Below are 144,179 nucleotides of genomic sequence, written 5' to 3' on the forward strand. Positions count from 1 at the left end.
TGACTATGAAGCAGCTGGATTATCACAAAAACCCAACAGGTTCAGAATGAAATCTGCTGTCCTTACACTGTTTGGCCTATGTGTGTCTCCAGTGTCACACCAATGTGATTGACTCTTTACTGCTTTCAGAGCTTAGTTCCATAAGGCAACTAAGGGATGGGCAATAAATGCTGACTTTGCCAGTGATGCCCATGTCCTGAGAATTATAAAAAGAGCATTGACTTAAACTTTATACCTGCCAGGATCTGGGTCCAAACTGCATTCCAGCATATATTGTGGATTGATATTCCTGTGCAGCTCTGAGACTACATTCAGAGATGCTAAACTGAAGTCCTGCCTTAGATCAATGCAAAGGATACCACACTACTAACTGATGAAAAGCAATATCCTAGCCAATATTTATCCCTCAACGAACACCTTTAAAATAGTTTAATTGGGCTTTTATCTCATTGCTGTGATTTTCCTTGGCATTTGCAAATTTCCCTACGTTCCAATAGTGACTACACTGGAAGTGGAGCACAAAGGGCTTTGGGATGTACTGAGGATCTGCAAGATGCTATGTAAATGCAAGTTCTTTCTTTATATGTGGTTCCTGAGGGTCTAAGTGGTCAACAAAGATGTTAGCTTGGACACCCCTGGCTGACATGATGAAACAAACATCTTTCAGCAAAATCTCTCCCTTGAATTCGCTCCACACAAGAGCCAGACAATGACCATCTCCAACAAGAGAGAGTCCAACCATGTCTCCTTGACATTCAATGGCATTACCATCGCCCACTATCAACATTGTCCAGAAACTTAACTGGACCAGCCATATAAATATTGTGGCTACAAGAGCAGATCAGAACCTGGGAATTCTGTGTCCACCATCTACAAGGCACAAGTCATGAGTGTGATCGAATACTCTCCACTTGCCTGGATGGGTGAAGCTCCAGCAACACTGAAAAGCTCAACACCATTCAGGACAATGTAGCCTGCTTGATCGACCACCAACCCCACCCACCACCCTCAACAACCACCATTTAAACATTCATTCGCTTCCTCCACCACCGACGCACTGTGGTAGCAGTGTGTACTATCTACAAGATGCACTGTGGTACTTGCCAAACCTCTTTCGACAGCACCTTGAAAATTCACACACAGCAAGATCCCATAAATAGCAATGCTATAATAATCAGATAATCTGTTTTTGTGATGTTGGTTAAGGGATGAATACTGGCCAGGACACCAGGGAGAACTTCCCTGCTTTTCTTTGAAATGGTACCATGATTTTTTTTTATCTCCACTTGACAGGACAGACGAGGCTTCAGTTTAATGTTTCATCTGAAAGATGGCACCTGAGGCAGCCTTTTATTTTGTTTGGCAATGCTCCCGTGAAGCACCTTGGAATGTTTTACTTGGAATGTTAAAGGCACTATGTAAATACAAATTGTTGTTGCTGCTGCATTCCCTCAGTACTACACAGGGAATATCTCAAGTGAATCCCTCTTCTCCATCAGGAAGTGTAGTGACCAGTAGGTCACAATTCTCACATGGTGAATTCTTGACCTGATCAGTGGCTGTGAAGTGAGAAGTGTTAAGCAGATTCAGAAAGCTAACCGCCCTTCCTGAATGAACATTGTTGGGGCTGGAACCCAGCCTGTCCTTCCACTGCTTGGTGCAGGGAGACTCCACAGAAGATAAATGAAGAATTAAATAAAAACATTTATCATTGCAGAAATAACGATTTCAGCAAAGGAAATCAGGCCTTAAAACATGTTGAAGATCAGAACAGAAAAATTACAACTTCTGTAGTGAGCAACCTTCTCCTGAAAGGGGCACCCTAACACTATAAGAAAGCAGGTTAGCAACTAGTTTGCCACCTGCTTAAGTACATAAGACAGAGAAAGCATCATTGGGCCCATTGAACCTTGCTCTCCCACCCTAACATCCACTTGAATCTCTGCAACACCCGCCTGACACATTATCCCAAACATCTATCATCTTTTTGTGTAAAGTTCTTCCCGTAATTGGTTTTATTTTTCTATGTCCTACTGGCTTGCCCTACTTTGAAGTAATATCCTGGGTACACCTAATCTAAACTGCTTAATATTTTATACACTTTAATGAAGTTCCCCATTAGCTACTATATACTTGTAACCTAGCTCATTATCCTGTGACAACAGGAAACCACACTAGAATTTTTACATTAAGAAATGCAATTTTTCTAGACAATATTGAGTTGCACAAAAGTGCTTAGTGGTACTCACCTGACATCTTAACCAAAGTCCTCTGATTTTGAACAGATCCTCACACAGTTCTGTCTACAAGAACACTCAGTGCCCTAAACCACATGAAATAGTAGGTGGGCAAGTGGCCTGATGAGCTATGCCTTGGGCTGTTGGGATATGATTTCGGGTATGGATGCTGTTGAGAGGTGCAAACCTTGAGATTGCTGTTCATGCGGTCAATGGATGAATGATTAACACATTTGTATGTCATTCCTCTGTCTGCTATATTAACCCATTTAAAATGAACAAATTAATGCCTCCAATAAAATTGCAGACACAGAGATGCCATGAGAATGGATTGACCAATCAGTCTCTGACCTTGCCAAGCAATCACTAGGCTACACTTATGGTGGTTAATACATTTGCTCTGTTGACATCCAATAATGGAGGAAATCATCCAAGGATGAGGATTTTTTTAACACAGCGAGTTGTTGTGATTAAACATACATTGCCTGAAGTGGTGGTGAAAGCAGATTCAATAGGAACTTTCAAAAACAAATTGGATCAACACTTGAAGGGGAAAAAATTGCAGGGCTAAGGGAAAAGAGCAGGGGTTTGGACTAATTGGATAGCTTTGTCAAAGAGCTGGCACAGACAGGATGAACCAAATGGCCTCCTCCTATAAGATTCTATGAATTTAGTTATTTTTCTGCTGGAGAATTACAATTTTTTTTCTGTGGTGCTCACAGGCCTCAGAGATACACCTGGACTGGCAGCAGACCTTTTATCTGTAATTCCAATTTACTGATCATTTAATAGACTCTAAAGCCCTTCACTGATCATTTAATGGGCTCTACAGCCATTTGGTGTGACTATCAATCATCTCCCCTCAACATATGCCTGACTTTAAACTTTTGCAGTCGTTCTGGTGAAGCTCCTGCTCGGCGACACTAAACAGCCTGCATAGCTTTCAGCTTCTGCTATTAAATTAATCAGAAGATATTCCATTTAAAGAATACTTGAGCTCTCATGGAAAAGAAACTGGGATATGGTTCTTTGTTGTATCATGCTGTTGGGCTAAATTACCCTATAAAGGTGGCCCTATCTCTGTAATCGCTATCTCTGTAATTTCCTCCTGCTCTACAACCCTCCAAAAAAACCCACAGTCCTCCAATTCTGGCCTCTTGAATATCCCCGATTGTAATTACTTCACCACTGGTGGCCAAGCCTTCAGCTACTTGGGTCCTAAACTCTGAAATTTCCTCCCTAATCCTCTCCGCCTCTCTCTACCTTGCTTTCCTCCTTTAAGACACGCTTTAAAACATATATCTTTATCCAAACCTTTGGTCATCTGCTTTCCTTGTGTGACTTGGAATCCTGTTTTGTTTTATAATGGCCCTGTGAGGCGCCTTGGGATGTTTTGTTACATTAAATTGAAGTTATATGAATAAAAGCTGGTGTTGGCTCAGACTTGTGTGACATTGTAATAAAGAAATGACTGGTATGGAGATACGGCCGAGTATGTAGGCCATATTGCTATCCTATTATCATTTCAACAGGAGCTCGGCACCAAGAAGCAGTGCTTCAATCACCACCACCAGTAACAGAAGCGTGAGGAACAATAACTTAAGTTTTATTCAACAGATCATACTTCTGTTCACAAAATAGAATTCTGCCTGTTCACTGCAGTCTCTGATCACATTTTTAGGGGGGTCGGTGTAAGACCTTTCCCTTTTCTCTCTTCCTTCATTCCATCTTCTTTGTATCTTTTAGTTTGCTTTCTTTTATTTTGATTTCAATTTATTTTTCCGCCATCCTTTCTTTCCCCCGTGCTCCTTGTTCTCATTCCTTCCAACTTTCTCCTGACAACATAGGCACGACACTACACAATCAGATAATGGAAATAACGATACAACCAGGTCTGGAATAAAAACAGTCCCTTGAATATGATCATTGAGCACAGACTGCCTGAAAAATAGAGAAACACCTGGGCTTATTCAAGGCTATTCTGAGCATACTGTGACATCCTGAAACAGGTACATGTGTAGGTTCGTCAACAACTTGTTTGTTATATATTTTACAAATAGCCACAAAAAAAAACAAACGGCTGTTCAAAGCTTATTCAACTACTGCAACTCCTAATACCCTGAGTGCTATATCATGACGTCTTGATTCCCAGGGCAATGTCGACTTCTTCTTCAGGCTGGAGGGTATGCCACTGAGCAATAGGCCGTCTAGGATTGGCAAGCATGTCAGACCAATGTCGAAGTTCAGCGCCGGTGGCGTTGCATCCCACAAAACACTTGCCAATAGCTTCATTCTTTCCTAGCTTGTCATAATCCAGCACGGTAATGACCACCTGGACTTTCTAGAAGATGAATGGGTGAAAAGTGAAAATCGTTACTGCTGATGTAGCAAAGGCAAGACACAAGTCAACCATTGGCCTTAGCCTAAAGATTCTAGCCCCAGTGATGTTCAGCCAGATGTGCAATGGGAAGGGACATCTCACCTCTCCATCTGCCAGGGCAATGAAGCTGACCCAAATCCTGGGGTCAGGGACTATTTGCATCACCTTGACAGATGTTGGTGTCATATATGGTGTGATGGGCAGTAGCATTTCAGAGTGGCATCTTGCTTGTCCGTCGTGGGGTCATTCCAATCAAAATACCCCAAAGGCGGACCAGATCCTGTTATGATGAGCCGCTTTCCTAAGGGTAATCAATCCCTTTGATTTCCCATCTTGCCCCTAAATTTAATGCTACAACAGGGGGGTGAAGGTGGGTGGAAGAAGCACCCAACCCAATATTTAGAATTCCAGAATCTGGCTGGAGGAGCAGGAAATGGATTCTGCTCTAAGCCCTCCCTGCACCCCACATTATGTCAATCCTATGCCCAAAATGAACCATAATTTCTAGACTCATATTCAGCATGATAGTAGTTAAATGGTAAGATATTGTTCTTGTTTATTTAATAGATACGTTAATAGATACGCAATGTGATTGTGGAGAATTCCTGTTTATTCAGGTACACAATCAGATAATGGAAATAACGATACAGCCGGCCAGAATAAAAACAGTCGCTTGAATATAATATGTGCTGTGCAACCACAGAATTCCTGTCCATTCCGCAAGGTAGGAATTATTCGTTATGTAACTGGGCAGAGTTACTGCTGACCCAATAGGATATGGGTTACTCATTGCATGGAATTGCTGAATTAACTGGGGCAATGGTTTCTAGTGTGGAAGTGTACAGAATTCCTGTTTGTTCAGCCGTGTAAGGGCTATGCACTGTGCAATTGAACAGAATTCCTATTTATTCAGTGGGGCAAGCACTGTACAATTATACAGAATTGCTGTTTATTCAGCAGCAGAGGAGATACTGTGAAACTGTAGAGTTCCTGTTTATTCAATAGGGTAAGGGTTGCAGGCTATGTAATTGTACAGAGTAACTGTGAATTCAACAGTGGGAGTGGGCAAGGGTTTTTTTTGCAAGTGAGCATCCAATAGCGGTGTAAATACAATTCTTTCCCTGCCTGTTACTCATGAACATTTTGTGCATTCATGTAAAAATTCAGCAGAATGTTAATGTGAATCAATAATACATGTTTTGCTGACAAAATAGAGATAAAGATCAGTGGAAAATCTTTACTGCTGAGTGCCTCAATACAAAGAAGGGATTTGGGCTATATACTGCAGCTTGTAGCAATTTGTGTTAAAACCTCTGGCAGACATGAACATGCGCAGATAAATGCAACTCAAAAATGATCAAAACGAGATCAGGCTATCAGGGATTGTTGACTTGTTAGCCAGTAACTACTGCTTAGAAAAAGCAGCCAGGAATGAGGGTGATAACAGAAATATCGCCATCTGCACAATGAAGACGTTGTTGGAGAATTTCAAAGATGTATCTATATCAGAAATGCTTTTAAATGAAGGATAGTAAGAGTGGATTGTTGGCCCTAGTAGTTACCATGGGAACTCAGAAAAATGAAAGGTGAAAACATAGGATTCTAAGATTGGCTTTTACACAAGGGATGATTCAAAGCTACAAGCTTCAGTTCAAGGCTGTTCCATGAAGATTATGCTTGTCAGAAGTTTTCAAAATTGTGTGAATCCGTCCGCCATCTTTAATTGGTATTCTGTTGGTAGACAACACACAATTGAAATCTGCCTGGGTTTTTGCAAGTGAATGTAAGCGCTTGACCATACCTGAATCTGCTCGAAGGGTACTTCAAAACTGAATGACTCGTTGTAATATGGATTCAAAGTGTTCTTTTTAATGGTAGTCTTCTTTTTCTTCAGCCTCTTACCATTCTGCATGAGGTGGATCTTCACATATGGATCTAGGATAGACATGTTAATCATTGGAGTGACTGCAAATTATGTACGACATGCTGCCACAGAAGGCAGGAAAAAATCGACCATGTAACAATGTAATATCTAACCTTCTGAGTACAGTAGTCAACTTAGCTCATTTGAGTTTTGTTAGGTTGCAGGGGCCACGAGCAAGCATGCTTTTAGCAAACCGCCTGGTAATAAAGCTATTCCTGAGATTACTGTAATGTTTGTATTGGCAACTGCTTCACAGTAAATGAGCTAAGAACAAACAAAGCTTCCTCATCAAAGGAAACTACATCCTAACCAGATCAAAGGTTATGATGTGACTATGTCCGGCCTTCAGAATCTAAACTTGCTACTGGTTTGGAAAAGAACTCTTCAGAGCTGGCATTAAATGGAAATTATTTTTAACACAGTACGGAGGAGATTTATGAGGTTGCTGGTAGGAATGGAAAATTTTGGCTATGAGGAAAGATTGCATAGGGTGAGATTGTTTGCTTTGGAACAGAGGAGGCTGAGGAGAGCTTTAATTTAGATGTATATAAACATGGGTGGCCTGGTTAGAGCAGATAGGAAGGACCAAGTTTCCTTAACAGAAAGGTCAATAGGAGAGCATAGATTTAAAATAATTGGTAGAAGGATTAGAGTGAAGTTGAGGAGAATTTTTTTTCACCCTGAGTGGCTGGGGTCTGGAACTGACTGCCTGAAAAGGTTGTGGCACCAGAAACCTTCATGGCGCTTTAAAAAAAAACCTGGAAATGTACATGAATTTCCTTAAACTACAAGGCTATGTATAGGCTGGAAAGTGAGACAGCTCTTTTTCGGCTGGTAAATGGGCCTAATGGTGCCTTTCTGTGCCATAAATCTCTATGGAATTTTGACCCTAATTTTTGCGACCCCTTCCAAAGTCAGGAATGGAGGTGGGGTGGGGGGGCCAAAGATGTTGGGATGTCAATTTCAAAACTCCATCCCTGGCACCAGCAATAATCACCAGTGCAGAGGGGAAGCAGAACAGGAATCCCACTCTTCTCCCAATTGAGACCAGTTAAGGATGTTTAAAAGCTGGTTAAGAGTTTATCAAGGGTTCAGGTTTCAATTTTTAAAGGGATGGACAGGTTACCCGCTGAAGGGAAATGGGCGAAGAATTGGGAGGCAGCAATAGCTGCCACAGGGGATGACCCCAGCCCCATAAGAGGGTTAGCAGGGCAAAGGGGCACCTGGTAAGAGAGTGCCCTTGGTGCTGCACAGGTGGCAGAGACAGTGGGCACTCAGCACCCAGGCTTTGAACAGGGTTGGCAGTTCCCTGCCATCACTGTCCCTCCATTAATCTTGCGGCTACTTCCCAGAATTCCCTTCTTAAATCCCCCTGTTTTGTAACTGTGCTGTTCCCATCTTTAAAAGCTTCCTCAAAGCACAGCTTCTCGGCCATGCTTTTGATAGCCTCTTGCTTACCATTATTTGACATCTGTTCTTTTCTATGTGAAGTGCCTTGGGACATCTTATTCTGTTAATGTCATTGTACCAATGTAAGTTGTTGTTATATCGACAAGAATGACATTTCAATTCACCCATTGAAAGAGATGAGTCCTAAGCTGCATTGGCTAAGGGAATAACAGCTGTGGAAAGCAACGAGCCAGGATTGAATATTGCATACTTGGCGATGGATAGATATTCTGGAGTGTTGTTTAGGGAACATTTATACAAGACTTCCACTTCAGAGATTAAATGGGTAGAGTCCAAATAGGGCACATTGCACTTGATCTGTGGATACAGTGACTTAACAGTTTTTTTTATATTCACATATTATCAAAGCAATCAAAACATTTATAGCCCTGTATTGCATTTTGCAAACTGCAAGGGCCTGGAATTGTCATCCATACGCTTCTTCTCATGGTTTCGCTTTGCTTTGTTTAAGACATACCCCAATGCTTTTTATATAGACACACAATATACAGGATATTTTCAGAAAAATGGTTCAGTTGTAGTCTAATAATTTGGAAATACCCTTGTTTATAATGTCCTGTTAAAAAAAACACTTGGTCCTCCCTTACCCTTAGTGCTACACTCCAACTTAGTTATTTCTTCTGCTACCTCTATCCTTGGTTATATGAATCTTACTCCCATTTGCCTCTTCCTCCATAAATCTGTGTTTGGTTGATCGTATCCACCTTCTCTTTTAGCACATAAGCCCCAGTTTCCAGCACCTTAGATTCCTTCTTTCAGTGTAAATCACACTAATTTGACCATGCTAATGGGTCATCTCAGTTACTATGTTATTACTAACAATACCAACAACAACTTGTGTTTATAAAGCAACTTTATTATAATAAAATGTCCAATATATGTTAGTGCAGAGGTTATGGTACTGGACAACCATCTCAGGATTTATGACCTCAAATCCCACTTTGGGTAAATTGTGAAATTGAATTCATACTTGTAATAATCCGGTCATGCAAATTATTGGATTGACATAAAAAAAACCTATATCCAACAATGCTCTTCACTTATTGCTCCTATTCAAGCAGCAGAATTTACCACCTCTACCCAGGCTGAATGATATGTGCATTTAATTGATTCTTTGAAGTTGCCTAGCAGACTAGTCAGTTGTACAGAGCAAGTGAAAATGGATCACAGATACAGACTTGCTTGCGTCATCTGAATCCCAATAACAGTCATCAGGGGCTGAATGGCCTCCTTGGTGTGTTGTTATGGCACAGCCAAATGTAAACGGCCTATTGAGGCCATTAAGAAATTAATTAAAGCACTTATGAATGCTGCCCGTCCAAACTTATGGTTGGCGGGGGGCAGGCGAAGAGCTCAAGCGGCCTTCACGTTTTTCAGGAAACCTCATCCACGGGCGGGATGAGGTTTCCTGAAGTTTCCTGACACAGTCACATGAGGGGGACATATTTAAATAAATTTTTAAATCATTTATTCAATCCTGTTAATATCCATTCAATTTCCCTGAGGCAGCTCCATGCTTCATGCGAAAGAGCGCTGGCCCCGATTCTCTCTCCTCCACCTGCCCGCACGGGTAGCACTGAGCGCTACCGGCTGCATATTATGCCGGGCGGGCCTTAATTGACCCACCCGTGTAAAATGGCGGCGTGCAGCCAATCGCAGGTGGCGATCGGCTGCGTGCCCGCCCCCAACCGCTCGCCATAGGAAAACCCTTGGCCACACTGATTCTAAACTTCACCTGGCTAGGTGACACATTTCACCCCTCCTTTGAAAACAATCTAGTCTGGTTAATTTAAAAATGCAAATGTCCCTTTATACCTTACATTCTGAACTCCACCCATGGGCAGAATTTTATGTTCGGTGTGCGGGCACGTGCCCGAGCGTAATATGACGTGCGATGACGTTGGGCGTACGTCCCAACATCATCACGCCCTTGTACGATATTTCGTACGGCGGGCATGCGCCGGAGTTGGCTGCGCGCCCGTTGATAATTGAAAGGCCTAATAAGGCCATTAACAAGCTCCGTGCCTCAGGGAGATTGTAGCGCTCTTTCACGCACATGTGCGAACTGCGCGCCAGGCCTGGTCTCCCTTCTCCCACCAACCTCCCCCCCACCCCCCCCCCCCCCCCATCCGCACAGGTAGTGCTGAGCGCTGCCACTCGCGATCCATGCAAGGCGGGCCTTAATTGGCCGGCCCGCGTGAAATCGCAGAGCGGAGCCAATCGCGGGAGGCGGTCGACTTCCCGATCGCCCGATGAGGGAAAAATTCTGGCCCATGTTTACCATCAAACCTTCAGACTTAATCCAATTAAGTCACACACACACACACACACACACACACACACACAACCCGACACAGATACCGCTATTTCACAATAAATTCCAATAACATTATTATATCTCCCTGACAGTGTAAATTTCCTATGTTTCTATGTTTAACAAATAACTCTCTGTTCTTAGCATTTGTTTTTCACGATACATGATAAGGAATCCACACATTTACACAAATCCATTAAGACAGCAGCCTATCTGGATATGGTCCCAGCCTAACCAGAGCTTCACCCACAGCTGTTTTCACCCGGATCCCAGAGAGGTTAATAATCTAAATACAATTAGGAATCTCTGCAAATAAGACTGTATGTATGGGGAGACTGAATTCAGTTCAGCCCAATTTAACTTGTGGTCTTTGCTGAATCTCAGGCACCTAGGTACACTTACATCTCTTCACCCTGGAGATGGAATCTGGCAGGCTGAGTAAATTATTTTATAATGGCTTCGAACCGAAGATTCGCTGCATTATTTTTGGACCAAAGGGGTCGGATACAGTTCAAGAGCCAAGGAATCTTGGCACGAATAGACGGAAATTAAACCCCAGGGTGCCTTCCCCGCTTTATCCTCCTACTTTCCCATCCCACATATATGATCAATAGCTGTTGCACATATCACCATTGTTGGCGTGAATTTAATCTCTTGTTGTCTTCATTGGTTTCCAAAAATACAATTTATACACACGCCTTAGTTTTTTTTTTAAGAAATCGTGTTTCCTCTTTACTAACCTATAGATTTATTTCAAATGGATTTAAACTACAGATTCATAATATCTTGGGAAATTAGTATGGTACATCAGCTAGATATATGTCTATTGAGGGATATGTAGGTATGGTTAAAAAAAATCCCATAAACGTACAATGACTAGTGTGAAATGATTATCGATAATCTGTGAATATGTGGGAGGAAGACAAATGCAAAGAGGCAGAAAGAGAAGAGAGAGAAAGACAATGGGCGGAATTCCCCCAAAACGAAACTAAGGGTGGAAGTTTCCCAGATTGGCACTAAGTGCAATAGCGAGCGGGTAAAATGGTGAGTTTTCACGCTGTTTCGCCCTGAGCCCACCTCATTATTTATGCACTCCCAGGAAGCACGCCATTTCCATGGCGGGCAGACTCCTCATTCACCCGCCCGCCATCACCCCGCCGTTGCATCACGCCGGACGCCATGTTTAAAGACCAGCCGCAAGCACAGCGCTCATTGCTTCCAGCTCACCTCTGCTGCCCAGGAGACATGGCCCTCACAGGCAAGGCGACTGCAATCCTCCCCGTTTAATGATGGTTCCTCGAGCGACTGCTGGATGCCGTGGAGGCCCACTGTGAGGTCCTGTACCCCCCCACTCTGGCCGCAGGATGGGCAGCAATGTGACCAATCTGGCTTGGAAGGTGGTGGCAGCAGTTGTCAGTGCCAATGCCCTTCAGAAGATGACAGCGACCCAGTGCTGCAAGACGATGAATGATCTCCTCTGCTCCCGCAGGGTAAGTCACTCTTTTCATCACTCTCAGCTCACACAGTCACAAACTCAGCACACATCCACAGGGCCCTCACTAACTTCCAGTTCAAGGGACATCACCATTCACTCTCTCACACTCACCGTCATCCCATCCATGGGACCACTCACCACTCGCACAGGCCAGGCACATTTGACATCTAGCCTGGCAGGCATCCTGCTTACACTTTCTCCATCTCTATCCATACAGGATAAGCTGGCACACAACAAGAGAGGGAGGTCGCAGACTGGTGGCGGAATGCCCAAAATCAAGATCCTCATGGACTTTGAGAACAGAGCCACCCAGCTGGCTGGTGAGGATCTGGACCGGTCCTTTGCTGACAGTGAGGTCGCTGCTGCTCTACCAAGTGAGGATCCAGCAGTGCAGGCAGCCATGCCGTGAGTGATGTGTCCTCTTTCACAGGCCGTGCCATACACTAATTATCTCTCCTTGCTTTCACAGGCACATCTGCCAAACAGAGTCCATGACCCAGGGCCTCCAATCAAGCCCCGAAGAAACCTCTGAAGAGGAATCTGGAGGCACCCTCCCTGAAGTCCCGTCACAGCGCTCACCCACACCCTCCACCAGCGCAGAGACACACACCTTGGTGGGGCCTAGCTTTAGAGTAGCCCCGGGATCACAATCTGGTGAGCACATCGCACTGTCTGATCCACTGCAGGCGGAGGCAGGGACTTCCCAGGTCCCCAGCACTCGAAGGACTGCTGGAGGCTGAGTCAGATGAGGAGCCTCTGGACTCGGTCATGTCACAGTTGCTGGAGCTACAAAGACAGGCTCGGAAACATCAGGAAGGGATGTCCGCTGCACTCATAAGTTTGCAAGGCATGATGGAGGAGTCCGTCTGCCTTCAGTCTGAGGTGATAGCGTCGGCATGCCAATGCATCAAGGTCAACACTGGTAGGATGGTGGCTGCCATGGAGACCTTGGTTCAGGACTTCACTCCTGCACTGCTGCACTCCATCGCTGATGCCATAGTTGGCCTCCAACAATGTGTATGCGAGAGGCGTGCCGGGCAGCTCGATCTCACTCCAGCTACCCCTGCTCCTCAAGGAGCCAGTCTGAGGCCCCCAGACACCCATAGGGAGGAGGATCTGCAGGTGCACACTCCGGGCCCATCCATCCAGCTGACCGGCGATGGCTTGCTGTGGCGGGAGCCCCAGCCGCCCCTTCTTCCTGAGGTTGCTGCTCCTGCCTCTGCCCAGCCAGGAGCCTCAGTCGCTCTCTCCTCTATCTCCTACGCATTCTGTAGGTCATCTTGCAATAGGCTCGTTCTCCAGGCTCCTTGACCCTGATGTAGTTCCCCTGCAGGATGAAAAGGAGAGACATGTGGTGAGCATGGGTGTACTAAGAACCTGTCCTGGTTAAGTGTGATGGCCCCTTAACGATTCCCGGAGAGTGCTGGCCACAACTTGGATGGCCAGAGATTAGTGCGTTGCGTGGCTGCCCTGTTAGCTTAAACCATGGGGGAGACTGGTCTAAACCGGGATGCTGACCTTGCAAGGGGCTGTGAGCACCTCCAACAGTGACTGCTCCATGGCCCAGCTTTAGAGAGGAGATTGTACAACGTGTGCAGTCCAACTGCTCTGCAGTCCACTGAAGCGCTCATGAATATGAATTTACAGTCTGTCCTGGGGTGGGGCTGGGGCGGGGGAGGGGGGAGGCGGCGGTGGGGGTTGGGGGGAGCTCTCGAAAACTTGGTGGCACATTGATGCCTCTGCTTTGCTTGAGTGGGCAGAGAAGCTAGGAGCCCGACCCCAGTCATATCAATGTGGCTGCGCCTGAACTGTCTCCGTTGCAGAAGAATGGTCACTTTCTACAGGTTTCCTGAATGCGCGGCCACTTCCCTCGCCCACCCTAACCGCACCTCCCACCCCCCCCACCCCCCTGCCCCTCCCACCCCCCCCACCAACCCTGAATGCTTGTGCACTATATTCACTATATTCAATGGCAGGGGCTGCCCTCCACCCGCTCCCCCGGCCCCCGCCACCAGCCGCCTCAACGGCAAGACTGTACTTGCCCCCCCTCCTCCTCCCCCCCACACTCTCACTCACCCTCAAAAGTCACCTCAGAGGCAGGGCTGCACTTGCCCCCTGATCCACCGCCCTCCCCACCCCCGGTGCCTCTGAAGCTGGCAAAGCAACAGGTGACCCTGGCCAGCTCTGCAGAACGTTGCTGTGCCCTCACCTCCAGTTCACCCAAGGTGCAGGCCGCCAAGCGCACATCGTGGACAGGCGATCCAGCGGGGGTGCAAGAGCCTGGCGGGATGGCCTGATGATTTGCTGACGTATTACAGTGAGGTTCCCGACGACCGATGGCGGGAAATGTGGCCCTGCCGCTGGCGGGTTGCGCGGAAAATTGCGACCTGCCTTCCCGCCGCCATGGAAACGATCGCGCCACATCGTCCGCTCACGCCACCTATCACGCCTGCCGCCAGTGGGCACGGAAAATTCCACTCTAAGTGTGGTGTCAGGTGGTTTCGGCTGCACCCAGCCTCCTGTCCGTCACGGCGGAAGCTCGCGCCCGATTCTGCGCTCGGGGCCTCATTAATTACGCAGAGGAGCGTTTCGCTCCGAATCTCCTGGCGGGTCGGGAGCTGATTCGTCTGCCCAACGTCAGCTGGCGGGCTCGGAGGCCCGGCCGACATATTCAAACGCCACTCCAACCCACAATCCCAACCTCTCCAGCCCACCAGAGATGTCTGCAGCCCCACAAGAGAGAGGCCGAGAGCCTCAGGACGAAGTCTGCACCCCCGCTTCACCCACCAGGCCCTCCAGGCCTTGGTCAGAAGGGTGCAGGGACGATGGCACGTGCTCTACCCCAAGGATGGCTGCAAGAAGATTAGCAGCTTCACCTCTTGGGCCTGGGACACCATAACAGAGCAAGTCAGCGCGGCTGACACCTGCACCCGAAGGGCCACCCAGTGCAGGAAGAGGATGAATGATCTCATCCGCTCCGCCAGGGTAAGTCATCCTTCAACAAACTCCAATGTCAACCTCTCATCATGGCATCATGCACTCAAAACGGCTCCTCTCTTCAGGGGGTTTCATGCAACCATTAGCGGGGGACACATATCAACACTCATTCACCACCACCACCCCGTCTATCATGTTGCTCACACTTCATCCTCTGGCCTTTCTGGGAAGGACTCACCACACACAGGGGACACGCATCTCACCCAACCTCTGCTCCATCCCTTCTCAATCACATGCCTTTCTTCTTCATACAGGCCAAGCTGGCACACAACAGGCGCGAAAGATCTCAGACCAGGGTGGGGGAGACGTCCGACATCCTCGCCCTCAGTGAATTCGAGGATGCTTCAGCTGAGCTGCCTCGGGAGGACAGGGATCGCTTCTATAGGGGAAGGGGAGATCGGCCTCTCCAACCAACCAAATATGGATCACAGCTCCATCACCTCAACAAATCCTGACATTCACAGTGAGTCACGTGCAGTCTTATCCAGCTTATGCTCATTAACTGAAACTCTCTTTCCTATTTTCGAGGCACAAGCACATCGAGGCCCCCCCAGCCATTCCACCAGTGCTGGGGGGCCCCTCATCTGAGGACGAAGCTCCAGAAGAACTGTCACGGCCCTCACACGCACCCTCCGCCAGCTCAGGGGCACACGTGTCGGTGGGGCACAGCTGCGGATTAGGCTCGGGCTCACTTTCTGGGGAACACCTCACATCCCTGCAGCGGTTGGAGCCAGGGACACCCAGGTGGAAAATTATGAAAAAACTGGAAAGAAAGGAGAGCCCAGGAGATGCTATTAAAGTCTCCAGAACACAAAATAGGACAGAGTGTTTGGAAAGGGCGCGGAATCTAACTTCAAGCACATTAGATAAAGGGACGACAATGAGAAAGGGGGACGGGAAATACAGGACTGAAGGTGTTGTATCTGAATGCACGCAGTATACGAAATAAGGTAAATGAGCTTGTGGCGCAGATTGAAATTGGCGGGTATGATGTGGTGGGCATCACAGAGACATGGCTGCAAGGGGATCAGGACTGGGAGCTAAATATCCAAGGATATACATCCTATCGAAAAGATAGGCAGGTTGGCAGAGGGGGTGGGGTTGCTTTGTTAGTAAGAAATGAAATTAAATCAATAGCAAGAAATGATGTAGGGTCAGACAATGTAGAATCTGTGTGGGTAGAGTTGAGGAACCGCAAAGGTAAAAAAACCATAATGGGAGTTATGCACAGGCCTCCGAACAGTAGTCAGGATGTGGGGCACAAGATACACCAGGAGATAGAAAAGGCGTGTAAGAAAGGCAAGGTTACAGTGATCATGGGGGATTTCAATATGCAGGTAGACTGGGAAAATCAGGTTGGTAGTGGATCCCAAGAAAAGGAATTTGTGGAATGTCTGCAAGATGGCTTTTTGGAGCAGCTTGTGGTGGAGCCCACTAGGGAACAGGCAATTCTAGATTTAGTGATGTGTAATGAGGCAGATTTGAAAAGGGAGCTTAAGGTGAAGGAACCCTTAGATGGAAGTGACCATAATATGATAGAATTTACCCTGCAATTTGAGAGGAAAAAGCTGGAATCAGATGTAACGGTATTACAGTTGAATAAAGGCAACTACAAAGGCATGAGGGAGGAGCTGGCCAGAATTGACTGGGAGATGAGCCTAGCAGGAAAGACAGTGGAACAGCAATGGCAGGAGTTTCTGGGAGTAATTTGGGAGACACAGCAAAAATTCATCCCTAGGAAGAAGAAGCGTACTAAAGGGAGGACGAGGCAACCATGGCTGACAAGGGAAGTCAGGGACAGCATAAAAGCTAAAGAGAAAGCATACAATGCGGCGAAGAGCAGTGGGAAACCAGGGGATTGGGAAGCCTACAAAGACCAACAGAGGACAACTAAAAAGGAAATAAGGAGGGAGAAGATTAAATATGAGGGTGAACTAGCCAGTAACATAAAAGAAGATTGCAAGAGTTTTTTAGATATATAAAGGGTAAGAGAGAGGCAAAAGTGGACATTGGGTCGCTGGAAAATGACGCTGTAGAAGTAGTAGTGGGGAACAAAGAAATGGTGGAGGAACTGAATAGGTACTTTGCGTCAGTCTTCATAGTGGAGGACACGAGTGACATCCTCAAAGTTCAAGAGAGTCGGGGGGCAGAGGTGAGTATGGTGGCCATTACCAAGGAGAAGGTGCTAGGAAAACTGAAAGGTCTGAAGGTGGATAAATCACCTGGACCAGATGGATTACACCCCAGAGTTCTGAAGGAGATAGCTGAAGAGATAGTGGAGGCGTTAGTGGTGATCTTTCAGGAATCACTGGAGTCAGGGAGGGTCCCAGAGGACTGGAAAATCACTAATGTAACCCCCCTGTTTAAGAAGGGAGTGAGGCAAAAGACGGGAAATTATAGGCCGATTAGCCTGACCTCGATCGTTGGTAAGATTTTAGAGTCCATTATTAAGGATGAGATTTCAGAATACTTGGAAGTGTATGGTAAAATCGGGCAAAGTCAGCATGGTTTCATCAAGGGGAGGTCATGCCTGACAAATCTGTTAGAATTCTTTGAGGAGGTAACGAGTAGGTTAGACAAAGGAGAGCCAATGGATGTTATCTACTTGGATTTCCAGAAGGCCTTTGACAAGGTGCCGCACAGGAGGCTGCTCAGTAAGATAAGAGCCCATGGTGTTAGAGGCAAGGTACTAGCATGGATAGAAGATTGGCTGTCTGGCAGGAGGCAGAGAGTGGGGATAAGGGGTCTCAGGATGGCAGCTGGTGACTAGTGGAGTTCCGCAGGGGTCAGTGTTGGGACCACAACTTTTCACTTTATACATTAATGATCTGGATGAAGGAACTGAGGGCATTCTGGCTAAGTTTGCAGATGATACAAAGTTGGTGGAGGGACAGGTAGTATTGAGGAGGCGGGGGGGCTGCAGAAGGATTTGGACAGGTTAGGAGAATGGGCAAAGAAGTGGCAGATGGAATACAACGTGGGGAAGTGTGAGGTCATGCACTTTGGTAGGAAGAATAGAGGCATAGACTATTTTCTAAATGGGGAGAGAATTCAGAAATCTGGAGTGCAAAGGGACTTGGGAGTCCTAGTCCAGGATTCTCTTAAGGTTAACTTGCAGGTTGAGTCGGTAGTTAGGAAGGCAAATGCAATGTTGGCATTTATTTCGAGAAGACTAGAATATAAAAGCAGGGATGTGCTGCTGAGGCTTTATAAGGCTCTGGTCAGACCACATTTAGAATACTGTGAGCAATTTTGGGCCCCGTATCTCAGGAAGGATGTGCTGGCCCTGGAGAGGGTCCAGAGGAGGTTCACGAGAATGATCCCAGGAATGAAAGGCTTAACATATGAGGAACGTTTGAGGACTCTGGGTCTATACTCGATGGAGTTTAGAAGGATGAGGGGGGATCTGATTGAAACTTACAGAATACTGAAAGGCCTGAATAGACTGGATGCAGAGAAGATGTTTCCATTAGTAGGAGAGACTAGGACCCGAGGGCACAGCCTCAGAGTAAAGGGAAGACCTTTCAGAACAGAGATGAGGAGAAACTTCTTTAGCCAGAGACTGGTGAATCTATGGAATTCATTGCCACAGAAGGCTGTGGAGGCCAGGTCATTGAGTGTATTTAAGACTGAGATAGATAGGTTCTTGATTGGTAAGGGGACCAAAGGTTACGGGGAGAAGGCGGGAGAATGGGTTTGAGAAATGTATCAGCCATGATTGAATGGCGGAGCAGACTTGATGGGCCGAATGGCCTAATTTCTGCTCCTATGTCTTATGGTCTTATGGACATCCCCTGAGTTGAAAGAAGATGGTACTGAGGGCTCGGAGAAATGTGGCCATATTAGCTCTTTTGACTTTACTCTTCCTGCAACCTGTCAGCGATTAATGTATCACGGGCATATCTCCCACGTCTTTCTTTCTCATGGTGTGATCATGCTCATACTGACCCTCAGCAGCCTCTTGTGGTTCCTGGGCCTCTGGATCTTTATCCTCTGATGAGCTCTCATCCTCCTGCAGCTCATCCTCTGGCAGGGGTCCCCACTTTGCATTGCCAGATTTGAAGGGCACAACACACTGCGATAATGTGGGGAACCCTGTCGGGAGTGTATTGGAGTGAGCCACCTGAGCGGTCCAAGCATCTGAAATGCATCTTCAGAAGCCCTATGGTCTGCTCTATAAGTGAATGTGTTGACATGTGAGCAGCATTGTACCTCTCCTCAGAATGACTCTGAGAGCGACGTACCAGTGTCATTAGCCAGCACTTCAGTGGGTACCCCTTATCCCCAAGCTGCCATCCTTACAGACGAAATGGCCCCTTGAAAATATCAGGCACCTGGGAGTGACTCAGGATGTAGGAGTCATGGAAACTCCCAGGGTAGCGTGCACAAATGTGCAGAATGTGCTTCAGGTGGTCACACACCAGTTGCACGTTGATGGAATGATAGCCCTTGAGGTTTATAAATATTAGGGCCTGCTGCCATGGAGCCCATATAACCACATGGGTGTCTATTGCACCCTGCACTCTTGGGAAGCCTGAGATGGTGGCAAAGCCAGTGAACCTTGCAGCCTGGCTAATTTCGTCCAGAGCAAACCTGACCTAGTGATGGGCCTTCCTGTAAAGGACACCTGTGACCTCCTTTATGCATCGAAGTGTTGAGGACTAAGAGATGCCACACAGGTCGCCTGTTGATCCTTGTAAAGAACCAGAGGCCAAGAAATTGAGTGCTGTGGTCACCTTCAAAACCATTGGCAGGGGATACTCTCCAACTCCACATGGTATCAGGTCTTCATGAAGAATGTGGCATATGTGATGTTTCAGATCTCGGGACAAGCGCAGATGTGCACAGCATTGCCTGTCGCTCATTTGTAAATAGGAGACCCTTGGACGATAAACCCTAGGTCTGGCGAGTCATCCTGTTGTCTGGGTCTCTCTTTCTGACCCTCCTGTTCATGCTGTGGCTCTGCTTGACCATGTCCCTCCTGCTGAAGCTGCGCATAAGAGTCGCCTCTCCCTGCTTTGCCCCCTCCAACGCATTAGGATCCTAACAAAGGCAGCATTGAGCCCTGGATCCATATCTGCTTTTGCCTTCTCTCTGAAAGGGAATATTGAAGACATTAATGATTGAAGGGGCAAGAAAGCAAAGCTCAGGGGATGACACGTTTGCAGGCTGTAAGGGCCCATAGTTTTTCCCACCCTACTTGCATGCTGCCTGATGTCACCTTGTCCCTGGGACATTAGCACATACATCGAGGTGACCAAGATGGCATCACAGATATGTAACATCTTGATCCCTGCATGGGATGCTAAAGTTTAAGTGAAATGATTGACCTAACCTCACTCTGTGCTCAATCTCTGATGTGGCATATTAATGACCAATCAGATGCTCATGGTCAATGAGTGGATGCCCTATGTCCCATTTGGAGTGTCACATCTGGTAAACACGTGACAGGCTTCATTGATGGAATGCCATATATGATACAGCTGTGTCTCCCTCACTATTGCCTGCATTCCCAAATACCACATTCCCATGTGTTACACTTGAGATGCAGCGACTGTGATGTGTAGCCAGTGATTTCTGATTAGCCCTTTAACAGTGCAAATGAAGCCATTGGCTTCAAGCGGCTTTCATCGCAAGGAGGTTTTCCTCCTTTCTTTCTAAGCAGACTCCTGCTCACTCCGGCGGCAACAAGAGGTTAGAGGAAAACCCCAGAAAGGCCCCCCTTGTGTTCGACCTTCCCCCTGAATGCCATTCCACAGCCTTCCTTCCCCATTGACCCCTTCATGTTTGTCAGCCCAACCCCTCACCTCACAGCCCACCCCTGGTTGAAAGTGCCAGTCTCTGAAAGTGGAGGCCTGCATGAGTACCACAGCACAGTGGTGTTCCTCGGGACAATGAAAGCAAAGAGCAGGAGCGGTCCAATCCTACAGCTCCAGCAGAGTGGCGTTCACCTGAACAAGACCGTCACAGCGCTATGGCAGGTATGTTCTACTCACCTCGAAGTTACCAGCGAACTGAGGTCCAACTTGTGCAAGCCATCCCTTTTCAAACGGGTTTGATGCCGGTGTAATTTCCTGCTGGTGTGAGGGAAGATTGGGAGGTATGGCACGACTCCGGCCAGCAGCTGTTTTAATCAGCATTCATGACGTGCTAACGCATGTAAATGGCGTTCATGCCTCCAGTCGGCAGGATCACTGACCCGCCATGAAAACACCGTTGGGAGAATTGCGACCTGTTTTTACGAGGGCTAGTTTCCAATTTTTTGCCTCCAGCTGGATTTTCCGCTCCTGCTCACCACCGCTGGCGGAATGGGAGAATTCCGCCCAATGACTGAAGAGGGAACGATCGATGAGGCAAATTGGCAATGAAATGGGTAAAGACAGAGGGATGAGGAGAGAACTATGGGGAACAAGAGAAAAGGAATGGAATATAATATATATGTTATATATAATTATTATATATTGTATATATTCATTTTTGTTATATGGGCAACGCTGCCAAAGCTGGTATTTATTGTTCATCCCTCACTGTGTTTGACAGGTGGTGGTGAGCCGTCTTCTCAAACTGCTCCAGTCTATGTTGTTCAGTGGGGTGTTCCACAATCTTGAACCAAGTGATGATGGAGGAACAGAGATACTTGGAGTGGAATTTGAAGGTGATGATGTTTTCATCCACTTGCTGCTCTATCCTTCTAGGTGGTGGAGGACATGATCTGGGGAAGTGCTAGTGCTGATGGTGGAGGGAGCGGATGATTCAGGTGGTGGACATGGTGCCAATCAAGTGGAGTGCTTTGTCCTGGAAGATGTCGAGCTCCTTGGGTGTTGTTACAGCTGCACCTAGCTGTAGAAGACAAGTGTATTCTATCACACTCCTGAATTGTGCCTTAAAGGTGGCCAAGAGGCCTTTTGGAAGTCAGGAAGTGAAACACTTTACTTAGTATACCTGCTCTGGTAGCCATAACATTGACATGACTGATCCAGTTGTGTTTCTGGTCAATGGTGTCTCCAGGATGCGACTTAGAGATTGTAGTGCAATGAGTGTCATTGTGAGATGGTTCGGCTTTCTGGTTGCAGCTTCTCATTATCTGGTATTTTATGAACTTTCTCTTTCTCTTTCTAAGTAGTATTGAGAGACAGCAGAAGTGTACGATTAACAACACCCAACTTCAGCCAGAAGAGCTGAGTGGATGATCCATCTCAGCCTCCTCCTGAAGTCCCCAGCATCACAGATGCCAACCTCCAGCAAATTCAATTCACTGCATGTAATATTAAGAAACAGCTGAAGGCACTGGATACTGCAAAGGCTATGGGCCCTGACAATATCCCAGCAATAGCACTGAAGACTTGTGCCCCAGAACTAGCTGGTCCCCTACCCAAGCTATTCCAGTACAGCGACAACACTGGCATCTACCCAACAATGTGGAAATTGGGATAGGAATGTCCTATCCACAAAAAGCAGGACAAGTCCAATTCAGCCAATTCCATCTCCATCAGCCTCCTTTCATTCATCATCAAAGTAATGGAAGGTGTCATCGACAGTGTTATCAAGCGGCACTTACACAGCAATAACCTGCTCAATAATGCTCAGTTTGGGTTTCTCCAGGGCCATTTGGCTCCTGACCTCATTGCAGCCTTTGTCCAAACAGGACAAAAAAGCTAAACTCAAGAGGGGAGGTGAGAGTGACTGCCCTTGTCATCAAGGCAGCATTTAACCGAGTGTGGCATCAAAGAGCCCTGGCAAAATTGAAGCCAATGGGAATCAGGGGAAAACTCTCCACTGGTTGGAGTCATACCTAGCACAAAGGAAGATGATTGTGGTTGTTGCAGGCCAATCACCTCAGTTTCAGGACATTGCTGCAGGAGTTCCTCAGGGAAGTGTCCTAGACTCAACTATCTTCAGCTGCTTCATCAATGACTCCATCATAAGGTAAGAAGTGGGCATGTTTGTTGCTGATTGCACAGTGTTCAGCACATTTTGCAACTCGTCAGATACTGAAACAGTCTGTTTCCAAATGCAGTGAGATCTAGATGACATTCATGCTTGCGCTGACAAGTGGCAAGTAACATTCGCATCACACAAGTGTTAAGAAATGACTATCTCCAACAAGAGAGAATCTAACCATCTCCTCTTGGCATTCAATGGCATTACCATTGCTGAATCCACCACTGTTAACATCCTAGAGGTTACCATTGACCAGAGACTGAACTGGACCAGGCATATAGTTGGTTCCGAAGAAGACTCATAATCGACTCGAAATATTAACTCTGTTTCTTTCTCCACAGATGCTGCCAGACCTGCTGTGTTTTTCCAGCACTTTCTGTTTTTATTTCAGCCATATAAATACTGTGGCAACAAGAGAAGGTCAGAGAGTGGGAATTCCTTAGGCAGCACCTTCCAAACCCATGACTCTACCATCTAGAAGGACAAGGGCAGTGGATACATGGGAACACCACCGCCTGGATGTTCCCCTTCAAGCCACTCACCATCCTGAATTGGAAATATATTGGCCGTTCTTTCACCGTTACTGGGTCAAAATCCTAGAATTCTCTCCCTAACAGCACTGTGGATGTACCTACACCACAGGGATTGCAGTGGTTCAAGAAGGCAGCTCACCACCACCTTCTGATTGGGCAATTACGGATGGGCAATAAATGCTGGCCTAGCCAGCAACAGCCACATCCCTTAAGTGAATAATAAAAAAATTCTGAGGTGAGTAACTCTCCTTCTGACTCCCCAAAGCCAATCTTCCATCTTAAAGGTACAAGTCAGGAGTGTGATGGAATACTCTCTACTTGCCTGGATGAGTGCAGCTCCAACAACACTCAAGAAGTTCAACACCATCCAGGACAAAGCAGTCCACTTGATCAGCAACCATCCACAAGCAGTCATTCCATCCATCATCGACACACAATGGCAGCATTGTGTACTATATAACAAAATGCACTGTAAAATCTCACCAATGCTCCTTCGACAGCACCTTCCAAATCCACGACCTCAGCCACCTAGAGGACAGGACAGCAAACGCAGTGGAGCACTGCCACCTCCAAGCAAAACACCACCCTGATTTGAAATTATAATCACCATTTCTCCACTGTCGCTGAATCAAAGACCTGGAACTTCCTTCCTAATGTCACTGTAGGTGTAGCTACACCAGATGGACTGCAGTGGTTCAAGAAGGGGGCTCACCACCACCTTCTCAAGGGGCAATTAGGGATGGGCAACAAATATTGGCCTTGCTGGCGACACCCACATCCCATCGAAAAATAATTTCAAGCAGAAATCTATATTGAAAGCACTCAGATCCTACCTGAAAGTCCACCCACGTCCATTTTCTTGAGGTTTTTGGCCTCCAGTACAATGACTGTGAGTTTTCCTGCCGTTGGGACATAACGCAGAGAGAAGCAGATGTCGCCCAGTTTCTCTTGCTTGAATAATTGACAAAAACGTTGTTGAAAATTTCACAACAGAAATCAGCAATTGAGTTTCCTCACAAGTTAACTCTAACTATGCCTAGTCTGAGCAATAACAACAAACAAAAAATACTTGATTTTATATTTAGTCCAAGCAGCAAGACTTCTGGCTGAATCTGAAATGAATCTTAGAACACCCAACGCTGCAGATGACCCCTCAGTTATCACGCTGAGTTTTCTGATGGATATCACATCAATTTTGCGTACACTACCCATTTGTGCAAATGACTGGTGTTTGCACCAATATACTGTGTATTGCAGAAAACAGAACGAAATATTGCACTTTCAAAATGATGAATAAATTATGCCACATGATGAAAATTACAGGCTTATTCCATCATGCATTAAAAATTATTATTGATCTCTGATTAAGGCGTTTTTAAAATCTGAGGTGTTATATTCTAGTTTATTTTTTTCACAGCAGTGTGAGGGATGTTGGTGCCTGGAAATGGGGGTAATTTCCATTTCAAACACCCAGACTTGAATTTCCCACCCCCGCAAGCAGGTGGGCCCGGAGCATTCCCAGATTATTAAAGTACAATTAATTGCGGAGTGAAAGGTCCTCTACATGGGCGCCTCTCAGGGTCTATTGCTCAGCTATGGGCCAATGCACTGATCCAGTGGTCCCAGTTGGGATCTTGGATCGAAGGGACGGTGGATCAGAAATGCAGCTATAATAATGTAGCACAATCTATCAGCTGAAACTTGCTTTGAGTGCGGCTCCCTCTGACAGTATGGAGTGAGTGAATCTATTCCCTCAAGCTAATTTATGTTAAATGAATGATAATTTTGTGTTTTAGATAGGCCTTGCATAGGACAGAACCTTTCCTCTTAAATACAGCCAGAGTTTTAAGCACGACAACTAAAATCAATGGCCAGAAAATTGGAAGCACTGCAAATCAGATGCACTAACCCCTAAGCGTAATTCTCTATCCTACACTTCCATAACAACAATTTGCCTTTATATAGTGCCTTTAACATAGTGAAATATCTCAAGACGTTTTGCAGGGACATGGTCTTGCAACTTTGAGGCTTTAATATCTGGTTTTGCGGTGCAAAGATTATTGGAAGGCCTCCCCAAAACTGGTCTGTTCTTTTCAAAATCAGATCTGTGGCCACGCTAGCAGTCTCAGAGTTGTCACTACTCTCCTCTAATTTAGGAACATTGTGCCCATCCAGAAGAGGGGTTACATATTCATTCTCAAGATTGTTTTGAGAGTGTTCTTTTTGCTTTTAACTTGCTTTACTGATATGATTTCCTTATCATTAATAGAACCTGTCCTTCAAGGAGTCTGAGATAAACTGCAGTCATCTGCCTAAGCATTAACTCCATACCTCCTCCTTCTCAGCTGACTCAAGGTCTCTCCACTCCTCAATCACATGAGCTAGATCAATACTGCTCATCGGAATCCGGATTTCGCCAATAGCATCATGCTTGGAAAACCGGTCAAAGTCATATACTGCCATCACAAGGATCTTCCCACCGAGCTCTGAGTATGGAATCTGGAAAAGGAAATCAAAAAAGACACAAGTCAGGAGTGTAATGGAATACTCTCCACTTACAGAGCAATCACAATGAGTCAAACTCGGATGACACAAAATTCCAGTTGTGTCGAAGTCGTTGACCGTTCCCGCTGGCAGAATAGCAAATTGCACGATGCCTGTGATAAACCAAAACTTTGCAATGGTAACTCTGGATTAGCCGAACATGTCTAAGATTGTATTATGACGGCGCTGACCAATCAGAGCAGAATTAGACCACAAAGCGCAAAATCATGGAGCCCCAAAGAGGCTGATGACCCTGAACAGTCCAATGAACGCCCAGCCGCTTGCCTGCCTGTTTCCCTAGCCGATGCTGCAAAGGCTGCAGAGATGTTCCGGGATTTCTCACTGCAGCACGGCAAACCAAAAGCGTTTTTGGCTGCGCTGACAACATGGTGGATTGTACCACGCAGCGGCAAAGGCAGCATGCTAAGCAGAAAAAGATTACAGAGTTTTTCCGGAGCTGTTCCCCCGACATTTTTCAATGCAAAACTCCGGCCCTTTACCATGCCCGCCGCAAAGGGAAGTGGAAATCCTGGCCATCAGTGGCACTTGTAGGCATGTTGGGTCACGTAGAGATGTATTCGTGTGGAAATGGGGCCTCCTGCGCTATCACAAAGCCCTGCTTAACATGAATCTGTGGATTGATCCCCTGGGATTCGACTCATCAGGATTTTACTGTACCTGGATGATTGCAGCTCCCACACATTCCAGAAGCTCGACACTATCCACGACAGAACAAAACATTTGTTGTGTTCAAATCTAAACTCAGAAGAGCACTTCCTGCTGTACCAGTGCAACTACTTTCCATTTCATGCAACAGTTATTTTGTTGTCCACCTGAGTTAGGTTGTTAATTAATGCCAAACGAGAAAATTTAATGTTTGTCAGGGACTCTCCAGGGCCAAGTAGCGTTTCTCCTCACAATGGTTGCCTAAGTGTACATATATTAAATGGGCACAATGAGGAGGATTGTTAGTGCCTGTGACAGTATGGATTTTAGCCTGGACATGAGTTCCTTGCAGGGTAGGGTTGAGGACTAGTGGGGTCAACGAAGGGTGTGTTTTTTTATGTTGCCTGCAGAATTTAACTGCAGGGCTCCTTTATCTTTTGTGGTGTTTCCATCTATAGGCAGCCTAAATGACAAAGTGGGGAGGTCTTTCGGCTGGCTGAGAAGCTTCTTTACAGGGCTGAAACCTATGACAGCAAATAGATATTAGGGGAGTGAGAGAGATTGTTATGCGGTGGGGAGGGTGGGTTCATTGGTGGCGCAGGGAGCGCCCAATGCAGCGAGAGGAGATGTCAATGATGGTCAGAGGATAGAGGATTCTGGTTAGGGGTGGTGCTGATGGTGGTCAGTGGATTTACTGGTCACTTTGTTGGGCCTGGAAGAAACATTCCTGCTCCTCTTTGCCCACACGCAGTGCTGTAAAGCCAGTTTACCTCGTGGGTTCAGCTCTTTTCACTTTCGTTCAGCTGCCCAGTTTCCCGAGGTGCAAGAAATCTGGCTGCCTGTGGTTAGAAATATAACGGCGGTTAAAATGAAGGCAGGCAGGCTAATTACGATATTTCAGTGACCATATTCCTTCTGCGAGTGAATTTGGCATCCTCTCTTCATCCCTCTCCATTAAAATTGAAAGTGATTGTATTCGAGGCGGGTTCGGTTCTTTTTCCAGATATTTAACATTTTAATCTCTGACATGGTTGGCAAGGCCCCAACCCACCCGCCTTTTGGAGTTAAGATTCATCCCCATAATTCAGCAAGATACTGCACATACAGGAGATCAGGAGAAAGGGGAGGAAATGGGGGAACCTAAACTCTTGCAGCCTGCATCAACAACATCTGGTGTTAGTGATGACCACACAAGAGTCAAATTACTATACTCAGCTCAACATATGTCAATACCTAATAAGTGAATGTGTTTGCTAAATGAATAGAAAGAAAAAAAACAATACATGCATTTTCTCTATACACCCCCTACACTCACTGGTAAGCTTATACAGCAACATTAGCACTACACGGAAGGGTTTCCTGCTTCATGGTGACAGTAAAGTGCTGTATAAATCAGAATCAGGGCCCAATGAGAACTAGTCCAAAATTCCCTGAAATGGGGCAATCACAGATCGAAGTGTGGCAACTGTGGTAATTACTGACCTCAGTCCTGTTACTGACGCAGACTACAAGCTTCCCTGCCATTAACTCTACACCTAATCTGCAGCCTAACTCCAATGCATTGTCACAACTGCATACAAAGTGTTCAGGAGGGTCTGAATTGGTCACTTTGTGAACCAAGCTGGCATGAGCTTGATGCTTGGGGAACAGTGATGCTCCTTCCTACATTCTCTGAACTTTTAGTGACTGGAATTCTGATCAGGCCACTTCACAGCAAGTGCTGAAGTCAGTGGCGTATGCTGTACGTCCGCCACTGATGGGTGACTGAAGCTGCATCGCATTTTGGGGGATCGGGCTATTTACATGCTCCGACAGGTGGTCATGCCTGTAAAAGCACATCGGCATCACCTGCCCCGAACCACCAGTACAACTTGACCTGCCCTGCAGCAACCTGCCGAAGGGCCAACTGGGAACTTTCCAGGACGAAGATAAAGGAAAGATTTTTTTATTATGTTCAACCCCTGAGGGAGCTATTTCCTGGAATTACAGAAGTAATCAATCCCCCCCAGCATCAATTACCACAGTCAGGCGGTCATTTTAGACAGAACTCTCTCCAGTTCTCAGCTGGCAAAGGTTCCATTAAGGCCTTATATGGGGTTCTTTTTAGCATGATAGCAGTACCGGTTCTGTTTTTAATTTCAGTCCACATCGCATCAATTACCATTCGCGTTGTTAACGTATCCAGGGTCTGATAGGAATTTCAAACCATTAGATTTTTAAGTGCTGGGAGCTGACATTGCGCAACTGTGCAGCCAAACACACAAACACAGTTCTCTCCTGGGCAGCAGAACTGCAGGTACTGCCAAGCACTAATGAGAACTAAACTGAAATTACTGGTGTCAGGTCTCAAATGGGTAACTGGAGTTTAAGGGTGGCATAATTAACTTCAGGCTTAAATTTCTGTTAAGTGAGCAGTTTAGACCAGTAATGTCAAAGAGCCAGCAGATACTTTGCTGTGCAACTTATATTACTTTTGCAGACGGCCAAACTATATTGGGTAAAAATAACATTACAGGTAATGGTGTTCATGGGAACATTAGCATCTCTGAATTCCCCTCCAAGTCACACACCATCCAAGCAGACATATAATGTCAGTCCTTCACTGTCATTGGTTCAATGTCTTAGAATTCCCTACCTAACACCATTGTCGGGAACACTATTGCTGTAATATGCTTTTAAGGGACATCACTAAAAGGGAAATATGTCATGTGATCCAGTCTTAGTTTCATTTTTGCTTTGAGTAGAGCAAAGACACACAGCTCTGATGTCTTTAAGCTTTATACCCAGGTATAACTGTTCTCATGTCTTAATAAATTAACCTACAACGTGTTTACCCACCCCCGTGAGTGACTGGTGCCTTTTGTCTTATACAGTAAATAAGCCCAATGTATTATCTCATTATAATAACACAACAAACATCTCCCGCAAGGACTGCAGTGTTCCAGGAGAAGGGACACTGCCACCATTTTAGAACAACTAGGGATGGGCATTAAATGCAGCCTTGCCAGTGTTGGCCATGTCCCACAAACGATTCTTTTTCAAACTTACAGCTAGAAGCAACCAGGCACTCATTCAGTGTACAACAACATTTTTTGTTGTCATGGTATTGCAGGAAGTGATCTTACCCATCAAACATAAAACACAGAATAGAGAAGCAACCTTAGCTGAGCTCTGGGATTTCTTTGTCTGATCACTCTACTTGGTGAACACTTGGAATACAAAGCAGCGACCAAATTCAAGCCATGTAACCTTAAAATAAAATATGCTTGGCGCAGCAGGCAATTCCACAACTCTGGTTCACTGTGCTATGATTACTGTGTCTATTTAGCGCAGTGGTACCATGTGATGTTAATGCTCTTGGGATGCTGACACATGATGCCATGGTCTCTTTCTGTTAACTGTAGTGATTGAAATCAACCTGTGCTTCGCACTGCACTCATCCCTCCCCCATGCTTTTTGCCAGTGATTAAATAGCCAGCGCTATTATAGCTAAGGAATACATGAAATCATTGCAGTTTAAATATGGCATTAAAGCCAATATCCCATCATAAATTAGGTTATATGAGTATTTAAAAGCCCTTTAAACAGTGCAGTATTATTTCAGCACAGCAATATTTGCAAATGCAAAACACTATTTCAAGGTGTTTTCTCCAGTATACTTTTCCTTATCTTCCCACATCATACACAATCAACGACTAAGGGTCTACTTTTTTACATCGAAAAGGTACATCACTCCTCAGAAGCCTTCAATACTGCCCATATTGTCTCCCAATTGTCCAATGTGTTAAATTTGAAATCCTTAATTATAATCCCTCATCTTTAAATTCCCTCACAAATCTGACCTCTGCAATCTCCGGAAGCCCTAAGTCTTCTTCCCCAGACATTCCCCAGAATTCAGGAAGTTAGCATACAGGTGCAGCAAGCAGTTAGGAAAGCAAATGGCATGTTGACCTTTACTGCAAGGGGATTGTAGTACAAGAATAAAGAAGTCTCGCTACAGTTGTACAGGGTTTTGGTGAGACCACATCTGGAATACTCTGTGCAATTTTAGTCTCCACATTTAAGAAAGGATATACTCGCATTGGAGGCAGTACAGTGAAGGTTCTCTAGATTGGTCCCTGGGGTGAGGGAGTTGTCCTGTGATGGGGGTCTGAGTAAATTGGTCTTATGTTCTCTGGAGTTTAGAAGAATGAGAGGCAATCTCATTGAAACCTACAAAATTCTGGGGGTTTGATAAGGTAGATGCTGAGAGATTGTTTCCACTAGTTGGGGAATATAAAACATTCAGGATAAGGGTTGAGATGAGGGGAAATTTCTTCACTCAAAGGGTCATGAATCTTTGGAATTCTCTACCCCAGAGGGTTGAGGCTGCTCCATCGTTGAATACATTTAAAGCTGGGATAGACAGATTTTTGGTCTCGCGCAGAAGTAAGGGATATTTGGAGCATGTGGAAAGTGTGGTTGAAGCCCAAGATCAGCCATGATCATATTGAATGTCCGAGCAGGTTGGACGGACCATATGGTCTATTCCTGCTTCCATTTCTTGTATTCTTGTGTTCTGTTCCTCAGACTCCGGTCTACTGCATCCTTTCCTTTGTTCTGCCGGGAGTGGCCATGCCTTCAGCCACTTAGGCTCCACTCTTCAGAATTCCCTCCCTAAACTGCCCCCACTGTTTCACCTTCCTTTCCTCCTTTAAAAACTCCTCTTCGACAAAGCTTTCGGTCACCCCTCCCAGTCTCTCCCTTTTCACTTCAGCATCTGTTTCCCTATCAGTGAAACCAATATCCCGTCATAAATTAGGTTATATGAGTATTTAAAAGCCCTTTTAAACAGTGCAGTATTATTTCCAGCACAGCAATCTTTCCAAATGCAAGACACTATTTCAAGGCGTTTTCTCCAGTACACTTTTCCTTATCTTCCCACACCATTAAAATTGGTGTTTAAAATGAAAATCAGGGCAGATGAAAGAATGCCAAAACTCAAAGGGAGTAACAATTTATACTGCACGAGAGAAGGGTGCTGATTTGTTGGCAAGCCGACTCTGATTGGTCGTGATGTTGCCATGGAGAATGCACCAGGGAACTATTGTCCCCCATGCTTTTGTTTAATTCAAGAAAGGTGCAATGCCTGGACATGTTCTTTCTGCCTGCACAGGTCCCTGAGCACAAATATATGTAGCTTCTAGCAACCAAAGTGAGCCACATTATGAGCCTAACTAATAATCTTAAATTGATTGTTAGTGTAATTCTTAGCACATACGGGATTGTTCAGCAAGTACTATCTAATCGCTATTTAAGATAACTGGCAAAGGAACCAGAGGGGGGGATGAGGAGATTTTCTTTATTCAGTGAATTGTTATGATCTGGAATGCACTGCCTGAAAGGACAATGGAAATAAATTCAGTAGTAACTTTCATAAAGGAATTGGATAAATAATTGAAAAAGGAAAAAAAGTGGGAATGTGCAAGGAAGTGGGATTAATTGGACAGCTTTTTCAAACAACTACCACAAACACAATGGACCGAATGGCCTCCTTTTATGCTGTATGATTCTAGCTCCATTCTTTTTCTGTTGAGATCATTTACATGTGTGAGATGTAAGCATGAGCCAGATTAGCTCAAATTGTGACTGTTAGGAGGAAGGTGGAGTTGGGCTGCAAATAGGAATGGGTTGAGACACATTCCACCTCAATCCATCATTGTTAGCTGTCACACTCATAGCAAGATAGTTCTACTGATATAAACTAATTTTCTTTTAGCCAGTTTCCCCTCTTCTCCTGAAGGTGTGTACTCTTCCTAGATTGTGGTTCCACAGATGTTGGGCACCCTTTAGTACATTTTCCTAGCACTTAAATGAATGTCAGCAGGCAAGTCAACTGGCAAGGCATCACAGCAATCTTGTCCCTGACTTCGTCCAGAATTGTTTTCCCCACAGGAACTTTTGGGTAGCAATCAAAAGTGGACTGTTTGCTTCCTCTCCTTAGCCAACAGGTCACTGAGGTCAAACATAGCATTCCAATTGCTGATCTGGTTGACTTAATTCAACGTAGCCTAGGAATCTAACCTGTCACCTGTTAGTTTGTATAGTTTAGTTGCATACAAGGTCTGTCTTTGCCTGGTGGACAATAGCTGACATTGAGATACAAAAACTACATTCAGAGAGAAATACACTGAGAAATTACAGCTAATCATTGTTAGCTTCTACAGCTTGATAAGTAGGCTTGCAATAGCCATTCATCTGTGTAGTTTGTTCTTTGTGAGACACAAGTTTCTGGATTTGTTTCAAAGCAATTGATTGGTGAACAGCCATTGCCTCCTCATGCGTTTGTGTCCTTTGGTTCAAAGTTAGTATAGACACAATGAAAAATAATAGAACATAATTACATTTCTTGGCTTTAAACTTGGTAATTCATCAATCAGAATGTTAGAAGCTATCTGAGCATCTTCAATACTCAACCCTCCAAATTCTCCGATGGTACCTTGTCTGTCTACTTCATAAATCAGCTTCCCCCAGTTTATTACAGTCAAGATCTGACTCTTACTAACTGCTCCAATCTGTCATTTCTCAAATTACTCCAGCCAAGTGACAGCTGCCCTAGTCAGTCTTTAATCATCTGCTCTTTGTGAGCCAGCAGGAAATACATTAATCACCCGCCCAGATCGTGTCTGCAATGTCTCACTGTTTGCAGGGGGCACCTCAAACCCAAACTGCCAGCAGAATCAGAGGTCACATCCTCAATGGGGATTGATAAGAAAGCCTCAGTTTGATTATTTCTATACCTTGCGTCGCCAGAATTTAGACAGCCATTTCATGTACAGTGGGGATAACGGCAATAAATACATCAAAATAATTTTTGATTGAAAACATTTGAATGATTACATAAACTCATGTACAGACCCATCCCATGGTCCAATTTATGCCTGTTTTTATTACAAAAAGCCAAGGTAAATGTAGAGACAATGATCAAGACTTGTGTGTATAATGTCTCAATTGGCATTTGACATGCTATACATGACTTTTTGGTATGAAATATTGAGGGAAAATTTTGGCCAGGCCACAGGGAGAAATTCCTGGTTTTAAATAGTGCCTTAGTATCTTTAACAACCACCTGCAGAAGAATTGTTATAGTACAGAGGAGGCTATTTGGCCCATCATGTCTGTGCAGGCTCTCTGCAAGAGCAACCCAGCCAGTTCCACTACCCTGCCTTTTCCCTGTATAGCCCTGCAATTCTTTTCCTCTTCAGATAATTACCCAATTTCCCTTTGAAAGCCACTATTTAATCTGCCTCTGCCACATGCTTAGGCAGTGCATTTCAGATACTAACCACTCGCTGCCTCATGTCACCTTGTTTCTTTTGCCTTTCACCTCAAATGAATGTCTCCTCTGGTTCTCAACCTTTCTGCTAATGGTTTCTCCCTATCTACTATGTCCAGAGCCCATGTCTTTAAACACCTCTATCAGATCTCCCCTAAACCTCTTCTCCAAGGAGAACAACCCCAGCTTCTCCAATCTACCCATGTAACAGAAGTCCTCATCACTTGTAAATCTTGTAAATCTTTTCTGCATCCTCCCTAATGCCTTCATATCTTTCCTCAACTGATGGAAGGAACACCCGACAATGCTGCACTCCTCAGTACGAAACAAGAGTGCCAGCCTGGATTACGTGCTTAAATTTTGAAGTGGGGTTGAATCCAGAGATGAGAGTGCCACTCATGAGCCAAGCTGATATATTTTCCAGGGAAAATCAGATGAAATTGCAGAATATGATCCTGTAATCCCATGCAATAAAATTGGAACTTGAGCTATTCAGTCACCAAAAAACTAGTAGCTAGGTCATGTGGTCAAAAATAGATGCTTCTTAGTGCTGTTAATCAAATGCAGATCATTCTTACCATTGTAAATGTCTGCCCCAAACTTCATATAGTGATGGTCATCTACAATACGCACATTTTTTGTGGGGTGAACGCCCACGTTTTTCAAGTTGAGGGATGTTAATGCAATAATCAACCTTCTTTCTCTTTTTATACTGAACATAGGAACATAAGGACATAGGAAAAGGAGTAGGCCATTCAGTCCATCGAGCCTGCTCCACCATTCAATTAGATCATAGCTGATCATCTCCCTCAACACCACTTTCCCGCGCTATCTCCATATCCCTCGATGTCATTAGTCTCCAAAAATCAATTGATTTCTGTTTTGAACATGCTCAATGACTGAGCTTCCTCTGGGGTAGTGAATACCAAAGATTCACCACCCTCTGAGTGAAGGAATTCCTCCTCATCTTAGTCTTAAATGGCCTACCCCTTATCCTGAGATGATGTCCCCTGTTTTTGGAGTCAGGGGAGGCGGTGGTATAGTGATATTGTCACTGGACTGGTGATCCAGAAGCCCAGGATAATGCTGCAGGGACCCTGTTTTGGATCCCACCACAGCAGATGGTGGAATTTGAATTCAATAAAAATCTGGAATTAAAAGTCTAATGATGACTGTGAAACCATTGTTGTAAAAAATCCATCTCATTCACTAATGCCCTTTAGGGAAGGAAATCCCTAATTTCCTCCCTTTAGGGAAGGAAATCTGCTGTCCTTACCTGGTCTGGCCTACATGTGACTCCAGATCTACAATAATGTGATTGGCTCTTAAATGCCCTCTGGACAAGGGCAATTAGAGATTGGCAATAAATGCTGGCCTAGCCAGCGGTGCCCACATCCTGTGAACGAATAAATAGAAAGCCAGCGGAAACACCTTATTTACATCCACCCTGTCCAACATCACCAAGCACTCCCAGTTTAAGCAAAGCAAACAAAGAACCTGCATTAATATAGCAGCTTTCACAATGTTTCAAAGTGCTTTACAGCCAATTAATTTTGTGAAGTGTAGCCACTTTTATATTGTGGAGAAAAACAGGAGATTATTTGCACTCAGCAAGATTCCATGAAGTACAATGAAGTGCATGACCAGGTAATCTGTTTTAAGTGATGTTGGTTGAGGGATAAATATTGGCCAGGACATTGGGAGAACTCCCCTGATGTTCTTCGAACGGCATTGCAGGATCTTATCCATTTGCCAGAGAGACCAGTCAGTGCCTAGATTTAATTTATCAAGCAAAAGACAGCACCTCCAACAATGCGGTACTCCACTGAAGTGGATTATGCATTTAAATTTAAGAGGTGGGGATTGAATTCACAAACTTCTAACTCACAGACAAATGTGACACCCACTGAGCCAAGGCTGACACAGGTTGTCCTCTCATCATCTTAAGGGAGCTGGTTTGATCAAGGTGCATTAAATAATGCATAGCAGCAACTCATAATTTATCACTTCAAATTGCCCCCACCCCTCTCACGACCAAAGCTTCACCCAAGTGTTATATAACATAACATATTCTCACTGCAAAAGCAACCAAGTTTGGAAAGACGAAATATGTAATCGTACTGCTTAATGTTTTTCACGATGTGAACATGGTGTGAAAATTTCACACGCCCACCGTTACACTTAAATTGAAATCTTGGTGTGAAGACACTGTCATGGTAACAAGCAGAGCACTGATAATGCCTAATAAAATCTAGTCACCACATTTTATGCCTGGCAATCTCAATAGCAACCACATAAAGATCAGAAGTTTAACCATTAACTGTCTTTTCAGGTTCCTACCTTAAAGGTAAAGGATTCATTAAAAGTGGGGTTGAGAGTCTTGCGATGAACTTTGGTCTCAAATTTTTTCTTCTTATCTGGCAAGAGGAAAACTTTCACATAGGGATCAGATGTTCCACCAATATCCAAGGCAGCCAGTTCAGCTGCCTGGATAATCCCGACAATGAGCTGAAATCACACAGAACAAGTTATTAGCATAAAATAAACAACCACAGAGCTCCAATTATAGTGCCCAGGAGTCCTGGACAGGCAGAGCAGCTGTTTCCTAACAAGACAATCTCTCGGCAGCTTGATCTTTTGGCAAACCCAGCGGCTAACTGAGCCATATGGACCTGGGAAGTGTGATACCTAATTTCTGTCCTGTACTGAGTTGGCCGATCTCGGCCAAGGTGGCAGTAGAAGGATTACAGCTCGTCTCAGTGCTCCTGGTACAGGGCAAGGAAAACCGGCTCCTGATCATTGACATCCCATGACCTCCTACTAGAAAACGTGCATGTGCGGGCAGTGGGTAAGGAAAGGGTCCAGCTCAGCTGCAATATCTTCCCAGTTCAAAAGCTTGTCAGCAATTGCTGTGCCGGTTCAGAAACAAAGGCTGGAAGAAGCTGAGGGACAATGTTACCCACGCAGGCGGAAAAAGAACCAACGAAAGGTCAGGATATCAGAAACTGTTCCATTCTGTGATGTGAGGCACTTACACATTCAAGTACCTGGAGTAACTGTTGCTCTTTTTCACTCCTGGCGCATTTTTAAACATATTGTTCTCAGAATCTGAACAATGCTGACAAGCCTGCATTTATTGTCCATCCTTGTTTCCATGACAACTGCACACTGTTAAATTCAGAGTTTGGGGTTAAGAGAGCAGCTAATGACTATTTTTTGTATTTAAATGGCAGACTTGCCTGTCTCATGGGGGCTCTTGCATGCTTAGAACACACTCAGATTAAAGGCGGAAGTTACCAGGTTCCTCCCAGCTTCCCGATATGACGGGACTGAACCCGCCCCTCCCGACAAGTTCAAAATTTCCCCATATTGTGGGACTGAAATCGCGTAGAGGCCATATTAGATTGGGGAGGAAGGGGCAAGGGGTCAAGTTCCTTTCCCTGAGGACATTAGGATAATCCAGTAGCTTTCATGGTCATTTATTTTTCTGCCCACAGATGCAATTATGTTCAATTCCACAACTTGATGTGACTTGAAATCATGTCCTCTTCTTTGCTAGTGCACCATAACCACTATGGCCACAGTGTTTCTTAGACAAGACAGCCACAGATGACTTGACAGCTCTGCTCTCCAGTTCACTACTGAGGCCTGCAAGAGCAGCCAAGATGACTAGCTCTCGGAATTTCTCTCTCCCAGGCCGGGAGAGCTTCAGTTCAACATGATCCGGCCAAGGCCAAGAATTTGCTGTGTCTGTGAATCCCCACACCTGCTGGAGCCTGGCCTCTGGTGAATCGAAGAACTCCAATTATAGCCGTGATTAAGAAAGTTCTCCTTTTACTCACAAGATGATTGTAACTGGGTAAACAGGCATAAGACAAATGTGAAGAAACTTTAGGTGCAAAGGGAACATAACCCTAACTGTTAGATCAGAGAGTGAGACATTCTAAACATGCCAGTCCTGTTATATGCAAAGTGAATTGAAACACAAACCTGCCCATTCTGGAAGTCGTAATCCAGGGAATATTGTAGTTTTCCAAGCTTTTCCTCTTCTTTTTTTTCATCTCCAAGTAAACTTGGATCCAGATCTTCCACATCTGGCTGTACCTTGAATCCCAAAGTAGAGGGAAGATGAAAATTCATCACATGTACCATCAGATATAAAAACAAAAAACTACTGCGGATGCTGGAAATCCAAAACAAAAACAGAATTACCTGGAAAAACTCAGCAGGTCTGGCAGCATCGGCGGAGAAGAAAAGAGTTGACGTTTCGAGTCCTCATGACCCTTCAATAGAACTCAGTTCTGTTGAAGGGTCATGAGGACTTGAAATGTCAACTCTTTTCTTCTCTGCTGATGCTGCCAGACCTGCTAAGTTTTTCCAGGTAATTCTGTTTTTGACATGTACCATCCCTTCATTACAATACCCTCCCACATCTAACTTGCCTCTTTTAATTGGGAAACTTAGACCAAGAACCAAGGCATCATAGTGGGTAATTTTCTTAGCCCCCACTAGCGAGATTTTCTGACCCTTAAAATGAATGTGGGGTATGCACACTGGAATTTCTAATCTGTGCCTCTAAATAGGCAACACACCCCTCTGGCAGTGCGGACCCATAGCAATGGCCATTTAGAGAAGTGCACAACCAATACTGAAAATTCGATGGAGATAAACCAGGATTTGACAGTACCAAGATCAGATTTTAAATTGGAAAAGGAATGGAAACTGAGGAATTGTACAGATCCTAGCAAAAAACAAGTTTGAGTAGGAGACAGTTTGACAATTTCAACACCATCAGGAATTTAATTTAATTTAATCCTTTTATCACAAAACCTTACAGTTTCATCATGTATTCCATCTACCCTGTCCCTGTCCATTTTATGGTAATCTATCTGCTTGCAAGTTTTTAACCAACATTCTCCCCCTACACTTGTCTGCACCCAACACTATAGATCTTGACGATAGTGTTAAACATATGATAGTGAGTCGGAAATATGTTTTACATCACTCCTAATTGACTTCAATGGAAATAAAAAATTGGGTGAGATGTAAAACCAACTTGCCATCACTCGTTTTTATCACTTAAGGCCAAGGTCTACTCCAACCAGTCTCAGCCCTGTTTCCAGTCGGCGACATTCATTAATTAACTGGTAGTAAAGTGGAACTGGCCAACCCTCTGTGAAAACACCAAACATGATGCATGCTAAATAAACATTAAAGTAACTGAAAAGTATATGATAAAGGTATTATATCAATTTTTGTAATTCCTGGATCAATGGTGTGACAACGCAATAGAGAAAGTAAAACAGCGACAAAACTTTCAGTAATGCTAAGAGGACACAGGTTCAGGATTGTGAAGGTCAAAATGAGTACAGATGTCAGGAAATATTTCTTTCCACAGAGGACGATCAACAGCTGAGAGGGTTTCCAGGAAGTGTGGTACAGGATTCATTTGAAAAACAGATGCTGTGACGAGGAAGACAACAGGATTGCATACCGCATGTATGGGATCAAAGAAGCTCAAAGAGTCTTCTTCCTCCAATCCTATCTTACGATCTTATGGATAAACATGTACCTGATCTGAGCAGATAATTCCAGAGCCCGAGTGTAGAATTTCATGCATGATTTCTATGTGCAATTAAAATTCTTGGCAAATCACTAAATGCAACATCTGGGGTATAGATTACATCTCCATACAGGGCTTTATGATATGCAAAGCTGGAGAGTCATTTATACACTATATATAAATTGAAAAGTTTTACCAATTTGCCAGGAGAAAAAGTTGCAGACATGACTTTCACACAGTGAGCACCCCCTTCCCCCCCACCACTCACACTCACCACCCCGCCCCTCACCCTGACAGAGCAGCATGTTCCTGGGTTTGTGATCTGAACTTGTGAGGTTGTTCAATAAAGTGTCAGCTTTGAGGCAGGAGAGATTTTGATGTGGGAAAAAAAGGTGACTGTTTGCAGCAACAAAGTGCTTGATGTGGAAAAATGTGCAATGGAGAGCGGAAACCGTGCAGCAGTGGTGTGTTTGATATGGAGGATTATGCAGCGGTGGTGTGTTCTGGTTTAATCACTGAGTTCTGTAATCCCAGCAGGACTGTTGTGGGAGTGCTTTGGTTACTTTATGTTTTCCCAAACTGGAGAAACGAAAAAGATTGTCCATCACCTTATGCCACCTCCGCTGCATTTGGATACCAACAGAGATGGCCCCCCATGGTCAAGCTACCTGCCAATACTCACTGTCCAGGCTCACAAATGAAGCCTGCCCGCTTGGTAGAGATACCCGATAGCCATCGCTTGGTGTGTAACCATATTGGAATTCTAGTTCATATTTTCAGGCTTTCAAGGGTAAGAGGAATTGGAGGAAAAATTAAGACTAGAAAACAAGTTTGAGTTACAGTGGCACCCTTCATTTCAACTAATCCAACAGGAGCAGTAATGACAAAAATTAAGGAAGGTGGTTTGCTCTCAAAGGAGGAAGTGGGTGGAAGCAGTGGGGTGGGAATGATGGCCCAATGCATATGATCATCCAAAATCGATTCTTCCAAATGCTTTGGTGTTCAAACACCTCTTGTAATTTCATGGCTTCCTTGAACTACGCTATTGTCGTGAAGTTTAAGATAATATGATATTTCATCCAAATGGTTAACAGTATGTGGGCCACAGTGAATCAAGATTCCCACTACATTGTGATGACTCCCAGGTAAGTCTGAGAAACTCACACTGTCATTACCAGTGATAGATCACCAAATGTTATGAAATGCAGCCTGATGAGGCAGCATGCTATCAAAAATGATAGCAAGTTTGGAAAATTATACTCAGATGTTCATCTCAGGTCACTGATAACATTTATCTCTGCTGACATTCATGCTATGACTCACCATAAAGCTTAATTCTTCCTTCTTTCCTTCAGGGAAAATAATCCTGTTTATTTCTTAATCTGCACTGACAATGGATATTCCTCAATGTAATCTAACTGTACATGTAGTCTTTGCTATTCCTTATTTGTTATTTAGTCTTTAGTATCTCTATTTCCAAACCTTTATATAAAGAATCTGCTTAGGCCTCAGCTGCAGTATTCAACTCTGGGCACCACATCTCCAGAAGGATGTCAAGGCTTTACAAAGGGCACTGAAGAGATTTACTAGAATGGTACCAGGGATGAGGAAACTTCAGTTATGTTGTGAGACTAGAGAAGAGGGCTTTGCTCTCTTTAGAGCAGAGAAGGCTAAGAGGAAGTTTGATAGAGGTGACCAAACTCATGGAGTGTTTTTTATACAGTACCGGTAATTAAGGAGAAATTGTTTTCAGTGTCAGTGATAACCAGTGGACACAGATTTAAAGTGATTGGCAAAATAACCAGAGACGACATGAGGGAAAACTTTTTAATGTGAGTGGTTAAGATTTGGAATGGACAGCCTGATAGGGCAGTGGAAACAGATTCAATAGTAACTTTCAAAAGAGAATTGGATAAATACTTGAATGGGAAAAAAATGACAGAGATAAAGAGCAGGTGACTAATTCGAAAACTATACCAGGCATGACGGACCAAATGGCCTCCTTCTGTGCTGTATAATTCCATGATTTTATGATCTTGTTTGCTTTAATTTCTCATCCCAATTATTCCAATAGGCCATGTGTGATTTAAAGAGCAGCAGAAAATGCTGGGCATACCAGTTGTCTATAAGCATCGCAAAGGGAAAAGACCAGTTAACTTTTTGGGGTTAAGCCCCTTTATCGGCTTCTGATGTACTGATATGCCTTTTCTCTTCACAGATGCTGACAGATCTGCTGTGTATTTCAAGCAGTTATATTTCCGATTTTAAGCATTTGCAAATCAACTTTTCTCTTTACATGCACAATTTTTATTTTAGTGTTATGATTTCCTGTTTTTCACTTAGTTTCCTGAGGCAAATAAACTCAAGAAGAAGTTACGAAACTTCTGAATTTTCCCGTGCAGCCTCTGTTGTTCACTTACCTTGTCGACGTATCTCTTTCCCAGATCTTTCACCTCCTTCATGTTGATTTGAGCTTTGCCCTTGTCTTTCCCTTTCTTTTGTTTCTTCTTCTTGGAGCAGCATTTCTTACAGACACAGAAGCAGCAGCACAGGAGGAGCAGGCAAACGACAATTATTATGGCAGCCAAGGCCCAAGGTGGTACTGCACAAGGTGGTAGGGGCAGGAGGCACAAATGCAAACGAAGAAATCAAAGTCATTTGCAAGCAATGTAATGATGCACAGATTTTTATTAGGGATATGGAACAACAGCAAATAAATGGAGTTAAGAAAAAGATCTCTGAAAGATCTGTCCAACTGATCCCATTTCCTCACAGCCATTCAAATATTTCACCTTTAAGTACATATCCAACTCCCTTTTGAAAGTTACTACTGAATCTGCTTAAACCACGCTTCCAGGGATATAGAGTGAGTCCTCACTTAAAGTTCTGGTTATATTCCCAAAAATCACAATTTAAGTGAATCAATGTTAAAGCCAGAGTTGGGTTCCTTTGGACATTTCTCACCTAGAAAAACCAAGGTACAATGAACTTTTGTAGTACTGTGCATTCCTAGCTGAAATAACTTGCAAAATAAAATACATCACTAAATATAAAAGAAATACAATATAACAAGGTAAATTGTTTTTAAAAATTACACTCACCTTCAGCACAATACCTTGAGATTGACCAGGCTCCATCTAATGGCAGGAGTTTGTCAGTGCAGGCAGCAGCTGAAGTCCCAGGACTGCGTGCACTTACCAGCTTTTAGCATTAGATGGAGCCCAGGACTTCAGTGCAAATTCAGAATGGAAGCCAGGAGACAGAACAGGAGCAGCTGAAGTACAGACCCCAGGGACTAAGGTAAGAACAGATGCCGAGAGGCAAAAGTGAAAGTCGACAAGTCCGGGAGTTGATAAGGCCGGGAGTCGGCAAGGGCAGGAATTAGCAAGGGCGGGAATCAGCAAGTGTGGGAAGTGGCAAGGCCTGGAGGCGGCAGTGGCAAGAGTCGCCAAAGCCAGAAGGCAAGGGTGCTGGGGGAGGAGGTGGGACTGATGGTGAGGACAGAAGTACTGTGGGAAAGGCCATGTAAGTAGGCAGGCCACAGAAGAGGAAATCTATGCAAAATGATGTTAAAGTGAAACTGGCAACGTTAAACGGATATATTCACACTATTAACAGCATTAAAGTGAAACAATGTTCAGTGAGTCGACGTTAAGCGGGGACTTACTATTTTCCAGATCATAATAACTCTGCATAAAGAAAAACTACTACTCGTCTCCTCCTATGGTAGATAGAGGGAAACTATTTCTGCTGGTTAGAGGATCTAGGAATAGGAGATATTGTCTAAAAATTAGTGTCATGATTCACAGGAGTGAAGCTAGGAAACACTTCTACTCACAAAGAGTGGTAGATTGATAGATTTTTGTAAACCGGAAGTATTACGGGATATGGGGCAAAGGCTGGTATATGGAGTTAAGTCGCAGACCAACCATGAGCCTGATGGAACAGGTTGAAGGAGCTGAATGGCTTATTCTTGTTGCTATGGTATCGACAGTGTTTTTCTATCTAGTCTTTTGCAATGCAAATGGCTGAAAACTTAGTCTGCCTAAGAATTTGTCATACATCAGAAACTTTTAATCTCTTCCATTTTCTACCAAGTTGATCCCAACTCTTCTGAACGCGTTGACTTCTTACTGGTCTGCAATTCTATAGGAATCAAGGGCCCTCAACTACCAGTACCACAGAAAGTAGTTGAGGTGAAAGCATTGTATGTTTTCAAGAAGGAGTTAGGTATAGCTCTTGGGGCGAAAGGGATCAAAGGGTATGGGGAGAAAGCGGGAGCAGGCTATTGAATTGGATGATCAACCATGATCATAATGAATGGCGGAGCAGGCTCGAAGGGCCAAATGGCCAACTCCTGCTCCTATTTTCTATGTTTCTATACCACACTCAGTACAGACCAGAGAATCAAACCTAGAGGCTTCATGGTCTGTGTAGTTTAGTTACTCACTGTCTTAGCCTGATGCATTATCAGGAGAACTGAGTCATTTTCCTTTGGCCAGTCATGGGCACAAATTTATCCCAACCTCCCAAAGCACATGGAGATCCTAAGTGGAGTGGTAAACACAATTTATACAATCATCAAAGTGCATTTGACATGCAGTGTATATGTTGTTAAATGTATAAAACTAATACAGCTGTAAAGAACAAACAGCCATGTACTGGTGAGATAATAAAAAAATGAAAGTGTATATCATGACAAGACGTTTATGGCACAGAAGGAGACCATGGTGTCTGATCCACTACTTTGCTGGAACAATCAAAATAATTCCCACTTCAGTGTTCTTTTCCCATAGTCATGTAATTTCCTGTTTCAAATGTTTATCCGCTGAATTAATGCAATAATCTCTGCCTCAACTACTCCCTATGGCAAAGCATTTGTTGCTTTTACAACTGTTGGTCTGTAGAAATTTCTCTCCACAATTTCTTAATGACAGTTCTGAATTCATCCCTCTTCACACACTCCTCAACCAGAGGATTCAGATCAATAATTGTCACAAAACATGTTTTGAATACCTGAAGAACATTAATTTCACACCTGTATGCGAATCTTCACCTGTTATTTACTATGATTTAACACAAGTAAATTAGATTTCAGGTTGGCATCATGCAAAGTGACACTAATATTATGTTTACATTGGAGAACCACCTCACACAGTGGCTCCACAATACTATTGCAGGATCCTAGTGCTGTGGGGGGCGGCTTGTTTATATTGTGGAGCTGATTCTACAGCAGTTGGAACAACAGGATGCTCAGCTGTTTGAAACTGTCTGCAACCGTGTGCCAGGTCACTGCACGTTCCCCAATAGCTGAGGATGTTGTGTGGAAGCCAGTAAACATGAAACCACATTGATGGTCAACATGGGCAGCCTGTCTACCAGCTACGGTTGCCAACTGTGGTTGGATATTACCCTAGAGGATTCATCACTTGACATCTCACCTCCAACCATCACACAGCCACCCCTCCATCATTGACCACCCAATATGTCTATCCTTGCAGTCTATAGCTAATTGGAAAGTGCATGGATTTTTGGTTACCTTATTGAATGATGTGTGACTGTCTAGTCAAACAGCCATTTTGCCCATCTCCAATATTTTCATAACTAATAATCTAAAGTGTTCAAAGTAAATGAAAGAAAAACGGATAGCCTTTTTAATGCCTTCTCCTGGGACACCCTAACATAGTGCATTAGGGATTAATCTTTGATTCCTGGAAACTCCAGGACCATAAATGCGTGGGTAAACATATCAGAAAAGGATGAACAGGCTGGGTCTTTTCTCTCTTGAAAGGAGGAGGCTGAGTGGTAACCTAGCAATTATGAAAGGTTTTAATAGAGTGGATACAGAGAGCATGTGGGGAAGAACATAACTCGAGAGAGGCCATCAACATAGGATAGTCACCAAGAAATCCAATAGGGAAATTCAGAAAGAACTTTTTTACCTAAATAATACTGAGAATGTGGAACTCACTACCGAAAGGAGTGGCTGAAGTGAATAGTATAGATGCATTTGAGGGGAAGTTAGACAAGCATATGTGAGAAAAGGGAATAGAGGCTTATAATGACAGATTTAGATGAAGAAAGATGGGAGCAGACTCCAGTGGCCCCTTCTTTACATTCTCTTGATGCCATAGACAGGGGGGCTGTGTGACATTTTCTGAAAACACAGCGAACCTGCACCCAGAGTTCATCATTAGCTACACAAAATGATACATCAGAGCGGAAATCACTTTTGTCAACACAAGAGAGACTAACCAACATTGTTTTTGTGTATTATGCACATAACTTTTCTTGTGAACCGAGAGCAGGGTGAATAAATGAAAGCTATCCATTAACCTTCCACCTTCCTGAAAAAGTACATGGACAGTGTCTCTCTCTCTCTCTCTCAGTCCATTTTGGTTACTTTGTGCGCACTAAAATATTTTGATGTTTCAGGTTCTTTTTTAAAAAACCCATATGCTAAATCTGAATTAGGTACTCTTAAAGCCCCTCAAAGGATCTGGTATTATGCAATAAATGTGGCATTGTCAGTGTCATCCACGTCCCAAGAAAACAAGAGGTTAATCTGTCCATCCATCCTCACACAGTTAAATCCTATTGTTATCTCAAAACTCTCAAAGCACGAATACTTTTCAGCGTCATCAAATTTAACATTAAATGGTGTAACAATAAAGACCGTGACACTAAGTTGCCATGTTCTACTTACATTTTCTTGCATGCACTGAAAGGGTTAATGAGGAAAAAAAAAGAAATAGTAAGAAATAAAGCAGTAAGCAGAAACCAATGATAAATAAAACAAAAAAAGCTCGTGGGCACATTTTACAGTCTAGTGCTTCTGGTGCTTTTGTGACAGGAACTCAAGCCAAGAATAAAATAACGACGGACATAGCTGATTTTTTGATTTGCATTCCCGTCAAGCAAGGTTTCTGTGTTGCGAGGGCTCGCTTGTAAAATTTACCCCATAAACTCCACAGGGAGACCATAAACAATCAGGTTATATCACACTTCAAGAAAATAAGAGGTGAAAAATAGTACCCAAAGTGTCTTAACATGGAATTAATGTATAGACCGAGGGACCATCAATTGCTTTTATAAAAGCTCCCCATCTGCTACTCTCGACCAAGATTGACAGATCCGATCTAATGCAGTGATCAATTGATGTTAAGAGTTAACCACTATTGCTCAACACTCATATAAACTCCGCAGCCCTCTCTGTAATACTCTTTGACAGACCCATACTCTTCGCACCACCAATCCTTGATATTACCCACACCGCTCACTGTACCAATCCCTGATATACCACACCGCTCACTGCAACAATGTCTGATTATACCCCACACCTCTCACTGTAACGCTTATATATCCCATAAACCTCACTATAACAAAGTCTGATATACTTCACAACCCTCATTGTAACACTTTGACACACCCCACACCCCTCACTGTAACAATCCCTGACATACTCCACACCCCTCACTGTAACAATCCCTGATATACTCCACACCCCTCACTATAACAAAGCCTGATATACCCCACACCCCTCACTGTAACAATCCCAGACATACCCCACACCCCTCACTGTAACAATCCCTGATATACTCCACACCCCTCACTATAACAAAGCCTGATATACCCCACACCCCTCACTGTAACAATCCCTGATATACCCCACACCCCTCACTGTAACAATCCCTGATATACCCCACACCCCTCACTATAACAAAGCCTGATATACCCCACACCCCTCACTGTAACAATCCCAGACATACCCCACACCCCTCACTATAACAATCCCTGATATACTCCACACCCCTCACTATAACAAAGCCTGATATACCCCACATCCCTCACTGTAACAATCCCAGACATACCCCACACCCCTCACTATAACAATCCCTGATATACCCCACACCCCTCACTGTAACAATCCCTGATATACCCCACACCCCTCACTGTAACAATCCCTGATATACCCCACACACCTCACTATAACAAAGCCTGATATACTTCACACCCCTCACTGTAACACTCTGATACACCCCACACCCTCTCACTGTATCAGTCTCTGATATATTCTACACCCCTCATTCTATCACTCTCTGATAAACCTCATACCCCTCACCATAACACTTTCTGATATACCCCACACCCCTCACTGTAACAATCCCTGATATACCCCACACCCCTCTCTATAACAAACTCTGATATACTTCGCACCCGTCAATGTAACAATCTGATATACCCCACACACTCACTGTATCACTTTGATATACCTGCACTGTAACGCTCTGATATACCCCACACTCCCTCACTGTACCACTCTGATATACCCCACACCCCTCACTGTAACACTCTCTGATATATTCTACACCTCTCACTCTACACTCTCTGATTTAACCCACACCCCTCACTGTAACACTCTCTGATATGCCCCACACCCTTCACTGTAACACTCTCTGATATATCCCACACCCCTCACTGTAACACTCCCTGATATACCCCACACCCCTCACTGTAATACTCTCTGATATGCCCCACACCCCTCACTGATACACTCTCTGATACACCCCACAGCCCTCACTATAATACTCTCTGATATACCCCACATCCCACACTGCAAAACTCTCTGATATGCCTCACTCCCCTCACTGATACACTCTCTGATACACCCCACACCCCACTACAACACTCTCTGATATACCCACATCCCTCACTGTAACACTCTCTGATACACCCCACACCCCTCACTATAACACTCTCTGATATATCCCACACCCCTCACTATAACACTCTCTGATATGCCCCACACCCCTCACTGATACACTCTCTGATAGACCCCACACCCCTCACTATAACACTCTCTGATATACCCCACATCCCTCACTGTAAAACTCTCTGATACGCCCCACACCCCTCACCGTAACACTCCCTGATATACCCCACACCCCTCACTGTAATATTCTCTGATATACCCCACACCCCTCACTGTAACACTCTGATATACCCCACACCCCTCACTGTAACACTCTGATATACCCCACACCCCTCACTGTAATACTCTGATAAACCCCACACCCCTCACTGTAACACTCTCTGATATACCCCATAGCCCTCACTGTAACACTCTGATATACCCCACACCCCTCACTGTAACACTCTGATATACCCCACACCCCTCACTGTAACACTCTGATAAACCCCACACCCCTCACTGTAACACTCTGATATACCCCACACCCCTCACTGTAATATTCTCTGATATACCCCACACCCCTCACTGTAACACTCTGATATACCCCACACCCCTCACTGTAACACTCTGATAAACCCCACACCCCTCACCGTAACACTCCCTGATATACCCCACACCCCTCACTGTAATATTCTCTGATATACCCCACACCCCACACTGTAACACTCTGATATACCCCACACCCCTCACTGCAATACTCTCTGATATACCCCATAGCCCTCTCTGTAACACTGATACACCCCTCACTATGACACTCTGATATACCCCACACCCCTCACTGTAACACTCTCTGATATACCCCATAGCCCTCACTGTAACACTCTGATATACCCCACACCCCTCACTGTAACACTCTGATATACCCCACACCCCTCACTGTAACACTCTGATATACCCCACACCCCTCACTGTAACACTCTGATATACCCCACACCCCTCACTGTAACACTCTCTGATATACCCCATAGCCCTCACTGTAACACTCTGATATACCCCACACCCCTCACTGTAACACTCTGATATACCCCACACCCCTCACTGTAACACTCTGATAAACCCCATACCCCTCACTGTAACACTCTGATATACCCCACACCCCTCACTGTAACACTCTGATAAACCCCACACCCCTCACTGTAACACTCTGATAAACCCCACACCCCTCACTGTAACACTCTGATATACCCCACACCCCTCACTGTAACACTCTGATAAACCCCACACCCCTCACTGTAACACTCTGATATACCCCACACCCCTCACTGTAACACTCTGATAAACCCCACACCTGTCACTGTAACACTCTGATAAACACCACACCCACCACTGTAACACTCTGATATACTCCATACCCCTCACTGTAATACTTTCTGATATACCCCATAGCCCTCTCTGTAACACTGATACACCCCTCACTATGACACTCTGATATACCCCACACCCCTCACTGTAACACTCTCTGATATACCCCATAGCCCTCACTGTAACACTCTGATATACCCCACACCCCTCACTGTAACACTCTGATATACCCCACACCCCTCACTGTAACACTCTGATATACCCCACACCCCTCACTGTAACACTCTGATATACCCCACACCCCTCACTGTAACACTCTCTGATATACCCCATAGCCCTCACTGTAACACTCTGATATACCCCACACCCCTCACTGTAACACTCTGATATACCCCACACCCCTCACTGTAACACTCTGATATACCCCACACCCCTCACTGTAACACTCTGATATACCCCACACCCCTCACTGTAACACTCTCTGATATACCCCATAGCCCTCACTGTAACACTCTGATATACCCCACACCCCTCACTGTAACACTCTGATATACCCCACACCCCTCACTGTAACACTCTGATAAACCCCACACCCCTCACTGTAACACTCTGATATACCCCACACCCCTCACTGTAACACTCTGATAAACCCCACACCCCTCACTGTAACACTCTGATAAACCCCACACCCCTCACTGTAACACTCTGATATACCCCACACCCCTCACTGTAACACTCTGATAAACCCCACACCCCTCACTGTAACACTCTGATATACCTGACATCCCCTATCAATTGCCAAAAGAACCTAATTTCCTCATATGTAGGCATGCTGTCGTTCACGAAGATCTGATGACTTCACTGGAATGTCCCCTAAATCAAGAATTAGAAAGTTGGCTAATGTGACTTACTTGGAATTTTGCTCAGTTCATTCATGAATTTGTTCTTCATGTGTGAGAACACATCATGCCTGCTTGGTGTCTCTGTGACATTGTGACCTGGCTCTGACTCTGGAGTCGTCACAGCTGATGCCGCCGCAGCTTCCCTACGTGCTGCATTCATTTTTCAGCCTTTAACCAGACAGATGGATGTTGATCCTATAGATATTGGAATGAAGTGATTAGTTGAATAGCAAGAGACAAAGAAAGGCTTGAAAAAAAATACATTGACAATGTCCCACAAGTGAAGATCCAAAATTGTAGTTTGCATTGAGCCAACAAATTACCAAGCATGAAGCCTCAGGAAAAATAGTCACCATACCCAGAATAATAACCATCCTCTGTGTGAAGAATTCTTTTCTAACCTCACTTTAATGCCTTGCGTGGTTGTCTTAAATTTGTACCATCTCATTACTGCCCCATTGACCATCGAAACAATTCTAGTATCATTGAATAGTACATCACAGAAGGAGATTATTTGGCCCATTAAGTCTGTGCTGGTTCTCTCAAAGAGTAATCCACTTAGTCCCACCTCCTGGTTCTTTCTTCACATCCCTGTATTTTTTTTTTCTTTAAGTCTCTGTCTACTTTCCTTTTGAAGGCTACTATTGAATTTGATTCCACCACCCATCAGCCAGCGCATTCCAAATCCTAACCATTCACGCAGAAGAAAGCTTTTCCTCATGTTGCCTCTGGTTCTTTTGCTGATCACCTTACACCTCTGTCCACTGGTTACTCACCATTGAGTCATTGGAAACAATTTATCTTCATTTACTTAACCTGAACACTTCATGATTTTAAACACCTCTATCAAATCTTCTCTTAGCCTTCTCTGCTTTGAGGAGAATAACCCCTGCTTCTCCAGTCTATCCACGAAATGCAATCCCTCCACCCGGAACCACTTTCTCTGCTTTTTTTATTCATTCATGGGGTGTAGATGTCACTGGCTAGGCCAGCATTTATTGCCCATCCCTAATTGCCCTTGAGTAGCCACTCTAAAGACTTCACATTCTTTCTAAAGTGTGGTGCCCACAATTGGACACAATACTCCAGCGGGGATCAATTAAACTAATGTAAGTTTAGCATAATCGATCACTATTTACTTGATCATAATCATTCATAACCTAGAAGACCTCCATCAGATCATCTCAGTCCTTATGCCTCTCCCCTAAACTCCTAATCTTTCCAACACTTGTGAAAAAGCCCCAGCTTCTCAAGTCTTTCTTTACAGCTGTAATCCTTCACCTAATGACAGGCAATGCAGCAAAGTCCAACACTCATCCAGTGTTCACAAAATAACTTTCCAGCGGGTGCCAATGCATAATAAGCACAATCAGGAATAGTACTTGATGTTTCCCTGCCCTGCCTGAGGGAAACTGAGACCCACAGAATCCGAGTTCTTCCTGTTTCATAAGATCGCAAAGTATTGGAAAAATTACAAAGTATTTACAGCACATTCAATGTACACGCAAGTGTTTATGCTCCCCACGAGCTTCCTTCCACTGCTCTTCATCTCACCCCATCAACATATCCTTCTATTCCTTTCCCCACACCATGTGCTTGTCTAGCTTCCTCTTGAATTCATCTCTGCTATACAGAGGCAACTCGGGGTGCATTGGAGGCTGAATTGGTTTGACCACTTCAAATGAAATGTTCAAATCTTCTGTTGATATGAAGCAAAACCCAAAAGACTGATCCTGATAAATTTCAGTTGAGCAGAGCTTTTGGTGCTGGAATTAGTTGTAGTGTTGCTGCCATGTGGTTTTACATGTCGTTGAAATGCTTATTTAAGTGAAGTTGAGAGCATGGTGGAATATTTAGATACTTGGAAGAGGTAACAACGTTTAGGTGCGTGGAGAGACAGGGAACAGTTGTTTCAATGTTTGATTCAATTAACCTTTCAAATCTATAGCAGGTTTCAAGTGATTGTAGATGTTGAATGCCCTAGGGAGGATGAACAATACAGAAACTGCAGCCAAGGCATGTTGTGATAAACATTGCTCAGAGCAAAGATATTGGTGGAAATCCAAATCTGCCTCACCTTTTCAATAAAAATGTCTTGGGACAATTCAAAAAAATATCCACGTACAAAACCATTGAATCAAAATGAAGTTATTCAAAACTTAAACATATTTTGTGTCCGGTTTTTACTGCAATGAACAGGATCTACACCCATGCTCACTAGAAACAGTTTAAAGAGGGACAGATTCCAATCAGTAATGGGACAATTTAGAGCTGATGTTAGGGAGTTCTCTTGACATATGGAGAGCAGTGAACACACGGAGTAGACCAGCAGAAGCAAAAACTATGGAACTATTTAAGAACCGATTAGATTCTGGAATGAGGATTATGTGGTCTTTGTAGGTGCACAAGCTAAGATGGGTTGAACTGTCTATCTCATCTCCCCTACCTTATCAATGTGATTCCAGTTCTTTAAATGAAGGAGGAATTAACCATGTGAATGGTGATAGGCGTTTGGAGCAAAACCAATACAAAAGAACCAGAGGACAAGATTAAAACCTAAAAAACTACAGGTCCAATTTAACTTAAGGGTACGTGTTACAAGTTACTCCTGGCACGGGCTGCACCCAACTGGAGCTCATATTGGGAATTCGAGCACCTGAGATTAGTGCAGCCAATACAATTTTGCATCCATAAAATTAATGAACTAATCTTCTCCAAACCAGGAGTTGTCAGCATTTGGAAGAGTCGATGGCCTAACGCAGGTAAACACTGACTCAATTTAAGCTTTCAAAAGGAATTGGATCAGCTCTTGATTCAGCAAAGTGTGGAAGGATGTTGACTTAGTTTCAGGAAATAGTAGATTAGTTCCTAAATCAGGATCTGGAGGGCAGGGTAAGTTAGACATGGGGATATCTGTTCTCATGCCTATGGCCTGAATTTCACACTTGGCACGTGCGCCAAGTCGGCGGAAGCGCTTGTGGAATCCGCTCCTGGCCGCGGTCGCTTTGCAAACGCGATTTCATGCCGGATGGCCAATTAAGACCCGCCCAGCATGAAACGTGTCTTCTCTATGGTCAGGAAGGGCCAGGTGGGGGTGGGAGCCTGTCGGGCGCTGGGTCCAATGGTGACCCTCCGGGCGCTTTAAAACTGACAGAGGCAGCTCCCTGAAGGCTGCCAGGGGAGAATCTTTGGTGTCAGCCCAGGAAACCATTTCATTCGGACAATGGCCTCACTAGTGGCTGGAAACGTCAGGCGGGAGGGCAAGTCGGGTGGGCACTTGGCCTTCCGTTTCTCAGATGAGTGCCTCACGGTCCTTGTGGAGGAGGTCGGTGCCAGACGGGACACTCTAGTACCCAGGGATGGCAGGAAGAGGCCACTACCAAAAAAGCCTGGGAGGAGGTGGCAGCCGAGGTCATTGGCCACGAAGTTGTGCGGCGCACATGGCCCAGCGTCGCAAAAGTTTCAACGATCTCTGCGCTCGGCAAGGATGAGTACCGAGTTGGCATGGATCAGTGTGGAGAAGTGTTAAGGGCTGGCCATCCCCCGTGGAGCTCAGGGGCGTTAAGAGTCTGAGTGTGAACTGTTATAAACACCGGCACCAGCCAAGGGGGTGAACTCTAGCTGCTTGGCCTGAGTACCTTGCGGGTCGAGGGCCATGACTTGGATGTGCCCTGCAAGGTGTCCCAGAGAGGGGGCAGATTTTCCAGGCTGCAATGACGCTGCAGGTAGAGAGTGGACAATGCTTCTCTGTCATTTCAGAAGTGAAGCCATATCACCAACGAAAGAACTAAGACAGGCGGAGAATGCCCAGGGTGCCAGCAGTCAGAGGACTGCTGGAGACCAAGATGATGCTAATTCGAAGGCAGATGATGAGCCTCTGGAGTCGTCAATTAGGTGGCAGATGCTGGATGTCCAGAGGGATGTGCGGGAGGATCTGGTGGAGATCCATGAGGGTTTGTGTGCCATGGTCTCTGTTGTGGAGAAGTCCATATGGAGCATGAGCACTGTGTTGACCCTCATCACCGAGTGCACTGCCTCCTCCATTGAGAGAGTGGCGACTCTCATGGAGAGGCAGCTCCAGGGACAGAATCTGGAGTTCATTGGGTTGTGCTCGCACCTGCAAGCCCTCACACAGGCAATGACCTCAGAAGGTCAGTGCCAGTGTGGAAGATGGATGAGGCACCCAGTATCCCAGCTGGGTGCCCATCCAGCAATGGTGAGCAGGGAGGTCCAGCAGGACCTCATGTTGGCACACAAGCTGCTTGTCATCTCTGTGGGCTCCTCTCAGGACGCTCTGGATGATGGCAGCAGCTCCTTCGCCCCTCTGCCAGTGACCATGGCATTTGATGAGGCTGTGATGATTGGGGAGAGGCCTCCCCAGGCGGGGCCAGCACAGGCTCCACTGGCCAGAGGACGACCGCCAAGGTCATCAAGGCCAACAGGACAGCACAGTCAGCAGGCTGCCTCCAATACCGCTGCCAGCGAGTTGGGGGCAACAAGACGTGGCACTAGCAAACGTAAGTTTAAGGCACCATGAGCAAAAGAGGGACTGTTCATGGGTGATCTTCTGTTTTGCTATGTTTTGTTAATATGTTTACTGGTGTGACCATTAACACCATATATTGCTTTGTTCATTTGATGTGAGTGCCAACATGATATAAATTTTGCTTTTGTCTTAATGGCCTGAGTATGCTTCACTTGTTTTGTAGGGCACGCCAGTATCTCATGCTGGACATGAGTGGCTCTAAACCTTATTGCACAGGCACTGGGTAGACTTTGGGTTCAAAGGAAAAGATAATTTCAAACATCTGGGATGGAGGCGGCACCCCTGGCATGAGGTAGGAGCAGATCTTTGGCAGCCTAGCTGCAGGAGCATTGGACCAAGGTGCCCCTGGTGTCCCTGCTTCCCTGAAGGTTCCAGAGTTCTGCCTCCACGTCTTTACCGTGTTCTTCACCGGGCTCCTCTTCTGACTCACCACCGGATTCATCATCTGTGGCCTGTGGAACTGCCTCAAGATCCTCTTCCTCCAGTGGGTTCCCCCTTTGCCAGAGCCAGATTGTGGAGAGTGCAGCATGCAACCACTATCAGAGACACACGCCCTGGAGGGTATATTGCAGTGCATCCCCTGAATGTCCAGGCATCAGAAGCGCACCTTCAGAAGACCTATGGTCCTCTCTATCACCACTCTTGTGGAGGCAAGACTCCTATTGTAATACTGCTCTGCCTTTGTTCTTGACTGGCACAGAGGCTTCATAAGTCACCTTTTCAGCGGATAGCCCTCGTCACCCAGCAGCCATCCATCCACTCGGGCTGGAGCAATGAATAACCTTGGCACCTGGGAGTGTCTGAGGATGTGTCATGGGAGCTGCCAGGGTACCTTGCACAGACTTGCAGAATCAGCGTCTTGTGGTCACAAACTATCTGGATGTTCATCAAGTGGAAGCCCTTCCTGTTGACAAAGGCACCCGGCTGACCCGCTGGCGCCTTGATGGCCACATGTGTGCAGTCGATTGCACCCTGGACACGGGAGAAGCCAGCAATCACTGCAAACCCTCTGGGTCGCTCAGCCTGGCTGGCCTCGTCCGTATGGAAATGAATAAATGTCATTACCCGCCTGAACAGAGCTGCTGTCACCAGCTTGACGCAACTGTGGACAGCTGATTGGGAGACACCACAAAGATCCCCCACTGACCCCTAGAAAGAACCAGAGGCATAGAAGTTAAGGGCCACTGTGACCTTCAGCGCCACTGGCATGGGGTGTCCACCCACACAGTCAGAGCTGATCTCAGGCCCAATCATCTGACAAATGGAGGTTACAGTCTCCCTGGAGAGGTGGAGCCTCCTTCGGCATTGCACCTCGGAGATGTTGAGGTAGTTGCATTGCTGCCTGTAAACCCTGACAGCAGGATAGTGGCGTCTTCTGCCTTGAACTACCTGCTGGCCCTGCACCCCTTGTCCCTGGACCTCTCCCCTCACAGGTCACTCCCCTGGAAGCTGCATAGGGACACCTGGCCTCCTCTCCCTTCTGCCCCTCTCTTCCTCCTCAGAGGAGGTTCCACCAGTGGAGAGCACAATCCCCAGTACCAGGGTAATTGAAGGCTGTCTGGTCCCTGGAAGGGTCCACGTGGTCAAAATCCTCGGGGGCCCCTGGAGACACCAATGAGTCTTGAAATGAAGCCTAGGAATACTGGGCTGTATCTTCCGGCCGGCGACCGGGGTGGGGGGGCGGGGCCTGGGGGCCAGGGCCCAGGGGCGGGGCCCGGGGGGGCGGGGCCCACTCGCTAACACATAAAATGACGTAGGGTGACATCGGGCCGAATTGGCTGTGCACCCGCCGCACTGTCAAAGGCCCATTAAGGCCATTAAAAAAGTAATTAACATAAGGTTGGCGGACAGGCCAGGCGCACGGGCGGGCTTCTGAAAAAACATGAAACCTCATCCATGGGCCGGGTGAGGTTTCATGAGGTTACTAAAATTTTTATAAAATCTCTCACTAAAAGAAATTGACATGTCTCAGCTCATGTGGGAAACGTCAGTCATTTTTTTTCTCATCTTTATTTAACGTTTCAAGCCTGAGCCGATCTCCCTGAGGCAGGACTTTGCCTCAGGGGGATCCGTGTGCTCTTTCGCACTCAGGGAATCCCTCCTCCCCCCTCCCCCCGGCCGCACAGGGAGCGCATAGTGCATAGCGCATAGCGCTTCCTGGCGGACGTCACACTGGGCCGGCCTTACTTGGTCCACCCACCTAAAATGGCGGCGCGCCCCTGACGTTTGGATGGGCAGGCCCATTAATCATGTTAGTTACTTTTTTAATGGCCTTAATAGGCCTTTGACAGTTCGGCAATGACGCGGGGTGATGTTGGGACACATGTCCGGTGTCACCCTGCGTCATTTTATGTGTCGGCGAGCAGGCCCCGTCCCCCCGCTCACTGACCGGAAGATACAGCCCAGTGTTTCTAGGCTTCATTTCAAGACGCGCCCGCTCCCGCACCTCCCCCCACGACGGGGGGGAAAATGTCGCCCACTAAGAATGAAGCTCAAGACAGAGGTGAAGCTGTCAAGTTCAAATAAGCAACCAGCAGCGAAGTATCTCCTAAATGCCTCACTGCTCACAATGGCAATGCCGCAGACCCTGTTTATCTGGCCCTTGGGTGAGGATTCGTTAAAAGTTGGCTGTCCGACTGCCCGTTTTGCCCATGTGATGAGTGCGAAATCGCACTGGCAACGGAAAGTCTGGATCAATTGGCTTTTTAATGGCCTTCAGCGGCCTTTTAATTGATGGCAGGCGCGGCTCCGACACCTGCGCGCGCGCCCGCCGACCTGAAGATTGCGTACACGCGGGATGACATCGGGACACTTGCCTGACGCCTTCTCGCGCTACTTTATGCCCAATCGGGTCGGGCGGGTAAAACTCTGGCCTATGAGTTTGTGTATTTTTTTTTATGTAAACTTCACAGCCGACCTAAGTTAACTTGTGAATTTTCCAGCATGACAGCAGTGACTGCATTTCAAAAGACAGTTTGTTGACTGCGAGTTTTTAATGCACTGAAGGTATGAAAAGGACCGTATAACTGTAATTTTTTTTTTCCATTACTTGCCTCTGTACGCTGCGTAGATTGCAGAGTTGATGCAGTGTTGGCCATGGCTCAGTGGAAGTGCTCTCGCCTTTGAGACATAAAGGCCGTGAGGCTTGAGCAGAAAATCTAGACTGACGTTCAAATGCAGCACTGAAGAAACCTGCATGGGTTGGGGGTGCCCGTATTTTGGATGAGATGTTAAACTGAGGTCCAGTCTGCCCCTCAGGTCGACATTAAAGTTCTCTCGGTGCTCTTGGTTCTCAGAAAGACGGGGAAGATTTCTCTGGTGTCCTAGCGATATTCATCCTTCAACCACCATCACTAAAAATAGATTACCTGGCTGTAATGTGTTTTGGGATGTCTAAGGTACACTGCATCCATGTGGTCCCTGAAAAGCGGCCCAAACAACTTTCTAGTCCATGTCCTCTGAGGTTTCTACTCTGGTATAATACCCAATGCACAATGCAACCATACTTTTCCCTATGGAAAATGCGTTAATGTCATAGTTGTAGTTGCCATGTTTTAAAAACATCCTATCTCTTCCAATAAAAGTGAAAGCTGTAACACTAATCTGTTTAACTCTGACTCATTCCTGGCACACAGCACTGTGGCAGACATTTTAAGTGAACTCTATTTTTCCTTTCCCTGCCACCTGTCAGAAGCTCGATTCCCATCTCATCACCTGCCGTCACACAATGCTCCCTCAGCAACCACGGACATCCAGCTCAGAGGGTTACCTTGGCAACAGTTTCATCCCTGGGGCTCCACCATACACCTCAACTGGGAGAAAAAGGCTGAGCAGGAAGAAGTCAAACAGAAATGAAAAGGTCGCCGTGGTATTATCCGTCCAAGTAACCTTTCCATTCATATTTATATTTTATGCTGAAATCCTTCATAAACACAGTCAGCTGCTGTGCAGATTCCATGGTAACTGCTGCATTTACTGATCACACGGCTCCATGGTAACTGTTACATTAGCCGATTAATTTGCAGCAAAGTGCAGCTTGGATAGAGGCAAGGATACATGCACCGCTTGCTGGGGTATTTAATGACAAAGGGCCAGTAAAGAGCCCCGATTTAACCTTTGGCCGAGTGTCCAAACAATGGCAGTGGGTGTCACTGGTCTTAGTGCCGGAAGGAGAAAGCTAATCTGGGCATCCACCTGGATTGCCAGCCCAGAGACTGCAGTGTGAAATTGCACAGGTGCGTAAAGTCCGCTGACAATCGAATATCACACGGATGCTCATGTTATATTCTGAATACTGAAATGTCTGGCCTCAGCCATGGCCATTGAGTGAGACACTCAATGTGGAGGCTGTCAGTACACAAATATGACTCATGGCCTTTGAGACAGAACCAGAAATACTTGTGCCATGAAATCCACTGTATTTACTGTTCACTTGGCTAATGCCAGCTGCACTGTCATGACTTAATGCGACTCCATTTAGAACAGAGACATTGACTGAGTCCCCAAAGGGGTTGATGTAAGGTCAAGACTTTCAGAAGGAGCCTCCTAATACAGATGATGCAAAAGAGCTGAACTGAAAGCTCCTGGGACAAAACAGATAGTAGTAATTGGGCAATAAATTCATTAAATTGTAGGAAACAAATGGTAGCAATCAGTGCTGGCAGTCCTAATTGGACAGTTGTGACCAGGAACCCTAGAATCTGAGGAGGTAATGTTGACAGTCCATGAGGTCATCATGGAACCACAATTAGAAAATTGCCTTTGGCTGTGGTCACTTTACTTAAAAAATAAACTGAGCAAGTGTAATAGATTGAGAGTTGAAAAACAACGATCAGAGTCAGGAGAGAGACTCATGGAGTAAATTTATTCTTAACCAAGAAAGAACTGTAAGTTGTAGTAAAAATAGCTCTTTAAGAGCCCTCAGTGAACAGTTTCCATCGATACCTCAGCTGCTGCTGATGTGCCATACATACCTGTTGGTATTTAGATGGTGAGCCTCAGTACTCAATTACTGCTCTGAAGAAAAATCATCGACCTGAAAAGTTAACTCTGTTTCTCTCTCCAGAAATGCTGACTGACTTAGTGATTATTTCCAGAATACTTTTTGTTTTTATTTCAGATTTCCAGCATCCACACAATTTTGATTTTCCATTAAGTCTATAATCTCCAACACCATCTCTGATATTGGCTACCTTTGTAAAGGCTGACTGAGGTCTTAAGGAGTTCGTACACTGATCCAAGGGACTTCAGGCACAGAAAGCTTCAGGCACATGTAACTTTACAGAGTGTGGTTCTTGGCTTGTTGCTAAGCCAATGGATGGCATAACATTTCTTATAATTTTTGAAAAAAAATTAAAGCCATCTTATATTCTTCCCAGTGTCAATATTGGGAGTTTTATGGGGAGATGGTGGTGTCGTGGTAATGTCACTTGACGAGTAATCCAGAGACCCAGGCTAATGCTGGGTTCAAATCCCAACACGGCAGCTGGTGAAACTTAAATTCAATTAATAAATCTGGAATTTAAAGTTAGTCTAAGTAATGGTGGACATGAAACTATCATCGATTGTTGTAAAAACCCATCTGGTTCACTAATGTCCTTTAGGGAAGGAAATCTGCCATCCTTACTTGGTCTGGCCTACATGTGACTCCAGACTCACAGCAATGTGGTTGACTCTGAAATGGCCGAGGAAGCCACTCGTTCAAGGGAAATTAGGGATGGGCAACAAATGCTGGCATTGCCACAACACCCACATCCCATGAAAGAATATTTTAAAACTTTGGAAAGCTTTCTCACCAGCTAATGTCAGCATTAGCTTTGCCAAGCCATTGGTGGTACAGCCAGCTTCATAGCATAGCTCTCTGCTCTGTTGCAATAACATTCCTTAAAGTCAGCTTCAGGAGAACATGCTGCTCCAAGAGTATGAATTTTTTCTCGCCCCATATCAGTAATTCACGTGTTTGTCTGAGTGTGATTCCAGCCTTTTCTTTAATAAAAGGGTATAATATTTTCTTTCTTTCTAATTGAGATTCCTTATAGACTTTTGTACCCTCTCTTTAAACCGTTGCAATCTCACAAGTTGACATTTCACCATTAAGAAATGTGCTCTTTCTAGCTTTGGTATCAACTAGGGGAGAAGTGTATTTCTGCTCACTGGCACATATTGACATGGGATGAAGACCAAACCACATTTTGACCTCATCTTAAATTCCCACTTGAAGCAGTCTGGAGATATTACCACATAAAAATTACAGGACAAGAACAGGCCATTTGGTCCAACTGATCTATAACTATGTTTATGTTTCACATGGGGCCCCTTCCTGCCTTAATTCATCTAACCCTATCAATAATTTTCTGTTCCTTTCATCCTCATATACTTATTTAATTTCCCCTTATTCACCTCATCCACTCCCTGTGGTAGTGTGACCCACATTCTAACCACTCCCTGGCAAAGGAAGTTTCTTCTGATTTCCCTATTGGATTTATTAGTGGTATATTTATGACCCATGGGTTTGGACTCACTCATATACTATCTCTCTCTCTCTCCAGGTACCATGCCCTGAACGGGCATTGGTGACCATGGACTGCTGTGTTGGTCCATATTGGCAAGATGCAACAGTGGTTTACCATTGCCTTCTGCAGATGGCTGACCAGGATTCACTCCTGCTCTTACACCCATTGGCGTATGTTGGAAGGATTTACGAGTTGCTGCTCAGCATGTTTGGCCACGTTATGAACATAACTTCCTTGGCCATCAAGTCCTGGAGTGGGACTTGAACCTGGAGCTGCTGACTCAGAGGCAGGGGCGCTACCCACTGTGCCACAAGACCTTCTGCTTAAAGAGTATAACCTATGTAAAATAGTACGTGGTGAATACGTTAGTGTGGTGTTGACGTGAAGAACTGTAGGAAATTACTAGCCCCTGTCTTTACCACATGAACTGAAGGTGGAAAGCTGATTCCACAGTGCCTCACCCAACTGATCATTCTTGGGTCTAAGCAGTGATGAACAGCAGGTATATGATGAAATTAGGGATGGGCAACAAATGCTGGCATTGCCACAACACCCACATCCCATGAAAGAATATTTAAAAAATTTGGAAAGCTTTCTCATCAGCTAATGTCAGCATTAGCTTTGCCAAGTCATTGGTGGTACAGCCAGCTTCATAGCATAGCTCTCTGCTCTGTTGCAATAACATTCCTTAAAGTCACCTTCAGGAGAACATGCCTGTCCACATATGTGCGCTTTCTAGTGTGGGTGCAGGGTTGGAGGAGGCGGGGTAGACACTGGAGGTGGGAACCCTGACCAATTCTCTTCCCTCCTTACCCTGGTGCTGAGAGGCCAACTACAGCCCTACAGTCACCCTGACTGGGAGCAGCTAACTCAACTCAGATTGGGGATGAACTGTGGCCTGTACAGTTTAATAGCTGAAAATTGCATCACCTTGACTCACAAGACCATTTTGGAGCTTGTGCCACTATCTCGAAATGCTTTCAATGTAAAATCAAAGTTGAAAAATCACAATAATGTACTCTGTCATACCTTGGCACCTCAGAATCATACAACAGTCAATGTTTTTGGTAGTTCTTACCTCTTTCCATTGAATACTTATACTTTACCACAAAGATTTATGCATCACCGCAGTCAACAACAGCTGGAGCAATAAAGGACTTTCTGAATGGTTAAGAAATCCAAGGCACTCAGTCAACAGATGAATCAGCCGTGACTCAGTGGGTAGCAATCTCGCCTTTGTCAGACAGTTGTGGGTTCAAGCTCCGTGCTGGAGAATGGGGTACAAAATTTAGGCTGACACTCCTCGTGCAAGTACTGAGGAAGCGTTGCATTGTTGGAGGTGACATCTTTCTATTGCGAAGTTAAACCAGGGCTTTACCTGTTCTCTCAGAAAATGAGAGTTCAGAAAAAGGGTAAATGATCCCATGACCCTACATCAATTTAAAAAAAGTAATTATCACATTGCTGTTTGTGGGATCTGCAATTTGGCTGCTGTATTTCCTACATTGCAATGGTGAGTGACTGCACTTTAAAAGTACTTCATTGGCTGTAAAGCACTTTGGAATAGCCTGAGGTAATGAAGGGTGATATTACTGCTGTATAAAGTATTTCTTTTTTCAAATTGGTAGAATGCTTGTCCCAAAGGCTGAAAGGTTCAGAGTTGATAAGGAATGGACACTTCATCATCAACTGAGTCATAAGGTAAACCAGGGTACACATCCTGCACATCAGGAAACATTCTGATATTCACCCATTTATTGGCATTAGTATTTGCCATTTATCAAACATTTTACCTCATTTTGTTCTGGGAATTTTGCTTTTATCCAGGACATCTTGTTAAAAGCAATTCACTACAGTACAAATTCATGTCTTTTGAGTTATCACTGTTCACATCGCTGTGTGATTACCACTGTAAAGGGGTTTATGTCACTAAATATTAATAGTTATGAACTGATTTATGCTTTTTAAATCCTATTTTAAGCTGCACCCTAATGTTAGTCTCCATCCTGCAGCTTATCAATTAAAGGGGAAAAGTGGTTGTAAATTAAGCTCTTTCCCTCTTTGGGCCATGTGACAAGGTGGGCTCATGATATGTAAACAGTTCTTGCCTTCATCCTCATTTCTCTGACAGGAAAAAAAGCTGTAAAGCTACCAGACTCCCAGAAAAAAATGGTGGAGTTGCAGCATAATCCATTTGATAATTCTCGAAAAATACGCACGTGGAGGCCTAAAGCGGCAAAGTTAAAGACATTGGATGCGCATACCTGGTACAAAGATATCTTGATGCAGAGAAAATACAGCTCCATGTTCTTTAATAAGCCCTGAATTTAATTGTACAGTTAGTTATGAATTATACAGAAGATGACTCACTCCAATGTCAGAGTCTGCAAATGTCACGGAAATCCTGCAGCCTTCATGGAAGAGGAAACATCACTCAAAATGGTTTACACCCCTCCCCAAACCAACTCCCTTTCCAACAGCAACAAGAATTATCAACTCTTTTAGGACAGGACATCCTAAATACACGGATTTCACATCAAACCCTAATTACCCAGAAACTTCTTTTCCAACGCTGAACATTGTAAGATACAAAAGCAGAAATGCACATTTGGGTCTTTCTGTAAAGACACTTTTGAAGAATTTTTCACAGGACCATGACCTCCAACATAAATCACAGGCTAGGCCTCAGTGGAGAATCCTGTCCAATTCTGGGCACCACACTTTAGGACAATGTCAAGGGTCACAGGTGAGATTTACTAGAATGATATCAGGGATATGGGACTTCAGTTTTGTGGACAGACAAGAGAAGCTGGAGTTGTTATGATTAGAGCAAAGAGAGTTAAGGGGAGATTCAGTAACTATTCAAAATCATAAAGGATAGGATTTTCCCGTCGGCGAGCAGGGGGGTGGGGCCCGCTCGCTGACATGTAAAATGATGCACGGTAACATCGGGCGGAACTCCCAACATCACCGCGCCCCATTTAAATTTTCAGGTAGGCAGGGGCGCAGCGAAATCAGCTATGCACCCGCCAACCTGTCAATGGCCAATTGAGGCCATTGACAGAGTAATTAAACTAATTAATGGAACTGCCCGTCCAACCTTAAGGAGCCCCGGCGGGAATTAGAAAAAGCATGAAACCTCTTCCTCCGGCGGGATGAAGTTTCATGTAGGTTTTAAAAAAGTTTTTTTTTAAATTATGGACATGTCCCAACTCATGACAGTGTCACATGAGGGGACATGCCAGGGAATTTTCTTTCTCTATTTTTAATATTTTTGGCAGTAGAGCCGATCTCCCTGAGGCAGTACTTAGCCTCAGGGAGATGAGTGCGCGAAAGACCGCACTCTCGGGGTTTAAGGAATTCTCCCCCACCCGCAAAGGGAGCGCATAGCGCATAGCGCACGCTGGGCGGGCCATAAAATAGCACCGTGCCTCGGATCGGGGGCGCCAATCGGAGGCGCACCTCTGCGCGCCCGCATTTCAACTTCGCCCCCGACAGGGGGAAAATCCTGCCCAAAGAGTCTGGAGATAACAAATCTGGAGAAATTACTTCCAGTGGCAAGAGGGTTGGTCATCAAATGATACAAATTTAAGGTATTTGGCAAAAGTACGAGGGGAGAGATGAGGAGGATTTTGTTTTATGCATTGGGTTGTTGTGATCTGGAATGTGCTGCATGAAAGGGATGGGGAAGAAGATTCAGTTGTAACTGTCAAAGGGAATTTATTATAAACTTGAAAAGGAATAAACTTAGATGGCTATGGGGAAAGAGCAGCAGGGTCTAGTGAACCCTTTAAAGAGCCGACACAGAGACGCTGGGCCGAAATGCTTCCTTCTGAGCTGTATAATCCAATGATGATCAAATCTTATAAAATAATAATTATGATTACCGTACAGTCTGTGTTTAAGTGTGATGTTCATCAGCATAAGGCTTGCAAGCCAGAAAATCCTGACTGAGCCAAGCACAAAAGCTGTAATATCCAACCCGTAGATATTCAGTGATTCTAATTGGTTCCAGGTCTCCCATACAGCCGGTTCCTGCCAATGTTGCTAACATTCACTAAAACAACTGTGTCCATCACGCGCAATCTCCCTTTGCAAATGTTAACATATTATACGGATATCACCATCACAGGCCAGCTTTTTCCCAACACTGTTACTCTTGCAAAGGAAAAAAAGATTTAAGTAGTGCCCTTCACGATGAGGACATTCTAAAATGCTTTACAACCAATTAGTTAGTTTTGAAGCATGCTCATTGTCGTGGTGTAAACCCTGCAGCCAATTTGTGCACAACAAGATCCCACTGACAGCGTCAAGATAAATGACCAAGTCATCATAAGTTGGTAGATAAGAGGCAACCACTATCTAACTGAATTATGGAGCAGGCCTGAGGGGCAGAATGACTTCCTTTTCCTATGCTCCTCGGTGCAAAAACTTAAGCAAAATACTACTCCCTACAGTTATCAAATTTACATTATATGGAACGACAAACTGTTTTCGATCTGCTGGTGATTCTTGGTGCTTTGAAGAACTTAGGACAAAACGGGCCTAGAAATTGGATAACACTGTGCCTAAGGATCCAACATAGCCGGCCGAGTGTGCGCAATCATTCCGCGCTGGAACTGCATCGCCCGGCGTATTGGTTAGGCCTACTGAGTAGGGATGGGATTTAATCCTGGCGACAGAGGTCTCGACTGTCAGCTGGAGAGCCAGAGAGAGCTCCGCATTGCCTCCTTTGGGGAAGGCTAGCGTTGTCAGCCATCCAGGATTGGCCTGGTGACTCCAGGAACTGAAGATCAATCTCCAGGGCACTGCTCGCTGCTGTGAGCAACCATGGAGAAAAATCATCCGGGCATTAAAAAAGATTGGTTTTTTTAAATCATTTTTTTTTAACATTTCTCGTTACCAGGTATAAAAATATTAAAAATGGAGAAAAAAGGCTGGCTGACAATCAAGCAGCATTCAATTGGGTAATGAATCTTCTAGCTTTCCAATAGGTGTAGGAATTCTGTGTCACAAGGATGGATGTGTTGGTTGACGAATGGCTGGGGCTGTGTAGGCAGGTCATGTGATGAAACCTCCAGGAATACATTTAATCACAGTTGGCAACCCTAGGGAAGGCCTGCCCTAATAAATGCCAGTCAGGCAGTTAAGTGGCCAGCAGGCAAGGATCAAGGACCTTGGGGGTGAAAATCCTGCTCCCCGAGATTATCTGGCCAGCCAAAGACCAGCAACTCACCATTTCCACCAGCACCACAAGGAGGGCGGTGGCACTGCCAGTAATGCACATGCCAGAGGCCCAGGATCAGCAAAGGACCCAGGCCACAGGTCAGTGAGGGCAGGGTGGGGGTCACGGGGAGGGGTTGCTGGCTGGGGGGACAGCAGGGGCAGCAGCAGAAAGGACAGGCGATGGCTTTCAATGTGCCCCCTCTCCCTGATGCCGGGTCCCTCGCTCAGGCACTGAGTGCTTGACAACGGGGAACCCCATCCCCATCCCCAGGAGCCCGCAAGCAAACACTACAGGGTCACACTGCCCTGGTCGAATACCAACGGCGATGGAATGGGGCCTTAAGTGGGCATTAATTGCCCTCTTAAGGGCCTCAGTTGGCATTGGTAGGGGAAGGGCATCCATGAGCCTTCCCACCCCAGACTTATTCGGGGCAGAGGCAGGAAGATGGCAGGTCCACACCTGGCAGCCTGTCACCCGATTAAATGCTTCCCCCTGCCTCCAGACTCACCTTGGGGAGGGCATTAAATTGTGCCCTAGGTGTGTGTGAGAGACTACCCTTAGGCTGTATGCTGTGGGCAGTTTGCCTAGGGGCTCAGCAAGGAAACCCAGGACCAGTCCTTAAAGGAACAACAGGTTGTTGCCATCTGAAAGGTAAGCTACAATTTCTTTTCTACTTACCCTATTGTGGAGCCTGGGAAAGTGGGGCTTTGTGATGGGGCTAACCAAGTGACTCGCTACATAATTATAAGTCTGATGTCTCACTTGCCTCAAAGTTACCAAAAGGTAGATTTTAAAAATGTGTAATTTCCATAGAGAAGCTCAGTGCTAAGAGTGAATACTGGGGATTTGGGTGGTGCCAGGAGTATCACTGGGCTCATGTATCTGGCCACAGCCTTGTCACAAGGTCAGCGGAAAGTCCCAGAGAAACATGTGACTGGCTTGTCACTCCATTTCTGCCGGGTTTCTGCTGCGCTTCCACTCAAGTTATGGTGGGAGAACCCCAATAGAAACTAAATAATGAAGAACTAAAACATAAAAAGAAAACAGAAGAAACGCATACAACTTAAACAATAATGTTGCTGCTAAAATCCATCAAACGCTGCAGTCCCAGTGGGGTCCACCCTGTCATGGGAGGCCACAGACATACCAGTGGATGCCATGTGCTCCCCCTTCAGGGTCATATGGGCGCAAGCAACAGCACAGGAGAGTGGCAGGAAGAATGATCGCTCCCCCACCCCACCATGGGCTGCATCCAACCTGGGCATATATATGGCTGCCTTGCATGGCCAGGCCCAGGAGCAGACCCCATGAGGAGGCCCTCTGACTTGCCCGTGCCACCATCACCCCTCCCTTCCCCCACCACAAACATCACCAAAAGCACCGGCTTGTGACGTATTGCTTCAATAAACCGGCTGTGTTACAGCGAAGTCCAAGTCCCCTGTCACATTTCAGCTGCTATGCAACATTGGCAAACAGCAGAAACTGTTCACTGGGCCCCAGAGCGTCCATAATCAGCCGCCTTTATCTAAAGACCAGTTCAAATCTGCCTCCAGATAATTAATAAACACTGGCAGGTGTGAACAGCTGAGAGTCAGATCGTATCAAATCAATATCAATATGCATGCGAATGTGTACCTTGCTGTGCGTCTGGAAGACTGCAGTCATGGATGCTGAACAAATGTTGACAGTGCCGTACCACTCAGCCAAGCAACATGGCTTACGTTGGGTTTTATATAGACAAGGGGGAAGTAAAAGAAGATTGTGTGAGGGGACAGATGAAATTACAGGGCTGAATTTTTCCAAGGAAGCCTTAGGCACAGGAGCAGCCGCTGCCACCAGGAAGCCCCTCCATGGGCCATGGCACTTTCACTAAGGAGGGACCCTCCCCGGGAACCCACTGGAAGACCATCATAGTTTACCTGGTGGTCTCACCACACAGCAGTGGGCCCTCCTGACCTGGGAAAATGCCCAAAGGGAATGAAAGTAGCCCTTAATTTGGCCATTAAGTGACTCAATTGGCCACCCAGTGGGTGGCTGTGCCACTAATGTTCCCGCCATTGGCAAGCGGCCATGGTAACGCAAAGTTGTCAGGCTCCCACCACCTCCCCCACACTTCCCCCCAACACTTTCCCCATCCGTATTGCTAACCCTCCCGCCTCCCAGCTTATCTCCAACGGGCCAGAAATATTCAACCCATAGCATTACATTTTGTGCAGGCCCCACACATACAACAAAAAAAAACCCCACCTGCAACAAGTTTCATAACATGATTCCTTCGTATGCTTCTTTTGTGTGAACCCTTGCAATATGTTTTTTTCTTGGTAACTGATTAAGCAGTTCGCTTAGCAGGTGTTCTATTGATTAAAAGTCTGCTTACTCCTGACATTTTGCTTTTCATTGAGATTTAGAGCAAAACCTTGGACCACTGGACCCGGTCCTGACCGTTTAATGATGCGGATATCAATTTATCAATTTACAGGCTGCCCTTTAATTCATCAGGACAGTTTGCAATGACACAGAAGGGGCTGTGACAGTTCACACAAGTAGGTGATGTCCATCCGTCACACTGATTTGATTCCGGCTGTCCTCTTCAATCAGTCCGTGACAGAGTCATTCACGGTAACAGATGGGACAAGCAATTATTAACTTGTTTATTACACAAAAAAAAAGGCATGATGTTGATCAAAATCACTGGCAGCAACTCTGTCACCAGCAGGATAAATGTTCTTGGGAGCGTTCACTAGCCTATTAAACGATATTAAACACAGGGTAATAACTTGCCACATACATTTCTGTGGTATTAACTTGGAATTGGCACGTTCTGATGCCTGTTACTCTTTCATCGTGCGATTCTATGGCTGTGTTTTGATGTGTCTGTGAATTAAAGTGATGATTTTAACTCTGCCCACTCAGCAGAAACCAGCCGAATGGGCAGTTAAAATTGCCCATGGGTCTTACCTGCCAACATCTCACACCGGTTGCGTAGGTTAACCCATTCTTCATGAGCGTAAAATCAGGCAGGGTTGCAAAAATGAAGCCCTAATCTGCACCTGTCTCATTCTTTGTGGGCAGGTCATGACAGCAGCAAGGCTTGGAGTGACTGAGCACTTGGATAAGTATGAACTAATCAAGGAAAGTCACCACAGGGTTGACTAATCCCATTGAATTTTTTTGAGGTGGTCGTTGTCTGGTGAATAGGGCAGTGATGATGGATGTTGATCTGACAGACTTACAGAAAGCTTCTGATAAGGTTCTGCAAAAATGAAACATCACAGATTTGGAGGTAACATTTTGGCATGGTTTGATAATTAATTTGGAGAAAGCAAGTAGGGATAAAAGGATTTGAAGGTGGTGTACAACGCAGATTCACTAAAATGAAAGCCGGGCTTAAAGAGTTAAATTATGAGGAATGCATCCTACATGTAAATGTTTGAGGGGTGAATTAACTGAGGTCTTTAAAACAAAGGAATTTGATATGGTAGACACAGAGATTATTGCCTTTGGCAAGGGAATCCAGAACAAAAGAACATAAACTAGATTATTTAGGAGTGAATCAGGAAGCAATTTTTCACATGAAGCATCGTGGAAATCTGAAACTCATTTGCCATAAGGGCTGGACAATTAAAATCTTCAAGAATGAGATTTATGTTAGATAAGGAGGAAATGGGGATATGGAACAAAGATGGATAAATGGAATTGAGGTAAAGATAAGCCATTATCTAATTGAATGGCGGAACAGACTCATGAGTGACTTTCTTTTGTTTCTATGTTTGCACATAACATCTCTGATGTTCTCAGGATGCCCAAGGTGCTCCTCAACCAACGCAATACCTTATATGCAGTGTAGTCACTGTTCCTTTGAAGACAAACGCAGTGGACAACCCACATGCAGCAAGCTCCCACAAACAGCAATGAGATGAAAGACAACGTCATCTGTTTTGATGTTTGTGTATTGAGGGATGAATGTCAGAGCCTCGCGTCTTGAACTACCTCCCTTCGTCTGTAGGTTAGGGTCAACATTTTAGCCCTCCCCCAGAGGGTCTGTGGTGTTTGAAAAATCTGTTAATACAACAACAATTTGCATTTGTATAGCATCTTTAACATAGCAAAAGGAGTGTAATCATACAAAATTTGACACTGAACCACTTAAGGCGGCATTAGGGAAGGTAGTCAAAGCCTGGTCAAAAGGGTAGGTTTTAAGGAGCGTCTTGAAGGAGGAGGTGAGAGAGCGAGGTGGAGAGGCATGGGGGTTTAGGGGGGGAATTACACAGCTTATGGCTCTTACCTTCCACTAGTTGGGGGCGATGTAAATTGGGGATGTGCAAGAGGCCAGAATTGGAAGAGAGCAGAAGTCTTAGAAGGTGCTGGAACTTGAGGAGGTTACAGAGATATGCAGCAGTGACCCATGGGGGGATTTGAAAGTGAGGGCGAGAATTTTAAATCGAAGTGTTATCAGACTGGGAAACAATGTTTACTGAGCACAGGAGTGATAAACTACTGTGATTTGAGAAAACACCTCACCTACAGCTCAGTCTCTGAGACTAACCAGGGACAGAAGGTGGATGACATGCCTGTCTTTCTCACTAATAAGAGGTGACAAGCAATATTAAATTGAGGAAATACAACCTGGCTTTGCCATATTGCTGGAAGAATCCTCTTTAGACACGCTGGCAGACAGATAAATGCCACATTCTCTAATCCCCAAGGAACTTGCAAGAAGGTTACATTGTTCAGCAGAGGTGGAATTCCCCAGAGAATTAAAAGGCAACAGTGGAAAAGAATTTCTAACTGTCTGTGTGCCAACCTGCTACACAGGTTGACATTTTTCATCAGAATAAGTTAAGTTTCATCACACCCTCCGGTCCTCAGTCAGGCTAGACAGAACACTTTAAATTCCTATCTCTGATGAGGGAAGGAAGGACTAGTGGAGGAGCTATCTCAATCCAGGGCTCCTTATGGCTGAGGTGACACCTTTTCCAAATCAAAAACCAGACACAGGCTAGACTAGCAGGGATGAAAACAGAAAATTCTCATAATACTCAGGAGATCAGGCAGAATCTGTGAAGAGAAACAGAGTTACCGTTTCAGTTTGACAACCCCGGAGGTTGAGTGGGAGTGGGGGTGGTGAATGCAGGTCGGGGGTGCTCTGATGTTTGCTTTACTAATGACAAAAAGCATCAAAATGGGCTTCACCAGTGGCTCAGCTAACACAAGAACATAAGAAAGAGGAGCAGGAGTAGAACACACGGTCCATCAAGCTTCAATACAATCATGGCTGATCTTGGGCTTCAACTCCCACTCATACCCACATACCCTGATTCCCAGAGAGACCAAAAATCCATCAATCCCAGCCTTAAATGTATTCAACAATGGAGAATCTATAACCTTTGGGGTAGAGAATTCCAAAGATCCACAACCCTTTGAATGAAGCAATTTCTCCTCATCTCATCAGCCCCTTATTCTGAGAGACTGTTCTAGTTAAGGTTGTAAGTAGCTGAGACACAGTCCCAGCTTCAGCCTCCTCTACTAGAGATTAAAGAGGAGGAGGTGCTTGCTGCCTTACAGCGAATAAAGGTAGATAAATCCCCCGGGCCTGACATGATATTCCCTCGGACCTTGAGGGAGACTAGTGCAGAAATTGCAGGGGCCCTGGCAGAAATATTTAAAATGTCCTTAGCCACGGGTGAGGTGCCGGAGGATTGGAGGGTAGCTCATGTTGTTCCGTTGTTTAAAAAAGGCTCCAAAAGTAAACCAGGTAATTACAGGCCAGTGAGCCTGACGTCAGTAGTAGGTAGATTATTGGAAGGTGTTCTGAGAGATCGGATATACAATTATTTTGACAGCCAAGGGCAGATTAAGGATAGTCAGCATGGCTTTGTGCGTGGTAGGTCATGTTTAACGAACCTTGTAGAGTTTTTCAAGGAGGTTACCAAGAAAGTAGATGAAGGAAAGGCTGTGGATGTTGTCTACATGGACTTTAGTAAGGCCTTTGACAAAGTCCCACATGGGAGGTTAGTTCAGAAGGTTCAGACACTTGGTATCCATGGAGAGGTTGTAAACTGGATTCGAAATTGGCTGTGTGGGAGAAGACAGAGAGTGGTAGTGGATGATTGCTTCTCAGACTGGAGGTCTGTGACTAGTGGTGTGCCTCAGGGATCTGTACTGGGACCATTGTTGTTTGTTGTCTATATCAATGACTTGGATGATAATGTGGTGAATTGGATCAGCAAGTTTGCTGATGACACTAAGATTGGAGGCGTTGTGGACAGCGAGGAAGGCTTTCAAAGCTTGCAGAGAGATCTGGACCAACTGGAAAAATGGGCCAGAAAATGGCAGATGGAATTTAATGCAGAAAAGTGTGAGGTGTTACATTTTGGAAGGTCAAACCAAGGTAGGACATACACAGTAAATGGTAGGGCACTGAGGAGTGCGGAGGAACAAAGGGATCTGGGAGTTCAGATACATAATTCCCTGAAAGTGGCATCACAGGTAGACAAGGTTGTAAAGAAAGCTTTTGGCATACTGGCCTTCATAAATCAAAGTATTGAGTATAGGAGTTGGGATGTTATGGTGAGGTTGTATAAGACATTGGTGAGGCCAACTTTGGAGTATTGTGTGCAGTTCTGGTCGCCTAACTACAGGAAGGATATCAGTAAGATTGAGAGAGTGCAGAGAAGATTTACTAGGATGTTGCCGGGTCTTAAGGAGTTGAGTTACAGGGAAAGATTGAACAGGTTAGGACTTTATTCCTTGGAGCGTAGAAGAATGAGGGGAGATTTGATAGAAGTTTACAAAATTGTGAGGGGTATAGACAGAGTAAATGCGAGTAGGCTCTTTCCACTTAGATTAGGAAAAATAACCACGAGAGGACATGGCTTTAGGGTGAAAGGGGAAAGGTTTAGGGGAAACATTAGGGGGATCTTCTTCACTCAGAGAGTGGTGAGAGTGTGGAACGAGCTACCATCTGACGTGGTAAATGCGGGCTCACTCTTAAGTTTTAAGAATAAATTAGATAGATACATGGATGGGAGAGGTCTGGAGGGTTATGGACTAGGTGCAGGTCAATGGGACCAGCAGAATAATATTTCGGCACAGACTAGAAGGGCCGAATGGCCTGTTTTCTGTGCTGTAGTGTTCTATGGTTCTATGGTTCTATGGTACTCTGAGTCAGTGACTTGTAGCTGCCTTAGGGACCGCACGTTAGAAGTCCTGCTTCTGTATTTCGAGGAAGTGGATGTGTCTAGGTATCAAATAGGACCAGCATAAGGCTCTGCTGTGATGCCTCTTTGGTCAAATACTCTCCTGATGCTCAGCGTTTAGGCTCACAAATGCTACTTAGTGGTATCAGAGGGAATTCTGTAGAATTATACTCGCTCAAGAGTTGTACTTTCAGCAGAAGTTTTCATTTGTAAGTTCGGGTGCAGTGAGAGTTGTCAAGCAATTTGGTCTTGGGGGCTTATCCTCACCTAAAGTGCATCTCCCAGCAACAGTCACCACATGATCTTCCTCCACCTAGCAAGAGGTCTTGAGGTCTATTGAAACAATCCTACTGCAGCTCCGGTTGAGATCAGCACCGACCATGAAATTTAAACTTAGACCCATCCATGTAGGGCAGGTGTTAGCCTTGGCTCAGCTGGCATCCAGTTTGCACACAGCAAGATCCCACAAACAGCAACGTAATAAATGACCAGGGAATCTGTTTTAGTGATGTTGGTTGAGTGATAAATGTCGTCCCAGGATACTGGGGAGAATTCCCCTGCTCTTCTTCGAATACTATCTTGGGATCTTTTACTCCCACCTGAGAGAGCAGATGGGGCCTTAGTTTAATGTCTCATCTGAAAGGTGGCACTTTTGACAGTGCAGCACTCCCTCAGTGCTTCTCTGGTGTATCAGATTATAGTAAGGAAATTTAACTCTTTTTCTCTCCACTGACTGTTGGATAGTTCCATTGTTTCCTGTAGTATTTTGCTTTTTTCTAAATAACATGAAAATCCTTTCATCTAAAAAGGCAGGGGCTAAGAGGAGGTATTGATATAAGAGTAAAATATATAGAATGTACAGCACAAAAATAGACTATTCAGGCCAACTGGTCTGTATTCCACAAGACCCTCCTCCCAACCTTCACCATCTCACCCTGCCAGCATAACCTTCTATTCCTTTCTCCCTCACATACTCATCAAGCTTCCCCTGAAATGCATCCATCTACATCCACCAACCTCTGGGGTAGCAAGTTCCACATTCTAACCATGGTCTGGGTGAATACATTTCTCCTGAGTTCCTTATTGGATTTATTAGTCACTACCTTATATTTATGGCCCCCTGGTTTAACTCTCCCCACAAGTGGAAAGATTTTCTCTGCGCTGACAATGATAATGTAGTCCCTGATACAGAGAAGACTGCAAATGCAAGCCTGAAATGAATAACAGAAAATGTTGGAAAAGCACAGTGAGTCGATCAGCAGCTGTGGTTACAGCTCTTTCCAGAATCCTGAGATCTCTTAATGGGCCATTAAGCCTATTAGTTATCTGTCTGTCTGTCTCTCTCTATATTAGAAGTCTTAAAGGGAGGTGTCAGCTGTGGCTCAGTTCATAGCACCCTTGCCTTTGAATCAGAGGGTTGTGGGTTCATGTCCCACTCCTGGAAACCAAGAACTGTGATTGTACTCGAACGAGTTGCAATCTGTGACTGATGATAACTCAAAAGAATTTTTAGAAGTCTTAACCACCACCTACTGTGTTTAAGACAATTGGCTTAAAAAACAGAGGATGAGGAGAATTTTTTTATGTTGTGAGTTGTTAGCACAGAATCACAGAATTGTTATGTTGTAGAAGGAGGCCATTCAGCCCATGACGATCTGGTTATGATCTGGAATGTACTGCCTGAAGGGAAGCAAATTTAACAATAGCTTTCAGAATGGAATTGGATAAATACTTGCAGGGGAGATAATTGCAAAGCTATCAGGAAAGAGCAGGAAGGAGTGGGGTTAATTAGATAGCTCTTTCGAAGACCGCGCATGATAGAGCGAATTGTCTCCTTCTGTGCTGTATGATTCCGCTTTGTTTTCTTGGGGAACATCCATCTTGTCAGCTCCATAACGTGGAATTTCACCAGCCTCACTGTTCTAGCGAGGGGAATCTCAACCCTAAATATCCACCAGTCTTTCAGTCATAAAATGTGCCGATTGCCATCTGTGCACTTCAGAAGGCAGGGCCCCTTCTCAACACCAGACCAGGCTGTGGGTACCAGTGCCTTTCGGATTCGCTTCGTCACACTCAAAATTCTCCTCAGTTTAAAGTACTCTTCAGCAGTCTCTTTCTCATTGCACCTCATATAACACAATTTTCACTCAATATCCCTCACTTATACTGTTCTTACTCATGGTGTGGTCTTTGTGTAATCCATCCTTTACATGGATGTAGCACAACACATCCCTGTGTATAGTCTCTTCCTTTTTGGAACTCCTACTAGGGTTGCCTTCAGGATTGCCCTGGATTCTCCAGGAATTAGAGATTAATCTCCAGGACACTGTTACAAGCCACCCCGGTGGGGGGGTTGGGGGAGGGGGGTGGGTAGGTGTGGAAACCAAAGAGACATTATAAATGATGTGTCTTAGTTATAAAACTATTGAAGGTGGCAATTGGTGGGAGGTCAGAGGTGAAACCTGCAGGAATATGCCCAACTAAAGTTGGCAAACTAAACACCCACACGCATAAGCTCATACACTGCAGTGTCAACCCACAACCTTTTCATATAAAAGGTGTTGGAAATCTGGAACTCTCTCCCTCCAAAGGCAGTGGACACTAGGGCCAATTGAAATTCTCAAGACTGAAATGGATAGATTTTTGTTAGGTCAGAATGTCAAGGGATATGGAGTTAAGGCAGGAAAATTGTGTTGAAATACACATCAGCTATGATCTGACTGATGGTAGAACAGCCATGAGGGATTGAGTGGACTCCTCCTATTCCTTTGTACCTTGTCACAAAAGAGTTTAGCAATGGGTGAGCTCTGATATTGTGGGCTTCTAAAAATTCAGAGAGTTGATAATGAATGACAAGGGCTCTCCATGGGGGTCAGTGAACAGTGGCAAACTGTGGGCGTGTGCAGCAGTGAGGCACACCTGCATGTCATATGGAGTCAAAGCATAACGGATGGTTGGAACAGGAATATTAGGAGGCTAATTGCTGATAATTAACAAGTCTCGCTCAGAAAAAGTGTTGACAGAGAATTGCTACCTGTCAGAAATTGTTAAAGCATTACACATCTGTCTGTTATTATTGCTGAATATTGGGAATGGCATTGTTTTTTTTTTAAGTTTTAGAAAGATGTAATGAGGCAGGGAAGGTAGAATTGGCTTGTATGGTAGTTTTAAAGAAAGCGGTTCAATCACTTTTCTGTAATTTGTATGCAAAGAGTTTATAAGCCTAAATATTGTAATTAATCAAACAGACTGAACTATCAAATTCCGATAATCTGAGACAATCTTAGCTCATCCTTGTAGAACATTCCTACAAGCATTCCACTGCAGCCTGCAATTGTTTCCTAAATTATACCAGGGTTTTCACCTGCTATTCATTTAGCCCATTTCTTCTGCTGATCACTTGTTACGTGAAGAGCTTCCTGATGTCAGTCCGAAATTTTGCCTTTTACTGATTTGAATCTGTGTCCTACTTAAGTAGTGCTGCCCATACCCTAACTTGTACCAAGCCCTGTTCATCCATCACACTGTGCTCACTGACCTACGTTGGCTGCCCGATCAACAACGCCTCGATTTTAAAGTTCTTATCCTTGTTTTCAAATCCCTCCTTAACCCCATTACCTCCTCCAGCTGTAGACCCTCAGAGATCTCTGTGCTCCTGAAATTGTGGCCTCATGCGCTTTCTGAGTTTTAAGTGCTCCACCACTGCCACCCTTGACTTCAGTTGCCTGGGCCCTAAGCTCTGGAATTCCCTCCCTAAACCTCTCCACCTCTTCTCCACCTTTAAGACACTCCTTAAAACTTACCTCTCACTTGTCCTAACATCTCCTACATGGCTCAGGGTCAAATTTTGTTTGGTAATGCTCCTATGAAGTGTATTGGTGTGTTTTACAACTTTAAAGGCTCTATATCACTTTGAATTGTTACTGTTCCAGATCTACTTTTCTACATCATTTACTATCTTAAATATCTGTTTTTCAAGGAATTACCTATTTTCTCCAATTTTTCATTCTAATGTTCTTGTCCATTGGTCCTTCACTGTACCACATCCGGCACCTGAGTGTCTCCAAGTGAAAGTGAGAGGAGGATTGAGAGCGTGTGAAAGAAAATGAGAAAGAATTGAGAGTGTGAATGTGCAAATTAAAATGTGTGAGAGTCTGCAGGTCAACGGATTGTCAGTGCATGGGATGGCAGGCAAGGGGTTTGTAAGCATGAACTAAAAGGTTTGAATGGTGACACATAAGCCTGGGAGCGTGCAACAGGATTGTGAGTGGGAAAAAGAATGGGTAAGCAACGTTATCCAAAAGATGGTATGTGAGTGCACAAGATTCTATGCAAGTAAAATATTGTGAAGGGGAACATGAGAGAATTTACTGAGAGGACTGAATGTGTGTGTGGATATTCACCATATAGACCACCCTACATATAAATTTCTGGATTTTCTGTTTGTGGCTGTCTCTGTGCTATTAATAGTCTGGAAGCAAAATTCAAGGATTCAAACAGGTAATATTGAGAGAGGAAGGCACAGAGTAAGGAGGTGGTGACCCAACACTCTCCTTCCCTAGACTAGGTATCAAGTCAGAAGCTCCTGGGTGAGAATGCACGACTTTTAAGTTGCTTTTATATTGGGGTCAGTAGAAACACTGGAGCAAAGGATCTCACACTGACAATACCAAACCCACTTTAACCCACCTGAGTTCATGTTTTACCTGGAAGGGGGCCTTAGTGAATCTGAGAGGTTTACTGGCTTAAAAGCTCTTACATTTCTACCTTTCCTCAGTTCTGAGGAAAGGTCATCGACCTGAAATGTTAGGTCTGTCTCTCTCCATGCCTGACCTGCTGAGTTTTTTTCCAGCATTTTTTGTTCTTATTTCAGATTTCCAACATTGGCAGCATTTTGCTCTCGTTCCTGTCAGGTTTACACTGGGGTTGCCAGTAACGTATGCGAGACACATTCTTCATGAACCAGCAGCCATAAACACCCAATGTCAAAATAAAAATGGGTATAATTAGCAAGTGAGGACAGGATACTGAGAGCCAGACAGACCTGCTGTTTATTCAGGGGAGGTAGCAGGTTTAACTGATGATGATGTAGGTTTAATCCACTCTCAGGGAATTAGAACACTACCCTTGCAGTTACTAATAGAATTATCCTAATCCCACCACTGGCATCAGTCTTTAATGCTTCAGAAATGCTGAGCCAGTTTCAGAACATCATTTCAAAACTGTGCTAAAGAGTCAATCACTTATAAAAGCTTCAAGTCAGGGTCTAAGTAACTCAGAAATGTAAGAGCTCACCACGAACAGATCTTTCAATGTTCCTGTAACATTCACGGCAGTAACCAAAATCTCAGGCACCAAGTAATCACAACAGTACTCACCAGCACCAATGCCACTCCCTAAAATCAGTCCCAGTGGCCACTTGCAGGTTACTCAAAAGGTTTACTTGTCAGTGCTTTGTGCCAAGTGCACTGTATGTTATAAATATCGTACAACAAAGGAACAACACAACTATCAGAGAAGAATAGAGAAGACGGATCAGAAACATTCTTAAGGGGAAGTTTCCTGGTTACAAGGACAGCTTCCTGGTTACACAGGCAGCCTCCCAGTTCCAGTCTGTTCAGTGTCTCGAATAATAATCTGGTGTGATTAAAAACTGGATGTTACTGGAATATGGTGTGCAGTCGTGCTCTGGACATGTTACAACTGTTATGCCCATCATCGTTATTCGTAACCGTTCATATACCACAGCAACTTGCATTTAATTTGAGCATTTACTGTCAAAAAATGTCCCAAGGAGCTTCATAGGAGTGTTGTCAAAAGAAAATTGACACTGAGACACTTAAGGAGGTATTAGAACTGGTGACCAAAACCTTGACCAAAGAGACAGGTTTTAGGGAGCAACTTAAAGGAGGTGAGTGGAAATACCAGATTAGGGTCTAGCATGGTTGTCAATGGCAGTGCAATGGGCATCCGGGCTGCACAAGAGGCCAGAACTGAAAAAGCACGAAGGAGGTTACTGAGGTAGCAAGCTGTGAGTCTTTGGAGGAATTTGAACGCACAGTCTTCTATCTCAGAGGTGAGGGTGCTACCAAGTGAGTTGCAGTTTGCAAATTGGAGTTTGAGCTTACAGGAAGGGGAGAATTTTAGAGGAGGAAGCTTTTCTTTAGCAGCTAAATCCTTTGTCATGCTGCACCCCTTCCCACCCCACTTCCAGCCAGTTCCTCACCGACAAGACAAATGCCCCTAGGAAACCAGTAACAACTGAGCATTGGTTGTAACATTCACCAACATGAATTCAAACAAGACTCAGCCAACATGAGATTTGCTGAGCGAGTTTCAAGACATGTTTCCACCAGGGGAGAGGAGATGCTCTGAAATATTGTTCTATTTATAATCTGTGCAGCGGAACATTCCTGCATATCTTATTCACCATGCCACTTGCGGCATAGCTCTAGAACGTGTCCTATTACAGAAAACCTTACACACAGTAATCAATACCAGGAAGCCAGGCTGATAAAATGTGGAACAAAAACAGAATTACCTGGAAAAACTCAGCAGGTCTGGCAGCATCGGCGGAGAAGAAATCAGTTAACGTTTCGAGCCTTCATGGCCCTTCGGCAGAACTGAAGCATAGTTAGAAGAAGGGAGAAATATAAATTGGTTTAAGGTGGAGGGGGGGTGGTGGGGGGGGGGCGGGAGAGAGAGACATTGAGGGTGTGGTGATTGTGGAGATGAGCAGATAATCAAAAGATGTCACAGACAAAAGGGTCAAAGAGGTGTTTTGTCTGAGAAAAGTGCTAATTAAGAATGGAGGACAGGATATTCAAAGTACAGCTCTAGTGGGGGTGGGGTGGAAAGGCTAACAAGGTTTTAGTTTTAGATTTAAAAATAATGGAAATAGGTGGGGAAAGAAGAATCTATATAAATTATTGAAAAAAAAGGGAGGGGGGAGAAACGGGGTGGGGATGGGGGTAGGGGGAGTTTAAGATCTAAAGTTGTTGAATTCAATATTCAGCCCGGAAGGCTGTAAAGTGCCTAGTCGGAAGATGAGGTGCTGTTCCTCCAGTTTGCGTTGGGCTTCACTGGAACAATGCAGCAAGCCAAGGACAGACATGTGGGCAAGAGAACAGGGTGGAGTGTTAAAATGGCAAGCGACAGGGAGGTTTGGGTCTTTCTTGCGGACAGACCGCAGGTGTTCCGCAAAGCGGTCGCCCAGTTTGCGTTTGGTCTCTCCAATGTAGAGGAGACCGCATTGGGAGCAACGAATGCAGTAGACTAAGTTAGGGGAAATGCAAGTGAAATGCTGCTTCACTTGAAAGGAGTGTTTGGGCCCTTGGACGGTGAGGAGAGAGGAAGTGAAGGGGCAGGTGTTGCATCTTCTGCGTGGGCATGGGGAGGTGCCATAGGTGGGGGTTGAGGAGTAGGGGGTGACGGAGGTGTGGACCAGGGTGTCCCGGAGGGAACGAACCCTATGGAATGCCGTCAGGGGGGGTGAAGGGAAGATGTGTTTGGTGGTGGCATCATGCTGGAGTTGGCGGAAACGTTAACTGATTTCTTCTCCGCCGATGCTGCCAGACCTGCTGAGTTTTTCCAGGTAATTCTGTTTTTGTTTTGGATTTCCAGCATCCGCAGTAGCTTTTAGCTTTTTGTTTTTATTTTTTTTGATAAAATGCGGAGGTGTGGGGAAAAAGACGGGTGGTGTAGGGCGGGAGAGGACAGGTGATGATGGAGGAAAATGGATCGAAAAGCACTTGGATCAAGAGGTATAGTTTCGAGGAATTATTTGAGCTTGGCAGGACTGATTAGTGAGATCTCAAGGGATTAATTCTTAAGTCTCTGTTTTTCCAATTTACATCCTAGTGATGAAGGATTAAAACCGGTTTCCTTGTTTGATGACTGATCTGGAGTACACAGACACGGGTGATTGTTCTCCAGCACAGGTGAAGAGTATTCACAGGTGGAATAGGTGAAGAGGAATCAAAGAAAAGTGTTTTTTTATGAAATAGCAAAAATAGAACAAAATAGCACACATATAAAGAGACCACAAACCAAGCAAAGGACCTTGTTGATTTGTAGAATAAATCCCAGCCCAAGCAGTACATGTGAAGATGTGTCAGATAAGTCACTGCTTCTGTTGATGCAGGGTGTAATCTCCAAAACTGCAAATACCCCATGCTTCACTCTTCCCCATCCAGCATCCTCACCATGTTCAAAGCTGTTCATTGCACTGTTCCATACCCTAACCCTAATCCTTTCCCAGTACTCTAAAACTCGGAATTTCTTCCCTTCCTTGGTTTTCCCTGCCTCCCACAAGCTACAACATTTTAAAACCCAAGTTCAGCACCACTTAATCTCTACTTCCTACTCAATCTCACTTGAAACTCTGGCCTTAGAATAAAGCTCTTGCGTTATCCAGCATCTCATGTCTTTCGGAACCATCTCAAATTACTTCCCACCATATCTGAAATGCTGTGGACTCTGTTATGGATTCATACGTGGTCATCAATTTACACACAGCAAGATCCCAAAAGAGTAATGGGGTGAAGATTGGTTGATCTGTTTTACCACAACGAGAGCCCTGACATTTCACTTTAATGGATAGAGGGGCAAAACCTGAGGGTCAGATGGCAATAAATGGGGTTAATATTTTAGTGTATTAGTGACTTGGGAAAGGACTGTTGCCTGAAGTCCTAATGAATTGGCTATCATTGGACTCCATGGGTGAATGGCCTTTGCCGTTTGGTTCCGTAGAATCACAGGTTATGGGTCAGGATTTTTAGGATGCCGGGGTTAGCCTTCCTGCCATCCAAGGAGTCGACAGAGAAGATATCCCCATCGATACTGCCAGCCCCGCAGCCTAAATCACATTAAATGACTTTAAATGCGCTCCAACAAACATGAGTTGGCTAGAGGCGGGACTTCTGCCCCTTATTCAGGATGAGGACCCACTTCAGAGAGCTGTTGGCCAATCTGATCCAGAATCTGCGCCAGAAGCTGCAGTGGACAGGGCTGAAGTGCAAGCAATCCCCAGCGCCTAAGTCCTGGGAGCCCAGGACCGGCTAAGTTTTGGGAGTCTCAGGGCGGGGTGGGGAGGTGAGGCCCAGGGGAGTAGGCAGAAGTGGGTGGGGGTGTTGGTGGAGGTGTCGCGGGGAGATGGAGGATGTGTAGAGGCCAGTTCTTTTTGGTGGTGGTGGGGGGGGTGGTGCTTGATATTGAAAGGATTCTGCTGATGGAGGCCAATGGTTAAGTCACGTAACAGGAAGGAGATCATTAATAGTGCTTACGTTAGGCTGGGTTATCAACTTTATCTCAAGTGGTTCTGGTACTCCTGGTTTCTGCACACACTGACTCTTCCTGACTGAGTGAAAATATTAAGAGTGCATTGAATAAATTCTGATTTCAATCTTGCTTATGTAGACTGAAATTGACATTTCCATTCTCTGGTATTTCTCTCAAAGTACTTTCGAGATTCAATTTATTTTCATTCTTCCTCATTCCGACTCCAGATAGCTTATTTCTCCCCAGGTTTTCCATTGCACACACTCACAGTTCATCACTGTTAAATATAGGCAGTATATCCTGATAGCATTCCATCCAGCACCACATTAATTCTGTTTATAAACACACAGGTCCTTGTGCCACATCAGTCAAACAGCGACTTTCTTTACAACAATCCCTTCAGCAGGGCTGTAACATTACAAGATTCAAACTGACAGAATCCCCGAGAGAGACAATAGTCTCCCAGGAAACCACAATTGTTATTAGTCAGATTCACCTCACTGATGGGTTTTCTCCTGTGCGCTACTTCTATAAATGATGCCTTGTCAGTACTGGGAATGGAAAATTCTACTCATTCCCCAGTTGCAGTTTGATTTGGTCCTGCACTAGGGAAATGTAATAGAGACTTAAACCCCCAATAATCAACCATAACCTCGGCTAGGGCACAGACCCAGAAACTTTCACACATGTCGACAGCTACATGTGGAAGCCCCTGATAATCAAACTTGAGGACTGTTATCACTGCACTTTTGAAATATTCGTCAACGATTTCCAACATTGCTGGAGATCGGCATCTGAAAGGCAGTGTGGCCCTGTTACTTGAGTGTTAGATTTTCAACCAGGAAATCCCTGAGTTGAATCTTCTTATGGGCAATGAGTTCTTATGCTTCCTTTGCGAAGAATTCCTGATAAGTGGACTCCATATATCCATCAGATATAAGGGCACCAACATTTCAGGGAAGTCAAGTGGAAGCTTACTGTACAGAAGGAGGGTATTATATTGATCCCAAGCAAATTGGTGAAGTATGAAACTAGACACTAATACTTTTCTTGATAATAAGTTTATTTACAGAATGCAGCATTACTTATGTCTACTTCCTACATACCAACCCAGTGTCCCAGCAATCTCTCTTTACAAGTACACTAGGTACTTAATTAAACAATGCCCTTCCCTTCACTGTGTGTCTTAACAATATAATTAACCCACCATTAACAGAGGGCATTCAGCCCTTGATGACGGTGCCATAACTATCCAATTAGTCCCACTCCCCCACTCTTTCCCTATAGCCCTGCAAATTTTCCCTTCTCAAGTATTTATCCAATTCCCTTTTGAAAATTACTGTTGACTCTGCTTCCACTGCTCTAGCATTTCAGGTCATATCAACTCAAATGTATAAAAAAAGTCTCCTCATCCATCCTCCAGTGTGTGAAATCATTACGGTCTGCTTCTTCCCCACAGGGCGTTAACATTCATGGCCCTAGGCCAGCACAAGAATAGGGCATAAAATGGCCATTATCTGTTCAACAGCCTAATTATACTCTGCCCATTTCCCCTTTCCATTAACTTCCCTCAGGGGGAATGTTTATAATGGGACGCCGATCCCATATTTCCAGTTTTACATCTGCCCTGTCCGTTCTTTGAAGCTTGAAACAGGAGTTAAGCTTTCCCTCCGGTGGACTACACCGAATTAGACAATTCAACACCACTGCAATTGGGAGCCTTTGGCTTCAACAGCGAGGAGGCTAAAAGATCCTAATTCCCAGAGTTAGCAGGTTTGGCTTGAATTTTATCTGTTAATTTTGCCCCTGCTTATGTACACAATTGTATGTAAGAACATTAACTCCGGCTCATGCGTCTAATTAATATTTATGCCATAGTTTGCATCTATATCCATTTCACGCACTGTTGTGACAAATGGAATTTAAGCAAAGCCCCAGTGAGAAAGCAGTTTCACACGTCACCATGAAACAAGCAGGTTAATGCCTTCTCTAATACAAACCGGGGACAAGGGATCTCTTAATATAAGCTTTGTGTATTGCAGATGATTCCATCAGGAACCAGGCCTTAAGAATAATACTTTTCTCTTAAATCATTTGTATTTAGAATATTGGATCTATTGGCACAGTGCCCCTAGGTAGCAATCAGTCTACATGATGCCCACTGGTGGCCTACTGCATATGAGTACACCAGTTCAACAGTCCATATGGTAGTTCACCACACGTTGGGCCTGCTGAATTTTTCAGTGTGTATTTGTTTGCCAGTTATCAATGTCCCCACCAAGCTACCTGATGCCAATGACACACCTGGAGTGGTCCAAACATGCAGTTAATCCGTTTAACCAGATAATGGTGAAGACATGGCAATCTGTTCCACCAGACATTTCTGGTGCTAAGCTCATTAGATGGTGCTGGACACAGTCCGGTGTCCTCAACCAGTTGGTGCCAGAAACTGCCCAGTCTCCAACACCAGACAATGCCAGAAACAGTCCCCTCTGTCAGGCAGTGCCAAAATCTGTCCAGTCTCCCCAGTCAGGCAGTGCCAAATATGGGGTAATCTAATTGAAAGATTCTGAAAGGGTTTGACAAGGTAGAACCTGAGAAGCTGTTTCTCCTGGCTGGGGAATCTAGAACAGCCTCAGTATAAGGGATCGATCATGTAGGACTGAGATGAGGAGAAGTTTCTTCACTCAAAGGGTTGTGGATGCTCCGTCACTGAATATATTTATAGATACATTTTTGATCTCTCAGGGAATCAAGGAATATAGGGAATGAACAGGAAACTGGAGTCGCGACAGAAACTCAGCTACAATATTGAATGGTGGTGCAGGCTTGAGGGGACGTATGCTCTACTCCTGCTCCTTCCTATTTCTTCTGTTATTATGTTTTATCAGGTGATGTTGAAACCTGTCAACTTGCTCTACTTAAAGGTAATGGCAAGGCAGTCACTTTATTCCATGAGGAGGTGCAAGGATCCCAGCTGAGCTCTTCCCATCAGGAGTTAACTCACAGACACTTAATCTAATCGATTCTGGTGAAGGTTAGTGATGACATCATTGAAAGCAGGGAGTAGGTGTTGCCTAGCAACAAGTGTCCCATAATGCCTTTTCCCTGGCATAGATGAAAGAGCTTAAACCACAGACAACATCTTCAAAGGAGGTTTTAAAATACTCTCAGATGGTAGCAATGAAAATCTGTGAGAACGAGAAACATGAAACCAGAGACAGAGTGAGGGTGAGAAACAGAGACATGGGCTGGGGGGGAGGGGGGAGCGGTGGAAAGAGAAATAATGAGTGAGAGGGGAAGAAAGGAGATGAGTTAGAAAATGAAGGGACAGAAGTAGACTGAGAAAGGCACAGAGGAAAAAAGGGGAGAGGAAGGAAGGAAAGAAAAATATTGAGAAGTTGGAGAGACAAAATACCAAAGAAAAGGTCATAAATAGAATGAGGGGATGTTTGGAAATCAGCCTCAGTAGGAGGTTGGTAGACAAAGGGACCATGGTCAAAGAATTCAGTGTTAAAGGGCTTAAAATTAGGGAACTCACTTGCATTGGCTGGCAAATTGGAGAAAGTAGCTGTCCCTGCCAAATTTCCTTCCAATAAGGAAGTGTCTAAATGATCAAATCTGATTCGGCCCTTCACACTTTCCACCGACTGAGTCCCTCTGCAACCAATCTGAACATATTATAGTGATGGCCTGTGGCACTGGAGCACTGAATTTCCTGGATGTGCGCTTGCAACGCAAATTAGGATCAGAGAGAGAGAGTGGGGTAAGGTCCGGCTGAAACTGGGGGAAGTAAACGGCTCTTGATCCTGAAGGTGGTGTAGATTTGAGTCGTGATTACTGCAGTTGGGAATGGGTTTCTGGAGGTCAGACGTGGCTGTTGGGGCTCAGCGTTGTCATCAGGTCTTGATTAGCATGTAGGAATTAGCACCCCACTCTCTTTTAGATTGGTTTCTTAACCGCCTGCCAGAAAGTGTCTGCTAAAATTGGAAACGGAAGGATCTGCGCTGCTAACTCAGAGACTTTTATCTGATAGATCCTGCTGCACCAAATCTCTAAGCTCCCTGAATGCCAAAGGGTTCTGATAGAGAAAGTAGAAGCTTCCCAGTGGCAAAGAGCCCATAACTAAAAGGACACAGATTTAAGGTAATAGGCAAAAGTTCAAGAGGGATGTTGAATAAAAATTACAAGCAAGTTGTTCTGATCTGAAATGCTCTGCTGAAAAGGGAAGTGGAAGCAGACTCAATTGTAACTTTGAAAAGGAAATTGGATAAATACTTGGGAAGGAAAAGATTGCTGGTCTATGGGGTAGGGTGACCAACCGCCCTGGACTTTCCACAACTGTCCCGGAATTCGCTCTCCTGTCCCGTGTCCCGGGCCTGCCTCCCAGATTTATCCAGGCAGCAAGAGAGGAGACTACTCGCGGCCTCCTCTTGTTGCTGCCTGGTTAGCGTTGGTGTCCGTGCAGGCACACTGTACTGCTGTGCATGCACAGTCCAGAGCCAGTTCAGTAAGCAGGCATGAGGGAGTAGCAGCACTAATGGCTGGCACTACTCTCCTCCCAGCTTTGACAGGTATGGGATGAGAGCGAGGGAGTGGGTAGCTTTTTCAAAGATCCAGCATGGTGGGCCGAATGGCCTGTTTCTGTGCCATGATTCTAGGCACTACAAACTCCAAATTGTGCTTAAGCTAACCCACTCTGTACTAACACTGTGCTTCTCGTGGGTGGCCGTTTGTGTCTTTCTTTCCCCTTTTCTCGTGCTTCTCCTAAATGTGATCTTGAGAGTCAATATTATGAGAGGTGGTTGGCTGCTCTTGTGCTACAACAACCTTGTGGGACTGAAGTGGCTATCCTCTTTTGTAATCTGGCATCCTACAGCTCTGGAACTTGAGCCTAGTCAGCCTGGTGCTGTTCCTTAAGGGAAAAAAAGACATGTATTTATATAGTGCCTTTCACAACCTCAGGACATCTCCAAGCACTTTACAGTCAAGGAAGTACTTTTTGAAGTTGGAATGTAGAAAACACAGCAACCAATTTGCACACAGCCAGCTCCCAGAAACAACAATGAGGTAATGAATAGATTATCTGCTTTTAGTGATGTCGACTGAATGATAAATATTGGCTAGAACACCAGGGGTAACTCTCCTGCTCATCTTTGAAATAGTGCTGCCCAATCTTTTACATCCACCTAAGTGGCCAGCTGCTGCCAATCAACCAGCTCCTGAATCTGTGTCCCCATTTATTAGCATGATGGGTGATCCAATGGCAGCAAAGAAACCCAGAATGCCTTCAGAGACAATGATAGGCAGGATACAGTCCAATCTCTCCCCAATGGACTGACAATCTGTGCTACCTTAAAGTAGGAGGCTCTGACCCTGGCTGCCAACTAAGGTTGGTGACATTGGCAGATTCCGGTGATGCTGCCCCACTGATCTCTTCAGCAAAGAAGAAAATGATTCCAGATGTTGCTCAAAATCAGAGCTGTAGAGTCGTAAGGCATATCGGCTCCCCACAGCCGCAAAGCCATGTGCAGCCATCTCAGTGGTCTCTGTTTGCAAAGTGCTGCAACCTCATCCACTCCTCCATTCCTCTGGCACCCTCGATTGCTGTGAACCACCCAATGTTACATCCTTGCTAACTCTACCTAATTGTCCTTGGATAAAAGTAGCTGGGTTGGTGTGTGGGATGTGATAAAGCAGGTCACGCCGGGCATGACATTGTGAGGGGTCAGGGCAGAGGAACGAGACAGTGAGACGTTCAGAGGCTTGCAGAAGGACTTCAACTTCACTTGCTGGAAGCAGATTCAATAGTGACTTTCAAAGGAAATTGGACATATATACTTGAAAAGGAATAATTTGCAAGGCTACGGAGAAAGAGCAGGAGAGTGGGACTAATTGAATAGCTCTTTCAAAGAGCCAGTACGGATACAATCAGCCCACGTTGGTGCTGCATGACTCTTAAAGGCTTTACTGTAATTCCTGAAGAATTGATTCTTCCTCTCTTGCTCCTATTGAATCAGGTCTCCATCAAACGTCTTCTGTGTAATGACAACAATGAACAGAAACTGCACCAGAGGGTAATATTTTCAACAAGTCAGCTTGTGGGTGTGACTTGCAAAAGCATACTGGCTCCCTGCTCGTTTCATGCATCACGTCGCTTCCTGTTTCCTGTCTGCATTGCTCTCACTGAACCTACAAGAGCTTCTTTTACACATTGAAATTCAATAAAATTTACTGACCATCACTGGGTTCAAACGTTTAAAAGGGACATCCGTGTCCAGCAAGATTATTAACAGCTGAGAAAGTGTCACTTTCAGACAAACTGTAATTGTCTTCGAGTGCGAGAATTTCGCGGCGAGAATGAGGAAGATGATGTTGTGTGGAGTGCTCCTTCTGAGGCCAACATGAGAAAATCCACTGCATCGGGGCCATCCTGTGCCTAGCCTGGAAGTGCGTGTTACTCTCAACAAGCCCAAACAAGTTATGTAGGAGGGTCGGACCTTGTCTCTGGGCCTGGGAATGCTCAGGCTTGGTTAAGTGCTTGAAGGGGAAAACAATTGCAGGGATAAGGGGAAAAAGCGGGGAAGTGGGACCACATGGATTTCTGTGCAAAAGTGCCAGTGCAAACTGGATTGTCCGAATGGCCTCCTTCCATGATTCCACGGATGACAAGGGAGATCAGGTGGCATGAGGGAAGGAGCCAGTATTTGCTACCACAGAATCATGTAGCGCAAGAAAGAGGCCATTTGGTTTATCATGTCTCTGCTGGCTCTTTGAAGGTTATCCACTTAGGCACACTACCCATCCTCCACTTTTTTCCCATAGCCCAGCAAAAATAATTTTTGGGGGTATTAATTTAATTAGACTTAAGGCTAGGTGAGATCGTTTACAGTGATGCATAATGGCCCACCCAGATACAGGACCAAAAACAAGTTATCTGTTAATTTGGAAAAAATGACCCTGCTTTCCCTTGCAGATGAAGTGTCTGCTATCCACCATTATGTGAAGCAGCAGCATCCATTTTCAATCCAAGCTATTTGAGATATATTTAGATAATCTGTGACGAAAATTCTACTTTTTCCACAATATGGCACAGAAGGTTTCAGATTCTTTTTGCAGGAGAAAAAAAGGGCTTGTGAGAGAGCGAGGGAGAACGCATGAAGTGTAAGATTGTGAAGATTGCAAGAGGTAGAAATAATGTTTGAAAATGCAGCAATAGTATAATCAAGAGACGTGAGATCGGAAGTGTAACATGATCAAACCTGTAAATATTCAGCGAAAATGATTCAGAATCTGCTCCAGTCACTTGTACTGCCTAACCTCTTCCTTTAGATAGGGAAACTACAAAGGCTGGATAAGAAACTGCTGATATTACACAGTGAGCCAGTCCACATCAGGAAGAATGAGAGGTTTCTCCCCCTGATCAAGGATGCCCTGGTGTGTTTTGGTAGCATTAGATATTATTAGGCTTCGACAAATATTATACCTGTTGATACACAACAATTTCTAGAGTAATAGAGCCCGTGGACCAACAAGTGCATGTTGTGTAACAACAGCACAGAAGCTGACACTGTTTGTATCAGTTTGTATCAGACACGTTGCTGGGAGAGGACAGAGAAATGAAAACCAGCTTCTCGAATCACCAACACAGCTTGCCTGACCCTTGAGTAGCATCAACCTCACAATGCATTGGAATACGGTGTACTTAGTTTACATGAGAACTGTACAAGAGCCAATGCTGAGTTGTTTGAAAACCCAGTTTGGTGCACTCGGGGGGTTAATTTTGATCTTGGGTGATTTGTAAAGATGCTGGCTTTTATATAGATCTGACAGTTTTTGTTTCCATTGAAGTCATGGAAAACGATTTAATACACAAAGAGCAGCCTCCTACGCAGGTATGCAAATAAGAAGCTCCCACTCACGCACCTGAAGAAGGAGCCTCACCTGCCTCTTAAAGGAAGTCTCCACTCAATGCGGAGAGGGGCATTGCAACATGTGAGCTATGGGATAAACGAGGCAGAGTTGTTTTTGTGCTAATTTTTTCCTCGTGTTTATGTCAATTGTGCGTCAGCTGTGGCTAAGTGGGTGGCAACACCCGCCTCTGATTCATGGTTTGAGCCGCACTCTAGGGCTTGGGCACAAAAATCAAGGCTGACACTCCAGGGGCTGTTACTAAGGGTGCATCGTACTACTGGAGGTGCTGAGGTCCTTTCTGCCTGCTTGGGTGGATGTAGGATCCTGTGATGCTACTTTGAGGAAATGCAGGGGACGTATCCCAGGTATCCTGGCCAATATTTATCCCTCAATCAGCAACACAAAAAACAAATGATTTGGTCATCGTCACATTCCTGTTTGTGCAAATTCGTTGTCATAATTTCCTATATTACAACAATGACCACACTTCAAAAGTACCTCATTGTACTTCAAGCGCTTTGAGATGTCCAGTGGTCGTAAAGGCGCTATATTGATGTATGTCTTTATTTCTTTCTCATTGCTCTGGCAGTTTTATTCCCCCAGTGCACGAGTTTCACTCTGTCCTGGTGTTCCTGGTCATGGCCATGTCCCCTCTGACATCCTGTGCTTCACCAGCTCCCCAGGACAGCAGCCAGCACATGGTGCTCTGGACCTCCTGGGATTGATGGTTAAACGCTCATTGTAAAAGGGGCGGGCGGAAAGCCTCATCTGTCGTGCACTCGGGAGGAGGCTGCGAACGGCCTTGGAGGAGATGCTGGCGTGAACCGGCTTCACTGCTATATAGATGTAGATGGAGTCATTCCCCCACTTCACGAAATATTCACGAAGGCGGGCGGACAGCAAAATCAGCTGTCCGCCCGCCCACCTGTCAATAGCCAATTAAGGCCACCGGCGGGATGAAGTTTCATGTCCGTTTTTTAAAAATTTAATAAATTTTATGTGTTTATTATTAACATGTCCCACCTCGTGTGACATTGTCGCATGGGGGGGGACATGTTAATAATTTTAATATTTATCTGTTTTTAGAGTTTACTTACCTGTCACGAGTCTCCCTGAGGCAGCACTTTGTCTCAGGGAGCAGTGCGCGAAGGAGCGCATTTTGACAGCTGGGGATTCCCTCCCCCGCCCCCCTGCACAGGAAGTACTTCCCATCGGGCAGGCTGCTGGGTGGGCCTTAATTGGCCCGCCCACCCAAAATGGCTGCAGGCCCCATTTTGGCGGCGGTGTTCGGCTGCCTGCCCACCAACCTAGGCCAAAATTCTGCCCTATGAATGCTCATTAAAACAGCTGCTCGCCGGAATCTTGTCAGGCCTTCCAATCTTGCATCACGCCAGCGGGAAATTACTTTGGCCTCCAACCCACTTGAAAAGGGCTGGCGTGCAGAAGTCAGACCTCGGTTCACTGGTAACTTCGATGCGAGTGGAACATACATAGCCTACCTGCCATAGCGCTGCGCCGGTCTTGTTGCGATGAATGCCGCTCTATTGGGGCTGTAGGGTTGGTTTGCTCCTGCTCTTTGCCTACATTGTCCCGAGGAACACCACTGTGCTGTGGTACTCATCCACTTTCAGAGACTAGCATTTCAACTGGGGGTGGGCTGTGAGGTGAGGGTGGAGTTGATAAATATGAGGTGGGGCAACAAGGAGGGAAGGCTGTGGAATGGCAGTGAGAGAGAAGGGCGAACATGAGGGGGGCCTTTCTGGGTCACCCTCTAACCTCTTGTTGCTGCCGGAGTGAGCAGGAGTCTGCTTAGAAAGAAAGGAGGAAGACCTCCTTGTGATGAAAGCCACTGAAAGCCAATGGCTTCATTACCGCTGTTAAAGGGCTACTCAGAACTCAGTGGCTTCACATCACAGTCGCTGCATCTCAAGTGTAACACATAGGTATGTAGAATTCAGGCAATAGTGAGGGAGACACAGCTGTATAGTATATGGCATTCCATCAATGAAAGCTTTTCATCTGTTCACCAGAATTGACACTCCTAATGGGCTAAAGGGCATCCGCTCATTGACCATGAGCAAATGATTGATCATTAATCAGAGATTGGAGCACAGAACCAGGTTGGGTCAATCATCTAACTGAAAGTTTAGCATCCCTCACAGGGCTCAAGATGATACATATCTGCAAAGCCATCTTAGTCACCTCGATGTGTGCGCCAGTATCTCACGGACAAGGTGGAATCAACTGCCACGCAAGTAGGGCAGGAAAAGATATGAACCCTTTCAGTTTGCAAACGTGCCATCTTCTGAGCTTCAGTTTCTTGCTCCTTGAAACATCCTTCCTATAATGTGGTGACCAGAATTGCAGACAGTACTCCAGCTGTGGCCTCACCAAGGTTCTATACAACTCCAACTTGAAACTTACCATCCGGCAGAATTTTCCGTGCCCGCTGGCGTTGGGCGTGTTCGGTGGCGTGAGCGGACAATATGGCGAGAAGGCCAAAAATCAGTTTCACTTCGTGTAACCAGTTTGCAATCATCCGCTAAGCCCGTCGATGGCAGGCTGTGTTTCTCACCATCGGACATCGGGAACTTCATTGTAATATATCAGCATATCATCATTAGGCTAGCCCGCCAGGCTCATTCCCCCTCGCTGGATTGTCCACCCATGACGGTGTGATTGCACGCCAACATGTTTCACAACAGCATATAAAAGGCGTGCACTTGGCGGACTGCACTTTAAAGGAAACTCGGAGGTGAATGCACAGTAACGTTGCGGAGCACACGCGAGGGACTTCTGTTGGACTTCAAGGCTGAGGTGCCTTCAAGGTGGAGGGGGGTGCAAAGGCTACCCTGTGTGTGAGGCAACTTTGGCGGGGTGGGTGAGAATAGGCTGACCTGCGGTTGAGGCGACTTTGGTGGAGGGGGGTGGCGAGGGCTGCCCTGTGTTTGAAGGCACAGGGCAGCACAAGCACATGTGGGGTGGGGTGGGGCGGGGTGGTGTGCGAGGGAAGCAGTCATGCATTAGGGAGACCTGTAGAAAGTGACCATTCCTCTGCAGCTGAGACGGTTCAGGCACAACCACATTGATATGATTGGAGTCGGGCCTCTAGCTTATCTGCCCACTCAAGCAATGCAGAGGCATCAAAGTGCCACCAAGTGCTCCAGAGCTTTTCACCCCTTGGGCACAGACTGCAAACTAATGAGCGTTTTAGTGGATGGCAGGACTGTTGAACAACTGGGCACATTGTACAATCTGTTTCCTAAATCTGACCATGGATCAGTCACTGTTGGAGGTGCTCACACCCCCTGTGCACTGTCAGCACCCCGGTTTGGACCAGTCTCCCCCATGGTTCAAGCTAACAGTGCGGCCTTGCAGTGTGGGTTAGGAGAATGCCTGAGCCTAAGCTGAGAGCACAGCCTGCAGTCCAATGGGCAAAGCTGCCGCCAGTCGATCTGGTGGAGTGGGATGGAGGAAGGTGGGCTTTCGGGCAGCGCACTAATCTCTGACCATGCAAGTGGTGGCCAGCACTCTTCAGGGTGCATTAAGGGGCCTTCACACATAACCAAGAGAGGTTCTTAGTACACCCATGCTAACCCTTGCGTTTCTCTTGTTCATCCTGCAGGGGAAGTACATCAGGAGCATGGAGCCTGGTGAACTAGCTGTTTATCTCGTGGCGTACAGAGTGGGAAGACGACGGAGGAGAGAGCAACTGAGGCGCCTGGCCGTGCAGAGGGAGGAGCAGCACCCTCTGGAAGAATGGGCAGCTGTGGCTCCCGCAGATGCTGTCAAAAAGCCACAGAGAGCAGTCGTTGGTTGGCACCTAGCTAGAACGAGGGTCCATAGATGCCGCCTTTCATTCCTGCAGATGACCGAGAGCCAGTGTCACCAGAGACTGCTGATGTCTAGAGAAGTGGTCGGTCACATCTGCCAGCTACTGCAGCATTTGGCGCCAAGTGGACATGGCTGATGACACCTGTGCAGTGGCCTCAGACTGCAGCAGAGCGAAGGTATAGCGACGCTCATGCTGCAACTCGCAACTTGGTGGTGCAAACCATCAGGATGCTGAAAATGAGGTTCCAGTGCCTGGACTGGTCTGTTGGGGCCCTGCAATATAGTGTACAGAGGGTGTCACGCATCGTCATTGCCTGCTGCGCCCTTTACTACCTGGCGCTGCAATGGGGGAGAGGAGCTGGCTGAGGAGGTGATGCAGGAGCTGGAGGTCTCCTCCAATGAGGAGGACGTCAATGGTGATGAGGGTGAGGAGGTCCTCGAAGGTGACGATGATGAGGATGAGGCCCTCGCACTGACCAGGAGAGGCAGGCACACTCGGGAGGCCCTCAAAACTGCTAGATTTGTGGAGGATGATGACGACATGCAGTGAGGACACTCCATAGATCTTCACACAACCTCTGAGAATGTCTGACTCCTGGCCGAGTGCAGCTCACTTGCGCTCTGTAATCAGGGTCATATCATAGAAACTTTAAAAGCATCTGATCCTTTGTCCAGCTTCAGCACCCGAGCCCTTCAGGAGCACAGCATCACTGGTCACAGATGCTGAAGAGATGGGGGCCAGCCCCACCTTAAAGGTGCTGAGAGCCACAGAGAGAGAATGACGGAACTCTGTGGTGCATGCACACTACATTCTGGCAGCAATGACAAGCACCATCGAGGTGCAGGCATCAGTAATGTGTCCAGGGAGTGTGAGGCTGGACCATACTGTGGTCTGAAGACTGCACAAAGCACAGGGAAGAGGCCCTGGACTGAGACACCTGCCTTTACCTTGTGCAAAAAGGTTTCACACCTGAGTGACACGAAACTGCTCATCAGAATAAGGCAGGGAGACATTCTTGGGGGTTTATTGACAATAGTGAACGTTATGTACAAGTGATTAACACCCATGCCCAGGCTGTGCAATTACATCTTCTTAACCTTCCTAACCCTGCTTCCGTGTCTTGGTGCTCCCTGGACACCCACACTGGAGCTGGAGGCAGCCTGATGACTGTGACACCCTGTCTGTGATGACCTTAACGGACGTCCTCTGGAGGGCCGAGACCTGGAGGGCCCTGGCCTGCTTTCGGGGTTCTGCTGTGTGGTAGTGGCACCCTCCTCAGCCTGTGGAACTGGAGCTGCTGAGGTCAAAGGAAGAGGGGATTCGGATGGGCCAGGCACTCCCGGAGTCACTTGGATGGATGGCCCTATGGGGTACACCTGCTGATCCTTCTCCCTTTGGGTGCCCAAGGGCCTCTGGCTGACTCCTTCGGGAAAAGGTGTAGCTGGAGTGAGATCGGGCTGCACCGCACCCCTCTCGTGTACACACTGCTGGAGACCAACACTATCACTGACTATATGTCAGTGATGGGGTTCAGCCCGCGAAACTGTGCAGGAGCGACATCCTGGACCAAGGTCTCCATGGCAGCCACCATCTGACCAGTGTTGACCTCAGTGCGTTGGCATGCCGGCGCTATCACCTCAGCCTGAAGGCGGACAGACTCCTCCATCGTGCCTTGCAATCTGAGGAGTGCAGCGGACATCCCTTCCTGATGTTCCTGAGTTTGTCTTTGCAGCTCCAGCAACTGTGACATGACCGAGTCCAGAGACTCATCATCTGACTCGGACTCAGCAAATTTCTGGCCTCCAGCAGCCCTCCGAGTGCCGGACACCTTAGAAGTCCTTGCCACCTCCTGCTGTGGATCAGACAGTGTGATGTGCTCACCAGATTGTGATCTCAAGGCTACCCTAAAGCTAGGTCCCACCGCGGTGTGTCTCTGCGCTAGTGGAGGGTGCAGGTGAGCGCTGTGATGGGACTTCAAGGAGGGTGCCTCCAGATTCCATTGCTGGTTCCTCGCTTGGTAGAGCAGCGCCGACCTCGCCGTCAGCACAGGACCAGTCCAGATCCTCGTCAGCCAGCTGGATAACTCTATTTTCAAAGTCCGTGAGGTCCTTGATTTCAGACATTCCTCCAATGGGCTGCGACCTCTCCCTCTTGTTGTGTGCCGGCTTGTCCTGCATGAATAGAGATGGAGAGAGTGTGAGCAGGGTACCTGCCAGGCCAGATGATAAGTAAGCCTGGTTTGTGTGGGTGGTGAGTGGTCTCACAGATGGGATAAGGACAATGACGGTGAGTGTGAGAGAATGAATGGTGATGTCCCTTGAACAGGTAGTGAGTGAGGGCCCTGTGGGTGTGTGATGGCGGAACGGAGGAGATCATTCATCCTCTTTTGGCACTGGGTGGCTGTCCTCTTTTGCAGGGCGTTGGCGCTGACCACCACTGCCACCGCTTCCCAAGCAGGATTGGTGATGTTGCTGCCCATCCTGAGGCCAGAGTGGGGGTTGCAGACGAGCCTCCGCTGTATGCAAAGGCAGTCTTCTTGCCTTTCAGGGTCATGTCTTCTTTGCAGCAGTCGTGGGCTGGAAGCACTGAGAGGTGTGTGTGCAGTTGGACTTTAAATATGGCGCCTTGTATGATGAAGCGACGAGCTAATGGTGTGGCAGACGAATGAGAGCCCACCCGCCGTGGAAATGGCATGTTTCCCGGGAATGCATAATTAATGTGGCGGGTTTGGGACAATACAGCGTGAGAAGCCGCCATTGCGGCCGGCGGGTAAAACGCTGTTTTACCCGTCCGCTACCACACTTAGTGCAAAGCTGGGGCGATTTTACCCATTGATTTTGCTTTCACTACCTTTCCAGGCAGTGCAGCCCAGATTGTAACAACTCGGAGTCAAAATTATTTTTTCCCTCATCGGTTTCCTCCCTTCCCCATTCCTCTTTCTTCAAGGCTTTGATTCCTTGTTCAGAGGTAATTCCAAAGGAACCAGTTGCCTTCCAGTGCCTCATCCAAGTGACCAGCACATGTGAGCTGAGACGCTCAACCTCTTCATTCTTGGGCCCTCATCTGATTTGCTTACGTAGACACATATACCTCACAAACATGCAGACACACATACAAACAGGTGTGGGCACAATGCTCATGTTATCCTCTCTCTAACACAGGGGCTCAGAGGGCAATTGGAATTCCTCGAAACACCAAACTCAGACACCTTCCCTCATCCAGTTATGATCAGCTAATTTGGTAGCACGCTATAGGTTCAATCTTCTTCACAGCAACTCTCCAGTTGCTGAGTCAATGCAGCCATAGGTTATTATTATTGTATGCAATTGCAGAAATCCTGCAGCCTGTCTGGATGGTGTTCATGCATTTGTCAGTTTGTGCATTCTAAGCAGTGTTGACCTGCCCGAACCCATAGCATAACGACATGTCTCTGACAGACTCTGGACCCCATCACATTACCATCTCGAACCCCAGCTGGCCCTGTAGCCTGTACGTCACTGCTGCATGGAAAACAAATGCATCTCCTTGTCTATAATCATGCCAGACCAGCTGTCGGTGAGACTGATCCCTCTAATTCATGTGTATTCTAAGCCTGGAGACATGGAGGTCAGTCACTGTCTCCTCATAACACAGATAACACATCATAAAATGTCAGGCCTTGCTGAATTAAAATTTGCAATCCTCAGGCCAGTATATTTCTATAAACCCATGATCAGCGTGCCATACATGAAATGAACAAGTTTTCATTCACAATGGCACTTTAACCCATGAATCCCTAAAAAGAGTGTACACACAACACGACCACTTCCATTTGAACAGTGCCTTTAACATAGTAAAATGTACCAAGCTGCTTCATAGGAGCGTTATCAGTCAAAATTTGACACCTTAAGAATAGGTGGCCAAATGTTTGGTCAAAGATTTGAATTTTAAGGTGTGTCTCGAAGGAGGAGGGAGAGAGGCGGAGACATTGAGGGAAGGAATTCTAGAATTTAGGGCCCAGACGTGCTGAAAGCACGTCCACCAGTGGTGAAACATTCATGAGCAACAGCCAGAATTGGAGAAGCGCAGAGACTTTGGAGGGTTGTCAGCCTGGAGCAAGTTGCAAGAGATAGGAAGCGGCAAGGCCATGGAGAGATTTGAAAACAAGGATAAGAATTTTTAAACCGAGGCACTGTCAGGCTGGGAATCAACATAGGTCAACGAGCACAGCATGCTGGTCTGGATCTCCTTGCTGTCCACATGATTCACAAGTGAATCCCCAATGGATTTGCTCAACATGAGAATCTGTACTGATTCGTAACAACAGGCCTGTTGCTCCATTCACTGTTATTTTATGGAAATTACATTTGAGATGCTGAAGTGTGACATAGAATTTGCTCGAGGTAGCATGGGCTTGCTAGATGCCAGGCTTTATTATATTGATCGACAGATGAACATTCAATATAACAAGATTTACTAATAATTTCAAGCTATATGGCCAAATGAGGAACATGGGATGAGTGATGATATTGAAATGGACCTGGTGCCAATTAAGTGGCCGAGCTCAGGAATGGTGGATGGTTTTTAATTCGGAGATAAAAGTAAGCTTTCCTCATATTGAAACATGAAACATGCATGTGCTGAGGGCACAGTAAGAGTGATGCTGTATTTCCATGGGTGGGGCTTTGCATTTTCCCCTCTTGAAGACAGCTTCAATGGGAAAGAAGAGCCTTCATGAATGAACATGCACCTTTCTGATCTGGAGTCCGCTGCAGCAGCGTAGGACAATGGGCCCTGACACTGGTTCAAATCCCACCACAGCAGCTGGTAGAATTTAAGTTCAATTAATAAATCTGGAATTGAAATGTAGCCTCAGCAATGGTGCATGAAACTATCATTTATTGTCATTAAAAACCCATCTGGTTCACTAGGGAAGGAAATCTGCCGTCCTTACTTGGTCTGGCCCACCTGTGACTCCAGACCCACAGCAAGGTGGTTGACTCTTAACTGCTCTCTGAAATGGCCTAGCAAGCCACTCAGTTCAAGGGCAATTAGGGATGGGCAACGAATGCTGGCCTTGCCACCGATGTCCACATCCCATGAAAGAATTAAAAAAAGCCTCTCTGAGGTAGGACTTCCTGATCCAGACAACAGCTAATTGTCCTTTAAATGACTGCAGGGCAGTCAGTGTTCCCCTCAGCAGGCTCCACCATCACACCCCCCAACCTTTTAGCTGTGGGCAGGGAAACCAGCACCTTGTATAATTCAGCCCTTGAGCACAAAAATTTAAGCTGACACTCCAGGGCAGTACCAAGGGAGCACTTCTGTCTTTGAGATGAAATGTTAAACTGAGGCCCTCTCAGCTGGGTGCAAAAAATCCCATGACGAACATGATTCCAAAAGAGTAGGGGTGCTCTGTCTGGTGTCATGGTTCAATATTTATCCCTTCATCAACATCACAAAAACAGATTATCTGGTCATTATTCCATTGCTGTTTGTGGGAGCTTGCTGTGCATAAAGCGACTGCCATTTCTCCTACAACAGTGACTACACTTCAACAAAGTACTTTATTGGCTGTAAAGTATTTGGGAGACTAAGGTCGTGAAAGACTCTATATATAAATGCAAGTCTTTATTTCTTTTATAAATGCATTGGGAGTAATTTAACCTAACTTGCCAGGCAGGAATTTGTGGGATTAGTTTGAATAATGGATTTATACCCAGCCCAATATTGTTCTCTGTTAGTTTCAATGGAGAGTAAAAATGAGCAAGTGGAAAGGTAACGTTACATCTGATCCCATCAGTTTCCCAATGGGTGTTAAAATTGCTCCCAATAAATCGAAGGAAAAAACAAAATACTGGAAAATCTGAAGCAACACAGAAAATGGTGAAAACACCAGGAGATCAGGTAGCTTCTGTGGAGCGAAGAAACTATTCCATTCTTGCACCCTTTGATTCTCTTTGAAGACATTTGGGATTTTGCTACTCTTAGGAACCTGAACAATTCTTTATCACCCCCCGCCGACCCCTACCACCCAACACCTCCCCTGCCCCCCAACCACCCAACACCTCCTCAGCACCCCACCTCCAATACCCCCACTCATTGTGTAATTTATTGGTCACCCTACTTTGAAAGTGGCTCAAATGCAGGGCAGATGATTCTGACAGGAGTGACAAGGAATGATTTCAGAACCTCACGTTCCAAAAAAGCAAGACTCAGAGAAAAAACGGAATTCCTTTTCATTCGAGAAAATGAGGCAGAGAGGAGATATTTCTGAATTATAAAAGGGGAATAGATACATCGATGCCAGTACAGTATTTTATCAACTTGGGCTTTGAACATTGAAACAAAGGACTTCAGTATTGAACTAACAAACCTAAAGCAAGACCAGAGATTTCAGAGGGTTTCTTGTAGCGGGTATGAGGAACTGAACTCCCAAGTTGAAGCAATGACTGCTGTGCTGATCAACACCTTTAAAAAGAGCCAGATGAATATCTGGTTAGGAGCAGGATTGCGGGTGATAAGAATAAGTACAAATAGATAACCAAATGCCATGTGGAACAGATGGTTCCTGTGATGTTGAAACCGTAGAAATGTCACGCCAAGGAAGGCAACAAGTTTCAGATGAATAATATAAGTTGTAATTCTCGATAGGGACATTCTGCATTTCTGCTTAGCATACTTTTTGGGATCTGGGGAGCAACTTTGTAGGTGGCCTTACGTTTCCTTCAATATGTGACAAAGCAGGGGAAAGTTAAAAAAAAAAGGCCCCTAAACCCTGCCATTGCGCAGTGTTCCACTGGCAGTTCAGTTATGAACAGGTAAGATTAACAGAACAAATGTAAGTACATTCAAATAACAGGCATCGCAACTGTTCAACCTGTCCAGCCAAGGACATCCTATCAAAATAGACAGGCGACCAAGGGAGGACTCGCACGCATGTAATGATTGGCGGGTAAACTTGGTCACCACTCGCAGTGCAACATTTCTTAGATCGTTGCACAATCCTGCAGTCTCGAGCAAAAAAGGTCCTGACAACCGCAGCAGTTAATTCCAGCCACAGAAAGGAGGTGATCCAAGCTTTAATGTCATTCAGCCCACCTGTGAGCAATAAGCAAACCACACAGCACCATTTATTAGTGCCTTTAGCTTAGTAAAAATGTCGGAAGCTGCTCTGTGGAATTTTATCAAACAATTCTTGATGCTGAGTCACATAAGGTGATATTCAGATGGGTGACCAAAAGAAGAGATAGATTTTAAGGAGCATCTTAACGGACGAACGAGAGGTGAAGAGGTTTAGGGAGGGAATTCCAGAGATTAGGAGCTGAAGGCATGGAACTGATGGTGAAGCAATTAAAATTGGGAACACACAGAAGACCAGAACGGGAGGGAGCACAGAGGTCCCAGAGAGTGGTAGTACTAGAGGAGGTTACAGAGAGAAGAAAGGGACAAGGCCATGGAGGGATTTGAAGGAAGAGAATTTTAAAATCAAGGCATGCCTGACTGAGAGCCAATGTAGGCCAGTGAGCATAGGGGTGATAGGTGGACAGGACTTTGCGAGATAAAAGCAAAATACTGTGGATGCTGGAAATCTGAAATGAAAACAGGAAATGCTGGAAAAACTCAGCAGGTCTAGCAGCGTCTGTGGAGAGAGAAACAGAGTAAATGTTCTGCTGAAGGGTCATGAGGACTCGAAACGTCAACTCTTTTCTTCTCCGCCGATGCTGCCAGACCTGCTGAGTTTTTCCAGGTAATTCTGTTTTTGTTTTGGATTTCCAGCATCCGCAGTAGTTCTTTGTTTTTATAAATGTTTTGTATCCGTATGACCCTTCAACAGAGGACTTTGTGAGAGTTAGGATACACTTAAGTAAATGAAAACTGGAACCAAGCACTTGTGATAGTTTCCACTTTTGGTAATAAAGAGAGGGAAAATTCCATCAATAGGCTTTGCCTACAGAGTGAAGTTTGACAAATATTCCTCTCACTTCTCTTTTCTGTCTCTGATCGCAGAACAATACTTCAATCTCTATTCACTTCAACACGTTCACAAAACACTGATTTATTTTCCCACTCTATAATTGTAGAGTTTCCAATGGTCTGATTTTTTTCCTCTCCGCAATACTGGTACCTAAGTGGTCATTTTATCTGACATTCCAAAATACAACAACTCTTGTCTCCACTTCCTTTGATTGCTGCAGCTCACAGAAGCTTATCTGACAGTGACATTTCTTCACTTTGGTACATTTGCTCTCAGCAGGTGGGTTTAATAACAGGCTTTGATTCCACCCACATGGTCGTGGGCTGGCTGCTCCCAGATTGCCATGGTGACAGAGTGTGGAGGGGAGCTACGGAACAATGGAACTTGGCCGACCTCTGAGTTCATCCTCAGCACTGACTCCGATCTGTGGTAGAGCTTAATGTGGTGTGCCCAATGTGCTGCCTTGATTTGGGCCCGCAGTGTTTCAGAAATTGGATTCTTTACTGCTAATGGAGATTTTTTGGAATTGAGGGAAATTCCTTATGCAATCTCACACAAGTCAGTTGCAGTAAGTGTCTGAAATGTGAAATGATTTGTCATTCTCTCCAATCTGAGGACCTTTCCTTTTTTTAGATTTATGTTTTTCTTTCGCCCATGAATGTTTGTGAGGGAGGTTCTGGTGGAAAATTGAGCTCTTCCACCCTAACGCACAGTGTCAGTATCAAGCATTCTGAGATTAAGTTGGAGACTACTTTCTGTTTCATCAGTTGGATCTGTGATAGTTCTTCTCTGATCTCTGACATAGCATATCTGCTACTTCTGAAGGACACTACCAAGCTCCTCTGTTTCTTGCCTTTGGTAGGCAGACCACTTCTTTTACTCTCTATTGTCTCTTCCTCAAGCTACCCGTACTGAATCGTTCAATGGCTGTTTCATTGCAACACAGGAACAGGAAGAGACCATTCGGCTTCTCAAGCCAGTTCCATCGTTTAGTGAGTTCATGGTTCATCTGTGACCTAACTCCACGGGCAGAATTTTCAGGTTGACGAGCGGGAGCAGGGCCTGCTCGCTGACACGTAAAATGATGCGCGGTGACGTCGGGTGTGCGTCCCGACATCACCGCGTGTCATTTACATCGTCAGTTTGACGGGCGTGCAGCCGTGTTAAGGCCATTAGGAAAGTACTTAAAGTTGTTAAGAATACTGCCCGTCCAACCTGAAGGTTGATGGGCAGGCGAAGAGCCCAGGTGGCCTTCGCATTTTTCATGAAATCTCATCCACGGGTGAATGAGGTTTCACGAAGGGTTTATTTTTTCTGAAGAAAAAAGCCACTCCTTAATGTTTGTTCAGCCATGATATTGCTGGCTCTGAAACTCTCCTTCAGCCTTGTCAACTCCTTCCCTGCTACTAATTACCTCCTCTTTCTCTTTAAATGAAGGAAGTCCTGTGGCGTAGTGGGTAGTGTCCCTGCCTCTGAGCCAGAAGCTCTGGGTTTGAGTCCCATTCCAAGACTTGATGGCCATAATAGGTGTGTTGATAACATGGCCAAATAGGTTGATTATATCCTTCAGCTGGTGAGAGTGGGAGAGTCACCTGGTCAGTCATGTGGAGTGGCACCCCTTAAGCTTCAGCCCCTGGCAACAGGCTAGCGATCTGTCCCAGCTAAAACTAGCTATGGAAAAAGACATAAGCATGTGTGCTTTGCCTGCCTCATGTGTCATAAGACATGGGTAAGTCTCTTTGAATGTGCCTTTAGTCGCCACCTATCACTCAACTTTTATCATATTACTTCCTTTTTAGCTTTCACTAACAAACACTTTGACATGTCTTCCTTGAGTCTTGTCACTTAATGAGATTTCTCAGATGAACAAAAAGCTGTCCCAACAGTGCGTCTCAAGCCCATTTCTAAAGGTTATCATTTACTGTGTGGGGCTTCTGCCAGAAACCATCTCAGGGATGTGAGGTGAGTCTACATATATATGCAGAATTATGGGTAGTTTGTGTCGTGGATTTGCTGATAATTGAAAATGGATTAGATTGCAACAAACTCACTTTGCACAGCGCATTCCACTGGCTCCCTTTCCACCTTATTATTGTCCTTCCATCTGCACTGTCGAGTGGGTGAATTTCTCTGCCATTGTAGTGGGAAAGGCTTTAATCCCTCCTTGTCATTTTCTCCCCATCACATGCTTGAAACATGAGTTATTGCATTTATTGCTCTTCCTCTGACCTGTGAGCATTCAGCTAATTAGGGAACACAATAAGGGTTTTAGTAAAGGCTGTAATGGGATGAGAGCTCTTCTAAATGGTGCCTTACTAGGCAGCCTCACATGAGCGACTACAGCATTGTGCATGCGATATGCTCTCTGGGACACACTTTACTCTGGGGAAGTCCACAGCCTCTGAATTAATGTCAGCTACAAACCATCACAGTCGACTATTCTTCTTCAAAGGGCCATTAATTCCATTAACCCTGACCTACTATAACGAAGTTCATTGCTACTAAGCTGAATGAACTTTAAAAAGAGAGAAAACTGGCCTTTCATGATCTCAGAATGTCTCAAAGCCGATGAGGCACTTTTTGAATGTAGTCACTGTCGTATTGTTGGGGGACACAGCAGCCAATTTGTGCACAGCCAGAAACTACAAATAGTAACTTGATAATGGCCAGATAATCTGTTTTTAGTGGTGTTGGTTGAGGGATAAACATTGGCCAGGACAGCAGGGAAAAATTCCCCAGTTTTTCTTCAAAATAATGCCATGGAACCTTTTACATCCACCTGAGAGAGCAGATAGGGTCTCGGTTTAACGTCTCATCAAAAAGACGGCACTTCCAACAATGTGACAGGGAGCAGATGAAGAATTTTAGGTGTAAGATAAAGAATCATTCAGTAATGATTTCCTTGCTTCAGAATACTGCTCCTCCCCAATATTAAGAATCACACAATATTTCCCGCATGTGCATCAGCATCAGTTTTTTACCTCAGTCAAAGTTGCTGCAGGGTAATTACTCAGTTTGCAACAGACACCACCTACCTACTATTTATACAAAGGGGAGAGATTTTACCATAGTGGGGTAAAAGATTCCCTCTAATAGAACATGTTTTTGCTATTCCCATATAGTAACTGGAGAAAATCTTGTCCAGGAACACACAGTATTCTAAATTAATATGGAGGCAAGAAACAATAACAAGTCACATTTATGTGGCGCCTTTAACATTGCAAAACCATCCCGAGGTGCGCTTGTGTTCTTGTGAGGTGCTGGACAAAAGCGTCATCAGGCAAAATTAAACATGTAGCCACATAAAGAGATATTCAGGCAGGTGACCAAAAGGAGCATCTTAAAGGGATAGAGGGCGACAGCAAGGCTGAGAGGTTTAGGGAGATAATTTCAGAGCTTAGGGCCTCTGCAGGCTACCTATGATGGAGCATGCAAGAGACCAAACTGGAGAAATGCAGAAATGTCGGAGAGTTGTAAGGCAACAAGAACACAAGATGCAATCTTTTTAGCAACAGACTCCAAGACTATCCCGGAATGTTTATCCTTGTTGATGTTTTCAGTTCTCCCCCTTGTTAGCGCAATTATGAATTTCCAATCCAACAACAACCTGAAAAAGGAATTCTACCTGTTTGTCCATGTCTAGATCCATGAGTAAAAAAAAGTATGCATAGTGCTTTTCATGCCAATAGTTCCTTGAGTCCATTACACAATGAATTACATCCTGAAGCACAGGGACTGCTGTTATGGAGACAAACAGCATCATATTGGGAAAATTAATGAACAACGTATCTGTTTCTAATTTCTCTCTAATCAGAAGCTTTCAAAAGACTTAGCACCACCAATAAAGGTAGGATGCCACAGTCATTACCGTACTCGAAACCGAGAGGCCACTCAAATCCTACTGTGGCAAGTTTTAAAATTGAACTCAGTAAATCTTTGTGGAATGACCCTGCAAGCTGCTGAATTGTTGAAAACCTATGACCCTGACCTACATGTGACTCCTGTCCCACACTTACTGTGGTTCACTCTTCATGCCCTCTGTGCAACTAGGGATAAATATTAAAAGCAAAATATTGTGGATGTTGGGGTAAGTCGGAGATGGAGACAGTCACTGAGGAAGGAAATATGGCTGTGAAAGCAAGGTTTAGTAAACACCTTGTCAAACACCAGGAGGGAAATGGAAAGCAATGAAGGTGAACAAGGCAAAAGAAACAAGCGGAAATTCTGTTGGAGAGAAGAGCAGTGCTTCTTCAAGGTAGGCATTCCTGGAAGAGAAGTGGCAGTCAATCAAACATTAAGATAAAAGCAAAATACTGCGGATGTTGGAAATCTGAAACAAAAACAAAATTGCTGGAAAAACTCAGCAGGTCTCACAGCATCTGTGGAGAGGAAGACAGAGTTAACGTTTCGAGTCCGTATGACTCTTCTTCAGAACTAAAGAGAAGTAAAAATGTGGTGAAATATATACTGTTTAAGGGGGATGGGACAGGTAAAGTTGGATAGAATGTTGCCTTACCCACACCCCAAAAGCTAATTAATAATTCCCTCACTTTATAAAATGCATGGACTACAGGACAATTCTAAATACTTTCAGCACTTAAGAAGTTAAAAATCTAACTCAGCAGCCACATTTATATTTGCAAAAAAAATTTTTTATGGTGTGTCCAAGCAAGGCTTCAGCCCTCTGTGTGCCTGTAGGAAAAGGAAATTAAACAGAGATATATGGAACAGACATCACATAATCCAATACTTCTGGCTGCACTGTCTCCCTTCCAAATTGAGCACTTGCTTAGCTGATAAGTGATCTGCTTCCTCAGTGTAAATTTGTTTTGTGTCACATTTAGACACGTGTATGTGAGGCAGACCAACAGGCAGCTCCAATAAAGCTGCTCCCAGTGCTGTCAGCTTCCTCTGCCTTGCTCCTCCACTCATCTTCCACAATTATTGCTTTTATAAGTGGGCGGAAAATCGAATCCTTTTCCTCAACAAGGATGTGGCTCTGGACAACTTGGAACAAAACTATTAAAGGAAGCTTTCTTTGGTTTTATGCTGTGTTTTTTTCCCCTTTCTCTTCTTGCCATCCTGGAGTGAGAGGGGTTAAACAGAAACATTTATGGGTTCTTAACTTTTCAGTTAATCAATTTTTAATGGTTAGAGAAATGTCGACGCAAATGAGGAATAATCTACGATATTTCTGAAGACCTAGTTTAACGATCTCAGTCATTCTCAAGCAACGTAGACAGTGAAATTCACAGTACCGTGCAGCTTGAACTGTAGGAGGGGGATTATTGATTAGCTAGAGAGAGTGTAATTGTGTAATCAGAATTTAGAATTACTGTTGATTTTCTGACTTCAGCACTCTTTTGCAGAACTCAGACTCAGGCATTGCACCTGGGCTGCGCATCTGGGCTGTGAGTTGGTTGAGGTCAATTGTAATCCTGGAGCAATTTAGAGTTTGGAGAATGTAGACATTCTAGCAGCACACAATTTTAATTCCACACAGTGCCTCTCCCCCATTTACTCACCCTCCCAGAATTGGACCCCACATAGTAACAATGTGGAGTAAAAGGGAGGAATTTGCCTGGAGGAAGTGGCCATGTACTTGTCTGGTTGTTGATTTGCAAAATTTGACTGTAGTATAAATGAGACCAACACAAAGGCCACAAGGTAGAAAAATAAATCTAAAGCCAGCAGTAGAACAAAAGGACATTGAACAGTCTGCATGTTTAAAACAAACATGTCTTCAGTGCCACCTTCAATCTGCCAGTCAAAGAGCATTAACTAACAGCAACCAAGTTCTGCTCCAACAACGAGTCCGCACCTTCAGAAAACATCTGAGCGGAAGCCATTTGTACCTCATGATCATTGCGGCCAATTGATTTTGTACATTATGATTCCTAGAGAGCTGACCAACAAGAAAATGATAATGATGAGAAGTGACAAGGAGTAGGAGCAAATGATGGAAGCGTTAGTTCTTAATAAACTAAAGTGAATAACCCCACATAGGACAATATGAATTAATAAAGGAGCAACAGCCATGGGGGCTTCCACATGAGACGTATTGTGCAGCATCTCGATGAGCTTCTCATTTGTAAATATTCTTCCTTCAAAGGCAGTAAGGCTCCCAGAGCAATCAGTGAAATGTGATAATCCCTAATTAGCAAGAATTAACTGTCTGAAAATGAATCTCCTTTACAAATCCCTTTTTGTGTTTCTTGATCTTTGAGAAATCTTAATATGACAGCACAGATGTACAGGAAGGTTGTGCAAAAGTGACAGTAGATGGAGACTGACACATAAAAGAGGAGAGTAAGTGGAGGGGTGGGGGTTCTGTGCATGTAATTCATGGACTCATTGAAGTGAATCTAGACAGACTTAGTTACAAGCCTTGTACACAGAAAATGGCTTGGAGTTCTTAATTTCTATTTGCATAAGTATTTGCATAAAACAATGACAATACTAAACATCAAAAGGAAATTATTGAATAACTGATGAATAGAGCAACAAGAATAAATGGCTTAGTAAAGTGTGGAAGGTATAAAAGGAAAGATGGAAGAGTGAAAGGCATAACAACTTAAATTGCTGAGACCTGGCATCACCCAAGTTGTCCCAGACTGTACTTGCTTTCCTATTGCTGGGTCTGTGTGCTGGGTTGCAGGTTTCAATGATTTTTCCCATACTGCACCCAAATCCCTTCCCTGATCTTTATAGAATGATATAATGGTTACAGTGCAGGAGGCAATTTGGCGCTTTGTATTTATGCCGGGTCTCTGCAAGAGCAACTCAACCAGCTCCACTCCCTGACCCTTCTTGTGGCCCTGAGGGCCCTTTCTGTTCATTTCCAATTCCCTTTGGAAAGCAACAATTGGACCTGCAACCACCACACCCTCAGGCAGCGCATTCCAGATCCTAACGACCCTCATCATATAATATGCCGTGCGACTGCTCTACTCCACACTAGCTCTTCAATCTGGTTCAATACTTACCCACCAATCATTTTATATCCGCCCACTCCGAGCAATATTTGCATCCACTAGCACAGCATTCTCAAATATCCTGCTAAAGCTGTTCCTTATTATTTGCCCAGTCTTTAATTTTATTTGTAATGTCAGACATCGAAGGAAAGCCCTGGAGAACAGACCAATACAGCACCGAGCAAATATTTTGTGGTTTGAACAGATTGGGTGTGATTTTAACTCACTCAAAACCCATTCAATTAGACAAGAGTTAAAATTGGGCCCATTGAGACCAATTTTAGGGTAACTTTGAACGCTGAGAGCTTGTTATTGAATAGAAATATCATTTATATGAATGTTTCAAATAACCGGGGCTACCCACCAATTCCTGGTAACTTTAATACAAATACTGTGGATGCTGGAAATCTGAAACAAAAGCAGAAAATTCTGGAAATACTCTGCAGGTCAGGTAGTGTCTGTGATGTGAGAAACAGGGTTAATGTTTCTGGTTGATATTCTGATGAAAGGCTATCGACCTGAAATATTAACTCTGATTTTCACTCTCCACAGGTGCTGTCTGTCCTGCTGAGTATTTCCAGCATTTTCTTTTATTCCTGGGGTACCTTAATTGTAACTACTTTCTGCTTGAAGAGTTTCTAGTTACAGCTGCCCTCTGTTTCCTGTTTCTGATGCAAACACTAATCCACTTATTTTAAATAGATTAATGCCTTCTCTAAAATAGCAGAGAGCTGAATGTCTCATGAATGTATTAAGCATCTGATTGATAAAATTACCAACAGCAACCTCTTGATTCCAAAGATATTTCCGCTGAGTTATAAGCGGTCAAAATAAACATATTTAACAGATGATTCCAAAGAGTATCCAGTATTTTTTAATTCCTTGTAAGTGACCCTTTAGTCAAAGATAGCACCCATATCCAATCACCAATTCATTGTACACACATTTCATGTTTCTATATCTGACAATTTAAATCCACCTTAACCCATTGCTTTCATTTCTTCAAATCCTTCAAATCCTAAATTAAACCCCTGGTGACATATCTTTTCAACCATCTTCGGGGAATTAGGGGAATAATATACAATCATCGGCAGGAGACTTTGTACATACCCAGTGAGATGACTATCCCAAGGGACTGTACGTTGATGTGGCGGCAAGGCGTGTGTGCTCCTACGATCCTGAGCGCTGTAGTGGCACGAAGAATAACTCCTGGTAGGGATGCCCAATCCAGATAGGTTGAAAGATAGGAGCCAGACTAAAGGCACCACTGGTCTTGGTAGGGGAGTCAGGGTAGCTATGTGTTCATGTAAAAATGCCTTTTGTTATGCAAACAACCCAGAGAAAAGATGGTTCTGTGCAGATTTGCAAATATAAACAGCAATTGTGGAGATCCAGCTGGATGTATGGCACTGGAGATAAATATCCTGCTCTGGACAGACAGCAGCGGGTTACCTCATGCGTCACTAGGTACAAGAGTGTTTAACCAACAAAGGTAGCAGAAATCAGTATACCCAGCTGAGCCAAACGATTTACATTTCAAACTTGAAAAGTTTTTCTAATATATTAGCTCCAACCAAAACTTCTTCACAAACAAACACTTGTGTCTTTAATTTTGGAATTTTCCATTTCACAGAATGTGTGCCAAAAATGAACAGGAGCACAAGGGGGTCTGGGGAGATGGCTGAAAGCGCAACGAGATTTTAAGGAAGATTTCGCTGGTGGAGATAGATGTAGGCAGATCAAGGTGCCTAGATAAAGAGGTTTCAGAGTGTGGGGTGAAATGACTGAAGGCTGTGGCACTGATGGTAGAGTGGGACAAATGTGCAGTGGTTGGCAGAGGAGTGGGTGGGACAGGGTTGGAATGTATAATCAATTAGAGTAGGTGGAATGCAAACAGGTATGCGAGGAAGTTGCAGAGATAGGAAAGAGAAGGCCATAGTGAGTATTGAAGACAAGAATGAAGATTTTGAAATCAATGTGGTAAGGAATAGGAAACAATGGAAGCTGGCAAGGAGTGAATGATAGGTGACCAGGATTTTGTTCAGGATTTTTTTTATTCATTCATGGGATGTGGGCATTGCTGGCTAGGCCAGCATTTATTGTTCATTCTTAATTGCAACTTGAGAAGGTGGCGGTGAGCTGCCTTCTTGAACCGCTGCAGTTCCTGTGGTGTAGGTACACCCACAGTGCTGTTAGGGAGGGAGTTCCAGGATTTTGACCCAGCAACAGTGAAGGAACAGCAATATAGTTCCAAGTCAGGATGGTGAGTGGCTTGGAGGGGAACTTGCAGGCGGTGGTGTTCCCATGTATCTGCTGCCCTTGTACTTCTAATTGGCAGTGGTCATAGGTTTGGAAGGTGTTGTCTAAGGAGCCTTGGTGAGTTTCTGTAGTGCATCTTGTAGATGGTACACACTGCTGCCACTGTGTGTCGGTGGTGGAGGGAGTGAATGTTTGTGGATGACATGCCAATCAAGCGGGCTGCTTTGTTCTGGATGGTGTCAAGCTTTTTGAGTGTTGTTGGAGTTGCACTCATCCAAGCAAGTAGAGAGTATTCCATCACACTCCTGACTTGTGCCTTGTAGGTGGTGGATAGGCTTTGGGGAATCAGGAGGTGAGTTACTCACTGCAGGATTCCCAGCCTCTGACCTGCTCTTGTAGCCACAGTATTTATATGAGTAGTCCAGTTCAGTTTCTGGTCAATGGTAAGCCCTAGGATGTTGATAGTGGGGGACTCAGCAATGGTAATGCCATTGAATGTCAAGGGATGATGGTTAGATTCTGTCTTGTTAGAGATGGACATTGTGTGGCACGAATGTTACTTACCACTTGTCAGTCCAAGCCTGGATATTGTCCAGGTCTTGCTGCATTTGGACATGGACTGCTTCAGTATCTGAGGAGTTGCGAATGGTGCTGAACATTGTGCAATCATCAGCGAACATCCCCACTTCTGACCTTATGATGGAAGGAAGGTCATTGATGAAGCAGCTGAAGATGGTTGGGCCTAGGACACTACCCTGAGGAACTCCTGCAGTGATGCCCTGGAACAGAGATGATTGACCTCCAACAACCACAACCATCTTTCTTTGTGCTACGTTTGACTTCAACTAGCAGAGAGGTTTCCCCCTGATTCCCATTGACTCCAGTTTTGCTATGGCTTCTTGATGCCACACTCAGTCAAATGTGGCCTTGATATCAAAGGCAGTCACTCTCACCTCACCTCTGGAGTTTAACTCTTTTGTCCATGTTTGAACCAAGTTATGAGGTCAGGAGCTGAGTGACCCTGGCAGAACCCAAACTGAGCATCAGTGAGCAGGTTTTTGCTAAGCAAGTGCCGCTTGATAGCACTGTTGATGACCTCTTCCATCACCTTACTGATGATCGAGAGCAGACTGATGGGGTGGTAATTGGCTGGGTTAGATTTGTCCTGCTTTTTGTATTCAGGACATACCTGGGTAAATGCCAATATTGTAGCTGTACAGGAACAGCTTGTCTAGGGGCACAGCAAGTTCTGGAGCATAAGTCTTCAGTACTATGTCTGGAATATTGTCAGGGCCCATAGCCACTGCAGTGTCCAGTGCCTTCGGCCATTTTTTGATACCACTCGAGTAAATCGAATTGGCTGAAGACTGGCATCTGTGATGCTGGGGAGCTCTGGAAGAGGCTGAGATGGGTCATCCACTCGACAATTCTGGCTGAAGGTTGTTGCAAATGCTTCAGCCTTATCTTTTGCACTGATGTCCTTGGCTCCCAGGAGCCTCCTCCTCCAGTGAGTTGCTTAATCGTTTACCACCATTCATGACTGGATGTGGCAGGACTGCAGAGGTTAGATGTGATCCATTGGTTGTGGGATTGCTCAGCTCTGTGTACTGCATGCTGCTTACGCTGTTTGGCACGCAAGAGTTGTGAGTCCTGAGTTGTAGCTTCACCAGGTTGACACCTCATTTAGGGTGTGCCTGGTGCTGTTCCTAGCATGCATTCCTGCACTCCTCATTGAACCAGGGTTGATCCCCTGGCTTGATGGTAATGGCAGAGTGGGGGATATGCCGGGCCTTGAGGTTACAGATTGGGGTTGTATACAATTCTGCTGCTGATGGCCCCCAGCACTTCATGGATGCCCAGTCTTGAGTTGCTAGATCTGTTTGAAACCTATCCCATTTAGCAGTCTAACAATTATGTCCTTTAGGACTCAGCCATATTGGTGCTAGCGAGCCACTCTTAGTGATGGACATTGAAACCCCACATCCAGAGTACATTCTGTGCTCTTGCTACCCTCAGTGCTTCCTTCAAGTGGTGTTCAACATGCAGGTGTACTGATTCATCAGTTGAGGTCGGGGGTACAGTACATGGTAATCAGCAGGAGGTTTCCTTGCCCATGTTTGACCTGATGCCATGAGACCTCATAGGGTCCGGAGTCAATGTTGAAGACTCTCAGGGCAACTCCCTCCCGAATGTATACCACTGTGCCACCACCTCTGCTGGGTCTGCCCTGCCAGTGGGACAGGACATATCCAGGGATGGTGATGGTGGTGTCTGGGACATTATCTTTAAGGTATGATTCTGTGAGTATGACTATGTCAGGCTGCTGCTTGACTAATCTGTGAGGCAGCTCTCCCTATTTTGGCACAAGCCACCAAGTAAGGAAGACTTTGCAGGGTCGACAGGGCTGAATTTGGCATTGTTGTTTCTGGTGCCAAGCTCGATGCCGGGTGGTCCATCTGGTTTAATTCCTTATCCAATTTTCTGTAGCAGTTTGATACAACTGAGTGGTTTGGAAGGCTATTTCAGAGGGCATTTGAGAGTTACCCACATTGCTCTGGGCCTGGAGTCACATGTAGGACAGACCAGATAAGGACGGCAGATTTCCTTCCCTAAAGCACATTTGTGAACCAGATGAGTTTTCAGGATAAAACATGGACTGCAGAATTTTGGTTAAGTTAAGAAAGAAGGAATAATCTGTGTCAAAAAAACATTTTTGATGATATCAGCAGTTTTAAAGCCCAAGCTTAAAGTCATAGAAGTACTTTTTTTTTAAAGCACAATTGCTACTGTAATATCGGGAAATGTGACAACCAATTTGCACACAGAACAGTCCCACAAACAACAATGTGATAAACAACCAGATGCTTGTTTTTTTTCAGTGCTGTTGGTTGAGGGATTAATATTGCCCAGAAGACTGGGCAAACTCTTCTACTCTTCATTGAAGAGCATAATGGGATATTTTATGTGCATCTGAGCTGGTGGAACTGAGAGTGCACTTGACCTCATCCTCCACCTGGGATGCTGAACAGGGTCTCAATTTAACATCTCATGCGCAACAGGGCATCTCTAACAGTGCAGCACTTCCTCAGTCCTGCAGAGAAGTACCATGTTAGATTCTGAATAAAGTCCCTAGAATGGGGCTTGAACTCACAAGCTTCTGGCTGAAAGGCAAGAGTACTGATGAACCAAGGCTAACACCTAAAGCTGTAGTTTATATAAGGTGCAATTCAGGAGTATAGCAATGGAAATATCAAGCCTGGAAGTAACAAAAGTATTTAAAAAAATTCATTCACAGGATGTGGGCTTTGCTGGCTGGGCCAGCATTTACTGCCCATCCCTAGATGCCCTTGAGAAGGTGGTGGTGATTTGCCTTCTTGAACCGCTGCAGTCCATGTGGTGTAGGTGCACCCACAGTGCTGTTAGGAAGGGAGTTCCAGGATTTTGACCCAGCGACAGTGAAGGAATGGTGATATATTTTCAAGTCAGGATGGTGAGTGACTTGGAGGGGAACTTCCAGGTGGTGGTGTTCCCATCTAGCTGCTGCCCTTGTCCTTCTAGATGGTAGTGGTTGTGGGTTTGGAAGGTGCTGTCTCAGGATCCTTGGTGAATTCATGCAGTGCATTTTGTAGATGGTACACACTGCAGCTACTGTGCATCGGTGGTGGAGGGAGTGAATGTTTGTGGATCTGGTGCCAAACAAGTGGACTGCTTTGTTCTGGATGGCATCCAGCTTCTTCAGTGTTGTAGGAGCTGTGCTCATCCAGGCAAGTGGAGAGTATTCCATCACACTCCTGACTTGTGTCTTGTAGATGATGGACAGGCTTTAGGGAGTCAGGAGGTGAGTTACTCATCGCACGATTCCTAGCCTCTGACCTGCTCTTGTAGCCACAGTTATATGGCTGGTCCAGTTCAGTTTCTGGTCAATGGTAACCCCCAGGATGTTGATAGTGGGGGATTCAGTGATGGCAATGCCATTGAACCTAAAGGGATGATGGTTGGATTCTCTCTTGAGGGAGATGGTCATTGCCTGACAGTTGTGTGGTGCCAATGTTACTTGCCACTTGTCAGCCCAAGCCTGGATATTGTCCAGGTCTTGCTGCGTTTGGACACAGACTGCTTCAGTATCTGAGGAGTTGCGAATGGTGCTGAACATTGCACAATCATCAGTGAACATCCCCACTTCTGACCTTATGATGGAAGGTCATTGATGAAGCAGCTGAAGATGGCTGAGCCTAGGACACTACCCTGAAGAATTCCTGCAGTGATGTCCTGGAGCTAAGATGACTGACCTCCAACAACCACAACCATCTTCCTTTGTGCTAGGTATGACTCCAACCAGTGGAGAGCTTCCCCCCAATTCCCATTGACTCCAGTTTTGCTAGGGCTCCTTGATGCCACACTCGGTCAAATGCTGCCTTGATGTTAAGGACAGTCACTCTCACCTCACCTTGGGAGTTCAACACTTTTGTCCATGTTTGAACCAAGGCTGCAATGAGGACAGGAGCTGAGTGGCCCTGGAGGAACCCAAAGTGGGCATCAGTGAGCAGGCTATTGCTAAGCAAGTGCCGCTTGATAGCACTGTTGATGACCCCCTTCCATTACTTTACTGATGATCGAGAATAGACTGATGGGGTGGTAATTGGCTGGGTTGGATTTGTCCTGCTTTTTGTGTACAGGACATACCTGGGCAATTTTCCACATAGCCAGGTAGATGCTAGTGTTGTAGCTGTACTGGAACAGTTTGGCTAGGGGCGCGGCAAGTTCTGGAGCACAAATCTTCAGTACTATTGCCGGAATATTGTCAGGGCCCATAGCCTTTGCAGTATCCAGTGCTTTCAGCCGTTTCTTGATATTACGTGGAGTGAATCGAATTGGCTGAAGACTGGCATCTGTGATGCTGGGGACCTCTGGAGGAGGCCGAGATGGATCATCCACTCGGCACTTTTTGCGAATGCTTCAGCCTTATCTTTTGCGCTGCTGTGCTGGGCTCCTCCATCATTGAGGTTGGGGATATTTGTGGAGCCACCTCCTCCAGTGAGTTGTTTAATTGTCTACCACCATTCATGACTGGATGTGGCAGGGTTGTAGAGCTTAGATCTGATCTGTTGATTGTGGGATCGCTTAGCTCTGTCTATCTGTCTATCACTTGCTGCTTATGCTGTTTGGTATGCAAGTAGTCCTGTTTTATAGCTTCACCAGGTTGACACCTCATTTTTAGGTATGCCTGGTGCTGCTCCTGGCATGCCCTCCTGCACTCTTCATGAATGATTGTAAATGGAGCAGTTAAGTTCGGAGCACAGACAGGTGACACACTGGACTTGGAAAAGAGCAGTCTCGGTGATGAGCTGGGTGTGGTGTTTGATTGTCATTTTAGGATTGTGCAGGACACCAAGCCTGACTGTAAACTCATAGCTATTCATGATCATTGCGGGTGAAGACAATAGGTTATCCTTTGTGAGTTCCCACCTATGGTGGGGAACCTGGTCTACCGTGTATATTAGATTAGAAAATGCACCCAGCAGTCGAAAACCAGATCTTCACACTCAAGGTTTGGGGGGTTGGTGGAGGTGGAGGGGGTTTGCAGAACTTTCAGTGGAAAAGGAGAAGAATGATAAGAATTGGGATAAATATAAAGAATATCATTGATATCTTCAGAGAAACAGATCTTTGTTGAGACGTTTTTCTTACCCATTTAGCTAATTATTATTACAGCTACTGTAATTCACTGTGTACAGAGAAGGAAAAGAAAGACTTTTATTTATATAATGACATTCACTACTTCAGGGTACCCCAAAGTGCTTTACACTCATTGAAGTACTTTGTGAAGTATAGTCACTGTAATGGAGGAAATGTGGCAGCCATTTTACGTACAACAATGTCCCACAAACAGCAACGTGATAATGACTTTTTATCAGTGATGGTTGCTGGTTAAATAGCGGCCAGGACAGCGGGGAGAACTCCCTTGCTCGTCTTTGGGATAGTGAATGGGGATTCATCCAAAAGGGCAGATGGAGCATTGATTTACCGTCTCATCCAAAAAAAAGGTCCAGACATTCATCAGGATTGGGGTCACTTGTGTAACTGTGCAGAGTTGTCCTTTATCCCGGAGGGTAACAAGTAACTCACCAAAAAAACTACGGAGTTACAACTTATTCATGACATCAAGCATTACTCATTGTGTGTCTGTATGAGAGCTTCTGTTTATTCGGCAGGATTGGGGTAACGTATCGTACGTAACTGAAAAGTTTCTGTTTAGTCAACAGGACAAGAATTAGTCATATCAATTTAACTGTAAGGAGTTGTTGTTTATTCAGCAGGGTAAGGAGCGCTGTTTTCCTGTTTGTATTCTTTTAGGGCTAATGTTCCATTTTTGCAAGGCCACCTACTCCTCTTGGTTTCCTATGTCACACGTCGACCCGAGACTGCGGGACCCCCCCAACAGCGTTGCCCCGAGAACCAATTTCTGGGAGGTGTGTGATAGCGGCTGGGAGTAATTCTCCCTGCAAATCTTCAAGCACTCTGCTGGGAGGCAATTGACCTGGGGTTCACGCTCTAACCTGCACAACTTTGTGTCACAGAGCCTTATGAAATACTTACTTCAAACATGGCAATGTTATTCCGATTGGCAACACAAGATGATCATGTTTGTTACCAGACCGTAGGGATAATTCTAACAGTAGCTACGCGTCTGAGATATGGATACTAAAATCTGGGTCAAAAAGATAGGTTTTAAGCAGCAAATTAAGAGAGGGGCAGGGAGACGGAGAGTGAATTCCCAGGAATTAAGGCTCAAGGAGACTCAGCCACCAATGGCGAAGCAATGAGAAGGAGGAGCGCAAGAGGCTAGAATTGAAAGAGCGAAGAGACCTTTGTGAGGTTGCAGGGCTGAATGAGGTTACAGAGACAGGGAGGGGCGAGGCTATGGACAAATTTGAATTTTAAAATGGTCCTCTTCCTGTTTGCAAGAGACAGATTATCAGGCAGTGATCTGCACCACAAAAATACAGACCATTAAATCACAATAATTGCCCAGGGCTTTAGACAGGGGAACATGACAAAATGAAGTTGTCAGTCGTGTTTTATCCTTGCTCACGTTAAACACTAATTTTGAAGCGTCCCATAATGGAGAATTGACTAACTGGATATCCCTCGAATAAAAATGTCTCGTTTTGACCTCAGCAAGTGTTATCGTCATTGGTGTCTCGCCCATTCTGAAGGCTCTGACCTATGCCGGGTGTCGGTCGCACATGGGCCAGCGGCATTAACCTCGCCCAAGTGGCTGTGCATCAAGCGTGAGCCTAGAATTCAAGCGCCAACGGGCTATTCAACTGTGCGGGCATCATAGCCAAATGTTGTTGCTGGTCTCTCCGATTGATGTCCCTGCTCACTCAACCCCCTCAGCACCTGGGGAGGGATGGGGTGTTGATCCGGATGGGAATGTTATCCCCCCCCCCCGCCCACGCCATCCCTAGTTCGGGGGCAATGAGCTCAATTGGTTGAGCTGCTGCTGTCCACGTCCCCAGCGCGCAAAATCCCATGAAGTTTGAGCTTCTGCAACTTTGTCAAGTTCGCCAAAATCCAGCAGCGAAAGAGTTAAATGTCTGTTCGATAACGGGCACAAAATATAGAATCTGAGGGGCGGGAGGGAGTTCGTTACGTGAAGTGCTGAGGCTGAGTGTTGAGAAGTCAGGCTGAAGTACAATAAAGATCTTAAAGTCTCAGATTCTCGACACTTATCTTCCAAGTGGCAATCATCAAAACCGTGTCCTAGTTTTCACTGCTGCACTTGTAGCCTTTCAGTCTCCCAAGTTTACAGAGAGCAGAACTAAAAGAGTCTGCACGGCAGCGGCCACTGAATTATTCACTGAATGATCCCGATTTATTTTTCACTAAACGCTCCCCCGAACTCACTGCACTCTCCCGACAACCTGCCATCCAACAAGTACAGTGCCCAATGCCCGACAATGCAGCTCCCATGCCAGTAGCACCGCCCTCACCCAGCAGCACCTTGGGACCTTTTACAACCTTAAAGGTGCTACCTAAATGCAATTTGTTGGTGGTGGTGGTGGTGGTGCCAGGGCAGAGCCCTAACCCGGGGGACAGGATCCCGCCCAAACAACGCTCCACCTGGCTCTGTCCAGCACTCTACTCCCTGGTGCCTTGTTAACAAGCTGGGCTCGACTTAAGTAAATTGAACAATGCCCAGGTTACGTACGAGAGCTCCACCCATGCGGTAGGACGCCTATCTGAAAATAATTACACTCAGTACCTCTTCCCAAATCTTTTTTCTATCCCTGAGTCGACAAGGTATTATTGGGAGAGGGAGGGCGGTGTCATATATGTATGATATATACACACACACACACACACATATATATATATATAAAACTGGGTTAATAACGACCGTGTTATTTTGCCAAAACCCTCACAAAGAACTCGAGTTGAGGGAGTGGCCGATTAAACAGCACATTCTATATCTTTAAAAAGAATGTATCTGTGCGAAAGCCATCAAACCACATCACTGACAACCCTCCACCAAAGAAATTAGCTTGTTCGCTTAGCAAGAAGTTGCTGCGAATAATTTGGTTGCTAGGCAGCTGCTTAATACAAAAGGCCCATTTCTCTTACCTTTGGTGATCTTTGTGGAGTTTTTTTTCCCCCCCCCTCCTCCTCCCCCCCGGCACCGATTCTTTTCAAAGAATTGTTCAGTCGAGCTTGACGCTACAGGTAGGATGATGCCTTTCCCTCTCGCTCAGCTGAGGCTGACTCTAGTTGGAGCTGTCCAGAGCTGGGAGGTGCTGTAAATCCCGCTTGATGGGGTTCGGTAGCATCCAGAGTAACAAGGGTGGTGCGGGCGGTGAGGGGTGGGGGGTGAGGTTGGGGGGTGGGGGGTGGAGGGAACCCAGGAGGAGACAGCATGTACTCGGCTCATCCTTTCGACTATACCATCCTCCCCGAGGGTGGGAAAGGGAGGAGGAGTGAACTCACAGCGCTGGCAAAGAGGAAACTGAGCAGCCAACTACCCCCCTTTCTTTCTGTCAAAAATGCCTCGGCCCTCTTCACAGCTTGCAGAGGGAGCAACCTGTTTTCTGAAGCACATCAACTTCCAAAAATGGCATGACACAATATTATAGCGATCGACCGTAGTTTGTCAAGTGCTTTTTTTTTAAAAAACACCATTAAGTTATTACCGGAATTATTGTCCAGTGTTAAATGCCATTGATTTGTTAATTATACACACGGGGGAATATAATGAACCTGAAGGCGGATAATCCACCTACATGAAAATCTATTCGCCAAAAAGATGAAAACAATTAAATAAACAGAAACAGACGCAAAAGAAACAGAAAAGGAAAAGGCAGGTTTATGCTTTGAGTGGAGTCTCTTGGACAGAACTATTGAAAAATCTCCTCCCAGAATATGATCCTGTCTTCCCTCTTTACATATGCCGACAGATCTGCTGTATATTTGCAGCAATTTAATTTCTGACTTCCAATTTTTCTCTCATAGCTGAACTGGAAATCTTCGCACTGCCCGATTAGAGATTTGTACATATGCTAATTTAGGGAGCGACGTTAAAAGATAAAGCTGGTCAGTTTAACCTCCCAAATGCCGTGTTATATTTTTCGTCACAGTCTCTGTCTATCTCACCTGATCTCTGATCCATCAGGAAAACGGATACATTCACAGAAGCACAGTGTCAACTGTGGCTCAGAGTATTTTTATTCACTTTTGGGGCGTAAGCTTCACAGACAAAGCCAACATTCATTGCCCATAAAAACAAAAAGCTACTGCGGATGCTGGAAATCCAAAACAAAAACAGAATTACCTGGAAAAACTCAGCAGTTCTGGCAGCATCGGCGGAAAAGAAAAGAGTTGACGTTTAGAGTCCTCATGACCCTTCAGCAGAACTGAGTATAGTTAGGAGAGGGGTGAAATATAAGCTGGTTTAAGGTGTGGGGGCGGGGAGAGAGAAGTTGAGGGGGGTGTTTGTAGGGACAAGCAAGCAGTGATAGGAGCAGATAATCAAAAGATGTCACAGACAAAGGAACAAAGACGTGTAAAAGGTGGTGATATTATCTAAGAGAATGTGCTAATTAAGAATGGATGGCAGGACACTCAAGGTACAGCTCTAGTGGGGGTGGGGTGGGAAGACAGACAGGGCATTACAGTTATAGATTTAAAAATAATGGAAATAGGTGGGAAAAGAAAAATCTATATAAATTATTGGAAAAAACAAAAGGGAGGGGGAAGAAACGGGATGGCGATGGGGGGAGGGGGAGTTCAAAATCTAAAGTTGTTGAATTCAATATTCAGCCCGGAAGGCTGTAAAGTGCCTAGTCGGAAGATGAGGTGCTGTTCCTCCAGTTTGCGTTGGGCTTCACTGGAACAATGCAGCAAGCCAAGGACAGACATGTGGGCAAGAGAACAGGGTGGAGTGTTAAAATGGCAAGCGACAGGGAGGTTTGGGTCTTTCTTGCGGACAGACTGCAGGTGTTCTGCAAAGTGGTCGCCCAGTTTGCGTTTGGCCTCTCCAATGTAGAGGAGACCGCATTGCCCATCCCTAATTGCCTTTGAGAAGTGGTGGTAAGTTTGCCTTCATGAACTCCAGGTGGTGTAGGTACACCTACATTTTCTGCATTGTTTGATATAGTTGAGTGGCTTTCTAGACCATTTGAGAGGACAGTTAAGAGTCAACCACATTGGGTTGTGGGTCTGGAGTCACATGTAGGCCAGACCAGGTAAGGATGGCAGATTTCCTCCCTTGGTTCCATTGATGAACCAGATGGGCTTTTCCAATAATTCAGTAGTTTCATGATCATTATTATTGAGACTAACTATACATTCCAGATTTATTAATTGAATTTAAATTCTCCCCACTGCCCTGGTGGAATTTGAACTCAGTTCTCCAGAGCATTACTTGGGGCCTCTGGATTATTAGTCCTGTAAATTTATGCTTGGCTCCTTCAATATGGATGAAACCTTAGAGACATTTGCTAATCTGAGTGTAGGGTGTGGGTGAGTGAGTGTAGATTGTGTATTGTACTTGAGTGCATGTCTGCACATGTGTGTACCTATGTATTAGTGTGCATGCTATATTAAAACATTTCCTAGCACTTTTCACAACCTCAGGGCATCCCAAAGCACTTTATAGATAGTGAAGCACTGTTTAGCGTCCTCATTGTTATAATGTAAGGAAACTGGATAGCCAATTTGTTCACAGCAAGCTCCCACAAATGGCTATTAAACAAGCAATCAGATAACTGTTTTAGTGATGTTGGTTGAGAGATTAGCCAGGACACTGGGGAGAACTCTCCTGCTCTTATTCAAATAGTGGCAGGGCTTCTTTTATGCCGATCTGAAAGGCCTCAGTTTAACGAAAGACACCTCCCACAGCACTGCACTGAAATGTCAGCCTAGATTATGTGCTCAAGTCTCTGGAGTGGGACTCGAACCTACATCCTGACTCAGAGATGAGAGTGCTACCAACTGAAGAATGGCTGACAGCTCGCTCACTTAGGGTTGAAAATCTTGTTCACTGCAGAAAATGAAAAAGTTTGTGTTTTATACACAAAACCTTAGGCTACAGGGTCAGGATGCCAAGGGAGATACTAGTGATTCAATTCAAATACAAATACTTTGGCCTGATTATTTCAGATGGCAGGGGTTCCCTTCCTGCCATCCAAAGAGTTGGTGGGGAACACATCCCCACCGACTCTGACTGCCCCACAGCCATTTCAAGCTCGAATGAGCATCAATTGGCTACAGGCAGGACTTCCGCCCCTCACTCGGGAGGAAGTCCAGACTTAGAGAGCTGCTGGCCAATCTGATTGGCCAGCAGATCTCTAGTCCCTGCAGTAACAGGAGCTGCCAGACAGGAGCTCTACTGAAGAAGAGGAGGGGAGTTATCCTTAGTGACCTGACCAATATTTATCCCTCAATCAACATCACAAAAACAGATTATTTGGTCATAATTACGTTCCTGTTTGTGGGAGCTTGGTGTGCACAAATCGGCTGCGTATTTCCTATATTACAACAGTGACTACACTTCATAAGTACTTCATTGGCTGTAAAATGCTTTGAAACATCCAATGGTCATGAAAAGCAGTATTTAAGTAGAAGATGAGGTCTTGTGGCACAGTGGCACAGTGTGTATCTGCCTCTGAACCAGAAGTTCTGGGTTTAGAACTTGATGGCCACAGAAGGTCTGTTCATGACATAGCCAAACAGACTGATTATCAGCTTGTAAATCCTGTCAATATGCATACGGTGAGCAGGCCCTCCTGGTCAGTCAGAATCATGGTGGTAGCTGCAGTGCAACAGCCTCCCTATGTTAAAAGACTCCACGTGCAGGTTCTTGCCATGGGCTGTACTCTGTGGAAAGTGTCCTCCTTCTCCTGCCAGAAGGAGATATAAATGCAAGTCTTTTTTTTATATAATTGTTCATGTGAAGTAAGCAAATTTGTATGACACTGAGATCAGAGTCATTATGTGACCAAGGTCACCCTAGACAACATAAGCTCTTACAGTATATGTTTATACCAGTGTATGTTTATACTTCACAAGAGTCTCCTCCCACCTTACTTCATCTCACCCTTTCAGCACATATTCCTTTCTCCCTCATGTGTTTATCTGGTTTCCCCTTAATTGCATCTGTGCTATTTTCCTCAACTCTTTGTGATGATGAATTCCACATTCTTTGAGTAAATAAGTTTCTCCTGAATTACTTGTTGCATTTATTTATGACTATTTTCCAATTATGATCCCTAGTTATCATGGGTACAGTTGTACAATAAAGCCTGTTTAACAAAACCCAAAGTGGTTAGCAAATGAGATAATAAAGTGCCTTAATCTGCATTCCACGAAGACACTCCCAATATGTTTCAACTTGCTTGGTATTGGAATATTCTTTTTCTTGGTGAGCCTCCTGAACTCTACTGAATACGGGGGTAACATAATCCTTCTATTATAAACTCACCATAGTACCAGATGGCAGATTGGAATGTCAAGCACTCCTGGGAGCAAGGAAAGAGGAGCAGGTACTCGAGTAACCTGTAAATTGGAAAGTATGGGCTTTTGTCACTGTTGGTACTGAAGTCCCCAAGGAATCTGTTCTGTTTAGTCTAAATTAGAGTAAAATAACAGCAGGTAGAACACTTTAATTTTTGAGTGTTGCTGAAAAAAGATACTTTTTTTGGGGGGTTGAAGCTTGGCAGTTAACTGTCAGTTATCATCAACTGGTGCATTCTCCATGGCAATGTCTCTACCAATCAGAGTCCACTTGCCAACCAAGTCACTTCTCATACAGTGTAAATATGCTGTTCCCCTGACATTGATATTTTCTTGCAAATTGTCCTGATGAGTGCAAGATGAAAAGCTTTGACAAAAAATGTCTCATTTTCAGCAATACTCAAGTTCTGTACTACCAAACAACTACATTTTTAAAAAAAAATTCGTTCATGGGATGTGGGCATCACTGATAAGGCCACCATGTATTGCCCATCCTTAATTTCCCTTGAGAAGGTGATGGTGAACTACCTCCTTGAATACAACTGAGTGGCTCGAAAAGCCACTTCAGAGGGCAGTTAAGACTCAGCCACCTTGCTGTCGGCCTGGAGTCACATATGGGTAAGGATGGTGGATTTCCTTCCATAAAGGACATCAATGAACTAGATGGGTTTTTATGACAATAGTTTCATAATCATCATTATTGATACTATCTTTTTTTAAATTCTAGATTTATTTAATTAACTGAATTGAAATTCCGCTGGTGTCATGGTGGCATTTGAACTCTTACCTGCAGATTATTAGACCAGGCGTCTGGATTACTAGTCCAGTAACATAACCACTGTGCTACTGTATCCTGTAATGTACAATATACATTCTTCTTCCAAAAAATGCACAATCTTTATTTAAAGCTTTTAAATAAAGAGATTAAGCTGTAGAATTGAGCCTTTTAGTCATGGCATATAATCACCCTATTAATGCAATTTTATTTTATTCGCAGTAATGTTTTGGTTCCGAGGTGCTTCTGGCTATACCAATGGCACCAATTTAATCTGAAGTATTATGCTTTCCCAATCGCTGTGTTATAGACACTTACCAATTCTGTACCAGATCCATCCTTGGTGACTTAAGGATTAAACTTGGCAGTTTTGATTTTACTTCTTTGGGTTCAGTTAGTTCATCATGTGCCACAGGCAGGAGCTAATGAAACAAGATAATTAATGATTGAGCTGCATGCGATAATCTTCCAAGCAGTTGTGTGTCACATCAACACCCTGGAATTCAATCAAGTATAAAGCAGTCTAACACACAAACAGTATTGTGGAAATTACCGGAACAATTAATTACAGCTGTGCTCTGCATTTTCAAGTAGTCACTTTGAAAACATTTGTCCATTGAAATGTGTAAACATTCGCCCATTTAAACACTAACCCCTGCAATCTCTCTCTCTCTCTCTCTCACACACACACACACAAAAACGTACACACAAATCTTTTTCAACATGATGAGTAAGAGGAGGAAAAAAGCCTAAGTTTACATGTAAAAGATCAAAGATAAGGCAGGGCTGCAGGCAACCTGACTGATATTTGCTGGATCACTTTAACTTTTTAATTGACTCTGACTGCTGTCAGGAGGCTGTGTTACATGGAATTACTCTGGAATATATAACACAGAAACAGGCCCTTTGACCCAACTATGCCTGCGTTTACGCTCACACAAGCCTCCACCCACCCCTCTCCTTCTAACTCTATTAACATATCCTTGCATAACTTTTTCCAGCATGTGTTTATCTAGCTTCCCCTTAAATACCTCTAGGCTATTCACCCCAGCTACTCCCTGAGGTAACAACTTCCATTTTCTCACCACGCTGGGTAAATAAATTTCTCCTGAATTCTCTATTGAATTTATTAATGACTATCTTATATTTATGGCCCCTTGTTTTAGTCTCCCCCATGAGTGAAAACATCTCTATAACCACCCTACCAAATCCTTTCATAAACCTAAAGACATCTATCAGGTCACACCTCTGCCTTCTTTTTTTTGAGTGGGTTGGAACCATTCGCCCATTGAACATTCTTCTAAGAAACCTGACCAAGGTCCTGATCCCTAGGATGATGCAGCTCCCACAACACTGAAGAAGCTTGACACCATCCAGGACGCAGCAGCCCCCTTGATTGGCACCATATCCACAAACATTCACTTCCTCCACCACCGACGCACAGTAGCAGCAGTGTGTACCATCTACAAGATGCACTTCAGGAACTCACCAAGGCTCCTTAGGCAGCATCTTCCAAACCCACGACCCCTACCATCTAGAAGGACAAAGGCAGCAGATAGATGGGAACACCACCACCTGGAAGTTCCCCTCCAAGTCACTCAGCATCCTAGCTTGGAATTATATCGCTGTTCCTTCACTGTCGCTGGGTTAAAATCCTGGAACTCTCCTCCCTAACAGCACTGCGGGTGTATCTGCACCACATGGACTGTAGCAGTTCAGGAAGGAAGCTCACCACCACCTTCTTAAGGACAATTAGGGATGGGCAATAAATGCTGGCCCAGCCAGTGAAGCCCATGAATGAATAAAAAATAGCCCCAGAGAGGAGGGAGGTGGCAGAATCAGCCATGGTTGTCTTCTTCTCCTTCCTCTTTTTTTACGCTAGCTCCTGGTCAAGAGAACAGGAAGTTAACTAGTTTGAAAATGCTTGCCAATGTTACTTTTTAAACAGAAAACAGGAGCATTATGAACCCCTCTGAAGCACAAACTAGCTCCTTTGGAAATGCACCACAATTTCCTCTGAAACTCAGACTTATTTCTCTGAAGCTTAACATTGAAACTCGTTTTTGCTCTTTTGAAACTCATACGCTCCTTTGAAGATGACACTTGCTCCTCTGAAACTTTCCTCTGAAACTCACATCCCCTCCTTTGAAACTCACACTTGCTCCTCCAAAACTCACACTTGCTTCTTTGAAATTCACACTTGCTCCTCCAAAACTCATATTTGCTCCTTTGAAACTCACACTTGCTCCTCCGAAACTCACACTTGCTCCTCCGAAACTCACACTTGCTCCTCTGAAACTCACACTTGCTCCTCCGAAACTCACACTTGCTCCTTTGAAACTCACACTTGCTCCTCTGAAACTCACACTTGCTCCTTTGAAACTCACACTTGCTCCTCTGAAACTCACACTTGCTCTTTTGAAACTCACACTTGCTGGTCTGAAACTCACACTTGCTCCTCCAAAACTCATACTTGCTCCTTTGAAACTCACACTTGCTGCTCTGAAACTCACACTTGTTCCTCCGAAACTCACACTTGCTCCTCTGAAACTCACACTTGCTCCTTTGAAATTCACATTCGCTCCACCGAAACTCACACTTGCTCCTCTGAAACTCACACTTGCTCCTCCAAAACTCACACTTGCTCCTCTGAAACTCACACTTGCTCCTCCAAAACTCACACTTGCTCCTTTGAAACTCATACTTGCTTCTTTGAAACTCACACTTGCTGCTCTGAAACTCACACTTGCTCCTTTGAAACTCACACTTGCTGCTCTGAAACTCACACTTGCTCCTCCAAAACTCACACTTGCTCCTCTGAAACTCATACTTGCTCCTCTGAAACTCACACTTGCTCCTCCAAAACTCACACTTGCTCCTCCAAAACTCACACTTGCTCCTCTGAAACTCACACTTGCTCCTCTGAAACTCACACTTGCTCCTCCGAAACTCACACTTGCTGCTCTGAAACTCACACTTGCTGCTCTGAAACTCACACTTGCTCCTCTGAAACTCACACTTGCTCCTCTGAAACTCACACTTGCTCCTTTGAAACTCACACTTGCTCCTCCAAAACTCACACTTGCTCCTTTGAAATTCCCACTTGCTCCTCCGAAACTCACACTTGCTCCTTTGAAACTCACACTTGCTGCTCTGAAACTCACACTTGCTCCTCCGAAACTCATACTTGCTCCTTTGAAACTCACACTTGCTCCTCCGAAACTCATACTTGCTCCTCCGAAACTCACACTTGCTCCTCCAAAACTCACACTTGCTCCTCCAAAACTCACACTTGCTCCTTTGAAACTCACACTTGCTGCTCTGAAACTCATACTTGCTGCTCTGAAACTCACACTTGCTCCTCTGAAACTCACACTTGCTCCTCTGAAACTCACACTTGCTCCTCCAAAACTCACACTTGCTCCTCCGAAACTCATAATTGCTCCTTTGAAACTCACACTTGCTGCTCTGAAACTCACACTTGCTCCTTTGAAACTCACACTTGCTGCTCTGAAACTCACACTTGCTCCTCTGAAACTCACACTTGCTGCTCCGAAACTCACACCTGCTGCTCTGAAACTCACATTCGCTCCTTAGTGTCATAGAGTCACAGAGGTCTACAGCACAGAAAAAGGCCCTTCGGTCCATCGAGTCTGTGCTGGTCAAGCAAGTACCTAGCTATTCTAATCCCATTTTCCAGCACTAGGCCCATAGCCTTGTATGTCATGGCATCGCAAGTGCACATCCAAATACTTCTTAAATGTTTTGAGGGTATCTGCCTCCACCACTCTTTTAGGCAGTGAGTTCCAGATTCCCACCACCCACTGGGTGAAAAAATTCTTCCTCACATCCCCTCTAAATCTCCTGCCCCTTACCTTAAATCTATGCCCCCTGGTTATTGATCCCTCCACCAAGGGGAAAAGTTCCTTCCCAGCTACCCTATCTATGCTCCTCATAATTTTATACACCTCAAACTCCTCTGCTCCAGGGAAAATAATCCCAGTCTATCCAATCTCTCCTTGTAACTAAAACACTCCAGCCCTCTCCTCTGCACTCTCTCTAGTGCAATCACAATCCTTCCTATAATGCGGATTCCAGAACTGCACGCAATACTCTAGCTGTGGCCTAATCAGCGTTTTATACAGTTCCAGCATAACCTCCCTGCTCTTCTATTCTATGCCTCAGCTAATAAAGGCAAGTATCCCATATGCCTTCTTAACCACCTTGTCTACCTGTCCCGCTACCTTAAGGGACCGGTAGTCATGCACACCAAGGTTCCTCTGATCCTCGGTACTTCCTAGGGTCCTACCATTCATCGCATATTCCCGTGCCTTGTTTGTCCTGCCCAAGTGCTTTGAAACACACACTTGCTTCTTTGAAACTCATACTTGCTCCTTTTGAAACTCACGTGAAATCCCCTGGAACTGTTGGCGATGTGGATTCCCACAGTTTTGCCTGGATGGGAAACAGAAAAATTGTTGGCGAAACAGCAGGTGCAAATTCTCCCAGAAATATTTAGGGGTACATTTTCTGATCGGTGAATTTCAGCTACAAATGCTAGTGCACTCAGTCTATGTTACACAGATTAACACCCTCCATGAAACACCACACAGAAAGACTTGGTACAAGTTTGCGAAATGTTAGTACCTGAACCAAATAATATATACCTCTAATAACCCAGAGTTTGCCAATAATAAGCACATTACAGCACAGCTATAGAACTCTGAATAGCAAGAAATGAAATAGATTTGCTGAAACTACATATCAAAATATTTGCTAAGCATCATAACATTTAGGGGCTGTGGCTAGGAATGTAGTCCTCAGATAATAAGACAGTGATTATGATATTAGTTCAAAATAATCCTTTGGTTATTATGTTGAATTCTGCCATAGTTCCATGGCTGCCAATAGCATTGCTCATGAAGGATATTGATTCTAAGAAAAATGAAATTGAAGGTAGACTGAATTCTAACCTTGCTTAGTTAGTTGCCTTCCCGCCTCTAAGTCAGAAGGCCTGAGTTCAAGCCCAACATCATGACTCATAGTGCAAGGTGACACTTTAATGTAGTGCTGAGGAAGTGCTATATTGTCATTAGTGCTGATCTTCGTGTGAGCTGTTAAACTGAGGGTCTGCCTGGTGGTTTGGGTGGATCTTTAACAATAATGTCATATTATTTGAAGAGTCAGGTGTTTCTCCTTGTAACCTTGCCAATATTAATTACCTGACCAATATCACCAAGCAGGTTAACTGATCACTTATGTTAGCTGTGACACAATGGGTAGCACCCTCACCTGAATCCGAAGGTCCTGGTTTCACTTTCCAGAGACTTGAGCACAAAACTTAGGCTGACATGCCAGTGCTGCATTGTCATTTGGATGCGATGTTAACCCAAGGTCTCGTCTGCCTTCTCAGGTGGATGTAAAATATCCCATGGCACTATTTCAAAGAGAAGCAGCAGAGTTCTCCCTGGTGTCCTGGCCAATATTTATTCCTCAATCAACATCACTAAAACAGAATGTCTGTCATTATCTCATTGCTGTTTGTCAGAGCTTGCTGTTTTTGGCTGCCGTGTTCCCTACATTATAACAGTGACTACACGTCAAAAGTAAGTCATTGGCTACAAAAAGTGCTTTAGGGTATCCTAATGTTGTGAAAGGTGCTATATAGATGTAAGCCTTTCTTTTTTTCCACTCATCTCATGTGCTGCTTTGATGTGTACAAGCATACGAACATACGAGATAGGAGTGGGAGTAGGCCACTCGGCCCCTCGAGCCTGCTCCGCCATTCAATAAGATCATGGTTGATCTGTTTGTGTTTCGAGTTCTAAATTCCCATCTAACCCCAGTAACCTTTGATTCCCTTTGCCTAACATGAATATATCTACCACTGCCTTAAAAATATTCAATGACCCCGCCTCCCACCGCCGTCTGAGGCAGAGAGTTCCAAAGTCGCACAACCCTCTGAGAGAAAAAGTTTCTCCTCATCTCTGTCCTAAAAGGGCAACGCCTAATTTTAAAACAGTGACCCCTAGTTCTGGACTCACCCACAAGAGGAAACATCCTTTCCTCGTCCAACTTGTCAAGACCATTCAGGATCTTATATACTTTAATCAAGTCACCCCTCACTCCTCTAAAATCCAGTAGAAACAAGCCCAGCCTATCTAACCTATAAGACAACCCATTCATTCCAGGTATCAATCTAGTAAACCTTCTCTGAACTGCCTCCAAAGCTCTTACATCCTTCCTTAAATAAGTAACATAAACAACAGTATTCGAGATGCGGTCTCACCAATGCCCTGTATAATTGAAGCATAACATCCTTACTTTTATGTTCAATTCCTCTCATAATAAAGGATAGCATTTCATTAGCCTTCTTGATTACATGCGGTACTTGCATACTAACTTTTAGTGACTCCTGTACAAGAACACCTAGATTCCTCTGCAACCTGGAATTCTGCAGTTGCTCGCTGTTTAAGTAATACTCTGCTTTTTTATTCTTCCTGCCAAAGTGCACATTTTCCCACATTATACTCCATCTGCCAGATTTTTGCTCACTCACTCAACCTATCTATATCTGTCTATATACTCCTTATGTATTCTTCACAACATACTTTCCTGCCTTTGTCTTACCTGCAAATTTAGTTTCCATGCCTTCACTCCCCTCATCTATGTCATTGATGTAAATTGTAAAAAGTTGAGGCCCCAGCGCAGACCCCTGTGGGACCCCACTCGTCACATCCTGCCAATCAGGCAAAAGACCCATTTATGCATACTTTCTGTTTTCTGCCAAGCAGCCAATCTTCTACCCAGATTAGTAAGTTACCCCCTACATTATGAGCTTTTATTTTCAGCAATGACCTTTGATGTGGCACCTTATCAAATGCTTTCTGGAAATCCAAGTACAGTATGTCTACAGGCTCCCCTTTATCCACTGCGCATGTTACTCCTTCAGAGGACTCTAATAAATTGTTTAATCATGATTTTTCCTTTCGTAAAACCATGCTGACTCTTCCCAATTACCTTGAGGTTTTCTAAGTGTGCAGCTGTAACCTTTTTAATGATGGATCTTCCCCATGATGAACGTTGAGCTAACTGGCCTGTAGTTTCCTGTTTTCTGCCTCCCTCCCTTCTTAGATAGGGGGCCTATATTTGCTACTTTCCAGTCTGATGGAACCTTTCCAGAATCTAGGGAATTTTGGAAAGTTAACTACAACCTCATCCGCCACCTCTTTTAAGACCCTATGATGAAGTTCATCTGGACCGGGAGACATGTCAACTCCATCAGTTTGCTCAGTACTGCTTCCCTAGTGATTGTAATTTCACCAAGCTCCTCTCTCCCCTCCACCTCCTGATTTACAATTGTCTAAGGATGTGTGGTGCGCCTTGAGATGTTTCTGAGACAGGGCAGCAGGAGTTATTTAAATGCATGCCTTTATTCCATTAAAGAGAAACCAGTTGTCCTGCCAGACTGTAAAGCTTGCTGACAAATTGAGCCACCAGACCAGGACAGCTCGGGTTCAATCCCCAATCTGTGCTGAGCCGCTTGGTTTTGCTGCAGCAGCCACAGTTCCAGTTCCCCTGGGCAAGAAAGCAAAGCCAGCCTGGGTTCCCACTGCCCGGTATTATTCAGTGCCTCCCATTGTAAAATCTAAGGGGGTAATTTTCACCTTCACCATGTGGGGCAGATCACCCACCCTTTGTGTGTGTGGACCAGAGATCAGTACTCGATCAGGTTCAGTTCTGATGCTTCATCCAACAGTCAATATTGTGGAAAACATACTGTGCTACGTACTGGAGGGTGATTGGTACATATGGAAGTTGCAAGATTTGGGGCTCAGTCATTCAGCTTGAGTCTCACTAACCCAGTTTTCCCACACTATCACACTCACTAACCCAGTTTTCCCACACTATCAGACTCACTAACCCAGCTTTCTCACACTATCAGACTCATTAACTCAGCTTTCTAATACTGCGAGACTCACTAAACCAGTTTTCTAACGCCGTGAGGCCGACCAAACTTTCTAACGCTGTGAGACTCACTAAATCAGCCTTACTACTAACCCAGCTGGGTAAAACTCGCACAGGCACCGGCCCAGATTTCTCAGAGACAGACTCGCAAAGCCAGCTCTCTCACATTCAATCTCACTAATCCAGTTTTCCCCCCAAAATATTGCGGCCCCTCCCCTCCTATAACGGGCCTGAGAGACTGAGTACCCTCCCACTCTGAAACCTGGAAACTTTCTCCCGGCTCTCTTTGTGGATAATGTCACAAAAAAAATGTGAAAAATTCCACAGAGAGACTGTAGTCAAAGTTTAACGTTATACACCCCCCACTGTCACAACAGGGAGGGAGCTAGGCTCTGCCGTTTCTTCTTCCATTGTTGAGGAAATAATTTTTAAAAATGCAGATTTTTTTTCCTTTTCACCATTCACACAAAGCGCCACTTCCACCCACAGATGGCATGGGCACAGAAAGGGCAATATTTTCACCCAGGGGGGTGAGAATAGCATTTGCTTTTCTTTTTTTAAACATTTTCCCTGCGCAAACAAATTTCTCAATAAGAAAGGCATTCTCCCCACACACTAATTGAAGTGTTGCCGAAAGGTGAGAGCGTTGACGGTATAATTAGTCTTCACGGCTTATTACAGTGCTGGGAAAAAAAAAATTGACAAGCCAGAAAATTGCTTTGATCTCTCTAATGCCATGACATTAATTGAAGCTTTCGGCTTAATGGAGTTCTCTGTTTCCAAGTCTCATTACTCTCTGAAAAATGATGTCGAAAACCCACACAAACCGAAGTGTTTTAATAAGACCCTGATCTTAACTGTTTGAGAGTCAATGCCGGTGGCAATTGCTGATCCAGGCAAGCATGGCAGCCAAGGAACCAAGCCCTTGCAGTTGCTTGCAGGTTGAATTGGAAATGGTGGTACGGTTACGAGGGTTTATGAGATGGCTATGTTTTGGGACTGTGGCTCGCTCCCCCGGAACCAAAGTCAGAGCGTGGAAGGAGGCCCATCGGTCTGGAAGCCAGGTAAGTTTGGGGGTCTTGGGCAGGTTAGGTAGAGAGGTGGTGGGGTGATGGACCGAAGGCAGGGTGGTGGTGGTGGATTGAAGGCTGTGGGAAGGTAGGAAGAAAGAGTTATTTTAGGGGTTCACCCCCCACAATCGGCAAAGGATAGCCCCCAAAGATAGAACTCCCCCTCTTCCTTCCCACACTTTGAAGAACTTATTTTAAAAATCGGTCTTCCCGCTCCCGCCTGACTGCCCATGCCAAACATTTTATGGCGCGGGTCATGTATTATCAGGGCCAATTGACTTGGTAACAACAAAAAGCTAAAAGTTCTGTTGAAAGGTCATGAGGACTCGAAACGTCAGCTCTTTTCTTCTCCACCGATGCTGCCAGACCTGCTGAGTTTTTCCAGGTAATTCTGTTTTTGACTTGGTAACAAGCCTAATTGACCCTTGAATATCTATTTAAATATGGTGGGGGCGGGGGCTGCCGATTTCAGCGATTGTGGGCGGGGAGCTCAGGGGTGGGTGGGGAGGCAGTGCAATGGGCACCTGCCCAATTTTATGTGCCCCCCCTCTGCTGAAAACAAGCCCAGCAGGGGCACATAACACGTCGCCCTGTGTCTTTAGTTTGGGATTGAAATGAAGGGGGTAAATGTGAACAGTTCTGAAGCCTGTTGAAAACAGGCCTGGGTGACTTGGCTGTTAAAGGGAGGCCCGAGTTGTTTTCCCTGGGAAGAAGGTGTAAGGTTGGAGATGATGACATCAGCATCTGTGTTTACAATGGTTAGACCGCTAGGCCTGAAATTTCTCTCTTGCATTGGGTGCGCAGAGTCGGGAGAATTCTCGACTCCGCAAACCCGACTCCTGAAAAGCACCCCTGAAGTTCTCATCTTCACTTGAGGGGTGGGGGTGGGGGCAGTGGTTGGTGTTGGGGGTGGTGCTGGGGGGTGGGTGGTGGTGGTGTTTATGGGAGTTGTGCCCGCCACTCCTGGAAACGGTGTGCAGGAGGCTGCCAGGTACGGAAGCGGGCTGGGTGAAAGGCTTACCTTGGTGCTCCGGCACTTTGCATCAGCTGTACAAATAGAATCAAACAAAAAACAGCTCTCCAGCTGTTCAATCCTCACACTCCCTCACCCCCCCCACACGTTGTAATTTGGATGGCTTGTCCAAGGAAGAGGTTGTGAGGCATAGAGCCTGAACAGTAACTATTTATTGTGGAACTTAACTCTGTACAGATATACAATTCAGTTGGCTTCTTCAGTCCAAGCCATGGGCTATCTCCACTCAGACTACTAATGGATTACTACTAGTCGTATAACTCCCTTAACATCATCATGTGGGTGGTACTGTTTCCCTAGTCCCACATTAACCTTTCACTCTTGAACACCCTCATACTATACCTCCCCTCAAGTCTTTATCCAAATAAATTTACGTTTATATTTACATGCTACCCCTTCTCCCCAAGTCTCTGACTTGACAGGTTTAACCAGTCTGGAGGTTTCACGACTCTCCCTAATCGTGTTCTTTTGAAGCTTGGAGGATTGATAGTCTCAACTTGGATTTCTTTGTTCTGACTTGACTTTCTTCAGTAGAAGCTGCAATATTTGGTGTTTTATTTGTTTGAAGTTCAACTCTTGATCCTTTTCTTCCTCTCCTTGCTGTTGTACTATTCTCTATCAAGTTTCCCTTTCATGGTCGGATGTTACGGGTTTATCCCTTTCTTTACGTTGACTATGCTCGCTATCCTTCTTCATTGAATTGGCTGTTTTTTTTTTAACAATTTTGTCCGCCATGCTTTGCCTTTAGAGCGATGACTCTGCATAGTCCCTGGTTCCTGAAGTTTTGGGGAATCCTGGATTCTGGTCTCCTGAGGCGAGAAAGACATTTGATTAATGTCTCGCTGTCTCTCCAATTGCAGTAATTCTGATGCAGTAGGAAGGTCAGTATTTTGTAACATAGAAGAGGTGGACCTCCTCTGATTTGGTTTTGTTTCTAGATCTGAAGCCATTTAATAATTCGCACCCTGGGCCATCAATTCTGGTGGATGGATCAGTGTGGATGTACTTACTAAGGGGTCAATATTGACAGATGAATGCGGGATTGTACCAGCATCTCCTATCACCTGGGTTTCGACTTCAATCCTCTCTGATGATTCACCAAGTGATGAAGAATCATGGTCGCACTCAGGTATTCGTTGTTCCAGCTGGTCTGTTTCCTCTTCAGACCGAAGGAGGTTACCTTCATCTGTTGCAAAGGAGCTGGATTATCTGCCTCAGCAAAGAGTGTTGAAAATTCTGCATTGAAGTCCCAATCAAGGTCAATCAGCGCTGTTGGATGGTTTGAGGGTCTCCAACTTGGCATTCTCAGTGACTTTTTGTTCCTTGACTTTGTCCGTTATTTCGATGAGGTTGAGGGCAACACAGGCGTCTCGACTCAGGAGAGAAAATTCATGATTTCGAATCACACATAGCGTCTCCAGAATCTGCTTGTTCCCGTATTGGAGTGGTTCTAGACGCACGTCTGTAACTGGTAGTCTGATCCCTCCCGGGCCATATAATGGCGTGTCTGTTGTCTGCAGCCAGAGGTTGGCTGGTCACGGTTCTCTATCGGACAGGGCTGTCACACTTACTCCCGTGTCTAATTTAAAATTAGTAATATGCCTATTGACACATTTATCAGTATTCCAGAAGGTATATCTGGGAACTTTAGGAACCATTGTTGTTCTTCATCTTGCTGTGACTTTTCTATTTCGCTGATGGCTTTTTGGCAAAGGTTCGTTGGTGATCCTCTATATGTTTGGAGGTTTTTGATCTGCACATTTCCCCAGCCTTTTACAGTGGAAACATTCTGCTGTGCTTGCAGGACACTTGGTGCCTGTGAGGCTTTTTGGCACCACAGCGCTGGCATGGTTTTGCTGCCATCTTTAATTGCATACAGCCTTCTTTGCCCTGGAGTGTCTTTAGCATTTTGTTGTTTAACGAGCTGTACCATCATTGGGGGTGCTTTGTATCATGGTTTATACTCCCTTCTTAATATGGATCTATTTTGCTGACAGACTTCAGATCATTTGACAATCTGTGTCGCCTTCTCCAAAGTTAAATCTTCTTTGGATTGAAGCAAGTCAGAGAGGGTATTGTCAGTTACCCCAACTATTATGCGGTCTCATATCAGCTCAGACTTAAGATCAACATATTCACAGCCTTCAGCCAAACAATACAAGTCATTGATGAAGGTGTCCACAGGTTCTCCAGGCTTTTGGACACTTCTATTAAACCTTGCTCTTTCCAAAGTTTTATTACTCCATAGGTCAAAGTAACTGTCAAAGGATTTTATGACCCCTTCAAATTTGTTAGATGATTCATTAATGCCTTGTCTGGCTATCACTTTGTCAGCAATTGCACCAATTGAATACAACAACGTATTAACTTGCTCAGCCTGTGATTTATTATCTATTCCTGACACAATCCTGTATCTTAAAAATCTCTTCCTCCATACTGCCCAATTCTGTGTCTGGTCTGCCCCTCCCATCTGCCCAAATCATTTTGGCGAAGTAAATTTTGAATCTATTGCTGTTTTCAGCTCAGGAGAGGCTCGCTTTGAATTTTTAAAATGATGCTGCAGAGATTTCCTGTGCTGATCGGGGTTTTGCGGATACCTGCCGCGGTTACTAAGCATTTCAAACCCTCTCCAAATCATTGCAATGATTATTAAGGCCGGTTAGTTGCTTGGCTGTCACTGGAGGATCGAATTTAGTAGCTGCTTTTTTCTTTTTTTTAACCACGCCACATGTGATGGCGCCGATGCTGGAGCCGGGCTGTGGTGTGTTTCAAGCTGTGCACTTAAAAATGAACTGTCTCCTGGTGCTTCATGGTTACTGGGCCTAGTTTAGAAGCTTTTTTAAGCCTTTTTAAAAGTTTGCCGACCCTTCCTCGGCTGGCGATTGGTTCTTTGACTCTGCTTTTTGATCGGGATTTTCAACAGACCTCCATGTGCTATGGTGGAGTCCTTACAGAGCTGCACAGTTGATTTATTTTCTCTGCCTCTCAGCCTTCTCATCCGTTATGCAGCTTTTCTGGTGATTTCCAATTGTTTCACCAAACTCTTCCACTTTGACGCGTCTTTTTTCAGGTCAGACTACGAATTTTTCCATTTTCACTTTTGGAGGATTTCAGGTCCTTCACCTGCTGCCGCCATGTTGTATGTTGTTGTAGTTCTCTAAGGAAGAGGTTAAGAGGCATAGAGTCTGAACAGTAACTATTTATTGCAGAACACAACTGTGTACAGATATACAAGTCAGTAGGCTTCTTCAGTCCAAGCCATGAGCTATCTCCATTCAGACTATCATCAAACTACTACTAGTTAAATAACTCCCTTTACATCATCATGTGGGTGGTATTGATTCTCCAGTCCCACATTAACCCTTTCAGTCCTGAATGTCCTTAAAACTATACCACACACTCCCTATGCCCCATTCATGCCAACTCATGCCATCTCATGCCCCCCACCCACCCCCAAGGCCCTTCATACCTTCCATGCCAATCTATGCCCACCCACTCCATGGCCCTTCATATCTTTATGCCAACCTATGCCCACACAACCCATGGCCCTTTATACCATCCATACCAACCTACACCCACACAACCCATGGCCCTTCATACCATCATGCCAACCTAGGCCCCCCACCCACCCACCTTATGGCTTCATGCTCTTCATATCAACCTTTGCCCCTCCACACCATGCCCCATGGTCCTTTATAGCCCCTATGTCAACTTAGTGCCAACTCATGCCAAGACCCACCCACCACCTTCTGCCTTTACACCCTCCATGCCAATTCACCCATTATCCACCATAGGAAGACCTCAGGACCCATGCTGAGATTAAGTAAGTTCTTAGATGTCTATTGATGAATTCGATATTAAAAAACACACACATGTTAATAAGAACCTATTCACTATATTTAACTTTGTATAATCCCTTATAAGAATAGGCACTTGTATCCATAGTCCCATTTCAAAGATTTTATAAGCATTTGGAGCTGTCAATCAAACAGTGAACTGACAGGTGCCCCACTGAGATAATGATAGGGTGTGAAATCAGTCATGCAGCACTAATCCTGTAATGGTAGCCCTCAGGTCAAGAGACAGACTGAAGGCAGTTGCAGCTTAACATGTGCAGCTGCCTCCATGAACCACAATGTCCAAAGTTAGACTCACTCCGATTACCCCTGCCCTGTGAAAATGGTGGTGGCTAGGTTTGGGAGCAGGACTTCTGGAGTCGGAGTCAGACCTCTGTGCCATTTTCACAAAGAGATGCTTCTATGTCTGAACAAAAGTTCAGGCCCTAGTCTCCAACGTCCAGGAAGGTGTTGAGAATGTCAGGTTGTAAACAGTTATGCTTTAAATGTCCATTTACTTCCAAGATAAAACAGAGTTGGGGTCTGATTGATAGTTATTCAGCATTTCTACCAGGATACAAAACCCCTGTGATTCACATTGCCATTGAGGTGAGCTTTGAGAGGGGAAGGGTTTCTAAGATATCTCTGAAAACTCACATATACAGGTAGCCTGCCAGGATCTGGGAGAGAGGGAGCAGCTAGAGGGCAAAATTCTCTATGGTTCACCATGCAGGATTGGGGGTGGGAACTCATGCTCGGATTGAAAAGACCAAATTCGTGAGGATTTGAAATGAGGCTGGAAGATTCACCAGGAAAAAACCCACATTGTGAAAGGCAGATATGGGGTTAAAAGTACCAGGCTTGGAAAGGAAAGGAATGGAAGTAAACCCTCAAGAGCTAAAAGTCGCTGTGGACTTGCTCTGGAAAATTCAAATGACTACTTAAGGGGCAGTGTAAAGTGTACCTATGAAGTGGGTTTTTTGGTTGTGTTAAAAGTAAAAGGGGAAAGTTCTGTACTGTAGTTTAAAGTATAAGTTGCCTGCAGTAATAGTGTTTAGTCAATAGTGCTTTTAGTATGTTTGTTGCAGTAAAAGTCTTAAAACATGATATCTTGTTGTGTCATCCTTCCAGCTATCAATGGAAGTTGTATATTTGTTTTTTTAAAGTTACTGGTCTCTTGGGCATTGTAACAATGGAGATGGGTGCTGGTGGTAATTCAGTATCCCCAATTCATCACCACTGGTTCCAACAACTGAGGAACTTGGCTCAATATCTCAGAGCAGTCACAAAATACATTGAATGCTCCCTGTTAATCCACAAAGAGTTGGATCTATCACCTTAAATCTGTGCCCTCCTCCATCCCGACAACAATTCTGCATTCCTCCAATTCTGACCTCTCATATTTCCTCGATTTCCATAGCCCCATCATTGGCAGCTGTGCCTTCAGCTGCTTGGAATTCCCACCTTAAATCTCTCCCTTTCTCTTTCTTCCTTTATGCTGTTCCTTAGAATCTACCTCATTGACTGAGCACTTGTCCTAATGTCTCTTTATGTGACTCCTTGGCTGATTACACTCCTGTGTAGTGCCTTGGGATGTTTTCCCACATTGAATTTGCTACATAAGTTCAAGTTGTTACGGGATGAAGACTGATTTATCCGATAGGTTTGATACTGCTCTTTGGAGCATGAGTTCAAATCTGACACAGACTGATAGAACAAAAGGTTCCTCTTCGGTAACTGCAAAGGTTCCTGTGTTGAAATATCTTAATTTCTCTCAGCTCTCCAAATAGCTGTGAATTCCACAAAGCCAAAGTGGCCAATCATATTCAACAGCCCCAGGGGCAGCCACTGGAGATCATAAAAAAGGTTCACCTATGTCCATTTGTGGCTGCTCATGCTCAAGCAGAGCTAGGATCTGAGCTCACACTCGACCCCTGTTCTTTCTTTGCCAAGGCATAAAATATAAGGGCATTCTTCCCTAAAGGGGCATTGATAGAGTCTTACAGTCACCATTACTGAAACTAGCTTTAACTCCTAATTCATTAACTAAATTCAAATTCCACAAACTGCTGTGCTGGGATTTGAACCCACATCACTATCCTAGGCCGGGGGAATTACTAGTCCAATGACATTACCACTGTGCCACCATCTCCCCTTATTGCACTGCATAATATTTTGAGGGGTCTAGATGGAGTGGATTGGAAGGCCCTATTCCCATTGGTTGAGGGGACCATAACCAGAGGGCAAAGATGTAGGGTAAGAGGTACAAAGTTTAGAGGGCATCTGAGGGGAACTCTTTTCACCCCAGAGGGTGGTAGGGATCTGGAACTCACTGCCTGAAAGGTTGGAGAGGCAGAAACCTTCATAACATTTAAAAAAATGCTTGGGTATGCACTTGAAATGGAGTAACCAACAAGGCTATTAGGGATTAGGCTGGATGGCTACTTGTCAGCCAGTACAGACGTGTTGGGTCAAATTCCCTCCTGCAGTGCTGTAAATTTTATGATTCTGACTTAGGGAGCACTCGATGCTGACATGAGCAGCAAAACATGCTCCATTCCCCATCACTGATATCCTTCACCCTTCATCAGCACAAAATTATATAAATCTAGAAAAAACATGCATATGAACAGATAAGCTGGTGGATAAGGAGATATATTGTTCTTGTGCATTGATCTTGTCGTGTGCAACCTATTGTGTTATTAGTTGACACCATAACTGTTATTAGTTACTCTTTTCACTAGCCTTTGGCTCAGTTCACCTGCCGACGTCACTGGGCGTTTTCTAAAGTCTAGTGGAAAGGTCAGTCCAGTTTATTATAAAGCAGATAGCGAGGGACACACAAAGGTATATATCAAACCAAGCTAAACCAGCACTGCTCCTGTATGCCCTGCTGATTGGGTTCAAAAATGAGTCACTTCTTTTGATGAGAGTTAACGTTAAAATCAGAAGTCACAGCTCCCTGGAGGAGAACCTTGCCAACTCACACATGACCTCAGTAAGTGCACCGTGTTTAAGGTGTCTTGCAAGAAAAAAGCCGTCTCTCAACTGACTCTTGTAATGTTGCCCTATTCCTGGTTGACACATTCAGTTATTAGAAGCCTTTTAATGGGGACACCCCAACAGTTCCTATTAACCAAACTTAAAAAAAAACCTCCACGAGAGTCACAAAAACGTACTGTATGTCATTAGTTGAAAGTTGTAGCTTAGCACCATCTTCTGGCCAAGCCTGCACACTAACCACTTGAGACCGAGTTGTGGGTAAAAAAAATGGAGCTGAAGAGAATTTTGATAGTTTGTCCAATAATTCTCAGTTTCTGTGCTGCATCAAAGTGCAGGAACCCGAAGTCAGATACGTTCACAATCAGAAAAACTCTTGTCATTGTGGAAAGTGTAAATGTTATTATTTAAGAAACTGCTTCAAGGCCAATATCAGTGTGATATGTCACCATGGTTCAAATACTTGAAAGAGAAGACAAGATAAATAAGGAAGTGATGATTGGGATAACATTAAAAATGGACTTTAAGAGCGGACAAGCAAATTTGAGATTCAGGAAATTGTTAGAAAGTTACACAACATATTGCTCGGACAATTATAGATACAGTCAGGACTGAACAGTGAGTCCAGTTATAGACACGTCAATACTGGACAGTCTTCCAGTTATAGACACTGTCAATATTGGACAGTCAAGTCTCATTATAGACATAGTCAGTACTGGACAGTCAGTCCAGTTATAAACACAGTTTATAACTACCACATACATCTACGTTGCAGTTTTAAAGCAGAAAATATCTCCGAGTTGGGAGTGAAACCAAAGCAGAATTAGGACAGGAAGTAGGATTGGAGCGGTTGGGGGTGGGGGTGGGTGGTGGGGAGTTGGTGGGGTGGAGAGATGCAAATGTTAATTAGGTTTTTTTGAGATGGGGCCACAAAGATATAGAGGGTCTCAGAATACGAGGCCCAGAGTCTGAGGGCTATTTCATCAATGACAGTAGGGATGAGATAAGGATGGTTATTGAACTCAACTGGATCCTTTCACAATGATCAATTAAACTGATATTTTAGTCCCTCTAATGTCATACCTTTGCAACAAATTGCTGGACAGCATTTTTTATTTCTCACACGGCCAACATCCACAGTGCAATAATTAGTGACGTCCAGGAAATCACCCGACTGCCAGTCTCATTGAGTCTCTGTAACTCAGCAAAGTATCAATAGTGACAGAGGAAGGCGGCATGTTCCGTTGTATCACCTCCACCTGAGTGGTGCACACAATCCTGTGGGGATAACCTAAAGGGAGAGAGAATAGAGCAAATTAAACAATGGGGATGAGTCCAAAAGAGTTCAAGGAATTGTCCATGAGAAGACCCAAAACAGCCTAAGTAATGTACATTTCTTCTAAGACAAAATCCCCATTTATTTATCTACAGTTTCTTTCATTGGTTCAG

The 144,179-nt window shown here is 44.9% G+C and overlaps 1 protein-coding gene and 1 long non-coding RNA gene across 5 annotated transcripts; both read right to left on the reverse strand.

Annotated features, from left to right (window-relative positions):
- Positions 1–1,741: 1,741 nt before the first annotated feature.
- On the reverse strand, positions 1,742–120,999 carry LOC144669377 (synaptotagmin-1-like). 4 transcript variants are annotated; one of them, XM_078531762.1, is made up of 9 exons: positions 120,666–120,999; positions 50,345–50,530; positions 41,800–41,981; positions 37,807–37,920; positions 36,157–36,324; positions 25,623–25,790; positions 24,125–24,242; positions 6,419–6,552; positions 1,742–4,578 (listed from the first exon to the last, which is right to left on the reverse strand). In XM_078531762.1, exons 2-9 carry the CDS (start codon positions 50,493–50,495, stop codon positions 4,369–4,371), a joined length of 1,245 nt encoding a protein of 414 aa, XP_078387888.1. In that variant the 5' UTR covers positions 50,496–50,530; positions 120,666–120,999; the 3' UTR covers positions 1,742–4,368. The 4 variants fall into 4 exon arrangements, with proteins under 4 accessions (XP_078387888.1, XP_078387887.1, XP_078387889.1 ...); XM_078531761.1 differs by lacking the exon at positions 120,666–120,999 and adding an exon at positions 79,198–79,300; XM_078531763.1 differs by lacking the exon at positions 120,666–120,999 and adding an exon at positions 70,452–70,679.
- A 4,016-nt stretch (positions 121,000–125,015) lies between these two features.
- LOC144669476 (uncharacterized) lies at positions 125,016–143,982 on the reverse strand. Its single transcript, XR_013573673.1, has 3 exons — positions 143,814–143,982; positions 126,142–126,245; positions 125,016–125,090 (listed from the first exon to the last, which is right to left on the reverse strand). It is a non-coding gene; the product is annotated as an uncharacterized LOC144669476 (long non-coding RNA).
- Positions 143,983–144,179: the final 197 nt, after the last annotated feature.

The sequence above is a fragment of the Cetorhinus maximus genome, chromosome 29 (genome assembly GCF_964194155.1).
Source record: "Cetorhinus maximus chromosome 29, sCetMax3.hap1.1, whole genome shotgun sequence".
In the NCBI taxonomy this organism is placed as follows: Eukaryota; Metazoa; Chordata; class Chondrichthyes; order Lamniformes; family Cetorhinidae; genus Cetorhinus; species Cetorhinus maximus.

Coding starts and splice junctions, on each gene's coding strand:
- LOC144669377 (XM_078531762.1), bottom strand. CDS start 50,495: ATGAATGCAGCACGTAGGGAAGCTGCGGCGGCATCAGCTGTGACGACT. Junction 37,921..41,799: donor GAAAGAGATACGTCGACAAG/GTAAGTGAACAA, acceptor TTGGGATTCAAG/GTACAGCCAGATGTGGAAGA. Junction 24,243..25,622: donor AGTCAGCTGAGAAGGAGGAG/GTATGGAGTTAA, acceptor CAATTATTCAAG/CAAGAGAAACTGGGCGACAT.